Source organism: Acipenser ruthenus, chromosome 33, assembly GCF_902713425.1.
Source record: "Acipenser ruthenus chromosome 33, fAciRut3.2 maternal haplotype, whole genome shotgun sequence".
NCBI lineage: Eukaryota > Metazoa > Chordata > Actinopteri > Acipenseriformes > Acipenseridae > Acipenser > Acipenser ruthenus.
The window spans coordinates 6,333,351-6,463,592 of NC_081221.1; the positions used below are offsets into that span (position 1 = coordinate 6,333,351).

The following is a 130,242-nucleotide window of genomic DNA, read 5'->3' on the forward strand; positions in this document are numbered from 1 at the left end:
AAATAGTGTTTGGTACCTAAACACCAATCAATGGAATACAATGGTTAAATAATACTTTAGTGTGTGGTGTTTACCTACGGGACCAACAATGATTGGTATAGGGTTTGTTGTATCTGAATATAAAATAAACTCGATTATACTGCGTTTGTATTTTTAGCAGTATTAGCAATAAAAAATAAATGCCTCTGCGAGTGTACGTGATTTTTTTTTTTTAATCCCATGATATCGCAATGTGGAAATTATTACTGATATCGAGCAATATCGAAATCATATCAAAATATTGATATTGGTGCCCATCACTACTAAATATGAATTCCCTAGATCGAAGGGGAACGCTTTAGTATGGATGGCCAGCCCCGGTTGCAGCTCAATTTGTAAATGTCAATATGGAAGTTTGTGTTTGTATTTGGAGATGTAAGATGTTGAGGGGTATGGATTGTTAACCCGTGAAGAAATACACCTGCTTGTCGTAGACTTGTGGGATAAAGGTAAGCGTTACTCAACTAAACTATTTTAAAAGAAGTATTCGAGATAATGCACTAAGCATCTCTTTCCTCCCCATTCTGTTTGCAAAAATCCTTTGTACCACGGTAGCATGCTCTATGAAATAAAGTACATGTAGTCCTCTAAAAAGTACAGGGTCAGAGGCAGACATAATCTTTGGTTCTCTGAGGATTTATCTCAACTTATTCATCAAAGAAATTCCCTATGGGCTACGGCCCGACATACAAACAGGACATGCGATTGGATAGCTTTTAGAACTCTAAAAAATGAATGTACCACCTTAACACATAAGCTAAAGTCTGAGTTTTATCTTAAAGCAACTGTTGAAAATTTAAATAATCCATTAAAGTTTTGGAAGGTAATAAAAACATTAACTACAATCAGCTCATCAAATCTTCCTCAGCAAATCTCTGACAAAACTTGTATACTTTGTTTAATAAACATTTTATAACTTCAGGTTCGATTTTTAATGACACCTTGAAACAGATGTAACTAATCATATTGAAGTTGACAATTCAAATGGAAATAATAACAGCAAGTTTTATTTTTGACTTATTCTCTTCATTGGAGGTCTATAATGAACTTAAAGCTATAGACTCAAAAAAACCTGCTGGCCCAGATGGGCTTGACCCTTATCTTTTAAGACTTGCAGCTGATTATATAAGCACACTATACTATTAATTTAAATAAATATCGACCCATTTCAAAATGGTCAATTCTAGCTAAAATCATAGTCATTAATTAACATGCAATGAAAACAGTTTCTTAGTCAAAACGCTATTCTAAGTGATATACAATCTGCCTTTACGTCAAATCACAGTACTGTCTCTGCAGCAATGAAAGTAGTAAATTACATTGTTATGGGTGTAGATAATAGACAACAATGTGCTTCTTTATTTATTGATCTTTCTAAAGCATTTGACACAGTTGACCATGCATTACTGACTCAGAGACTTATAAACAAGTGATAAAGTTGTTGGCTGGTTTCAGAATTATTTAACGGACAGTACTCAATGTATAAATGCTGATGGCCTAAAATCTGATTTTTTGAATATTGATAAAGGAGTGCCGCAGGGTTCCATTCTAGGCCCAGTTCTGTTCACTACATACATTAATGACATAGGCCAACATGTCGTTAGCGCTAAACTTCACTTGTATGCTGATAATAGCATTTTATACTCTAGTGCTCCCACTCTAGATTTGGTTACTAAAGACTTGCAATCTGCATTTGACACTATTCAATATAATCTATATAACCTCAAACTTGTATTAAACTCGAAATCAATGTTACTCACTAATTCTAAGTCTCAAAATCTGGCTAACATACAGATTACAACATTAGAAGGTCACAATATAGAATCTGTAAAATTGGATAGATGAGAATCTCAATTTTAAGATACACATAGATCATCTTTCAAGAAAATTAAAACTCAAACTAAGTTTTTATTTTAGACATACATTTTGTTTTTCATTTGAGGCAAAGAAAGCACTTTTATGTGACACTTTTCTTTCAGTGATTGATTATGGAGATATTCTTTACATGCATGCAGCTACATCTAGTCTGAGGATACTAGACTCTTTATCATGGAGCTCGTAGATTTGTAACCAATTCTAGATCTTTAACTCATTATTATGAGCTGTACAGGCAAATGTAAGCTGTTTTTTCACACCTGCCAATGAAATTCAATTGCAGTGAAGTTGATGAAAGTCTGTCTTATCAAGGTTGTTTTTTATTTCTTTATTTTCAAACTAAAACCTCCAAGTGGTCTGATAGTGTTATTATAAAACAGTCATCAATATTGTTATTTTCTTCACAATGTAATTTCACTGTATTTCATTTATTATTCAATTTCATCGATTGATCCAGGATGAATTTAATGGGATGGACAGGAAACGTTCTGGGGCATTAGCCCAGAATAAAGATTTAAGGAACCCAAGTCTGGTGGATGAATTGGATTTATTTTAGTTTTAATTTTTAATATTAATAAAAAGACATTTTGTCTACTTCTTCATCAGTGTTTAAACGAAACATTGGTTGACTTATTTGAGTGTTTGTAGTTATGGATAAAACATTAGTGAGTAGACAAATGTTTCAGTTAATTCCTTCTTATCATAAAAAAAAGATGATGAAGCAAACAGATCAATTGTCTGGTGCTAGAAGTACAGTCGCTATAAGCAGTTTGTCAGTTGACGAAATGCACAATGAAGAATAAAATAAATTACAAGGTAGTTTGTTTAATACTGACTTTATTTCCAAATTCACGTTTACAGCAACAATTATCAGTGTAAACCAGATATTATTAAAACACACAATAACGATATGGACACTCACAATTGCCAAGCTAGAACTGCAGTAAAACTCAGCAAAAAAACAAGATTGAAACTGCCTGCCTCGCACTCCCACACAGGTCAAACGAAAATAATTTACAATCCAGAAGAGCCTCATGAAATTAACTCTTTCCACACCAATTGTATCGAAATTGTTTTTTAGATTCAATAAAAAACAAAACAAATAAAAAAAAAACACTGAAAAGCTAAGATGCAGGCAAACACAATACTGAAACCTATATTGAATATTTGGGAGAAATCTGGGTCTCCCGGTATTAAAATACAAATAATTAAGATGCATGATAATTTTGCTTTGCTGAGCAAAACCTTCTGATAAGTGAAAAACATTTTAATAGATTATTCAAAAGTTCACAGGTTTTGTAACATTTTAATTATTGGTACACAGCTGGGTTTCAATACTGGAAAAGTATTGCATGAAAAAACTAGAGGGGCTAGTTACTGCTTGCGTGCAGGCCACTTCTAAACCCACAAAACTGTAGGCCTTCGATCATGCATGCAAAACTGTTTCATGTGTGAGCATAAAACAGTTGTTCTGTATATCTAAATGGCATAGGCAGTGTTTTAGGTATGGAAAGAGTTAAAGAAATCCCCAAGCTATTTTTTTTCCAGTTCCAACCTGAACCCAAATCTCAATGTGTCAGTATGTTTAATTTACATGCAGTGCCTATTACATACCATCATAGCAGGAAGCCATTGTGCTTTGTTGGTAAAGCACAGCAGCTGATCCAATCTGTTCAGGTAAAACGTAGGCTCAGATCTGTGATTTGAAGTAACCACCTGGAACCATTTATTTCAATCTTTCAAAGACAGACGTTCAGAGATACAATTAATCTATTTAACACTCACAGCTGGCAATAACTCCAGCCCAAGATTCAAAGAACTTTTACTGACTGACACCTGACTTGCTGGCCTGTCTTTCATACACAATTTAATCAATCAGAATGTATCACGCTTGGTTTTATTGTTAGAAAAATGTGCGCAACACAAGCTTTTTATGCAGTTAGCTTTTTTTTTTTGTAATAAGTATGTACTTCTTTGATATGCAGTGCTTCAAAGAACTCTCACAATTCATGAAAGCAGCTTCAATGGGTAGTGTGAAATGCATTAGTGCTATTCTCCTTCTATCATTGATCATTTTCAGCTTACATGCAGGAAAAGTAAATGTGGGGCATTTAGCAGCTAATACAAGATTATGTATTCTGAACAACCATGGTATTCATGTGCATATTTAAAAAAAAAAAATGACTAAGTATTCACAGCTCTTTAAATAAAAGCTGCTACAATCCCTCTTTGTTCTTTAGAAATACCCTGTATCGCTGAACAGTTTTTAAACTTGAAACTGATCTAATTACAGTGTCCAGCAAATGTACAATCAGAATTTAAAAAATCACTTCTGCCTAATGCAAATAAATACAACGTTTGCTCCCTGGAGGATCCTGCCGTTGTAAATCAGTTATTTTAGAAATGACTGACTAGGGTAGAAGATTTGAGTACAATTAATACAGCTATCTAAATTTATGTTAGCCCCCGACAGGATCAAAACGGGCTAAAATGAACATTATGTTCAGTTTACAGACATGAACACAGAAGTGAGGCACAAATGAAATTACAACATGTGATTCGAGTAACAAATGTGACCAAGTCTCTTTATCATTTCTTAGGTAAGAACAGCATCCTATAATCATTTCTTTACTTGTCTTTCTCTAATATACTTTGGAAATATTTTTTAAACCCCATCTAAACCAAAATGGCACAGATTTTTTCAATTACTAAAAAGTTCCATCCACTCTCAGTTGTTCCATACTTAGAAATGACATGCCGTAACACTGTAGGTCATTGTGAAGCAACTTCTCCACACTAAATCGAGAATGTGTTTAATTCCCAAACCCAAAGCAGAAGTAACTCTGTTCAGTTCAGGGCAATTAAGCTATTACACTAAATGATGAAATCACTATATTTGTCACTCCTGACCTATATTGGTATTCATGTTGTATGATTATGTTTCTGTTTTTGGTAGCAGTTTAGCTTACAGTCAGAAAGCAAAGTGGTTTTACCACTGCAGTGTACAGGGGGAGGGAGGATGAACAGCATTCGTCTTTACAACACCCTGGAATTTACAGATCGTATACAAACTAATGAAATGATACGAGTCTTGTGTATGCTGAAATAAAATATTTTTAATAAAAATGTATATACACATCCTATTTTGTATGTATTACAAAAGCAAAGCTTAACATGTATTTGGCCAGCTCTGATGCTATACGTCAGAGAGATAAACATTTTAAACCCTTCAGGGATTGCGTTAAGAAGGCCACCTAGCATGCCTAAAATGTTCCCTAAAACGTCTAATGGGAGATACCTCTGTACACCACACTGCGCAAGTGCTGGTAAACTGTGAGCAGCATGCTGAACTTCCTTTTAAATACTTTACTATGCAGAGTATCAACAGGTGCAGTCCCTTTTGGGAGTCTAAAATAGGTTTTATGAAGCATGACAGCTGGCTTTTATTGTAGTTTCTAAAAAATATTAACACCTGGATTTTAATATTTACATTTAAAATGCACTTAAATAGTGTAAATGATGATATTCATATGGGATGTTTAATTTATTTTAATTTTTTGAGTTATGAGAGCACTTATGATCCAGAGTAAGACACTTTAGTACAGAATCAGTTATTTTAAAACGATGACTTTAACATCAGAAATGAACTCACTCCAAAGTTCTCATTGTCCTGTTTTAGGCTTGAAAGACAACACTGCACCTTAAACTGGAAAATGAATTGAAGTAAGTAACAGTGTTTTTTGTACCACCAAAGTTAGGTTTTCTTTTGTATACGCTTTAAATTTAAGATCTCTTTCTCTGGTAAATGACCAGCAAAGCTACAGCTGTTTATGCATTTGGCACTTCATCTCCATTGGAATAAATTTACTGGGAACTGTGAAGATAGTGCATGCCCAAAAAGCCCTTCCTGTTGGTCCAACTGCTGATGTGTTATCCTCAAAGCTGAATAATGACACATTTAGTGCCGTGCAGGGATTGAATTGAGTACAATCTTAACTTAAAGTGACATTACATGAACAGTGGATTTGGTGTTGTTAATATCATACTGTGTACTGTACATGGCAGTCTTAAGAGAACATTCATGAGTTCCCAACAATGAAATTGACAAAAAGTAAAACAGTTTCATAGCAAAGCCTTTGGAATAAAACAGCCCCTAATAATTACTATATTACCCAACAAATAAAAAAATGCTTTTTATTTCTAAATTTGGGGGTAAACTGTCCTATTGGAAATTATAGTTTATGAAGCTAAATCTTCTTTTTAAACTTGTCAGTACCACAAGAGATGTTAAAAACATGGGCTGTTTTCCTTGATGTAAAAGAAAGACATTTTTGAAATGCATGTGTTACATGTCCTTTTTTATAATGCTGAGACACTTCATAACATACATTAGTGTTGAAATATATCACATGCAGGAAGCCATTTCCTCTGGTGTTTTTGGCATTTATTGTGTAAAGGTTTTACAGAGTGTTTCTTCAAAGTGTAAGAATGTTGTAACCCTAACTTCTCCATATAAAGGGGATGACACTACATAAATCTACAGGTTTTAAATTACAGTACTGTATTTTTAATCCTGTCTAAATGTCAAGCCACAAACTGAACTGAACACTAAAAGGCAGGCTAGACAGGTAACCAGGTAGAAACCCTGCACAGACTGTTAAAAGGAAGGAAGGAAGGAAGGAAGGAAGGAAGGAAGGAAGGAAGGAGAGGTTACATTTCTCCCATAGGAAGCAGAGAGGGATGGGGGATCACAAGCCCTGCTTAGCCAGGGAAGCTGAGACCTCATCAGCGAGTGTGGCGAGCTGCGGAGAATCTATCATGTTGATGCTGCCAGTGGAGGAAGCGTTGCTAAGACGACGGGAAGAGCTGTCTGGAGAGGCAGTGGGGGATTTGTAGACGATCTCAGCGCCGTGGTCAGTGCGGGCTTTGGCTGTTTCGCGGAAGGACAGCTTGTGAGTTTCAATCTGCCAGGAGAGAAACATTTTATATAAATGTTAATGAGGTGTGCATTACTTGACATAGACATACATGAATTTGCAGGTTCCTTTTAATACTTTGGCTGCTATTTTTCTAGATTCCAACAAACAACTTCTACTAAATGCAAAGTATTTCAATTTTGAAAACAATAGGCAAACCGACAGTGTGACATATACTGAGTTCCCATTTAAATGTAACATGTAAAATATCCTCAAAATGTTTTGAAAGTTTATAAACAATAAAAGATTTTATAACCTGTTAACTGCAACCAATCATGCAAGGTACTCATACAATAGTACGTCTCTGCGACCCACTGTCCTCCAAATTAGATAAATGGTTTCCAGATACATTAGAAGTGTGACCTTGCTCTAGTATTAATCACAATATCTCATTGTACATTTCAATAAAACTTAGCAAGTCTTGCAGTGAGATTTAATTGGAAAATGTTGGTAAATGTTAATATTCTGACACAATTCATTTTATAAAAAAAATAAATAAAAAATGTTCAATAACCTTGTAGTTCCCACATTGTCCAACCACTACTGAGAAACAGTTTCTATTACAGTGTTATTGAATTGAATAGGAATGCTTCTCCTTTGAATTCAACCTTGTATCTTAGGACATTTATTCCAAGCTTGCTTTTCCCAGCCTGAGGTTAGAAGTCTTGGTATGCCTTGAAGATATCAAAAGGGATTTATAAATTGTACCTGTATGTCAAACAGACTTTTCAATAAAGAACTTTTAAAAAAAAAATAAAAGCAAAGGATACTAAATTAGATTTGGACTATGAAAGGAGATTTTATACAAAACTAGATGAAGTTATGTGATTTGATTAAGACTCTTCTTTCGTCTGCATATTAATCTGGTATCATCACATCCTGGGGGTATTTTTATTTAACTGGGCCATTTCTGTCTCGAAGCATGTTGTTCCAGTGAGGCAGAATATTTTATCTCTAAAATCGGACTTTATTAAGTAAGTGTGGCCAGTTGACCACAATGTAACACAAGTAGCACAGGGCATCTTTGCCGGCAGTTTCAAAAGAGGCAAAAAAATTGGTGTGCATAGAGATGGTGCCTCCAGGACTGGCTGAGGAAACATAGGGAAAACCACTTCACCTTTTGCTTGTGCTATCCCTCCAAAACTAGAAAGCATACAATTTCACAATTGTATATAGACTGACTCATATTCCACTTGAAATCATAAATGCATCCTTTTCATTTGTAAGCCATGCAGGGCACAACCACAAAAACTCAACGTTTGCCCTATTGGTACAATGTTGAGTAATAAACAAGGTTCGATATACAGAATCACCTCTGTGACTGATAATCATTACTAACTTAAGATGATGGGGATTGAAGGGAAAATGAGGTAACACAGTTATTATTATTATTATTATTATTATTATTATTATTATTATTATTATTATTATTATTATTATTATTTATTTCTTAGCAGACGCCCTTATCCAGGGCGACTTACAATTGTTACAAGATATCACATTATTTTTACATACAATTACCCATTTACACAGTTAGTGACAAATGCATAAATAAAAATAATATACAGTAGAAATATTACTATGCTTCTGCACATGTCCACAAAAATATTACAGAATACTTGAACTAATCTATTTGATGTAATAATATACTTTTGCTATTAAAGTTAAATCAAATCCTGCTTTTGTGTGCACACTTAAGCATAGTGTTCACTAGAACAATGCTTAAATCCTCCAATGACAGCCTATCATACTGTGCACTGGAGGTGCGCATACTTACTGGAGTCCTCCGCTTGTAACACAGGGGATTCCTCAGGAATGACCGGCTCACTAACTGGGGACTGACACCCTGTACTGGGGCTGGGACTCTGACAGTCCCCGTTTTGTGAAGAGCCTTTCAAGCTCCTTGATGCTTCTTTCCCCTTCTCACTCTATGGATGAAAACCAGCGAGTTGCAAAAAAACATGCATCGCCATTGAAGAAACCAAATGAAATAGGTAACAAAAATAATATAGATGAAAACTTCCATATGGAAATAAATCACATATTATGGTTTCATGATGTCCATGATAGACTGACATGTATTTTTTTTTTTAAATACCGTATTCCTTTGAATTTAAGGCACCCTTTTTAACCCTTTGCTGCCAACGCGCTCTAATTTCATAACTTTTGTTACGATGACGAAACATGATATATTTCATTGTATTGACACTCACCCGTTTGAAACGTCTATATCTCCCGTTCTACAAGCCCAAAAGTGCTGATCTGTAACTCATTCGAAAGCTAAGAACTAAGGACTAACAAGTCGCTTTTTAATTTTTTCATGTTATTAGAACATAACTTTATATACGCTTTTTAAAAAATTACTTCCGGAAGGTTTTTCGCCCCGCTGTGTGTCTGTGTGCGTATGTGTACAGCTGCAGGGCACATCAGATGCCGACTGAGACAAAAAACTAATTACTGAAAAGACATCTAAGATATCCCTCTTAAAAATGTTTTACTGTTATTTTTAATTATATACATTTTTATTTTATTTCGTGTCCTGTTTTGAAAATGTTTCTCTGTACGGAGGCGAAAGTAAATATGACATCTGTCTGATCTCTAGCTAGCTTAGTATATTTGCCGTGTCAAATATACTATTTTGTTTATTATTATTAGTGTACTTTGTTTTTGTGTGTATAAACGATAGATAAGTATTTAGCTGTAGATAATAAAGAAATCAAAATAATAATAAATAACATACTCAACATCTTGTGTGGCATACATATCGAGACCTCTACACATACATTTCCAGGTTTCTTCAGTTTCAATTCTACATCTGCCATTCAGCTCTTTCATGCATATTTTTTTTTATGTAGCTCTGCAACTGTACAAGCAATTTCAATTCTGATTAAATATTTGAAATCCTCATAAAATTGCAAATCTCCCATATAACTTTTTTTCTACATCGTTTGGAAAAGTATGAAAATGTGCACATTTTTTAAAATATTATTATTAATATTTTATATTTCAATATTTTTTTGGAGGTGTTGCTTATAAGACAAAATCTATAAAACAACCTACAACAAAACAGATATCACTGGGTAGGTCTACTCAATACCTTTCTGTTGATAAACTGGGTTTTAATTTGTGATTTATGAACATCAGAAAAATGGCTTGCATCTTAAATTCGAGTACAGTATAGTGATGCGTGTATTAAGATCGGCAACAAAACATGTGACTGCCCGAGTACACAAACAGCAACGTGACTGACTGGCAGTTGAAGGGTTCCATAATAGTTATCCTGCGGAGCGGACACTCTCCTCCTTGATGTACACAAATCAAGCTTTCGCTCAGCGCCCGCCTGTGTAGCTACGGCCGTGGTGCAGCAGCCTCGAACTGGCACAGGCACGCCCCCCAGCCAATCAGGACCTCCCGATCAGCTCAGCTCCGGCAAGCCTTCCTGTTTACCACAGCATCAGCGCAGCTGAACCAGAGACAGGGTCCTCCCTGTCACAAAGCGTTCATTAGCTTCCTGAGGAATTCGAAGCAAAGCTTTTACAATATCAGCGTTTCGTTACTAGGCTGTTCTAATCAGATCCCGTGTATTTTTCTACTTGCCAAGCAATACCACAGTTCACAAAAAGGAAGAAAAACAGATGCGAATAATCACTGGAAATGAGAAGCAGCGCACAACTGTGATGCTCTGTGTGACAGCAGGCGGCTGCAAACTGCCCCCATACGTCGTTTTCTCATATGAGTAAATGCACATTTGTAAATTCATCTTTATTTGATTTTTGATTTTTTCAATTCAAAGGAATACGGTATATGAAACAACATATATTTAAATATGTTAAATATGTATTTTTTCTCCATTTGGGCAATTTAAACAAAAACAAAACAAAAAACCAACTCACAATGTCACAGGTAGGATTATTATTATTATATTTTTTAATACAAATTTGTCTTCCCATTTTTACTTCTTACATAAAGCAGTCGTAGTTAACAAAGATAATGTTATCAGTTTGTATGGTCCAATAAGTGTTTTCTTTCTCATGCTCTGTGACCGAGCGAGTTTAAAATGAAGATCTGAAAGTAAGTCGACAGTGAAAGTGGAGAATGGAGCAGGTGCAGGTGCGGGTGACACAGAAGAGAAGGGAAAGGAAGGTAGGGAGCGAGGCAGCTACAATTGCTCATGAAACGGATGCTGCCCGGCACAATCAGATTAGGCCTTGAAGCTAGCTACCTTTTCCGGGGCCTGTTCTAGACTCAGTATAAGATGTATTAAGACCAACAAAAAAAACAAAAAAAGATTGAGATGTGCACAGAGCACACAGCAAATAAAAAGTGGATTTTAAATGTGAAGCTGAAAACCAACGATACAATCACTAAATGGAAAAAGACAGTTTGAAGCATTTCAGAGTTAGCTGTGAGCTTACTGTACTTTTGCCCACCTCAGCTTTTTCTCTTAAAGCTCTAATGTTATTTATGCCTAAGGCTTGCAGTAAAACCTGGAATGACTCAAAGCTGTTATGCAATGTGAGGCTTATCCCCAATACTGTACTGTACAAACTATCAATATATGTTCCTTAGTACTAATACATCAAAGAACAGAACACATGTAAATATGTAGTCTGCAAAAAAACAATGTCCAAAAACTGTTAATACAGCCAAATCTAAAAATAACTCAAATATCGAAATATTCGCTTTATATAAACACCTCATTTTTCTTTGTTATTCTTATTAAAATCCCTTTCAGAAGCTATTAAAGCAAATTTTAACCAATATGATTGCAGTAAAGAATGAAAAAGTTAGCAAGTCAAGATACTGAAGTGGCATCATAGAAACTGATAGGACAGACATAACAGAAGCAGAGAGGGTCTTAAGCCATCAATAATATCATAATACGTCAATCTTTTAACATAAGATGAGATCTGTAAATTGTATCATGGCAATATTACATGTAGGTGCATAAAGCTGTGAATTCATGCATTCTTTTAATCAAGCTTTCTTTAATTATTACCAATTTGGAAATAAGGCATTCTTTCCATACTTTTTAATATAGTATAATATTACAGACTTCGTGTAATAATATTTTCAAAGCATTTTACCCCATTTTTTTTAAGATAACCAGTAATGATGCACAGTTTATTTTTAAGCTGTTTAATTTCAGTTATTTTAATTTAATTGAAGTGTTTTGTTTTGTTTAAATGTAATATAGGTGCAAACCCTTTTGTTACTGGAGTAAAAAGCTTTGGAAATAGCCCCTAATGTCTGTTTGATCCACATTCCAAAAAGAGAATGAATCAGATAATCTTTTTTTTTTTTTTAATTGTAATCTGATTGCCAACCGAAAATCTCTTTTACCCTTTTCTGTCCTCCACCCGGAACATGTCCGATGTTATCGAGAGATCCGATCTTTGATTGGACCTTAAAATCCAGCTTCTCTTTTTTGATCTCCACATTGCCACCCCCTGGTTAAAAAAAGCAACACAGCATACATTAACCCTTGATAAAAACAGACTTTTCTAATCTTTTGTCAAAATGGTGGCAATAAAATGATTTGTGTAGAATAGATAGAATAGATACGGTCATTCAGCCTGAAGGAGGTCAACCAAGGCCAGGTGATGGGATATAGATAAGCATCACTTTTTCTTGTATAATACAACAAAAAATTAGGGATGTGCTTTGGGTACATTTTTATGAACATTTAAATGCTATGCAAGTGTCAGCGTTTAAACCACATCTCCATACACACACACACACACACACACTTTTTATTACACTGATGTATACTGACAGCCCTGGTTAGTATTTTCCAAGCAAAGAACCCCTAAAATAAGCAAACAATGTTTTAACATTGCAAAGACTTAACTACAAAGTAAAAAAAAAAACAAAAAAAAAACAACAACACGTTGTTACAACTGAAAACGTAATAAAATACCGATAACGTGATAACTCTACAATAACGTAATCATTTGCGGTTTATAATGTAATAATTCTGATACCATAATACATTCTCCGATAACGTAATAAAATTTCCCTACTGATAACGTAATAACTTTTTTTTACCGATAACGTAATAACTTATTACGTTATTGGGATTTATTACGTTATCCGCATGATTGAAATTTTTCGTTAGGATAATGTAATAATTATACTGATAATGTAATAACACTCAAAACTGAGCACGCAACTGCCACCCATTTACAATTTTTATAAATGTAGTCGTTGCCAATTATTTTGATTATTTTCTCCCAATTTGGAATCGCCAATTATTTTATTATGCTCAGCTCACCGCTACCACCCCTGCGCTGACTCGGGAGGGCGAAGACGAACACATGCTGTCCTCCGAAGCGTGTGCTGTCAGCCGACTGCTTTTTTTCACACTGCGGACTCACCATGCAGCCAGCCAAGAGCTACAGCGTCGGAGGACAACGCAGCTCTCGGGCAGCTTATCGGCAAGCCCGCAGGCGCCCGGCCAGACTACAGGGGTCGCTGGTGCGCGGTGAGCCGAGGACACCGAGGCGCTCAATTGGCACACGGCCAATTGAGCGCCACCCCCTGGAAGCTCCCGTCCTCGGTCGGCAAAGGAATAGCCTGGACTCGAACTCGCGACGTCCAGACTATAGAGCGCATCCTGCACTCCACGTGGAGCGCCTTTACTGGATGCGCCACTCGGGAGCCCCCTACCATTTACAATTTTTTTTGATTATCTAATGTGATACATGTGAAAAGAGATGATTACGTTGGATTACAGTATGAAAGAAGTCTTTGGTCATTACTTTATTTATATGTTACCTGTTGTAATGCTTCAGCAATTATCATTGTTTGCCCTTGATGAATTATCAATATGTGCAAATAATTTCAATCTGTCTTAATGATTATTATGATACTGGGAGGAAGGAAGCTTCCATGATTGTGTTCAGCTTGTAAAATCCACCATTGTAAACACTTTTGATGTTACCACAGACTATGACAGACCAGTGGACTTTGACACTGTTGTCTCTTTCTTAAAGGCAGGCGGTTTGGTGCTGGTCATCTATTCCTTGTGCCTCCCATGACTGCGTGCTTGTCTATATCACCTTGATTTGCCTATACATTGGTATCATAAGGTGATACAAGATACAATAAGAAAAGGTTAAAATGTAATGATTAATTGTAACAGATAATATGGTCGTTTTGCTCTAAGGGTTGAATGCTCAGAAAGGAGTCCTACATAACTAATTTACTTTCTTGGCAGGAAAAACAATTGTACATAATGAATGGTACATAATGACATAACATTGTTGATTGATACTAGGTGTAATGTTATTAAGGCCTAAATAGCAAAGTAATTTTTCCTTGTCCAATAAACATTTTCAAATGAATGCACTGAATTCTTGACAGAGTGACTAAAGCAGTAAGCACTAAAATTAAATATTGTGTAGTTAACACAAAACTTTTATTGTTTCTATCAAAAGAAGAAATATATTAAAACACAACTCAAAAGACTGCGGGCAAATTCTCCAGAAGGATGCATATATTGAATGCAAGCATTGCTTGTACTTACACAAACCCCCCCAAAAAAGTTATATATAAATATATCTTAACCATTAAGAATTAGAATGTTTTTAAACCTGCCACACATCAATTTCCATAAAGAAAAAAAAAAATATTGTTTAGCTTGTTTACCAAAAAAGTCTTTCATCCCATAATGCCCATGGATGACCAAATTGTCATTCATCTACAGATACATACTATTGTTGATGTTTCAAGGTCATCAGCCAAATTAGTACAAAATACCCTGTAACAGGGCGAGGAGCCCTGTACATGTGTGTGTTTATTTTATTTTAGAACGGGGTCTCCCCCTCTGCCCCTGTGTCTCATTTGTGTTATTTTGTATTTGTTTTATGATTTATGTATTTACATGTCAGTGAATCACCGTATGTTTTGTTTCATTTAAAACTAAACTAAACTCAAAACTAAACTAAACATAAAACTATATAGGAACGTGTGACGGGGTACTGCCCCGTCTTTATGATCAATGTTGGGACTGGCAGGGAGGGGGTTAAAATTCCTCCCTGCCAGAAAAACATGTGAGAATGTGGCTGGAGCCCTAATTGACTAATCAGTAATTATTGAATAATTGGGCTCCAGCCACAGGGAATAAAAGCCAGGGGAGAGGCCCTGGCTAGGAGAGAGAGTAGGAGAAAGAGAGTTCCAGAAGAGTGTTTTGTTTGTGCTGTGTAAGTTTTTGGTTCCAGTGAAGGCAACGCCCAGCCTGGAATCCTTTATTTTTGTAAGTTTTGCTTTTTTGCTTTGTGTTTATTTTGTGTTTAAATCTCTTTGTTTGGCCCTTGTGCTGGTTTATTTTGTATTTTTGTTTATTAAAAACTTTATTTTTGAACTTTAAAACTGTCTCTGAGTCTCAAACCTCTGCCAATCCTGTCACAGAACGCGATATAGTTATAGATATAACTATATAGTGAAGGCGATAGCCCAGCCTGACCTATGCAGTTTGTATTTTGTGTTCGAGATTTGTTTTGTTTAATTATTTATTTTTGCTCTGTGAGCAAGTCTTTTTGTTAAAACCTTTTATTTATTTTTGTCTTATTTAAGTAAAACGGCGCCGCCGCGTTTGTTTTGAACTGCAGTACTTGGTGTTAGTGTTTTTCGGTTCCTGCTTCTGACCTGACATCACCACTCGTCCACCCTGTCACATACCCTTTCAACTTGTTTAACAATGAAACTATGTAACAGTATGACAAATTACAAAAGTATTTTTTGAGTAACAAGAGGTCAGTAACATCTATGGTCTATCCACAAACAGAACTGGAGACCATGACACGCACCATATCAAAAGTCGTAACTAGAATAATAATGTCAAATCTGAATATATACGTTTTTAGCATTTCTTTTTTTCTCTTCTTCATTCAAAATAATTAACAGAAAATACAGCTGTTACTGTTGTACCTCTTAAATGTATGTTGGCAATTTCTTATTGGAATTCACAAAATGAATATAACATAGGCGAACATTACCTGTTCTGTAATGGCAACTAAAAAGTGATTGAATCAGATAATTGAATTAGTGTTGATGAAATCAAATGAATCTGAGTAAACCAGAATTCCTAAGTAACTGACATACAAATTTATTTAGTCTGCATTTCAATAGCAGAAAAAAAGAAAACGACTTTATGACTAAGCTACCTCCAAAACAAGTCTTTAACCTGGTAGCGGCCACAACTTAGGTGATGCAGCACCATCCAGGCTGTCATCCATCTATTGTTGTTTGAAAAAAGTTCTCTCATCCGTTGTGCCAGACCACTTCCTCGACCGGCTGCTCCAGATTTTCAGGCAATGGATGTCTAAGATAGATCCAGGGCAGGTATGGTCTAGTCAGTTCTCTGAACAAGAGGCTCTATTGAACGTTCCGAGCATTGAAGAATCCAGATTAAGGGTAAACTTGATAATCATTGAGAGAATTTCTGTGGGCAGTGACAAGGATGCATCCTCTGAAGACGCTAATTCAACAGGATCCGAGAGGCCATCAAGAGAAATTTCAGTATCCTGAAAATGATTCAAAGCAGCTCCAATTATATCAACTTGGGATGTGGTCTCTGCATTTATTGCTCTCATTGAATTGTTTTCATCATCCTGTGCCCTTCACAATCTGCACCATCTCCAACATTTGTATCTGCTGCACCTGAGTGAGCTGCTCCAAAGGAGGATATAATTTCATTTTCAACCCACTGAATTGCCTCGATGTAATGACTGACTGGTCGACTTAGACTTAGGCAATGCTCCCCATGCCCCTCAGCAATGTGCCCCAGAATTAAGAGTGGCAAGTCTTCATAGTGGCCATGTGATGGTGAGATAAGAGATGTTGCATCAACACCAAGGGTAGAGACAATAAGCAGCTGCACTTTGAACAGTTCATAGGCTCTTTGTAGTGTTATGTGGTCTCCATATGTTATTATTATTATTATTATTATTATTATTATTATTATTTATTTCTTAGCAGACGCCCTTATCCAGGACGACTTACAATTGTTACAAGATATCACATTATTTTTACATGCAATTACCCAGTTATACAGTTTTTTTTTTTGTTTTTTTTTTGCTTTGTTTTACTGGAGCAATCTAGGTAAAGTACCTAGCTCAAGGGTACAGCAGCAGTGTCCTCCACCTGGGATTGAACCCACGACCCTCCGGTCAAGAGTCCAAAGCCCTAACCACTACTCCACACTGCTGCCCAGTCGTGCCATGCTCTGCAGGTATAGCTCCCAATTATTACCCTCCACATAATTTGCAAGTGGTGTGCCTTCCATTGTGAGTGGATTTGATCTCAAATCTGCAACAATTTCTTGTCTTAGTGATGCAGCAGACCGAAATATTCCAATGCGAGCCAGCTGGTCTGCCATAGCTGCAAATTGGCAATCACCATCTGGTTGAGGATCTAGCTGTATTACTAAATCAGAGGAAGTAAATGATTCCAGGCGATCTTCATGAGTGTATGGAATCAGGTACAATCGACTGTTTTGGTTTGATATCTGTCGCCTCTGCTCTTCATGTACGGTCACACTAGTGATGTCATTGACCGAAAACCACTTTTGGGTCAAATCTGGGCTCCCCGGAGGTCTAAACTGGATCTTGTATTTGGACAATTTCAAATTCCTCTGTACAATGACCCCAGGCAAAACAGCATGCCTTTTTGTGACTCGATGTTTAGTGCACCTGAATCTCACCAAAACCTCATCATTTATATTATAAATTGATGGGGGATTAGCGGCGTGCACGACGAATCATTCGCCTCATGCAATGCTCGGTTGCCTTTTTTGCCTGTCTTTGATTTTCAAATTGATCTCTTTGTCTTGAAGAGGGAAAAATGACCTCATCATTAAGTGCACATTGCTCAAAGAAGTATTGAGTGGCATGGCTGGTTAGGGGATGCATGATATTATTACTTTTACGGCCATAGTATACGTGGAAAGGTGACATCCAGCGCAACTCTTCTTTGGGGTCCTCATTTAGAATTTGGGCATACTTTTGCAAATGACTGGCCCAGTTCACCCCCTGTTGCTGTACATTGACTAGGTCATACATGATTTTTTTCCTCAGCGATCGGTGCATTCTTTCAATTTTACCCTGGCTCTGGGGATGGTATGGCGAGCTTTGAATAATTTTCACCTGCAAGCATTCCATAAGCCTTTTCACTGCACCTTTAAATTCACATCCGTGATCATGATGTAGAACTTTAGGCGGCCCATGCTCCATGTAGATGTCTGACAGATGTTGAGCTATTTCAGAGCTACTTTTCCCCTTCAATGGCCTTAGCCACATATATCTACTAAAGATATCCTGTACAGTTAGAACATATTTGTAGGTCACTCTCCTATGTGTGACTTTCCATCCTCTCAGGTCCAGGAGATCAATTTGATGTCTGTGCTGAACCTGTTTAGCTTTAATTGACTTTAATGGGAGCCTGTTAGCAAATTTTGTTTTCAGCAATTGGTAACGTCTGGAGCGGTCTAAGGTTTTTTGCACACATTCCACACTCATCCCGGAGTAGATCTCCCTGAGTCTGATGTTGAGTTTTCTGACGCTGGAACCTTTAGTGGCATCAAAACCCCTCTTGACAATTTCTGGGATGGCAGATTTTCTGACAACAATTTTTCCGTTGCACGTTACAGATTCTCTATCTTCAGTCAGGGAATAGAGGTCTCTAGTTCTCCAATACCTGACCAGCGCTGTATGCTGAATTTTTGTTCTTTCTGAGACTGGAACATTAAATTCTAATTTGAGAACCTGAAGAATAACATATGTCTCATCATCCACAGAGTGGTGGCCATGTCCCATACATATAACCCAGAGTGTAATGGACAGAAGTATTATTCGAAGACACATCTCTCTGGATCTGTCAGACACAAAGTTCTGGGATGAATATAGAAACTAAATGGTGCAATGAGTGTTGTTCATCTATAAGCATCAGTTTGAAACCTATTCATTAACTAAATCATTCACTTTTTCAGCTCAGGGCATGACAGTCAGGGCCAGATTTATAAAAGGATTGCGCTTGTTTTACGACCGTAAAACGGGCGCTAAAGGCTCGGAATTTTTGGATGGGATTTATAAAACACATGCATTAGCATAAACACGCAATTAACATGTGATTTGCGGTCGATATCTCTTTTTGCGCTTTAGCCATTGATGCATATGTAATTCGGGGCGTTTCTAAACGAAACTGCTAAAACTGGAAGGGGATTTTGCAAATGAGGTCTATTAAATATTCTGTCTAATTTATAAAAGCTGTCGGAAATTGCGGGCCTTCTTGATTGATTATTGTAAAAACTCTGAAAAGCAGGCGTTATTTTGGCGCAGTCAGAAAACGCAAATAAATATGCCGTGGGAGAGTTGTCAACAGCAAGAAGAATACATCGTTTTCAAAGTCAAATAATTTTTTTTTGCATTTTTTAACCTTTGTAAATTGTGGTTTATAATAGCCTACCGTATTGTTTAGCAAACTCCAATTTCCAATACATGTTCATAGCTTATATAACAAAAAAATAGTCTGCAATAGAGAATATATAGATTCCATGTAAAAAAAAAATACTTAAAAGCACCTAAAAAAAAAGGGTCTCCGCAGTGGCAAAGCAAAGTTAATGAGAGCCTATACTTCGTGTAGGCATTATTAAAAGAACGGTGGAAGAGATGAAGAAAATACATTTAGAAGCGCACGGAAGAAGTCTCATATAATATAATGCAGGGTCATCCTCCACCGTTATTTTAGTAGCCTAATGCCTACAGAATTTATTAATATGTAATAGGGCATTCTGGTATTTAACAATACTGGTTCAGGCAGTATTGTTAAATTCGAGTTTGAAAGAAAACTGAAAAAAGGACAGACAAATGACGCAGTTAACTTGTAGTTTTGTAGCAAATTCAGGTTGTAGACCATCAAGACCATACAGATAGACTAGCTTTAAAATCATAGTCAGAAATACAGATATAACTGAAGACTGTTCATATAAAGCTGTATGGAGTTATTATTGCTGGACATATTGCTGTACAATGGAAGAATTTTCCACCCGTTTGAATGTATGATTCATTAAGTAAATAAAACGTATTGTTTCTGAAGTTTGAAAAGTCTCTACGCCTGGGATTATTAAGAAGTTGAACTAATATACGAAGCACAGTAGCCTACTTATTATTATTGTTTATTAGCAGACGCCCTTACCCAGGGCGACTCCGTTGTGTGCAATAATTACAATACAATTAAAAGCAAGATACAAAATACAATGACTTCAGTCCGAATAAGAGCAACTGTAACTCGATGATTTGTTGTAATGTAGCCTATAAGTAAACTATTACAAACTCTGGTACATTTGTGTATTAAGAAACCACCACACATTCCATATTTCATTCCTGCTGTATTTCAAGCTTGTACACATCTTTATGTGCTAAAAGTACTGCTTGTACCACAATCTCCAATTCCATATTGGTAAATTACAGTTTTCGCTTCCGAGCATCCTCATCACCATGGCTAGTGGTGAAGTACTTGAGTGCCATTCGTTTTCTTTTGGAATAGTGTAGCCTACACACGTTGATCCAAACCCGCTATTTATTGTGGGAGGTGTATAATTCTCTACCACTAAATGCGACTAGCAGTACTTAAATTGGTCGACTGCGGAATCGTCTGCGTTTACCTCGTTAGTCTTTTTAAATAGGTTGTTATTTTAACGCTGATTGCGGTCGTAATGGACATGCAAATTTTGTCGCTTTTTGCGGTCGGTTTCCCCCCTTTATAAATCTGGGCCTCAGTGTTACATGAGACAAAAAGCTAGCTTCTTATTAGTTATTAGCATTCATCTTACTAGCCTACTTTCACAAACAGTCTTACTAGACATTTATCTCAAAAGCTATACTTAAATGATACTTGGGTTCTAATCTATATTTCACATCATATGGCTATTTGATGGTTTTTAATCTCACCTTGTCATGCAATGCTTGTCCCACTGTAGAGGAAATTTATCAGCTATCTGAAATTTGGGGGGAAACTAGTGGCTGGAACAGACAGGGTTAAAGGTGTGGCCACGGTTTGCGCTACCAATCTAATACAGCAACTATTTGTTTAATTTTTGAGGTACTATGTACTGTCTGAATAAAAATAGCCTGTAATTGTATTACAGTTGATAGTCTAAGCCGAACTTGGTTTTATATGGTAATGCAATATTCCCAGACTCTTGTAGTCGAACACTCATTTTACACAATGATTAGCTAATGACGTCAGGTACTGCCCAGGCATTTTAGATACTGCCCTTCTCATTATCATGTTAGAGAGAGAGAAATTTGGAAATGTTGACATGTGGAAATGAAAAAATAAAGAAATAAATTTATAAATACATTAATGATTCGTAAATATATTAACAAATAAAAAATGCAAATATAGTTTAAATAGATGCAAAGAAGAAATGAAATAGCATTTAATTACATACAGTGCCATGAAAAAGTATTTGCCCCGTCTGATTTTCGGCATTTTTGCATATTTTTTACACTGAATGTTATCAGATCTTCACCCAAAACCTAATATTAGATAAAAGGGACCCTGAGTGAACAAATAACACAAAATGTGATACATATTTCATTTATTTATTAAAGAAAGTTATGCAACACCCAATGCCCTCGTGTGAAAAAGTAATCGCCCCCTTAGACTCAATAACTGCTTACACCACCTTTAGCAGCAATAACTGCAACCAAACGCTTCCTGTAGTTATTGATTTGTCTCTCACAGCGCCGTGGAGGAATTTTGGTCCACTCCTCCATGCAGAATTGCTTCAACTCGTTGACATTTGTGGGTTTTCAAACATGAACTGCTCGTTTCAGGTCATGCCACAACATCTCAATGGGTTTAGGTCTGGACTTTGACTAGGCCATTCCAAAACTTTACATTTCTTGTTCTTCAACCATTCTGATGTAGACTTGCTTGTGTGTTTCAGATCATTGTCCTGCTGCATGACCCAGCTGAGCTTCAGCTTCAGCTCACGGACGGATGGCCTGACATTCTCCTGTAGAATTCTCTGATACAGAGCAGAATTCATGGTTCCTTCAATGATGGCAAGGCGTCCAGGTCCTGATGCAGCAAAGCATCCCCAAACCATGACACTACCACCACCATGCTTGACCGTTGTTATGAGGTTCTTACTGTGGAATGCAGTGTTTGGTTTTTGCCAGACATAACGGGGCCCATGTCAGCCAAAAAGTTCCACTTTTGACTCATCTGTCCATAGAACATTATTCCAGAACTCCTGAGGATCATCCAGGTGCTTTTTGGCAAACTTGAGATGAGCATTCATGTTCTTAGTGAGCAATGGTTTCTGCCTTGCTACTCTGCCATGAATCCCATTTTTGCCCAGTGTCTTTCTGATGGTGGAGTCATGAACACTGACCTTAGCCGAGGCGAGAGAGGCCTGCAGATCACTGGATGTTGTTCTAGGGTTCTTTGTGACTTCCTGGACGATTTGACGCCTTGCTCTTGGAGAGATTTTGGCAGGACGGCCACTCCTGGGAAGATTCACTACTGTGCCAAACTTTCTCCATTTGGACAATATGGTTCTGACTGTGGTTCGGTGGAGCCCCAGAGCCTTAGAAATGGCTTTGTAACCCTTTCCAGACTGATAGGCATCAACAACTTTTTTCCGGAGGTCTTCAGGAATTTCTTTTGTTTGTGGCATGATGTGCCTCTAGAACCTGTGTGCTGACAACTTCACTCTGATGGTAATGGCCAAAGTTAGTCAGATTTATATTGGGCAGGGCTGGTCCAAATCAGGCCTGGTTGTTAACCAAAGTACTCAAACAGCTGACCCTAATTATCCCTTTAATTGGGTTGAGTTAACTAGGGGGGGGGCAATAACTTTTTCACACCTGAAGATTGCATGTTTGATTACCTTGCACACCAAACAAATTAAAGAAGCACCAAACTTTGGTGTCATTTTTTCTCTCAGACTCCCTCTATATACTACTACAACCCACAAAAAAATCTGACCAAATAATGTGAAAATGTGCAAAAATGCAGAAAATCAGACGGGGGCAAATACTTTTTCACGGCACTACTGTATTTGTATCTACTTTAACCCTTTGCGGTCCTATGTCGGACCTGGTCCGACATTGGACCTGATAGGAATAATTGCAATGTCGGACCCTGTCCGACATCATCAAAAAAACGCAAAAAACGTGTTTCTAGTCGTTCTTTCTCCGGAAAAAGCCGAGAACCATTCAATGGCCGAGTGGGAGCGACAGGAGCCGAGACAAGTCGAAAAAAAAGGGCGTATCTCATGAATAGTCATACTTGACCCTGGCATCAGATAACGGGGCGGTCATAAGGAAACAAGCTGGCTGATACTGCATCAGCGCACAGAGAACACGGACATTTGCAGAGCTTTTTTGAGATGTTATAGTAATAAAATAATGACTTGGATTGCATTATTGAGGAGTTTGGTGATAAAACGAGTGATCAGGAGATGAATGATCGGTATGTACGACTATTATTATTATTATTATTATTTATTTCTTACATAGGTGAAAGCTATAGCGAACGAAAGGGTGGGACGGGGCTGGAGATGCCTAGTGAGAGCTTTGTTGATATGCAGGGCCATTTAAACCCGTTTGACTGCGGGAAAAAAAATACTTTTAAACAGCGCGTCTAAAATTAACTGCGCGTATGAAAATAAATTGGACCTGACGTGCCTGACACACACTTAATAAATGGACTGCAAAGGGTTAATGCTTTTCCTCACTCATTTATTTATTCATTGGATAAAAGCCTATAGAATCTAAAAAAAAAAGCCCAATGGGAATTTGGTCTTTTTAAAAGCATTTGTATTTTTTTTATCTTGGTAAATGTCTCTCTTTGTATTTGTACTGTGCTATTGAGGTGCGCCTGTGCTGGACCTGTGGGCACAAAGTGAATAAACGAAACTAATTTTTTAAATTTTTTATATTATATTCAAAAAAATAAACCAATAATAATAATAAAACATGGCTTGCATATGTTACAGAATCTAGCAAATGCACAGATTCAAATACATTGTTATATTAACACATAGCAGATGCCCTTATCCAAGGCAACTTACAATTGTTACAAGATATCACATTATACATTTTTTTTTTTTTTTTACATACAATTACCCATTTATACAGTTGGGTTTTTTACTGGAGCAATCTAGGTAAAGTACCTTGCTCAAGGGTACAGCAGCAGTGTCCCCCACCTGGGATTGAACCCATGACCCTACGGTCAAGAGTCCAGAGCCCTAACCACTACTCCACAAATTACATAGATATCAAGGACATTTTTTTTAAACAAATTATTTGCGTAAATTAAAGCCTATACATAATTCAATTAAACTTATGCGCTCCCTGAATTAATATTGAAAAAAAACAATTCCTTTTAAAATCGTGTTGTACGTGTTCACAGTCGCCATCTAGAGCATTCTGTTTAGTATGGGCGTTTGCTTTTTACTCCATCTACAGTAATTCAGAATGTTTTCATTTCAAATAAAATTATTATTAATACCACTTTTCCAACTTTTCCATTTGTGAAAACCAACATCTATAACAGTGCCTGTGAGTCATTTAGAGTCTTGTCTTTAAATGTTTGTTAAATGCCAGGGTTGGTCCTATTTCTGTAACATGTAATCAGTGGCAATATTTTGATCTTGCACTATTTACTTCAAGTGAATTGAGTCCAATGCGTATTCTCTACAAAGGACCAGCTGTTTTCTGTCAGAAATGATTCTATTGGATTGACTGCACATGTACTGTATGCTTATGGTTTATTTTTTGAAGTTGCCTGTTTTGTTAAAAAGACTGGATCTATACACCAGTGGAAGCTACTTCGGGAAAAGGGAGATCATATATTGTATTTAGACTGGAAAATAGTAATGAAGAATAAGGTAGCTTTTGGTATTGCTTTTTGAATTCTGATTTAAGCAGCTGAGTGTCTTTTCAAGGTCAATAGTTTTATTGTGGTGGGGGATTTATAAGAAAAAAAAAAAATGAATTCCTTTTATTCTCTCGTTTTTTGGAAATGACTAACCTAGGAAGAGCATCTGCAAAGGGATTTATTGTTCTCTTTGATCTAAATGTTACATATGAAATATACATTTTGTCAGCTTTTCATTTTAATGTGTGTTTCATTTCTGTCACATCTTATACCAATGCACATTTTTGTAACCAAGGATGAGTTATATTTATGAAAAATATATATAAAAAATATATACATTAAGTTTTGTTTCCAAGGATGTTTCCCACTATCATGAGGGCTACATTTAGGATTTTAAAATAAATCTGGAAGCTATTAGTCTATGCATTGTATTATTTCCAACATACGCTATTTCAATACCTGGTTTGTGACGGATGTTGTCCTTGGAGCCACATTTTGATGACACATTAGAGACATCGATCTTTTTGTGGACTATTTGAACCTGAAAAAAAAAAAATCCAGTTATAAAAATGATCTCCATGTGCTCCATGACACAGCACCCAGGCACATGGCTACTGCTGTCAAATGAACATGCGCTGACACCACGAGTGTTTCCAAAGTTCCAGATCAGTTTGTGGTAAAAAGGTAAGCTTCAGTTTTCCCTTACAGTAACACATTTCTAAAAAAAAAAAAAAAAAAAAAAAAAAAAAAAACGCAAAGAAAGCGCGATAACGCTTATTGTATTGAATAGAGTAAATTATTATTCGTTGTACACACTACTTACTGAAGGATTTGGTGACTTTTAAATGTACAATACTTAGGGGTCTACTTAAATCGCGGTAAATTTACGTATTTTTCACGGGTACGTTGCGGAACACAATTAGGATTTTGCGGACATTTCGCGGACCTGTTTAAACATTAAATAAACCTAAGTAGACAGTATTTCAGAACACTATAAAGCCTAAAAATAGTGGTACTTGCTTCCTTACTAAAACAGAGTGCTGGCATTTGTTAAAGGCGAGTATGCAGCATCCCCCTGCAGTTGACACATCCATACATTGAGACTGCACGTCTGCATCCACTGAATTGGTTGGAAGTTAAGGCAAAGCTTTGCCAAGTTATACAGATGTGGAAATCGATTAGAATCAGTCCCAAAACTCGTTTACACAAGGGTGGGCATCTGGCATACTTTAATAAGGTCAATGTATGCAGTACTTTCGTTGTCATGTTATTTGACCCATCCAATAATTTATTTTTTTAGTACCGAGTCAAAACAAAGAAGACGTGGCTATTCGGGTCTAAAATTCAAACTGTAAGCAGCAGGTTGAAGCGAGGTGGCTGTGCTGGATCGTTTTAGTACTGATTTAACTTGCAGACAGGAATACTTTTTGTCTGGGCTGACTTTCCAGTTTGGTTTGTGAAAGCTGTTTATTTTACGTTCTGTTCAGCAGCCTCTGTGGTAGCCTTTTGTTTAATGTGTGACTCTGAAGCTAAATAGCGATCGATCGTATTTTCTCCAAATACACATTAATATATGGAAAACAATTACCTCAGTTTGCATGTACAGTTTCTTTGGGAAATATCTTTAAACGATCATCAGCCGAAATATACCTTGATTTTTTTGTCGTCCATTTCTACTATTTTACCTCCAATGCTGAAAAATAGATTTTTTTAGCAACCTAAATCAAAACAATGCAGCACCAACTTTGTCCCGCCCCCTCCTGCACAGTACAGGTCACATAAAAGCAGTAAAGACGCACTGATAGGCTGATTAAAACTTTGTCATTTGAATAGTAAACAAGGATGTTAACTGCTTTGGAGAATTTCTTTTGTAAATGTTACTTGTGGATGTTTTTTGTTTGTTTGTTTTTTGCTTAAGTGCAATGCACACGGGACGGCGAAGGAATCAAAAAGGGCTATCTACAGAAGGAAGATACGCAGTTTGCGTCGCTTGCGTTGTGCAGTAGTTCATTTAAACGAGGTTTCTTTTTTTCCCCTCTTGTATGCATTGGCCCCTAAGAGGTGAATTTCGCGGTGACCCCTCAATTTCACGACTTCCGCGAAATCGCGATTTAGGAAGGTCCCTAACAATACTAAATGGTATGCCATTTACAAGGATTTGCATATCCACTTTAAGGTGATAATATTTTCAGTCTTTTTATAATTTCAATCAGTGTCACACTATCAGACAATTACTAAATATTCCCCCTTATTCATGAAGACAGTGGACCTTGTTCCACAAGTGGAATACCACATCAAAAACTAATAATGGTATTTAAAAATGTCCACTTTCATTTTATGGTTTGTTTTTTATTTTTAAGAAATGTGTTATCTGAGAAGACACTTCTCGCAGGGATTGCAGTGACAAGAAACAAAAAGATATTGGATGATCAGTTTAATGGAAAGAAATGTAGTGAAATAAAAATGAAATACCTTTTTGCAGTAAAACTTAAAGATAATGTCGACAAGTACTGAAACAACAAAAATAATAGTTTGTATAATGAAATTTAAAATTTAAAACCGAAGCAACAAATTCAATTTTTTACAGATTATATGGGGCTATTTTAAAACTTCCTACATGCCAGGACTATAAAACTGGCATGTAAAGAGGGTTACCAGTACGTAAAAAGCTTTGAAGATAGCCCACATACTATGCCTCAAAACGTACTACGTAAATCACATTCTACTGAACCAATATAGAGTATATTTCCCACTGTTCTTAAAAATATTCTGTTAGATCTGTTCTTTAAGGAAAATATGATTGTATTCATAAACACAACAAAATGAAACATATCACCTGTTTACACACGTTTGATTCTTCAACCATGACAAGATCCCCTAAAGAGTTCCTAGTTTTATAGAAAACATGTTATAATCTGAACGGTTATACTTACATGCCATTTGTGAAAGCTGTAGTGCCCCACACGTGTTCAATTTAACACTAAAATACATTTGCTAAGCATTGTTCCATTCCATTGTTTAGCAATTTGCAGGGGCACTGCTTTATTAGCAAGCAGACCTTATTTGTAAAGACACAAGCTTCCTCTACAAAACAAAACCAGCTTACAACCTTCCACAATAAGTGAAAACCATTTTAAAAACCATATGGGACACTACACCTTTAAATATTTGAAGTTGTCACTCTCCATCATCCAATATTCAATTTAGCACTGCCATGGTCTTTAGCCAGCTGTTTGTGTGTCTAAAGCCAGGCTGGTATGCACTACAAATCCATGATGCTTTCCATCTCAAGACAAAAAACAATCCACTCATGCACTGAAGTCCAAAAATGCAGCTACTCAGGGAAAAGTCAATGGACCAAAAATCTTTTCAATACTGTCCCCAGTCCTTTAGGACTTGTATCCAGAGGATTCCACACTCACTGGCTCAGCTTCCTCAATGATAACCTTTAAAAGATGTCTGAATGGACATTTAAACTCAGTTGTAAAGATTGGTCTACATTCTTTACTATGTAGATCAGTAAGTATTGTTAGTAAGTCTTGCAGCTTTTCCGCTGTCTGGTTGCTTAAATCTGTATCTGGTGTAAATGCTGTGGCTGTCTTACCAACACTGCTGACATCTGATAATGACATATTGCAAGGGTTGCATCTGTATCTCCCAAACTGACATACAAGTGGTATATTATTACTTATACTATTAAAGTGGCAATTTCCATGGATGTTACAGTGACCTTGCTTATGTGATGTTCTGATTAATAGGTATGTTGATTTATCTTGTCTTAATTTTGCCTCTTCGAAACAGAACTTAAAAAAAATATCATTGCTGTTTGGTAAAAATTACATCAAGCAGACAAACATTTCAGCCAATGACTTCACCAGCGTGTTTATTTATTTATTTTTTACTGTGGGACGTGATTCTTGGAACATGATATTGTGTATTTTCAAACGGTTTTGGATACTGCTGGTTTAATATATAATCACTATCAAGCAGGAAGCTAGCAAGTTTGCCTTTGATTGGTTCATTTGTTTGCTGGTCTCCTTGCAAATAAGTCACTGCATCGCCTGGGTGAGTGAGAACTTTGCTAGGTGACAGGCAAAAGCAGTTACTCTACAGAATTGAAATACAGATTTGTGCTTATTACATATCATATTATTACTGCAGTGTACATGTTGCTAAGCCATTAGAAAGTTTTGGGTCCACTGACACATGTAAAGGAGAACATAAGTTATAAACATGACAGAAAGCAACCTGTTTAGTCTGGTGCTGAAAAAGTTTTAGTACCGTAGTAAAGATTGATAACATTAGGACAACAGTTAGATACTGCTTTCTGTTAAAAGAGTTTACATGCAACTGGGCAGTGAAGTTTGAGAACTGCAGTTTGTGTACTTTTTATTTCACGTCATTCTGAAACCTGTGTCCTGTTACCAGTTCATAATGTAGATATCAAATTAGCGGATTCAAATCTGTGGATGGGACTTTACAGCAGTGGCTGAAAATTTAAGGACAGAAACAAAATGATCCAAAGTTTACATATTTATATGGGATGCCAGCCCTTATTTTACTCCCAGCAGCCAGTAGCACTGTCACCAGCATTAGGTGCCCATTCTTCATCAAGATAAAATCAGAATGGGCTCCCGAGTGGCGCATCCGGTAAAGGCACTCTGCATGGAGTGCAGGATGCGTCTTCTTATAGCCTGGAGGTCGCTGGTTCAAGTCTAGGCTATTCCACTGCTGACCGTGGACGGGTGTTCTCAAGTGGAGGCGCACAACTGGCCGAGCGCCGCCCGGGTAGGGGGGGATTAGGTCGGCCAGGATGTCCTCGGCTCACCGCGATTCTGTCCTTGAACTTTTGGCCAACACTGAATGATGGTCATAACTGCAGGAAGACTCAAGCATCACACTGAGCTCTTCCCCAAGTTACTCACATTGCCACCTGCAGGGAGATGCTTGATATTGTCTTTGGAGCCACACTTGGACTGAACATTACTCAAGTCCATCTTCTTATTTAATATTTGCACCTGCAAGAGGTAGGAAAGATAATTATGCTGGCTGGGTCTTTTTATTACTGCATTTGCTGACTGAATATATTTAAGAGATAACTATAGCGATAGTTTGGCGAGCGTACAAGGCAACACCATATTTCCAGAATTTCCTTCCACTGCCTCTTATACGATGCATCGCTTCTAATGGCATTTGTGTACAGCACATAGAGCCACTGGTGGCCACTGCAGCACAGGTCTTGAAAAAGTGAAATCTGTATTTTCTTCAACCCCAGTTCCCAAAAAAACTAGCAACTGGGGTTGGATATTGTATTTATTGGTTCATAGCTACCAAGAAGAATCCTGCACTGGTTGATGAAGAGAGTACCCTAACTCAATTGATATACCTTCACCACACAAGCTATACTACACCAATGGAAGCAGCAAGGGACAGGAGAAATAACCTCACGATAGATCTTCACTTCCTCCAGAGAATTCTAGTTCAGCAAGGCCCTTCTAAGGTTGAGTTTTACTGAAATTAATATTTAATGAATTGTGTTGTCTAGAACAAACTCCAAAATGATTAACTATGCATTCATTATAGTAAAAAAACCTTCTGAACTTATTCAGCTCCCACTCTAGTTCAAATGAACACATTAGATTTGATTAACATGAATTAAATCTTCCTTAGATTTCTGGAGACGTGATTCTTGGAACATGATTGTGGCAGGGAGAAAGCCCTACAGATGTAAATAGTGTGTGGGGGAATGTAAGGTTGGCAGGGATGGGGTTAAGGTGTAGGCCATTCCCCAATTAGGTAATTGAGTGCTGTTTGGGGAATGGCCACGTATAAAAAGGGGAGAAATATTTTGTTTGGTGGAGGGAGTTTAGGTGAGTGGATGGACTGTGGTTTTGTGAATGGTTAACAAATGTCCAGTCTGAGCAGGAGTGTTATTCTTTGGTTTTAACCATTTATTTTTGCCCTTGTGCCTTGTTTGTATGTTTTTGTTTTGTGTCTTAAAGTATTATTATTATTTATTTCTTAGAAGATGCCCTTACCCAGGGCAACTTACAGTTGTATACAAAAAAAATACATATAAATGTGTGCTTTAAACTGCAGCTTCTGTTTCAGAGTCTCCGGTAACAGCTTGGGCCATGATGCTATACTGCCACAATGATATTGTGCATTTTCAAAAAGGTTTTGCATACTGCTCATTTAATATATAATTAAGGCTTCTGATTTTCAGTGTTTTACTCTGACTTTTTTTTTCTTATAAATTTAGTCGTTGCCAATTATTTTTTATTATTTTCTCCCAATTTGGAATGGCCAATTATTTTATTATGCTCAGCTCACCGCTACCACCCCTGCGCTGACTTGGGAGGGCGAAGACGAACACACGCTGTTCTCCGAAGCGTGTGCCGTCAGCCGACCGCTTTTTTTCACACTGCGGACTCACCATTCAGCCACCCAAGAGCTACAGCGTCGGAGGACAACGCAGCTCTCGGGCAGCTTACAGGCAAGCCCGCAGGCGCCCGGCCAGACTACAGGGGTCGCTGGTGCGCGGTGAGCCGAGGACACCCTGGCCGACCTAACCCTCCCTCCCCCCGGGCGGCGCTTGGCCAATTGAGCGCTGCCCCCTGGAAGCTCCCGTCTTCGGTCAGCAAAGGAATAGCCTGGACTCGAACTCGCGACGTCCAGGCTATAGGGCACATCCTGCACTCCACGTGGCGCGCCTTTACTGGATGCGGCACTCGGGAGCCCCTACTCTGACTTTTACACTCTCCTTTTAAGGTAAGGCTAAGGCAAGGCTTTAAAAATACAGAGAGATTTTTTTCCATTTTCTCACCAATGATTACTTGAAATGTCTAAAGTAAATTACCAACAATTAAGATTGGGTCATTTTCTGGAACAAAAAAAAGATCAGAGGTCAAAGCTCAGGACAATGCACTTTAACAAGACTAATACATAAAATATGTGTTTTTGATTGTGCACTTCTGGAAAGACATACCTCATTTGTTTTTCCAAACATCTCCAAGAAAAACATAAATAATTGTTAAAATAGAAAAAAACATGTTTTTTTTTGGTTTGTAAGGAGTTGGAACAGCAGATTACAAAGGAATGCAACAGGAACTTCTAAACATAGAGTGGGATAAAGTACTAGACAATGAAGTTGAAAACAATTGGAACAATTAGAAATGCAGGATAAATTTATCCCAAAAATGAGAAAAAGTTAAATTAAAAGAATAAGCCATAATGGGTAAATTGATCTATTAAACTGGGTATTAAAAATAAAATAAAATAATATCTTTCTATTAAATCAGACTAGGAGAGACAAGTATCGATAGATTGTAAACTTAATCCAAAAGGGTTTTTTCAATATGTTAATGCTAAAAGGAAACTGGAAGAGGAAGTCAGTAGTTTACGTGACAGCGTGGCAATTTAGTGACTAAAGACAACGCCCAACCATGAAAAATAAAATCTACAAATTGTTCTAAATTAATTACAAATACAAAACAGAAAATAATTGATTGCATAAGTATTCACCCCCTTGAGTCAATATTTGGTAGAGGCACCTTTGGCAACAATTACAGCCATGAGTCTATTTGGATAAGTCTATACCAGCTTTGCACATCTGGACACTGCAATTTTTACCCATTCTTCTTTGCAAAATTGCTCAAGCTCCGTCAAGTTGAATGGGGACCTTTGGTGAACAGCAATTTTCAACTCTTTCCACATATTCTCAATTGGATTGAGGTCCGGGCTTTGACTGGGCCACTCCAGGACATTTACCTTGTTGTTTTTAAGCCACTCCAGTGTGGCTTTGGCTGTATGTTTGGGGTCATTGTCCTGCTGGAAGATAAATCTTCTCCCAAGTCCCAAGTCTCTTGCAGACTTCAGCAGGTTTTCCTACAGGATTTCTCTGTACTTTGCTGCATCCATTTTGCCCTCTATCTTCACAAGCTTTTCAGGCCCTGACGCAGAGAAGCATCCCAATAGCATGATGCTGTCACCACCATGCTTGACGGTAGGGATGGTGTTCTCAGGATGATGTGCAGTGTTAGGCTTGCGCCAAACATAGCGCTTAGCGTTGAGGCCAAAAGCTCTATTTTGGTCTCATCAGACCATAGAATCTTCTTCCACTTGGTCTCAGAGTCTCCCACATGCCTTCTGGCAAACTCTAGCTGAGATTTGATGTGAGTTTTTTTCAACAATGGCTTTCTTTTTGCCACTCTCCCATAAAGGCCAGTTTAGTGAAGCACCCAGGCTATTGTTGCCGTATGCACAGTGTCTCCCAGCTCAGCCGTGGAAGACTGTAACTCCTTTAGAGTTGCCATAGGCCTCTTGGTGGCCTCCCTGACTAGTGCCCTTCTCGCCCGGAGGACAGCCTATTCTAGACAGATTCACAGTTGTGCCATATTCTCTCAATTTCTTATTAATGGACTTTACTGTGCTCCAGGGGATATTCAATACCTTGGAAATGTTCTTATATCCTACCCCTGATTGGTGCTTTTGAAGAACCTTATTCCGTATTTGCTTTGAATGTTCCTTTGTCTTCATGATGTAGTTTTTGTTAGGAAATGTACTAACCAACTGTGGGACCTCCGAGAGACAGGTGTATTTAACCTGAAATCATGTGAAACACCTTAATTGCACACAGGTGGACTCCATTCAACTAATTATGTGACTTCTAAAGACAATTGGTTGCACCAGAGCTTATTTAGGTGTATCATAGCAAAGGGGGTGAATACTTATGCAATCAATTATTTTCTGTTTTATATTTGTAATTAATTTAGAACAATTTGTAGATTTTATTTTTCACTTTTACATTTTTTTGTGTTGATCAGTGGCGAAAACTCCTAATTAAATCCATTTTGATTCCATGTTGTAACACAATAAAATGTGGAAAAGTCCAAGGGGGGTGAATACTTTTGAGAGCCACTGTAATAACCTAACGTTCCCTTTAAAATACGAAATGTAACCATTACATAATGGGTATGAATACCAAAGCTGTCACAAGGCAATATTGCAGACAAACTGAAATGTGACAAGGCTAAGCCAAAGGCTACCTTGCGTGTTACCAATAGGCACCCCAATACAAGTAGCTAGGGCTAAAACATTGAGGGAGAACTCACCTCTATGTTTATGTTGTAAGGGTCGACCCTGAGGCCACCCTTAACATTCTCCAAAGCCAGGGTTTTGTGGAAATGGGCAGTGAATGTTTTTGGAGGAGCAAGTTGGCCAGCTCATAGGCAGTTTTGTATGTGTCTGCTATTCATTTGGACAGATAGAAGCCTCCAAATCCACAGGCTGATTGACATGGAATGCCGAGACAGTGTTTGCCAAAAGGCAGGATTGGTACGGTACGGAGCGTAACCCTTGTCCTGGCCTTTCACTAAGGAGAAACCCTGCATCTCGTTGACCCGTTTTGCGAAGGTGATAGCAAGCAAACAGTCGCTTGAGCGACAACATTTGAGCTCAGCTGGATGCACGGGCTCAAATGGAGGCTTCAAGAGTGCATTGAGCACCACATTTAACCTCCAGCGAGGAACAAAGTCCTTCATAGGCAGCCGAAGCCGCCAAACCACTTTCAAAATGTTTTGCCCCACAAGGAAGTTGAGCTCCTGGGGAGACTGACTCAATTATCATAAAGCTGAATAGATACCAAATAGACCTTTAATGCAGAGGGGGATTTCCACTCATCAACAGGTCCTGCAAGAAAATTGCAGTATAACTGCCATGGGACAGGTCATGGAGTTAAAGCCCTTAGGAAAGCACCATGTCTGAAAAACTGTCCACTTTGTACCCATACTGTGAACGCTGCTCTGGCATTTTGCAGGGTGTCAATAACCCTGTTGGAAAACCCCAGATGGCTCAAATGCTGCAGTTCAGGGGCCAGACCCAGAGCTGCAGGCTCAATGGGTTGGGATGCCACAATGTCCCCCGCGCCTGACTGAGCAGATCGCGACGTTCAGGCAGACTCCACGGCTGGCAACTTAGGAGCTGCATCAGAGCTGAAAACCACTGTCTCCTGGGCCAGTAAGGAGCTACTAATAGCACCCTGGCCCAGTCCTGTCTGATTTTCTCCAGACACAGCGGGAGCATGGCAAGCGGTGGGAAGGCATACACCAGCTGCCTCGGCCACTGGTGTGCCAAGGCATCTATCGCTAGTGGGTCCCCGGCTCCTGTTATGTTAAACCAGCAGAGACAATAGGTCGATTCCTGATTTCTGCTCTCCCGAACCACTGCCAAATGAAGCCTCCATTCTGAGGCACTGGGAACTCCCCTGACAGGAGGTCTGCCACCCAGTTTATCACCTCGGGCAAGTTTACTGCTCGCAGGGAGTGGAGGTGATTGTGCGCCCAGAGCAACAGCTTGCAGGCTACTCAATGGAGACTGGGGGACCTGAGGCCGACCTGGTGGTTTATATAACCCACCACGGTAGTGTTGTCCATCCGGACAAGCACGTGGCTCCCTTGATCCTCCTGTAAAAAAATTATGCAAGGTTAGAAACACTGCCTGCAGCTCCAAAATATTGCTATGGAGTTCCATACCCCTTGCGCTTCAGACAAGTGGCCATTCTCTGCACCCTGTCGCATTCCCAAATAGGAGGCTGTCTGCAAGGATGTGAGCGGGCTCTTTGCACGATTCACCGACAGGCCCAACCGATGAAGGTGGTCAGTGCCTGTGGGTCCGTGACATGCTGCAGTCACATCCCGAAAGGGAGGGGGGCCGTGCTTGAACTGCAGTGTGTAGCCGGTCTAAGCGGTAGTAAGCACCCAGATGTCTATGATGTACTGACACCAATACTCCAGATGGCTCCCTGAGAAGGGGCCCTGGACCTGTGGCAGCAAACCCCTAGGGCCGCTGCTCACACTGTGGCTTGGCCAGAGGCTCTTGCCTCTGAGCTGGGCGGCGGTCATTTTTCAATAGCAAGCAATGTAAAGTGAGAATATACAGTTGCTGCCTCAGCTGCTATGTATGCTTGGAAAATGCACACAAAACTTCCAGAAAATGCGGTTTACCAGTGCCTCCTTTGCGGCCTGGCCTTGCATGAGTCACAGGGATAAAACCCAGTCATTATGCAAATAGCAAGCAATGTACTGTAAGAATGTACAGTTGCTGCCTCAGCTTGTTATAAACAGCAACTGGACCGTCAACAAGGCTTGCTTGGTACCAGATTTGCAATTGTAAAACCCTGGTCGGTAAGCAGGTTGTAACCGGGACTGTACTGGAACGGTATGGGGTCGGTTTGGTTAAGGTTCGGTGCCTGTAGCACCGGGTCGGTACAGTAGTGCACAGTACTGTTGCTGCCCTCAAGGGGGCATCTGCTCAGGCAGCAACGTTGCTGTGCAGTAATGCTACAGGGCGGACGCGCTGTAGACCAGGGCACCTGTAAGACTGCAGTGGCCTCTTGATCAATGGCATAAGCTCTGCCGTTACAGGGAGAGCTTAACTGCAGTGAATGTGCCATCTGACTCCATGTCCTCAGATAGGAATGCCAGCTCCTATAGACACAAAGCGCTTTGGAGAAATGCGGGATAAAACCCAGGCATAATGCAAGCAATGGACAGTAAGAATATACAGTTGCTGAGACCAGCACCTGCGCACCTATTTCTGTGAAAAACACAGACAAATACATACAAGAAATACATTTTCACAGTAAAACAGTAACAATTCGAATTTAATATAATTTTCATAACAAAACACAACATTTTAGTTTTAAACTTCAAACAAAGCTAGCAGCCTGAGACAGAGAAAACAAGTATCCGACCTAAGGTTGTTCGATCCCGGGGAAGGGGCACAAGGCCGCTGAGGGACTAACCAAGGCTGAGTGAACAATACGTGCAAGTAGTAATTACTGTAATCACGTACAATAATTTCATTAATAGTGGAATTTCACAAATGAATAAGCAGATATAAGTAATGACACTTATCTGTCCGTAGCTCTCTCCCGTTCAGGTCGGATGAAAGGAAAAATGATGACGATGTTTGAGTCAGCAGCCCTTTTATGCCCTTGGGGGCGGGCACGACTGTCACAGGCACTACGTGCAGTTTTGATATATCTTATTCAGGTTTCAGGGTCTTTAGGTTAAATACGCATTAGGTAATGGTTACATTTTGTACTTGACAGGGAAGTTTGTTATAAAAGTGAATGAAATACTAAGGGAGCTAGCAGCACTTAAAATAAACAAATCCCCGGGGCCTGATGGAATCTGTCCAGGAGTCATCTGGGAAACTAGAGAACAGATTTTTAAGCCAATATGTTATATATTCAACACATCTATAAATAAAGGAGCCATCCCACTGGACTGGAAAATTGGCAATGTTGTTCCCTATATTTAAAAAGCGAGATAATTTTGACCCTGGGAACTACATACCTATAAGCTTAATATCAATCATATGTAAAATTACGGGAACTATAATAAGGACCAAAATGGAGGAATATTTATAGAGTACAACATTATAGAAGACATCCAACATAGCTTTAGGAAGGGCAGATCTTGTTTAACTAATTTACTAGATTTCTTTCAGGAGCTGACTGCTAGAATGGACAAGGATAGTGCGTATGACAATCTACTTAGATTTCCAAAAAGCATTTGACAAAGTACCACACGAAAGGCTATATCTAAAGATGAATTCAGTAGGAATAAATGGTAAAGTAGCAGCATGGATTCATAACTGGTTAAATGATAGAAAGCAGAGAGTTATAATTAGAGGCCAGGCATCAAACTGGAGTAACGTAACAAGTGAGGTACCACAGGGATCAGTATTGGAACCATTGTTATTCCTAATCTATATAAATGACCTGGACCAAGACAGAATCAGTAAATTATGCAAATTTGCTGGGATGGATAGCCAACTCCCAATCAGCAACTTTAATAATACAAAGAGAGTTAGACAAGATTCACGCTTGGGCTGACACATGGCAGATGAAATTTAATGTGAATAAATGCAAAGTCTTGCACATAGGGTGGAAAAACATTTGAGGCAAGTGCAACAAAATGAGGAAGCTATGTACGAAAAAGACTTGAGGGTTGTAGTGGATGAATCTCTTAAGCCTGCTAGACCAAGGTTCCTCAATTGGCAGCCCGAGAGCCTTCTTTTTGGGCCGTTGAGCGTCAGCTGTCCTTCATTACAAAAGCTGAAATTGCTGATACGCAAGATTGTAATGTCGGTGCTATCTACAGGGTATTTGTGCCCGTAACATGAGGTTTTTTTTGGCAACCTAATCAGGAAGAAGTCAGCTGCTTGGCCAGCTTTCATTCTAATCTCAAATCTCCGCCCATTTAGCTTAGTGCTAGTGCGATATGAAAACAGCGATATGGGGTAATATTACTTTCTTTAGTGCGGAGAAACTATCTGAATATTCTTACAAACATTGCTGCACATTAATTTGAAGGCAAAAATCCACGTCTGTGTCTACAATGGCAAGTGATGTGTGGTATTAACACAACATCAACAAAGTGATGTTTCAGATTTGGCAAGTGAGTCAGAATCGGAGGATACAGCTGCAGGTAATGCACATCACTCAAAAACACTTCACACTTTCCAGACACTGTCCAAACTAGCCAGGTAAATGTTATGTATAGTGATCAACATTTAGTTTTGTTGTGATTCTATTTTCTGTTACGAGGAGAGTAATAAACGAAAACCAAAATGGTTTTACAAATGGACCACTGAGATGATTGACAGCGATCCCTAGCCATTCAGAGCGTAACCAGGATGGGACAGACAGCAAATATAAAAACTACTCAAACTACAGATGATTTCTACAGGATTCTTTTTTGTAAGAAAATAAAAAATAGCGAGTGAACCGATGTTTATCCTATATAAATTTATTTCAGTTGAACTTGATAGTTTTGGTTAATTCAACGTTTAACGAGCTTTACCGATTAATATCGAAAAGTAGCAAGCCTAATTACAATGCTACAATTGTAAACACGTTGTTAATTTGTTATTTAAGTTCTATTGAAATACTGTATTTCCGTTTATTATAATCACAATAAAAAAGTGTGTATTTAAAAAAATAGCAAAAATTGTTTTGAAAACTGTCCAAATTGCTTATTTGAGGGCTACGATCTGCAAATCTCTATGTTTCAGAAGCAGTGTTAGCCCATCTAGGTTATTTTACATCACTTTTTACACTTGCATGCAGCACATTTCGTGTTGACATCGTAGCAGGATTTCTGAGAACTGCCTGCAGTAGAGGATTTTTTTTTTCCCAGTGTCTTCTTTTGATCATTTCAACTTCCTCCACTGGCACATGTGTGATCGATTACGTTTTTGTAAACGGAATGAGGTTTAAAAATAATTAGGAAGCAAACTTTCTTTTCACTCTGGGCACTGACATCATTTTCATGCACTGTCAGAGGTGCCGTATACAAAACATGATGGAAAACATATGATTCATCACGCACATGTGGCCTTTCCTTAGCCGTACCGTAAGAATTAAACTGATACTTCTTAAACTATTTGTGTATCGCAATCACAACTAAGAAACATGTTGTTTTTTTTTTCCCGTGTATGGCAGGGCTGAAGCCTGCCCCTGTAAATTAATGTATTTTGGTGGTAGTTTTGTTTGTAATTAAAAATAGGTGTATTTATGTAGATAATTGAAAGGAATTTGCAGCAGGTGGCTAGGTGTCAATTGAAGAATTGATAATCAATTACCCCTGGTCACCTTCCTTTAAAACGAGGCTGCAAAGCCAGTTTCTTTGTTCTTCGTTTGCTCTTTGTTTGATTGGTGTTTTTTTCTGCAAGCCTGAAGGAGAATAATCACTGTGTGTGGAACCAGGGTGAGCTACAACACGATCACAGCGTGTTTAATCGGGACTGGAGATTTAATTTTTGGGATTAATTTAGGGGAATTTTAATCCCACAAAAATGTTATTTCGTTTGTGCAGGGAGGTTGCTGATCTCCTTTTTAGTGGGAGCAGCGCTTGGACCGACCTTGGCCACCTTTTATTTTATTAGCTGTTTTTCTCACTGCTTTTTTTGTTTGTTTTGTGTATTCAGTGGGCGTCCTCCGATCCCACGACCAAGCCATCTTCCTTTTTCACCAAGGAACAAGAGAGCAGATGCTAGCAAGCTACCAACCTCTGGAGGACAAAGGCCAGCCCTGCAGGTGTCCGCTCTGAGCTCACTGGGCACCTGGCCAGCAGAAAGAGGAACGATGAGGAGAAACAGTCCCTAACCCAAGGCATTGCCAGAGCCAATGCAATGATTTTAAAGCCCATTTAGATGTTTCACAGAAAAAAAGGAAATTCAATCAATTTTACTATTATTGTTTTTCTCATTGAGATACACAAATGGCTTTACATGCATCAATTGAATTTTTAAAGGAGAGTAGAAAGGTTGGGGTAAAGCACCAAAAATCAGAAGCCCTATATATAATCATTATCAAACAGGAGGCTAGCAAGTGTTTTTTTTTTTTTAATTTTAATTTAGTGGTCGCCAATAATTTTTTATTGTTTTGTCCCCAATTTAGTAATGTCCAATTATTTTTAGGCTCAGCCCACCGCTACCTGTGCTGACTCGGGAGGGGCGAAGACGAACACATGCTGTCCTCCGACACACTGCAGACTCACCGTGCCGCCACCCAAAGCTACAGCGTCGGAGAACAGTGCAGCCCCGGGCAGCTTACAGGCAAGCCCGCAGGCGCCCAGCCAGACCACAGGGGGTGCTGGTGCGCGGTGGGCCGAGGACACCCTGGCCGACCTAAGCCCTCCCTCCTCCCGGGCGGTGCTCGGCCAATTCAGCGCCGCCCCCTGGTCAGCACAGGAATAGCCTGGACTACAACCAGCGACGTCCAGACTATAGGGAGCATCCTGCACTCCATGCAAAGCGCCTTTACTAGATGCGCCAATCGGGAGCCCTTATTTGCCTTTTTGATTGGTTCATCTGTACTGTTTTTTGCTGCTCCTTGCAAATAACCATGCATTATTTCCTTTTGCCAGAATTTCAACCGTTTACACACTGACTGCCATTCTGTCCTTGAACTTTTGGCCAACACTGAATGATGGTCATAACTGCAGGAAGACTCAAGCATCACACTGAGCTCTTCCCCAAGTTACTCACATTGCCACCTGCAGGGAGATGCTTGATATTGTCTTTAGAGCCACACTTGGACTGAACATTACTTAAGTCCATCTTCTTATTTAATATTTGCACCTGCAAGAGGTAGGAAAGATAATTATGCTGGCTGGGTCTTTTTATTACTGCATTTGCTGACTATATTTAAGAGATAACTATAGCGACAGTCTGGCGAGCATACGAGGCAACACCATATTTCCAGAATTTCCTTCCACTGCCTCTTATACGATGCATTGCTTCTAATGGCATTTGTGTACAGCACATAGAGCCACTGCAGCACAGCTCTAGAAAAAAGTGAAATCTGTATTGCTTTCAACCCCAGTTCCCAAAAAACTAGCAACTGGAGTTCGATATTGTATTTATTGATTGATTCATAGCTGCTAAGAAGAATATTGCACTGGTTGATGAAGAGGATACCCTAACTCAATTGATATACCCTCACCACACAAGCCATACTACACCAACGGAAGCAGATGAAAGCAAGGGACAGGGGAAATAACCTCATGATAGATCTTCACTTCATCCAGAGAATCCTAGTTCAGCAAGGCCCTGCTAAGGATGAGTTTTACTGAAATTAATATTTAATGAATTGTGTTGCCTATTGGTTATTATTGTTAGGGTTTCTGATTTTTACTGACAGTAAAACTCCATTGAAAAAGAAAATGTAACCTTTATCCTATAAACGCTGAACAAACATCAGAGACTATTTTGTTCACTTCCCCCATTTATGGTGCAGTTTCTTGTATTTTGCAATACAGGTACAGCACACACACTGTGAATCCCATCTGTGCTGTAATTGGAATTGACCAGATCTCAGGGGCCTAAACACATCAAACTTTTGGACAATATTAGAAAGAACTCCAAAATTATTCTATGCATTCATTATAGAAAAAAAACAAAAAAAAAACTTCCTAACTTCTGAACTTATTTGACTTAACTCAGCTCCCACTCTAGTACAAATGCACATACTTGATTTTATTAACATAAATTAAACCCTCCTTTAACCTCATACACATTGCATCTCCTCTTAGATTGCTGGAGGACATCCAGACACGCATTGAAAAAAAAAAAAAAGTTAATCAGTTCAGAGCAGATTTAGCTTCAGATTGCTGCTGAAGATCACAACAAATCTCAGCCTTGTCAAGACAGTTCTAGAAAACAGGAATGAGCGCAAGGAAAATGGATACGTCCCAGCCTTGAATATAGAATGAATTACTATTCTGAACAGCTTCAATTAATCACAGGAATATGGTGCTTGAGAAAGAGGAAAACACCACTAATTTTGTTAATCTTACCTTCCCACCTCCCGGCTGGTGTTTAATGTTATCAATAGATCCGATTTTGGATTTCACGTTTTTCAGATCTGGCATTGGGGCCAGGGGTACGGGGGTCCTGTTTTTGATGGAGGCCGGGGATTTAGGTGGAGTGCGCACCACGGCTACCTTCTTCACCTCCTTGGTGGCCCCTCCTGGCGGCATGTGGGAGCGGCTGGAAGGAGACTTGCTCGGGCTGTTGTATCCACTGCGCTCAGGTGTCCTTGGGGAATCTGTTTGGCAAAAGAACACATAAATACAAGGGAGGTAAATAACATACCTCCACCAAGGATTTACCGACACACTTGTGTAGAACAGAACCTTATAACAAATGCAGATGTGTTGTTTCATCAAAATCAGTTCCCAAGATAGAGCCTCCTTAAGTCTATCCAATCACTATCATTAAATGGTAGGTCATTATAACAACAATTTCGGCTCTGTGAACTTCAAGCCATTATTTGCCCTGCTCTATTACAAACCTAAACTAAGGCATAAGTAAGGTTGCCAAGAAAGTCTATACCAAGTGGAGACGCAGTTTTTATGTTATAACTAGGGATTCTTAATTTTGGTTTTAACCGACAAAACCAGATAAAACACCCCCGATACAAAAAATAAATAAAATCGGTGGATAGCCAATAAACACCGGAAAACACCGTAAAAACTGTGGAAATAGTTCATCTATTCACGTTGACTTTACCCTTTTGACATTAAAAAAATAAAACCTACTACAAAAATAAAAATAAATACATTTCCCAGTGCTGCTGGGCAATGTCCCGCCTTCCTGACTTGTATCTATCATTGATTAGTTCTGAATCAGGGACGTTGCTAGGCCTATTTTAGGGGGGCTTTAGCCCCCCTAAAATATTCATTAGCCCCCCCTAAATAAATCAATATATCAGTCAATATATTTTCTCTGTGATTTCTTTTTTTTTCGTCAACCGTTCCATCGCATCTTAAACTTCTTACCGGGCGGGCACTAGGACCTGGGGGAGGCTGCTGCTGCAGAGGCTGCTGCATGCGCTAGTGACTGTTAGGCCTACTTGTAGCTAACATTTTGGTTAACGTTAGCTACTTCTGTGGCTTGAGACTGCTAGCTAACAGTAAACGGACAGGAAAAGGCTCTGACAGGACGGATTCATGCACATAGGCTACGATGTGAATTTGTGGTAAGTTAGAACAGAGAGAGAGAGTATTCACTACTATAGACTTTGGTCATAATCAAAGCTTTGTTAACCAATGCGTTTTTATGTGAGGCTGCCTGTAAGTTACAGTGTAACAGACGTTGCGAGCTAGCTAACGGTAACGTTAACGGTGTCTTTTAAATTCGACATAAGTTATGTGGCGATGATATCTAATTAACGTTGTATTTAATGTAGTTTTGCTATCTGTGCCAGGCTATAAATGAGACAGATGACGTAACATCATGCACATATCTTTTCATACTCAATTGCTTTCATTCAGTAGGCCATTGCAAAACAATTATCAGTAGGTCATGTGTAGAAAAGGTGACATAGTGTTGATCACAATGTCACTGTATTATCCTCAGTTTCTCAACTGTAGGCTAGCTAACGACTAACGTTAGATGGATATACGGAAATTCTTCAAGAAAGGCAGTGCCAGCAGCTCTGCCGAAGGCCAATCCGGTGAGAAATGAAGATTTTTCCAGTTCAAACAAACAAATTAAAACTTAAACTGATTAATCATCTATTAAGCATTGAGTTATTGTAAATATTCGTTTAATAACAATACATGTCAAAACACAGCAGACAAGAATGAGGAAAGAAGCTGGAGGCTGACAGGGCTGAGGGAGCATGTCTGATGAAGGTTAGTAATAAAAAAAGCGAGTAGATGTTTAAGCTTTCAGTTAAATTTGTACAGCATATGACACCATATGTCTTACTTTTGTTAGGCATAAATAAATGATGTTCATGATATCTTAAAGGGTCATGCAGAAAGAGAGGCTTCTGTGCAAGGCAGAGATCAACAGGTGAGCTGTATAAGTGACAGAGAGCAAGCATGCCCAGAGAAAGAGGGACAAGAAACGGATCCAGAGCGAGAGGAACAGCGAACAGATCCAGAGAAAGAAAGTAATCAAGCCGCTGCAGCAACTCCTTCCAGAAATGAGAGCGATTTAGGTGACAAAGACAAAGAGTATGCCCAGACCCCCCTAAAAGAGGCTTAGCCCCCTGTGACAAAGAGAGAGTGAACTCTTGTTTTAGATCTCCCTTCCGACCGGTGAGGACGCTGGGGGGGAGGAGCAGGCGGAGCCGCGGTGCGCAACGTCACAGACCCGGCCGGGAAGCGCGGTGGCAATCATGCATTGGCTGACGGTGGTTGCCCTCGCTGACCAATGGGGACGGGACGGGGCGTACAAAAGGGGGCGTGGCCCGGGGTTCTGTTCCTTCCTGCAAGGTACTGTGTGAGAGAGACGGAGAGAGACGATAATAAAAAGGATACAAACAGGGGAAGGAAAACAAAGAGAAGGGGTGTGTGGCGCGTGTGTTGCTAATTGTTTTACGTTTATCTCTCAGAGCACTAACGGGACGCTCCGGAGTGGAAAGGGGGAGCGCGAACCCGGAAGTGCCGGACTGGTAACGCCCGTTTTCCCGTCGAGGATTTGGGAGAGACGGATTATTGTTTTGTTGGGGTTTGGATTGAATTGTGCACGGTTTTCCCTGGTTCCTTTTTCTTTATTACTTTATTTTTGTGGTTGCCAGGTTACACATTGTTGTGTATCCTGGCTCCATTATTATTTGCATTGGCCAAAATAAAGCCGTGTGTATTGCACCCAGAAAACAGGGACTGGTCTGGTTTATTTCCCATCTATCCTGTCACACCCCCCTATCCGTGAATCTCTAGTGACGTCCCTGTTCTGAATACTTTAAACCCGCCCCAACTATTGGAGACTCTGCTTGCGAGATTTAAAACAAGATTACAATCAGGATGGAGGCTTGTTAGCGGGATTTAAAGATGTATTACAGTTAAGATACAGAGGATTTAAAAGAATTGTGGCGAAACATACAAAATGCCTAGACACAAAAACCCCAGAAAAATGTGCCAGTGACCATAGGGATTTCGTTGTGGAAGACAGCAAAGGAAAGAAGGTACAACTTAAGTGTACAAATACTGTCGAGTTACGATACATATTTTGACAAAAAAAAACAAAAAACACTCAAGCATTTTGGAAAGTAACCGAAAACACTAATTTCATACAGTATATCAAAAACAAAAGCCCCGAAAAAAAAAAGATTTACATGAAACTTGAAAATAGTTATAACTATGGCTTCTGATTTTTTGGTGTTTAACCCTGACTTTTAAGAATTCAGTTGATACCTGTTAAGCCATTAATTTACAGGTTTTTTTCTGTGAAACAACTAAATTGGCCAAGCCTTCATTTTTCATTTACAAGCAGAATGTACAAACGAGATTGCAAGGTTAATAAGCAACTAATCTTTATTAAAGCTGTACTTAAAAATAAAGTATTTTATGCTGGACACACTTTCTTACAATCGTTATGCGTAATTGTATTTACATTAATAAAGAAGTGTTGCTTCTGCTTTGAAATGAAAAAGTAAGACTTCTGATTTAAAAGCCCATTTAGTTGTTTCACAGAAAAAAATACGTAAATTAAATCAATTTTACTATTAATGCATTTCTCAGTTGTGACTGAGATACACAAATGGCTTAACAGGTATCAGTTGAATTTTTAAAGGAGAGGAGAAAAGTTGGGGTAAAACACTGAAAATCAGAAGCCCTTATTTTGCACAACAACTAAACACTGTCAGCCACATATTCATTTATTTATACTGTGAGCTTCATATGAAAAAGGCAGTGGAGTTTTCTTTACCTCTGTCAGGTTTTCCAGTTCCCGGTTTTCTCTCATCTGTCTTAGAAGCTAAAATATAATATTACATAAATGAAATGAAAAAAAATATTACTAAAGGAAAAGAAAAATATAAACACACTATCACTTTCTTTGGATTATACAGGATCTGGTTTATACAGTGTATCACGTTCTGGTAACTTGCATTACTTGATCTTACCAGAAGAAGCAGAGGGTCCTCTTGGAGCTACGGCAGTGGGTGTTTTGGAAGGGATTCTGCTTCCACTCGCTGGCGCTCTAGCACCACCTGGTGCCCTGGAGGCCGGGCTCTTCAGACCGCTTGCCTCCACTCCCTGCGGTTAACACAAACACTTTTGTCACAGTCTGACAATAACGCAACCATCTGCAAGTGTTACATGTGTTACAAGTACTATCCCCTATGCCACAGTAATTACATAAAAAATCCAGCAATTCTATGACCTGTGTAATCTTGTGATCATGGAGACTGTGCTCTCCATTTAATCCACTAACCACCAAACTGAAATGCCAGTGTATTATTTTATTAATGCCACCTGCACACCTCCTCAACTTTAAAATATGACTGTAGTTATTATTCTATATGTGACTGTGACAATATAAAAGACAAGGGGATAATACTATGTAAATAATGGACTATCACTCCTAAAGGTGGGGAGAAACAAGAAGAAGCCATCTAGTGGCAACTAAAGGAACAGAGGGCTTGTTTTCATAAAGCATTAGCGTGTCGATAAATGTATAGGACTGCAACGCATTGACCGGCAGGCTAATGCTGTATGCCAGCACTACTTACCCTTGCCTTCACCTCTTTGGATCCTGCACTGGTGGCTTTGGCAGTGACTGAGGAAGAAGCATGTGTGGACGAAGCCGGGCTGAAGGTTTTTTTCGAAGGGGCTGTTGTGACTGAGGAGGGTTGTTTTGGGGTGAAGGATGCTCTAGCATTAGCAGAAGATGGCGTGGGGGTCTTTTGTGTTTAAAAAAAAAAAAAGAATCAAAACAAATACAAAATAAAAAGGCCAAAAACATAAAGCAAACAACTTATTGAACAAAATTAAATTAAATAAAATTAAATCAAACAAACGATATGCTGCTAAAATTAATACAGGGAAACCCTGATGGGCTTTTGGTAGGTTGGTATGAGAAGTTACCAAAATAAAAATGAGAAAATTCATTTATATTATTCTAAAATAATGATATGCTTTTTTGTTGCTTTAGTGGGCGGTTGCTAACAATTTCAAATACCAACCTTACCAAGAAAATGCCATGAAAAAAAAAAAATTGAAGAAAGCAGATGTTTTCCAAGCAAAGTGATTCAAAATGAATGCCAGCATTGAAGCAAGTACCGTATAGTTTCAGTGGATAAAATACTTCGAACCTCCCTTTTATCAATTTTGGTTCATGAAGTAAAGATATATAGTAATTCTAAAGCTGACTAAACAGAAAGCACTAATATGGAGAATGTCCTCTTAAAAATATACTTTCCATGCTAAGTTACTGCCTAGATTCTGGAATTTAAAATAGAATCATGAACATGAACGTTACACTTATAGAAGAGATAAAGTAAGTTACAAAGGCGTTTGCACCATTTTGTGACACGAAAGTACAAAAGAAAAAAGTAACAAAAAATAGCTTAGATCCACTTTTGTTAAATTGGGTTGATCTCACTAGTTTTATGAAGTGAAAAGCTAGGAATTAAATATTTATGAGTGAATTATTTTCTCCCGGTATATATCTCTAGCCAAGGTCACATACCTTTTCCTTTTTATCAGCAGTCACAGCTTGTTCTTTGTCAGCTTCAACCTTAGCACTAGCTACAAAGGAGGGAAGCAAACATGAAATTAATTATTTTTTTCATTTTATTAAAAACTTGATTAAAATAGCTCAAAATAGCAACAAATAAATAAATAAAATTAAGCACAACTAAGACACAGTGTATTTGTAGTACCCATGCCCCAGCTATTAGAAGTAAAGTAGGTTAATAAACAGTTGTAAGCCATTATACACCTTGCAAGCAAGTGGCTGAAATAGTAGAAACCGAATTGAAGGGTCTAATATCATGTATTTTGGTACCTAGGGTTTTACTGAGTAAAAAATACTGCCCTGTTTTATGACCAGCAAAATGTTCCTGTTTTATGGCACTATTCAATATGCAAACCTAGAAACATAGGGGCAACTCACCACTGCCTTAGCAAATGTGTCAAACCATTCTAAAACCTATTCAAGTCCCCCCCCCCCCCGCCTTTTTTTTTGCTAAACATTAAATCATGAAAGTTGGATTATGTGGGGTAGTCATTGACAGCATATTGGAATATATCAGATGTTCTACTGTACCAGTCATAAGAGGAGATTACATGTTATCTGTCTGGCACTTGCAAGCTGAAGATGAAATATTTTTGTAAGTTATAAAGATATTGGGTTGTACTTAGGCTTGCTACTTTTCGATTTTAATCAGTAAAGCTTGTTAAACATTGAATTCCCAAAAAATATGAGTTCAACTGAAATAAATGTATATAGAATCAATGTCGGTAAAACCACTCGCTATTTTTTATTTTCTTATCAAAAATAATAATTTAGAAATCATCTCTAGTTTGTGCAGTTTTTATACTTGCTGTCTGTCCCGTCTCCGTTCAGCTCTGAATGGCTAGGGGTGGCTGTCAGTCATCTCAGTGGTTCTTTAATAGGCTACTGTAGTTTCACTGTCAGTCATTTCATCCGGTTCTGACAGATCTCGTTGACTGAAGCAGTGCTAGAATGCTCTCATTCATTTAAATGACTGTCAATCATCAAGACCTGCACGGACTATGCACTTTCATTTGCTAACTACATCGCCTGTCATTCCAAGCGCCTATTTTAAAATTAGCGGGTTAAGGTGTAGGTAATCTTTTGCTATAGGTATATGGTGACCGTTACTAGTTTGATTTGAAAATTGGGTGCAAGAGGAAGCACCCCGTCTGCGGGCCCGTCTGCCTTGCCTTCCAGTGAGTCCAGCTGTCCTGAAGCAGGAGAAGCGCAGAGCTCAGACTCCGAGTAGTAGTCTAATAGTAAGTGCAAGTTAGTTCTGTTCAACTGTCTAATGTTTTGTTTTATGCATATTATTTTTACTCATAAATTAATGCTATACATGTATGTAATACATTTTTTTTATTATTATTATTATTATTATTATTATTATTATTATTATTATTATTATTATTATTTATTTCTTAGCAGACGTCCTTATCCAGGGCGACTTACAATTGTTACAAGATATCACATTATTTTTACATACAATTACCCATTTATACAGTTGGGTTTTTACTGGCGCAATCTAGGTAAAGTACCTTGCTCAAGGGTACAGCAGCAATGTCCCCCACCTGGGATTGAACCCACGACCCTCCGGTCAAGAGTCCAGAGCCCTAACTGCTAGCTGCGTTTTCTACGGTTTATTTGAGACAATTTTTACATTTGTGTAGGATCTTTATCTTTACAAAGTACAGCTCCGCTGTGATCAAACATTATTTCAATTAGAATGTTGGTAACCATGGTTTTGTTGCATGTTGAATACGATGAAGGGGTTTCACTAAATGAGACATTTCTCAAATGGCATGAAAAGTCTGGATTGTTTAAAGAATAAAAGTTGATTTTACGCATTCTCTGCTTGAATTGAAAAATAAAGACAGAAAAAATAAAAAACCAGTAAATTCTTTCTAAAATAAACATTGATATTAACCGTCGATTTCGCAAAAAAATAAAAATCGAATAGTAGCAAGCCTAGTTATATTGCATACTAGCAACGTGGATTGCACTATATGAATTTGCTGGAAAGGATAATGCTTTAAGAATAAGCCTATTATCAGGAGTTTAATAGTCGTCACAGATGAAGTGGATTAAATCAGTATCAGTATCAATGCTTTTCTTCTTTTTTTAAACTGTGTATCTTTTGTTTGACCTTCAAAGCCAGTCTCTAAGGGGCTGAACATTTACTTTAGTGTTATTGTAGTTTATGAATTTTTGTCCATGTGTAACTGGACTCACAAGTAATTGTTCTTCTAGTTAAAAGCAATTTTGTTTCTAATCCAAATAAATATATCCTCCAAAACAAAAGACAGTATCACTCTACAGCATCCTGACAGGAGATTGAATAACCCTACCTTGCAAAATCAAGTGTAGAGTTAGCAGGTTCATGATGGTTCCTGCTGAATCAGTGAAGCATAAATGTAGGAGCAATCAAAATGAATTTATTTGTATTTACAATAATGACTTCCATACATGAGAGTAGGTGTTAATAGGTCAGTGTATCTCCATATGAGGACTGCTGAATTACATAAAGATTCGTGTTGTATTGTAGTTGTACATGGATTATTTTAAAAAGTGCAGTGGTTTAGGATTTCCATGTTACACGTTTTAAAAATAAAATCTAGCACAGACTGGCGTGATTGCTGTATGTAGTGGTTTTGCTGACAGGTCAATCTCTTTCTATATTAGACTTTCCACACAGCCAGTGCTGCGTCTAACACGATAAAGGAGGTACATCAGTATATTGGATATGATAAGGGCTATAATTAATGCAGAACACTCTCCCCTTGCTCTTTTACAGGCCGATTGATACTGGCAAGCCAAATCCTATTTTAAAGCACTCAATATGAAGTATACAGCTTTATTGGTAAATGCCAATGCAAGTTAAATGTTAAATGTCATATGCTTGATACTATAATATATAATGTTGATATTTAGCACAATGTAATTTAAAACTATTTTTAAATGACAATAATGAATATATAAATAGCATGCAGTTTATGGTTTAAAAAAGTTACTTACTATTAAAAAGTTATATTTTAAAGAAAAATGTTCAACAATTCTGTTTATATTCAACTCAGTAGTAAACTTCAGTAATTCAAATGGTTAAGCTAGAATTAGTTTAACAGATGTGACACAGCGGCTTTTCCTAACATGCACTAAAGCTTTCTTTGGATAGATATTTAGTTTCGCTGTTCTTTTTTTATATTTCCTGTTTTCATTCTCTTTCCAAATTGAAGAGACGTTTGCCTGTAAAACTGAACACAAATGGAACCAAACTGTTTTTCATTCACTAGCCAACAGATAGCATTTTTAGGTTAAGAGATTTACTATTCCCAGTCGGGGAAAAAGATGTAGGTATTTTGAAGCATTTTCCTATATTTTCAGTAGCACAGATGACAAAATAATCACACTTTAATTATACATTGGGGGTCTATTTTAATGATCTGAAAGGGGCAGAACAAATACTGCCAACTTTAAATCTATGAGAACTTAAGTTATAAATGAGGCTATTTGGCATTGATGCTTGTTCGGTTCCTAATAGCTAATTGTTTCCAGAAATGCATCCAGGCAGCTCTTGAATGATCCTATAAGAACATATGAACCTTGCTGGCCTCCAGGGTGATTCATTGACCCCTCATCACTAAATAAAAACATACATAGGGCAAAAAGCAGCAGTATTAAGATCCGCTATTTACTTATCATTAAAAAAAGTCCCACACAGTAATGCAATTACAGTGTAATTTCTGTTTATTGTTAACTACATATATGGAAAGAAATGACTCTGTAATTCCATATACTGTTCAAATGTGTAGCTACAGTGTGTTACAGTGTACACAAAAAAGCAAGTGGGTACTAGAAATCCATGATTTCCAACCCCCCCCCCCCCCCAAAAAAAAAATAAAATAAAGAGAGCCTTTCTAAATACAGAGGGCATTTCTAAATGAATATTCTAGAATCAAGGGATTCAAACCCTGGTAGTGGCTGTTCCTGCAGTGCCTGGCAACTTTTAATTGGTTATTTTTAGACTCATAGCTGAAACCAAGGAAGATGGTTTAATCAGCTGACTTCTATAGTGGTAGCCATGGAAACCCTAGCAATATACCAGGTACAGTGCCGTGAAAAAGTATTTGCCCCGTGTCTGATTTTCTGCATTTTTGCACATTTTTCACATTGTATTTGGTCACATTTTTTTGTGGTTTGCAGTAGTATATAGAGGGAGTCTAAGAGAAAAAATGACACCAAAGTTTGGTGCTTCTTTCATTTGTTTGGTGTGCAAGGTAATCAAACATGCAAACTTCAGGTGTGAAAAAGTTATTGCCCCCCCTAGTTAACTCAACCCAATTAAAGGGATAATTAGGGTCAGCTGTTTGAGTACTTTGGTTAACAACCAGGCCTGATTTGGGCCAGCCCTGCCCAATATAAATCTGACTAACTTTGGCCCTTACCATCAGAGTGAAGTTGTCAGCACACAGGTTCTAGAGGCACATCATGCCACAAACAAAAGAAATTCCTGAAGACCTCCGGAAAAAAGTTGTTGATGCCTATCAGTCTGGAAAGGGTTACAAAGCCATTTCTAAGGCTCCACCGAACCACAGTCAGAGTCATATTGTCCAAATGGAGAAAGTTTGGGACAGTAGTGAATCTTCCCAGGAGTGTCCGTCCTGCCAAAATCTCTCCAAGAGCAAGGCATAAAATCGTCCAGGAAGTCACAAAGAACCCTAGAACAACATCCATGAATCTGCAGGCCTCTCTCGTCTCGGCTAAGGTCAGTGTTCATGACTCCACCATCAGAAAGACACTGGGCAAAAATGGGATTCATGGCAGAGTAGCAAGGCGGAAACCATTGCTCACTAAGAAGAACATGAATGCTCATCTCAAGTTTGCCAAAAAGCACCTGGATGATCCTCAAGAGTTCTGGAACAATGTTCTATGGACAGATGAGTCAAAAGTGGAACTTTTTGGCCGGCATGGGCCCTGTTATGTCTGGCAAAAACCAAACACTGCATTCCACAGTAAGAACCTCATAACAACGGTCAAGCATGGTGGTGGTAGTGTCATGGTTTGGGGATGCTTTGCTGCATCAGGACCTGGACGCCTTGCCATCATTGAAGGAACCATGAATTCTGCTCTGTATCAGAGAATTCTACAGGAGAATGTCAGGCCATCCGTCCGCCTTGCCATCATTGAAGGAACCAGTGGTGTATCACAGGGATCAGTATTAGGTCCTCTGCTACTCCTAATCTACATTAATGATTTAGATTCTGGTATAGTAAGCAAACTTGTTAAATTTGCAGACAACAGAAAAATAGGAGGAGTGGCAAACACTGTTGCAGCAGCAAAGATCATTCAAAATGATTTTGACAGCATTCAGAACTGGGCAGACACATGGCAAATGACAATTTATAGAGAAAAGTGTAAAGTACTGCACGCAGGCAATAAAAATGTGCATTATAAATATCATATGGGAGATACTGAAATTGAAGAAGGAATCTACGAAAAAGACCTAGGAGTTTATGTTGACTCAGAAATGTCTTCATCGAGACAATGTGGGGAAGCTATAAAAAAGGCCAGCAAGATGCTCGGATATATTGTGAGAAGCGTTGAATTTAAATCAAGGGAAGTAATGTTAAAACTTTATAAAAGCATTAGTAAGACCTCACCTAGAATATTGTGTTCAGTTCTGGTCGCCTCGTTACAAAAAGGATATTGCTGCTCTAGAAAGAGTGCAAAGAAGAGCAACCAGAATTATCCCGGGTTTAAAAGGCATGTCGTATGCAGACAGGCTAAAAGAATTGAATCTATTCAGTCTTGAACAAAGAAGACTACGCGTGATCTGATTCAAGCATTCAAAATCCTAAAAGATATAGACAATGTCGACCCAGGGGACTTTTTTGACCTGTAAAAAGAAACAAGGACCAGGGGTCACAAATGGAGATTAGATAAAGGGGCATTCAGAACAGAAAATAGGAGGCACTTTTTTTACACAGAGAATTGTGAGGGTCTGGAACCAACTCCCCAGTAATGTTGTTGAAGCTGACACCCTGGGATCATTCAAGAAGCTGCTTGATGAGATTCTGGGATCAATAAGCTACTAACAACCAAACAAGCAAGATGGGCTGAATGGCCTCCTCTCGTTTGTAAACTTTCTTATGTTCTTATGAACCATGAATTCTGCAGGAGAATGTCAGGCCATTTGTCCGTGAGCTGAAGCTGAAGCGCAGCTGGGTCATGCAGCAAGACAATGAATGGTTGAAGAACAAGAAATTTAAAGTTTTGGAATGGCCTAGTCAAAGCCCAGACCTAAACCCCATTGAGATGTTGTGGCAGGACCTGAAACGAGCAGTTCATGCTCGAAAACCCACAATGTCACTGAGTTGAAGCAGTTCTGCATGAAGGAGTGGGCCAAAATTCCTCCACGGCGCTGTGAGAGACTAATCAATAACTACAGGAAGGGTTTGGTTGCAGTTATTGTTGCTAAAGGTGGCGTAACCAGTTATTGAGTCTAAGGGGGCGATTACTTTTTCACACGGGAGCATTGGGTGTTGCATAACTTTCTTTAATAAATAAATGAAATATGTATCAAATTTTTGTGTTATTTGTTCACTCAGAGTCCCTTTTATCTAATATTAGGTTTTGGTTGAAGATCTGATAACATTCAGTGTCAAAAATATGCAAAAATGCAGAAAATCAGACAGGGAGCAAATACTTTTTCACTGCACTGTATTTGCCGGTTTCCAGCTAGAAAGAGACACAACAATTCAAAACGTATTTACATGATTACACCACATTGGTAGCTGATGGGAGGCAGTACTCGATTCACCTGTTGCAGAGTCCATACATTTAAACTAAATACTGGTAGCAGTCACTGGCACTACCAGGGTTATATGTGACACCTGCTGCAGACACCTACATGAGAACTGTCAGGTCTCACTAAGGATTCCATGGCCGGGCATTTCCTGCATTAGGAAAGGGTGGTTTTAAGAAAAACGGCCAAGAGAATGGTGGTGACGTGAAATGCTCACAAACATGCAACATGACATGCAAAAAGTGTTCAAGACAAACAGCCAGCAGATTCATTAGGGAAAGACATGATAAGTATTTGCAGAGGATGTGGGCCGTTTCAGGGGTGCCGGTTGGCTTACTCAAAAGCTCAGTTGCTGTTGAAAATAATTAGTGTAATAAAGTGGGGTTTAAACAGAATTAAAACAGACCTTTTCTCTGTAAGACTGGAACGCTTGTTTTTCTTTCTAGAGAAGCCTCTCTCTTCTGTAATTTCTGAAATTTGGCATTTGCCTTGGGTGATGCGGATGCTTCTTTTTGGATATCTTCTCCTGCATGCTGATCTAAGCTCTCTTTAGCCTTCATTACTAGAGATGATTCCTTATTTCCACCCTGTTCTAAAGTCTCTATTCTTTTCTCTTCAACTGATTTAGCCAAAGTTAGATCAGATTTTGCTTCACTGTCAAGATCTGTAGTTTGAGCTGCTTTGATGGCAGCAACAATGTCTTCATCTGTGCCCTCCATATACGATGTTTCTAAGACACACAAGTCCTTTTCTGACAGTTCTGATTTTCTTTCCTCATCTTTTCCTGACTTGGGTTCAGTTTCCTCATTGGTGTTTGTAAAAGTGCAGGGCTCAACATTCTTAACTTCTCCCTCCGGTTCAAAGTTTGACACTGCAACCAGACAAGAGAGTTCCTTCTTGGCATCCAGTTCTGCATTTGGAGATGCCTCTGATTCTATCGAATCTTCATGGCAAGAGTCAACACTTTCGTGCTCTGACGGCATCTTTGTTGGCCCATCTCGTGCAATTGCTTCAGCTGATGAATCATTATTGGCATCTTCAACTTGATGGAAGTATTCTGTATAATCAAAAGAAAGCCCTTTATTTTTGATTAAATGGTCAGGAATATTTGTTAAGATTTCTGGCAATTTCTGATCTGAGAAGTGTGACCCAGCTTCATTTTTGTACTCTGTTGGGGTCAACTTAGGGGACGAGAAATTATCTTGTTCTCCAGTTGGTGACAGTGACTGACCATTACTATCAGGTACTGTAGGCTTTTGAATGGCATGCTGGACCTCCTCCATGGCAAGTTTGTCACTGCTGACATCTGCTGGTAGCTGATCATGTTTCACAGATTTTAGGAGATCTTCTTCCTCTTCTGACTCTGTAAGAATGTCTATCAAGGACATTTCATCAGAGGGACTTTCTTTTATTTCAGTCGCATACTTTTCATGGCCTATAGCTGCAGAACCCAACAGCAATGTCTCCTGGCTCCCAAATGAAGATACTGGAGCCTCAGATTTTACGAATGGCTCTGGAACAGCTTGCTTTGCAGACTGAATCCCAACCTCAATCTCGTCTTGAGCATAATCCTGACCTTTAATCGTCCCGCTCTCAATTAGACTTTGGGTTCCTGCTGGAAGCTCCTCTAGTTTTTGAAAAGCAGAATAACCACATTGTGGCCGAGGGTTAGCACCAATCATGTTTATAATCAACATCAAAATCAAAATCAAAATGAAACTCAACACATAACTCTGTACACAACAACTATAGGAAGGAAACAACAACTAAAAAAACAAATACAGAACAACAGATAAGGCTGCTGGCCTTTTAGAAAATAGAGTGGAAATAACTACCGTACTACAGTACATACATAAAAAGTAATACAAAAGTGACCAAAGGCACATTTATCAGAAGAGTGTAACGGATGTTAACAAAAAAGTTGTTAAAGCAGGTCCTTCACCACCAACTACACATCTTCAAAAAAGACAAATTACAAGCCTAGCTTATATTAACATTGCTCGACATTTGCTCCATTAAATGCACACATTTATACTTTTAAATGTAATCCCTCTAGCATATAATGTTTTTGTAATTAGGGACTGCACAATGTGCAATAGTTATATCCATTGGGAGAATGGTACTATAGTGGTATGTATAATATTTCTATTTTGACATACAAATAGAAGCACAAACTGGAAAGGCATTGCAGAATCAAGGCACCATATCAGGACCACTGTGGAATATTTCTTCTTGATTGATTGTACAGGTCTTGCTGGTAATGCTGTGGTATGCTAATGGTTATGATAAGCTTTCTAATTGTAATTCATTGCTATTATAATGTTATCTCAATGGTATTTTGTAAAGTCATACACATACTGTAGTCTGCTAATGGTTCTGAAAGAGTTACCTCAAAGAAAAATGTCAGTATAGTAAATACAAGGTATTTATTATCCTAATATTGGGTCTTATTCTACTTTTCTATAAGGGTTATAAAAGGTTATACTTTTTATTATTTATACTTTTAAAAGGTTGTAAGTACTGTACCTGTTCTTTCATTTATAAATGTGCCTTAAAGTCAATGGAAAATAAATAAACAATAGTAATTAAATAAAAAGAAAATAAAAAAATAGGAAACTCTGTCTATGTAATTATACACAATATTACAAGTAATAGACATATCTCACCTTGGATTAGGAAGCAATGTAAAAATGAATTGTAATGACAATGAATCAATGCAACACTGGGCAAAGCATTGCCTGTTATTAACAAGCATTTCATCAAAAATAAAATACAAACTTAACATGGGCGTCATATTAGGGTTGAGCAGCTTTTTTTAAAATAATGCGACTGACCAGCTCTCCTGTTGCTTGAATTCAGTTATTATGGGAAACACGTGCAACAGAGCACTACCCCAGTGCGAACTGTCAAACTGAAAGGAAATCCATTCTAACTGTACCTCACAACAAGCAACACAGAACTTTAGAAAAAAATGCCCACCAGAGATTATAAAAAAATACTGCATGGAGTAGTGTGTGATATGAGAACTGAATGCCCACCCATGGGGTGGGATGTGTGGGTGTAGCCTGTACATTATACTCTATATAAATGTACCTCAGAGGTTCTGTACTGAATTGCCTTCACGTCCATTACTGGTTGACAGTGAACCTTGACGTCAGTGTAATAATTAAAGATATGCGTAATAATAATTAAAGATCCATTATCACAGACAGGCACACTCTTCTAAATAAGGTCTGTTTACAACTATCAGTATTCAGAGAAACTGCCACACCATCTAAAGAGTCACTTTAAATGTTTATAGTGCATAATAATGGTACATAGCTGTTCTTAATTCAAATAGATTTATGATTATTTCTGGTCCATTATCTTACAATAGAGGCACTGGTACTTATTCTTATCATATGCTCTGGTAGGAATTCAGCAGTACAATACAATTTCACTCCATAAGATTCAGAAGTTGGGATGTAGTTCCTGTATAGCCAGTTGTTTTATTATAGTACAATACTATAAATAAAAAAAACTACCTTGATCTGCCACTGGGGTCACCTTAGCAGCTGTCATCCCCACTTCTGGAACTGCTTGTGCTAACACAAGAAAGTCAGACAACATGGGACAGAGAGAAAAGGAGAGAAATAATCAGAGTTAAATATTTGGTAAAGAGTGAGTGATATGGTAACTCCATAAAGGAAATCATTACTGATCAGTGTAAAACACATAGCACTAGCCTGCCATACTGTTAAAAAAATGTAATATTAGCACTGTAAACTTGGAAACCTTTCATAGGTTAGTGGAGTTTCATAGGACAGATTAAACACTTTTGGTATTAAACACAGGTTATTTAATAAAAATAAAGGGCTTTACTGGTCTTTGTGCATTGATGAAACATGCACATCATCTTTTGCTTTTGAACAAAATAGTCCACCATTATCATTTTTTTTTTTACACATCATATAAAGTATCAAGACCATAACATGTTTTGTATTGTGATCTTAGTCTATCGTTACAACCCCAATCAAAATGAACACTTTAATATAACACAACATAACATTTAATTTTAAATCTACAACCTTCAGTCATGATGAGGTAATTCTGTATATGAAAGGGTGTAGGGAGAATAAATACATAAAGACGACTGATCATTATGTGATTTAGAAGTAGGGGAACTCTCCAGAGACCAGTTCTATTGGAGAAGGGACGCTCATTTGAAAATCGTATCTAATGTTACATTTGAACAAGTCATAAATAATATAATACAGGACTGTCCAAATGATGGCTTAGAAATGCTGCAAAATTGTTGTTTAGACATGACACAATGAGCACAAACATACTGATGCTGTGTCTCCAGTGCCTCCATGCAGTTTGATTATCTTTTTTTTATCTTTATTTAATTGCTTTGCTTCTGTTCTGTAAGCTATTTAGTTTTAGTAAACTAAATATATTTATGCTACTTTTGCTCTGATAGTAACATATATATTTTTTGCATGGCTTCATGGTCATTTGTATGGGCCATGCAGCTTTGATATAATTATTAATTTTGTATTTCAGTCTTTTGGAGAATCATAATATTTGTACATAGACATTTCATTCTATACAGCTGAAAAATAAAGAGTTACAGCAATAAAAAAAACAATTACTTTGAAAACATATTTTAAACACAATGTCAAGGTAAAATCAGAAAGGGCAACGAGAAACACTCATTAAAATGTCTTCTTTACATGATCTCCCAGTGACAGTTACAATATGATTAATTTAAATACAGTGTACTTTTTAACCTGCTCAGTCCTGGCTTCAAAAAATTCTTGGACAAAAAATTTGAAAGACCCACCATATGTACCACACCTTAGTGTAAGTCGACTCACATGGCTCATTAATTAGTTACAATTAGATGGCATCTTTGACATGTATTCTGTAACATACTAAGGCTGCATGTCAGTTGAGGTCATGATAGACTTCAGCAGAGGGCTGGTCTTAGCTAGTAGCCTGGTTGGTGCAGTAGTTGTTTTCATAACCAAAACTACATAACTGCTGATGATTTACATCAATCTCTAAAGAGATGACTTTATGGGGCAACTCCTGAACCCCTGTAAATTAGCGTCTGTCACATTTTTATGATTCCTTAGCTGGTTACCGAGAAACATACCAAAAACATTTTCAGACAATTTCAAGTACTTATTAAACTAATTCATATTGATGGAATAATCAGTCAAGCTATTTATAAGGCATGTTTCAGGTAATTAAAAATGGTCATTAAAAGTATGGTATACTGAAGTGATGCAGTACAACTTAATGCAGGAAGCTGCAGCTTGAAAAGGGAATTATTATATTTTACACAACTGATAACAATATATAGTATAAACATTATGAACATCAGGGCTTGAAACTCAAAGGTGCCAAGAGTTTGAAGAATCAGATCCCAGGTTAATCACACTTGTGACGGCATGAATAAATCACAGTCTGTAGGCTTACTAACAGGAGTTGTTCGTGCAGCTCCTGTAAAAGGGAGGAACAATTTATTTAACATCAATCTCCTGGCTCTTGATAATTTAAATAATATAATAAAGTGAAGGTAGTTCTGAAATCCAGGACTGGGTACAAGGCTAGTGCAGGTTTGAAGCCCTGGGACATTATAGCTGTTTGACTAGGCCACTGTAAAAAGTACTGTATGGAGCTCATGCTTAGGAGAATTGCTGGTTTGTGTTCAGTACTGTGGCTGTAATTGCAATGCTGACCTGTAGTTCCTTCTGGCAACTCTGAAGGATTCTCTTCCACAGTTACACCTTCCTCCATTAATGGAGTCATAGCATCTGTTAAACCAACAATATTAACCTTTACCACAATTTCCGTAACTGAAAGCAAATCGATATCTGCAAAACACTACTGAATAATGTTCAGGGTTATAATCAAGAGCATGAAATAATACTATAGGGAAAAGTCAGCAAGAACAAAGCATACAAGCAGCTTAGCTTACTTCTGATACTGTATTAGCCATTTAAAGGCATTGGACGGTCTTTAAAAAAAATATATATACACTGGTGCACAATGAAAACGCAACAGTCTAAGTTTTACATCAATAGCTCGTTGGGCACATACATCATTTTATTTACATTTTAAATAGTGAGCAGATAGGTCTGTTGATTGTTTGAGTAGTATTATTCCTTGGGATAACAAAATATTGAGCTCAAGTCATTTGATTTCATAAAAACACCAGGTGCTCAGTGTTTTGTATTTGAGTTGAGTTAAAATTGACAAAATGATTAAGAATCTGTATAAACAGCCATTCGAAAAAACATGATTTTAATTAATGTAAGAACAGCAAGATACATTATTCAGTGTTTTGCAGATATCGATGCCCCGCTTGAGTAATGAAGATCGCCTGGTTGCTATCGGCATGAGAGAAGTTGCCCGGAGAATGAGATGTTCTGCTTCAACAATCAGCAGACTAATCCAGAGAAACCAGGAAATTGGCTCTGTGAGGGACAGGCCACGACCTGGAAGGCAGAGAGTCACCACACCGGCCCAGGACCATCATGCTGACTGTTGCGTTGTTCAAGCCAACCAGTGGAAGTTTGATGATATGGGGAGGAATCTCCTTTAACACAAGAACGCCTTGTTGCAGATTGAGGGCAACCTTACTGCTCAGTGATACATTGACAGTTTTTCCGTTCCTGCAAGCCAAACTGGAAGTGTCAATTTTCCAGAAGGACAATGCAAGACCACACAGTGCTAGGATTACAATTGCACGACTTCAAGAAAACAATGTAGAGGTCTTGCCGCGGCCAGCTTTTTCTCCTGACCTGAATCCAATAATACATCTGTGGGACCAAATCGCCAGTGCCATCCACAGGAGATAACCGTGACCAGTCAACCTTCGCCAGCTGGCTGCAGCTGCACAGGAAGAGTGGCGGAAAATCCCACAGCAGTCTATCCAGAGGCTAATCAGGTCATGCGTCAACTATGCCTGGATTGTGTTAATGCTCAGGGAGGTCATACCCGATACTAACTTTGTAATGTTTTCATTTTGACAGTGTCACGTTTCATACTGAAAACATATCATGATTCTTTGATCTGTATTTTTTTATTTTTTTTATTTTTTTAAAATGTAGTCGTTGCCAATTAGTTTTTATTATTTTCTCCCCAATTTGAAATGCTCAATTATTTTTTAGGCTCAGCTCACCACTACCACCCCTGCGCTGACTCGGGAGGGGCGAAGATGAACACACGCTGTCCTCCGACACACTGCAGCCGCCCGCTTCTTTACACACTGCGAACTCACCGTGCAGCTGCCTCAGAGCTACAGCGTCGGAGGACAACGCAGCTCTGGGCAGCTTACAGGCAAGCCCGCAGGCGCCCGGCCAGACTACAGGGGTCGCTGGTGTGCGATGAGCCGAGGACACCCTGGCCGACCTAACCCTCCCTCCCCCGGGCGGCGCTCGACCAATTGAGCGCCGCCCCCTGGAAGCTCCCGTCCACGGTCGGCTGTGGAATAGCCTGGATTCGAACTCGCGACGTCCAGGCTATAGAGCGCATCCTGCACTCTAGCGAGTGCTTTTACTGGATGCGCCACTCGGGAGCCCCTTTGATCTGTATTTTTGTTCACATTTTCTGTAATTTTGTTTGATATCTATGTTTTAAATATTTGATTAAATCCATTAGACCCGAGTGTTGCATTTCTTTTGTGCATCAGTATATTTTCCTAGATTTCTTTATTTTTTAGTTTACTGCTTTTGTCACTTCTCCAATTGTGTAGTTCAATCATTTGGTTCAATCAAAAAATAATAATAATTTGGTATGTGTATTTTACAGATTATCTACTGTATTTATTATGTTTTATTTGTAACAGCAGGAGGTAGAAACAGTAATGAATATGTGTTAAAAATGATGTGTTGTGGTCAATTTGTTTATTCTTTAATGAAAACTTCAACGACACAATGAAAACGACTTGGAAAGCAGAGCAAGGGACTAAAATTACTGATAATGAGAAAAGAAACAGCAGAAAAAAATGTGATCGCCAATGGTAGAAAGCCGCATGAAGAATAGTTCATAGAACAGATGAAAAGGGAACTGACTTCTAGGCTAACTTTATGATTTGCTCAGTGCTGAAAACATAGGAAAGCAGTGTAAATGAACTAGGTTTGCTGAATCAATGCTGCTCGCTCTTAAGGCAGGAGAGTATATACTGCAAGGGCGTACTCTGGGAGCCTCCCTCAGTACAGGGGGTGCTCTTAGCTTCGGAGACCTCGGCCCCTGACACTTCAGATCCTTCCTCAGTGCCTGGCTCCTGGGACTCTACTGAAAGGCAAACATTTATTATATTTGGCAAGAAGCCCCAAAAAATTATTGAAATCCAGTAAACCCCTTTTACATCTGCAGCATCCTTTTATAATATTAAAATGCAATACATTTTAATGAGGGACATACAGTATGAGTCATTCTCTGCTATAGGATAATACGCCCTGGGTAAGGGTGTCTGCTAATAAATAAACAATAATAATAATAATAATAATAATAATAATAATAATAATAATAATAATAATAATAATACGAGTGGCAAAATGTCTGTCTAAATATACCATGCACACCATAAACACAGAATTGACAAAAGGAAGGCTTTTTATAATTTAAAGGATAGCAGTTAACCTAAATCTGTTTATTATAATTAATCTAAACACAATTGACAATTCCAGAGGGAAACATGTTAACACTGAAAATAAAGATCATTATTGTGCAATAGAGTTGACATCAGGTAGTTAGTGTTACATTCTAAATAACCCCAAGTGACCGAACAGCAGCGTTCACATAGATATAGTGATCCCCTAGCCTGGGGAACGTTGTATTGTCAGGTGTGTCGTCACTTTATGCATTGCGCCCTTCTGAAACCATCCTGCAGCTCCTAGTATGGAACCACTGGCCTAGTACATAGTAACTCTATAAGCGATTAAATGGACCAAATAAAATGTAATATCCAAAATGTATGTCATGCTAATAAATGGGGATAACAGTATTTCAAACCTTAGTATTTTTAAATTAAATTACCTGGTTATTTTATTCACTAGCGTGGTCAGGGATAAGATCCATTCGTGGTTTTACTATGTTTCATAAAACACATAGATTATTACATACAGGGGCTAATCAAGCTTATAGTAAAGTATAGTCTTATTACCATCCCTGTGGTCCATCTCTCACATTTTATACCTTTGTGTTCTGCCTTATTTAAAAAAAATATAAACATTTTGTCTATAAACAGCTAAAAGTCAATAAACAGCTATATGTTTATACACACACCTTTTAATACATAATACAAATACTAACCACAGTGTTTGCAAATTATTGTAAACTTGCAGAACAATGACAGAGATATTCTACTGATTAACCGTGCAAACACTGCTGTAGCAATAAAACCTGTATGAACCAGATTCCCATCTGCAGATCATTAAACATTAGAATGCAATTTTAAACAGTGCTTTTATGGTCCAAACCCCAGTGTTACTAAACCACAGAATATTCCACAGAAACAGGATATGTCACCACTGAGGCTGCCTTATACAGCCAGATACTTTTACTATTTTGAAAGACTCTAATACCAGTTTTGAAAAAAAGTAATTAGAAATGATAGCATGTTTATAAACAAAAGAACTTTTGCAAAAGCCGGGTGTCTAAGGTGGTCAGGAGGTAGGAAGGAGACTCAGAGTTGAAGAACTGCCAAAGTTTATTTTTCCAAAATCAAAAAGTACAAACACAAACACAGCTCAGAGCCAAAATAAAAAGGCTAAACAAAACAAGTCACAAAACACAAAATTAAACAGAAAATCCCTCAGTTTAAAATATAAATACAGGAGCATTTCTCTCTCTCTCGCTCTCTCTCTCTCTCTCTCTCTCTCTCTCTCTCTCTCTCTCTCTCTCTCTCTCTCTCTCTCTCTCTCTCTCTCTCTCTGGCTGCAAAAACCTCCCCATTCCTAGCTCCCTGGTAGTCTCTCCTCATGGAGCTTCTGGTTCTCTTTTTATATCATGTGGCTGTTCCCAATTAGCACCAATTATTTAATTTGGGAACAGCCACATTCTCTGTTGGTCCATTTGTTAGTGTGCATGTTATATTAATATTTAAATACAGTACATGGGGAAATCATTAACAACTATAAAATGCTCAATGGTGGTATGTAATAAAACAAAAAGAAAAATTAAATGACAAATGACTAGAAGTCATTCTCAATGACTCCACTTAATTATGCTGAATTGACCCATACAGTCTGTGCATTTTTTCCGTGTGCGTGTTATGTTGATAATTATAGTAGTCGGGCAGTGGGATAAGTTATAGATGCACCTCTGCATAGTCTCCCACCCAGTCCGTTTCCTCCCGATGGAGCTCCGCGGCTGGGTCACACAGCCCCTCCGTGCCTGCATGTGGAGCCATGGGGGGACTGGTCAAACTGACTGACACTGACAAAGAAAGGCTAATGATTTGAAATGGTCAACCTCTAAGTTGATATTTTCATGTCAAATCGGAGCAGTTTCATAATGACCACTTGTGTTCAGCTGATGATTTTTAAGGAACTGACCCAGATCCTGGGATTACGACTGTGCCACTGCAATCAGATACTGAAGATCAGTGAAGTGTGTTTTACAGAGAGATTAAAATGCAGCTCACCAGGTGGCTGATTCAGCTTTCATTTGTTGGTTCAACATAACCAACAGCCTTTACAGAAGTAAAAGAAAAGCAGAATGTTGACCTCGTTTTTAGGGATGTGCTTTTGGTACATTTTTATGAACGTTTAAACCATATCTACATACACACACACACACACACACTCTTTATATTACATTCTGATACTGACAGCCCTGGTTAGTATTTTCTAAGCAAATAACCCCTAAATAAGCAAATAACGTTTTAACATCACAAAGACTTAACTACAAAGTAAAAAACAAATAAATAAATCAATAAAAAACACGTACACTTCAAAGTATATATTTAAATGTTTATATTTATGGTTGTAATCAAAGTTACTAGTGAAGATATAACTATATACTAGATACACATTGAACATATTTTCAGATAGTATGTTTTTAGAATAGTGTGTTTCTTAAAGTTTCATTTAACAAAAAAACAGGAACCTATTACGTTTTTTTGTAGGGTTTTTTGTTTGTTATTATGGTTAAACAAAAACAAAAAAAAAGAGATTAACATCACCCACTATACCGCACTAAAGTGAAAGCGTGCTGTGCTTACAATTGAAAAAAGTCGGAAATACTTTCACTTCTGGAAAAGGTATTACCAGGGATAAAATAGCACAATATTTTGAAATTTTAAAGAGCACTGTGACTGATATTAAAAAGCCTGCCTCAGAGATTTAAAAGTTTGCGGTCTTTGGTAGTAGCAGTGGGATTTTTGAGATCTATTGTTGCTTGAGACGAGTACTTGAGCATTACAATTTCCGAGTACTCGAATCAAACACCACTCTCCTCTACATACTGTACTATTGTACATAAACCTCCAAACATTGCCACAAGTCCTATTTTAAATGCCAAATTAACACACAAAAAAGTAATATATTAAGTAATTAATATAATGTTTGCCTTCTTGTGCATTTAATTGTATATGGGCAAGCATTACTAAATAACGCAACGTATTCAAATTCACGTATCCACACAACTTTACATTAAATTGTAAGAAGAGATGCCTAGCCTACCTGTTTGAAGTGTGTCTCAGAGGTCCTTTACTTTAGTGCAATAGTTCCAACATAAAAATAAAAATTGTACTAAACATAAACGGCTGTTCGGTCCAAAAGCTTACAGAACAAATTTTCAAGTGAAATAAACCTTCCATCTATGGGAAGATTTGGGAATGGGGTCCACGAATAAGAACATAAGAACATAAAGTTTACAAACGAGAGGAGGCCAATGAGTCCATCTTGCTCGTTTGGTTGTTAGTAGCTTATTGATCCCAGAATCTCATCAACAGCTTCTTGAAGGATCCCAGAGTGTCAGCTTCAACAATATTACTGGGGAGTTGGTTCCAGACCCTCACAATTCTCTGTGTAAAAAAAGTGCCTCCTATTTTCTGTTCTGAATGCCCCTTTATCTAATCTCCATTTGTGACCCCTGGTCCTTGTTTCTTTTTTCAGGTCAAAGAAGTCCCCTGGCTCGACATTGTCTATACCTTTTAGGATTTTGAATGTTTGAATCAGATCGCCGCGTAGTCTTCTTTGTTCAAGACTGAATAGATTCAATTCTTTTAGCCTGTCTGCATACGACATACCTTTTTAAACCCGGGATAATTCTGGTTGCTCTTCTTTGCACTCTTTCTAGAGCAGCAATATCCTTTTTGTAACGAGGTGATCAGAACTGAACACAATATTCTAGGTGAGGTCTTACTAATGCATTGTAAAGTTTTAACATTAATTCCCTTGATTTACATTCAACACTCCTCACAATATATCCGAGCATCTTGTTGGCCTTTTTTATAGCTTCCCCACATTGTCTAGAGGAAGACATTTCTGAGTAAACATAAACTCCTAGTTCTTTTTCATAGTTCCCTTCTTCAATTTCAGTATCTCCCATATGATATTTATAATGCACATTTTAATTGCCTGCATGCAATACTTTAGACTTTTCTCTATTAAATGTCATTTGCCATGTGTCTGCCCAGTTCTGAATGCTGTCTAGATAATTTTGAATGACCTTTGCTGCTGCAACAGTGTTTGCCACTCCTCCTATTTTTGTGTCGTTTGCAAATTTAACAAGTTTGCTTACTATACCAGAATCTAAATCATTAATGTAGATTAGAAGTAGCAGAGGACCTAATACTGATCCCTGTGGTACACCACTGGTTACCTCGCTCCATTTTGAGGTTTCTCCACTGATCAGTACTTTCTGTTTTCTACATGTTAACCACTCCCAAATCCATGTGCATGCATTTCCTTGAATCGCTAATGCGTTCAGTTTGAGAATTAATCTTTTATGCGGGACTTTGTCAAAAGCTTTCTGGAAATCTAAATAAACCATGTTGTATGCTTTGCAATTATCCATTGTTGATGTTGCATCCTCAAAAAAGTCAAGCAGGTTAGTTAGACATGATCTCCCTTTCCTAAAACCATGCTGACTGTCTCCCAGGATATTGTTACCATATAGGTAATTTTCCATTTTGGATTTTATTATAGTTTCCATAAGTTTACATATATTAGAAGTCAGGCTTATTGGTCTGTAGTTACCTGGTTCGGCTTTGTCTCCCTTTGTGGATCGGTATTATGTTTACTATTTTCCAGTCTGTCGGTACAACCCCTGTGTCAAGAGACTGTTGCATGATCTTGGTTAGCGGTTTGTAAATAACTTCTTTCATTTCTTTGAGTACTATTGGGAGGATCTCATCCGGCCCGGGGGATTTGTTTATTTTAAGAGCTCCTAGTCCCTTTAACACTTCTGTCTCTGTTATGCTAAAGTTATTTAAAATTGGATTGGAACAGGTCGACATGTGGGGCATGTTGTTCGTGTCCTCCTTTGTAAAAACCTGTGAAAAGTAATCATTTAATATATTTGCTATTTTTTTTTCTTCATCTATGATTTTGCCATTTGTGTCTCTTAGACATTTAACCTCCTCTTTGAATGTTCTCTTGCTGTTATAATATTGGAAAAACATTTTGGAATTGGTTTTAGCCCCCTTAGCAATATTGATTTCTAACTCTCTCTTGGCCTTTCTAACTTCCTTTTTGACTTGTGTTTGCAGTTCCAAGTACTCTTTCTGTGTACTTTGTTTTTGAATCTGTGGTAATTGCAACTTTTTCTACCTTTGAAAGTTTTGTAAGCTGCAGCACGATTTTCTTTAAATTTTTCCAGCCTCGCTGTTACTGTTTTATGGGTCGGCACAGTATTGGGATAATCTTACATCAATTTCAAAACGAAAAGTATTCGTTCACGAATTCACGAATCACATGCACTGTCCTCATAGGGGATAACGTGATCACGCCCTGTTCTGCCAAATCTATAGCAAATGTTGTTATGGATGTTTGCTTTTTATTGCCATCAGTAGCTCCATCCACAATAATTCTGAATGTTTTCATTTCAAACTGAAACATTTAACTTGTGTTTTTGTGGTATCGTAATTTTGTTTGGCATAATTATTTACATATCACGGTTTTCTCGTCTGATTCCTCAAAATACTTCCAAACGTGGCTTCCTTTGTTTAGAGATGCCATTTTAAATATAGAACTCAGAAAAAAAAACGCTGGTCATTAACGTTATTTAACCCTGCCGTGGAATTGATACCATACCACGCCTACTACAGGCATGAACACACACAGTGCACCAATGAAGAGCCAGATCGACCGAGAATAAAGCCTGCCCCAGTGTCAATCTTTCTGTTGCACCAACTAGAAAAGCTACTTGGAGGCATTTGCCAAACCCCTTTCTTTTTATACTATCTGCCCTTACTGTGGCACTAGAGCAGTCTGATACGCAACGGACTACTGATGATAAATTTACTAGAATTAATGCATTAAAAATATGCGTTTGGTGACATTTGTCACGTGACCGGTTATACGTCAAGCATATTATTAAACGTTTTACCACTTCTTTAGAGTTTATACGTTTAAACGTTTAAAATTCCCATCCCTACTCGCGTTGACTTACTGTGCCGACCACCAATACTATACATCCTGTGCATCTGCACGCCCATAAAGGACCACACCTTTCACATTCAGCATTCAAGAATTTCCTGTGGTTTGATAAAAGCACCAAATTAAATCACCCCCTACGACTACATTGATCATTGCTACAGTCACTGTAATAATAAAAGATTTGGTGCCAAGTCATTCTGTTACACCAAATTAAAAAACATCAGCTGTTTAACAGTTTCAAATTCCAAACACAGACTACTGTATCTGTGGCAGAGTAGGGCTCTGCCCTTAGAAATACTGGCAGGGAAGGAGTTAAATTCTCCTCCCTGCCCAGGTTGATTGTGTCAGGTGGGAGCAATCAGCCAATTAATTATTCAATTATGGACTTAGCCACCTGGCATAAAAGGAGGCCTCAGTCTCCCAGTTAGAGAGAGAGAGAGTTCTGGAAGGAGAAGAAGCGGTTTTCTGTGTGTGCTGTTTTGTTAAGTTTTGAAACCAGTGAAGGCAATGCCCAGCCTGGAAGCCGTACTTTTGTTGTAAGTTTTGTGTTTGAAACCTTTTTGTTTGGCCCTTGTGCCTATTTATCTTGTATTTTTGTTTATTAAAAAGCTTTATTTTGAACTTTATACTGTCTCTGAGTCTCAAACCTCGGTCATCCTTGTCACAGTATCCGAAAAAGTAAGGTTGCAACCTTTATACATTATTAATTCATTCATTCTTACACTTTATCAACTTTATTTTTTGCAAAATGCTGGGTACCTTTCTAATACTTATTCCCCTGTTTGCACTCTAGTCTGTTGAAAATAAATACACATTTTCTCCAAAACAAAATACATATTTCTGCAAACTGTAGATAAACTACAGGTTACTCTGTTTTTTGTCTTTTTTTTCTTGTCTTCTATCTTTCTGAAACCCATTTCTTGTACACTGGTGGTGCCTGCCTCTGTGCTGTGACCTGTCAACTGTGGTTTGTTTATTTTTTTTTAAAGGTGCAGTGCTTTAGCCTACTATTATTGTTGCACACTAGGTTTTAGTACATATTTTACATCCTCTATTGCTTTGGCATAATACTCTGCTTCAATGCATGGCAGTGGCGCTGCTATTGGTAAAAAAGGTGCTATGTATAACGATTTGGTAGTGGATTTTAATACAACTTTTGTTTAAGTAATAGGTTTTATATAAATGTGAGTGACTTTTAATGTGTGATTTATAGTATTAACACACTGTCAAACAGTTTCTGTTAACAGAGAAAAAAAAGAATCATCTGACAGTGCTGGAATGCCTGAAACTACGAAGGTTTTGAACTAGTTTCGAATTCCTGGCTTGTGAACCAACCAGCCCTAAATGATAGTCTTACAATGAAGAGTTGTGTGAGTTGCTTTAGTAATAGTTAACTATGATAAATGACAGACACATCTGGGCCTTCTGATCTGGTACCAAATTAATGTGATTCAGACATAAACTTAATGTATCCACACTGTCAGTCACCAAGAGAACATGCAGCACTGTGCGTACAGCATTTCGGATCTCGCTTACCTTTCATTTGACCTTCCCCTGATCCCAGGTGTGTTGCAACGCGTACCCCGTTCTCCTTGACCTCCACCGTGGGGGGAACAGCATTCTGGAGGGGAGCGCACCCCCCCTCCCCCGGGACCTCCTTTGGGACTGCCTCCGCTGGGGCTGCTGTCATGGGTTCTCCCGAGTTGAACTGTAGAGCCTGGTTCTCAGGGACAGCTGCATTCATTGTGAAGTCCTCGTGTTGCTGAGCCATACTGACACGATAATAGCCTGAAAGTAAACAAACAAAAAAAAAACTTTTAAAAGAGCCACAAATAGGTAAATTGTGGCAAAATCACTTCCCCTTTAACTGCCTTTTTAGACTGTCATCGTCATTCAGTCTTAAAAAATGTATCATTAAAAATCTGTCAGCGGATGTGTCTTTACTATCAACTACTCCCAACGAGTACCAAATTAAAAGTAGATATTTACACATTTTAACATGCAGTATACTGTCGCTTTAAATTACAAAGGTAGATTAAAAATGACCCTATTTATCAGCATGTCTGAGCTCTGCTGTAGACAGTAATTACTGTACTTCATTATAACTCCCTCCTTATTTTTGGCACTTGCAGGATAAACTGAAGGTGGGATCTACACAATTACAGTTAATTCCCAAAACTGTGAAATGCAGAGATAAAGGGAGTGCCACCTTATTAAGTTTTACCATGTGCTTCCTACAGTTATTATACTATGGGGTAGATGTACTAAAGTGTTGCGCCTGTCGCAATAGTTGCAAACCAGTTACAAACGAGTTGGAAGTCTAGGGTGAAATGTACTAAACATGCGCAATGCTGATAGCGACTTCTTAGAGAATGCTTTGAGGCAGCAGTTTTTCTTTGCGGTTCAACCGTATATGAATATATAATTAAGGGCGTTCCTGCATACATTTGAAAAAAGGGGGTGGAGATAGTGCAAATGAGGGTTCTCAAATATTATAATGAGATGTACTAAAGCTGCCGACAATTTTCCAGTGTTGGGAGCAACAGACTGCACACATGTGCCACTAACCCCTCCAGCTCATTCTGAGCATCTGTACTGCATCATCATTCACAATGGTGTTACTTTAAAATAGGCTGTTTTCAGGAGACCTATAGCTGGTCATCACTGTGACACAGAGCACTCTCCATTGCTTTTGCCATTGCCTGTCGTGAAGTTTTTGCATGCAGCAGAAGAAAAAGGTGATTTTTTTTTTAACCAGCGCTCCATTTCTTTTTCTTAACTCTTTACACTCTATTTCCGCCTGTTTTTCACTGTTTTCATTTATGTATGTTTAACTACTGGATAGTTTGTACTGCATGCATGTAACATATCAAATGAAAGGCCACAAAATTTCCTTTCATATTAAGTAAGGCATACTATATGTGGTGGAGATGAGAATATATGTAGGAAAAAAAAAGAAAAAAAATCCTCATGTTTGGTCACTGCTATATATATATTGTAATCATAGATGGCTAAAAATATATATATATATATATATATATATATATATATATATATAAATAAATAAATAAACACTGCACCATTGAACCGCAATATGAAATTAACATGGGGGGGGGGAGGCTGAGCTTCTAAGCTTTCCAACAATACCGTCCCTTTCTGTCTAGTTGCTAGAGGGAATAGGCTCAAAACAAAACCTAAGCTGTGAACTCTGTCACATGATGAGAGGCTTAACTTGAGGTGATCGTAGTTCTGGCTAGGAGTACTGCACACACACACTGAATACATATTTGGAAAGACCCTCTGTATTTTAAACAAGCCCTGAACCAGGTAGGTGGCTTTTACGGTGCCTGAGTAATATGTGCGTAACCTTCAGTGCGCTGGCGACCCAAAATGAATGGGGCTGAGTTTTAAAGTGAAAGTCACCATTTACAAAACAACAACTAGATACACTTAATATCATATTTTTTTTTTTTCAAAACTGTTTACTTACTGCAGTGTGCTTAATTTCTATAATCCTTACAGATAGCGGCCAAGAATCACGTACGAGAGAATAAAGTCTTGCGGTACTTAAAATATCCAGTGCTACTTTTATTTATTTATTCTAACCAGAACTACTCGGAATGCAGCTCATAGTGCTTTCGTCACTGACACCCACTTCCTTATAGATTGTTGTAGTGTTTCAGGCATTCTAAATTGGGTGGAAAATACAGTAGCTTGGTGTCTTAAAATATCTCTGCGGGATTTTCCCGCACTGACAGTTGCAGATATGCGGGAGCAACTTGGAAAATGCGTGACTCTCGGAACCCCGCACTGAAATTCAAGCCCTGAGGCTACTAAGTAGACCTAGTTAAAAACAATAATTAAAATAAAATAAAAAACCCTAAAATCATTTAGTTTCATTTTAAAATAATCTTTTATTCGCACTGTACACCAATGTGTACAAGGCAGCAGCATGATTTACTTTGTTACCGGTAGGCTAAAGTACAAAAAAAGCGTGCTAGGTATTCATTTGATTTTACTACTGTACTGTATACTGTATAGGCCTACTGTACATATTTATATTTTTACATAATGTAATGTGTAGCCTACCCAAAACACATTAGTGTTATTTCAGCGCAATTATTTATATTTAAAATACATAGAGAACTGTAAATGTATGTGTGTGTGCGATTTTATTGTATTGTTTTTAAACACACCTCCTATGTTGGACAAACATGTTCGGTTTAGCAAGGGGCTACTGTATGATTATGAAAAACTTTTTGGGGGTGAAGGTTGGTGTCCCACTATAGTATCTGGAATTAAACTGCCTTTCATTTTTTTGTATCTGTAACAGTATTAAAACAGGTAAAATGAAGACGGAACAGAATGCATTGTACAGATGACGTTTACATTTAACAAAAACAATGTTATTTTGATTATCCTTCGGGCACCCTCTGCTGCAACAAACCACAGCTCAACTAACGCTATTTTATTTGAAAAAATGTCGTACAACTCTCGCTAGAGATCTCGCTAAGAAGACACAAATAATATGTAAATTAGTATATTGTGGTTCTCTTCATTAACATATTTTTTTCTTAGTACATACGACAAAATGTGCACTTGTCGTAACGAAAATGCAAATTGCGGTATGTTGTGCTGCGATTGGCCCATCTTAGTACAATACCCCTATGCATTTAGCATGCTTTCAAAATTCCTTCCTATACCTCCTTGGTCTTAACAATGTTTACCATAATTTCTCTATGCTTTATTACACTTTCATATACTTTTACTATGGAAAACCTTTGTAAAGCCTTAGTATGTATGGGCGTTTGATAGACTGTGATTGCAGGAAAAACAACTTGTGAATAGTGTGCTGAATGTAAAGGTTAATTTGCTCCAACTCTTTATTTTTTAGTCTAGAACAAAAACTAGTACTCCATTTACTACACTGTGACCAACACAGTTAGCATACACACAATGAATATGAAGCCAATATCTCAAAGTGTTAGGTCTTTAGCATTCAGAAACCAAAATGCCACATGATTATAATATGGCGGTGTGACAGGGTACACCCTGCCCCTGTGTGTATACATATTATTTTGTATTTGTTGTATTATTATTTAAATGTATGGTATGGTGTTTTAAAACATGTTGTTTTATTGTTAATTATTTTACAGCATGGATGGGGTTGAAATTTCCCATTCATGATAAACTCGTGTAGAATGTGACCGTCCAGATTGATTAATTAATTGCTATTCTGGAGACGATCACATGTAAAAAAAAACCTGCAGCTTTGGCTGAACGGGGTTAGTGTGTTCAGAGGTGGAACAAGAGACGTGAGTCGTGAGATTAACCCTTTGCGGTCCATTTATTCAGCGCCTGTCAGGCGCGTCAGGTCTAATTTATTTTCACACAAGCTGTTTATTTTACACGTGCTGTTTAAAAGTAATTTTATTCACAGTAAAACAGGTTTAAAGGGCACTGCATATCAAAAGGACACTCAGTACTGCATCTCCAGCCTTGCCCCACTCCTTGTTTGCTGTATTTATCACATATCTTTTCATAGTAGTGCATACTGATAAATCATCTCCTGATCACTTGATTTATCACCGAACTCCTCAATAATGCTATCCAAGTCATTATTTTATTACTAGCTTGGTAAATGTCCGCGATTTTCTTTGAGCGCTGGATGCATGTTATGTCTGTGGTGAAGGGACTATGTGTATTATTATTATTATTATTATTATTTATTTATTTCTTTCTTAGCAGACGCCCTTATCCAGGGCGACTTACAATCGTAAGCAAATACATTTCAAGTGTTACAATACAAGTAATACAATAAGAGCAAGAAATACAATAACTTTTGTTCAAGTGTGACAAACCACAATTCAGTAATACAGCAGATATTGCTCAGTATTGCTCAGATCCGCCTCCATTTTTTTTTTTTTTTTTTTGGCTTCTCGGCTATTGAAAGCTTTTCTCTGCTTTTTCCAAAGAAAAACTGACTAGGGACCTGTATATGACGCCTTTTTGATGATGTCAGACAGGGTCCGACATCAGACCGGAAAGGAAAAATTGTAATGTTGGACCTGGTCCGACATAGGACCGCAAAGGGTTAAGGAAAGACTATCTAAAACAATTGCTACTTGTGCTGGTTTTACACCAGCACGATATTTGTTTGTTCCGTATCAGTTGTGTTTGTCTATTTTGGACACTGTGCTGTTTTGTTTGGTGAAAGTGTTTTGTTTTTTGTTTGTTCAATCTTTTTATTTATAATAAACTTGTGCATTAGCGCTTCGCAGTATTGTTGTCTGTCTCTTCCTGGTCTGATGTCACCGCAAGCCATTCGGGTCACAGGCGGTCAAGGGTCAAAATAGGGTGTTGTTATATGGAGTTTAATAAAGCCAACATCTCAAATGATTTATGAGATACTGTGTTGGCACAGAAGACACAGTGACTACAAGACAGGCCAACAAATGAAAACTTGAAATGGATTTGTATAGTCACACTGAATTTGAGCACAAATGTGTTTAAATTAGAAAGCACAGATTGTAAAGAAATATGTCTCATTGGTTAAAAATACTTTCAAAGTATTACTGTTCTGAAACCTCAGGTGTACAGTACAAACAAAACTTAAAGCTCAAATGTAGGCTGAATAATAGTAGCCAGACAGCAAAACATTAAGGGCTGTACATTAAATATTTCTGACAAACATCTTAGCTGTTATAAAAAATACAATCAAAACTGTATTGCTGTATTAAATGAAGCTACATTCCGGTACAGTAATCTGAAATGGCACACTGCCTTTTGAAATGCACCCTGTGACATAGCATGGGCTGACAGTATTGGTGAAATTCTGGAACAGTACACATGCAGGCTCAATTAATATAAAATACCTTTAATATATTTTACAATCATTTTGAGCGAAAAACCAAGCAACCTCAGACTCTCAATCAGTCAGCACACATAAAGGGTTCATGGCAGAGCCATTCATAGCCCCCATCAGTGGTCTTGGAACTCAATCCTATTGTTCAGTAATAATGTACCCACAGTGCATATTATCAACAAAGGCCATTCATCCTCCCCTCTCATCATGAGCTTACTCCGTCGCCTTATATGGATTTCAGTGTCTTATAATTTAATTATTCAAGCACGCCACATTGCAGGCATTCATAATAACACTGCCGATGCTTTCTTGCCTCCAGATCACCAGATTCCACCAGCTGATCCAAGCAGCAGCTCCAGTCCCATTGTAGGCCCTGCTATTCCAGCACTCCGGTGTTCAATTAAACTCAGCTCTATCTAAGCTCCTTCAATCTGTCAGAAACTACACGGCTTCACCTCTCGCTCCATCCACAAGGCCATCTTACACCACAGGCTGGAACTGCTATTCAGTCTTCTGTGTTCAAAATCGGATTCTTCCTGACTGGATCCTCGCTTTCATCGCACACACAAGGGACTCTCTCCAGCTGGGTTCAGGCACAATTAAATCATATATCAGTGGGATCCAGTATCACTATCACTTATTGGCAGTTTCTACCCCTATTTTGCTGTCTATTCTGGCAGCGTCTGACACTGCGAGGAATCATCAAAAGCATTGCCCCAGCTTCCCCATCGTGGCTACCTATATCTGTGGACATTTTATTCACTTTAATACAAATCCTTCAAAATGGCTGCTTTAGTCCTTTCAGCGACCTACTCATGGAGACAATGTGTTTAACCACTTTCTTCGGACTCCTCAGATGCGCAGAGTTCACATTTCCATCAATTGTCAATTTTCCCTCCATCGGCGTCCGTTCCTGTGACCTCTCACTGGTTCCTGGATCTCACTTCATCCTCCTACTACGCACTTCCAAGACAGTTCAGCTTCACCAAGGCCAGTTCATCAGCTGTCAAAGATTAACTCTCCTCTCTGCCCTTACAGCTCCATGATTAAATACCCTGAGTGCAGAAAACCCCTCCTCCCATCAGACCCACTGTTGGATTCTTCTCGTTCAGTTGTATCGAGACATTGGTTCTCTTCCCACCTGGCCTCCCTGATTTCCAAGGCAGGCCTCCTGCCCCAATTCTACACCCCTCACTCCTTCAGGATCCGAGCAGCAACATCGGCAGCCAAGGCGAGAATCAACCAGTCGCTCATTTAGAGTCTGGGACGCTGGTCTTCTTCAGCAGTTGATCTCACTGCCCCGACCTCTGGTCAGGCATGCAGCAGAAGAAAAAGGTGATTTTCTTTTTAACCAGTGCTCCATTTCTTTTTTAACATGTTTAACTACTGGATAGTTTGTGCTGCATGCATGTAACATATCAAATGAAAGGCCACAAAAGTTCATTTCATATTAAGTAAGTTGCAACAGGAGCAGTCATACTATATGTGGTAGAGATGAGAATATATGTTAAAACAAAAAAAAGCTTTTCCAAAATAATCATGTTTGGTCACTGCTATATATTGTAATCATAGATGGCTAAAATAAAAAGAAAAAAAGCACCATTGAACCTCAACATGAAATGAACATGGGCGGGGGGGAGCTGAGCTTCTAAGCTTTCCAAAAATACCGCCCCTTTCAGTCTAGCTGCTACAATGACGAATCAATAGACTCAAAACCTAGGACTATATAAAGAAGGATAGGACAGTCAATCCCGTGATGCAGTTCGGCACTCCATTACAGGCGCCATTTGTGGAGCCCACTCAGTACTGAATACATTGTGGTGATGCTGTGTTGCAGCGCCAGGATATACTGGTATTTTTTTAATAACAATACAAAATATTGTTAATATAAAGTGACTGACTGTTATTTATGCAAAATAATGCTTGATTATGTCATGAAACATTTTGCCAGGGCAAGCGTGAATATGTTAAAAGCATTGCGAGTGCACTGTTAAAGTGCTCTACAGGCTCCAGAAATGGCTCCACTGTTTACTAACTCTGCCCACTTGTGACATCATTTTCCTATCGTTCTTTATATAGTCCTAGCTCAAAATGAAACCTAAGCTGTGAACTCCGTCACATGATGAGATGCTTAACTTCAAGCAGTCGTAGTTCTGGCTAGAAGTACCACATACACACACTGAATACGTCTTTGGAAAGCGGTGCCTGAGTAACATGTGCGTAACCTTCGGTGGGCTGGCGCCCCAAAATCAATGGGGCTGAGTTTTAAGAGTTAAAGCAAAAGTTTACTTATACTGCAGTGTACTGAGTTTCTATAATGCTTAAAGATAGTGGCCGAAAATCACGTACAACAGAATAAACTATCGCGGCACTTAAAATATCCAGCACTACTTTTTGCTACTTATTTATTTTAACCAGAGCTACTCAGAATGCAGCTCATAGTGCTTTCGTCACTGACACCCACTTTCTTATAGATTGTTGTAGTGTTTCAGGCATTCTAAATTTGGTGAAAAATACAGTAGCTTGGTGTCTTAAAATATCTCTGCGGGATTTTCCCTAATGAAAGTTGCAGATATGCTGGAGCAACTTGGAAAATGCGAGATTCCCGCGATCCCACCCTGAAATTCAAGTCATGCACTTTATAGCCTTGCATCACCCTCATATCTACCCCATCCTCATGCCTTTTCAGTTTCTTAAATTTAATTAACCACATTACAATCCAAAAAACTGTTAACTGCATATTTTGTGTAACCTAATTGGTTTTGCAATGGTGTATTAACATGTTTAACTAATTTGCGTAACGGGAAATAAAGAAATTTAACTAATTTCAAAAGTAACACTTTAACGAAAACCCGAAAGCGTGTATATATAGAACATTATACATTTGTACACATAATTGCCAAAAAAAGTTACATAGTACAGTACTAAGTAGAGTTTTGTCATTATAAATTTAGCTACGCTTTAGTAATGATATGCATTACTTAAATTAGATCACTAATTTTACAAAGAATGCATGTCTGTTAGGGTTTTCTTTTAAAATGCTTTAACGCAGAAAGTAAAGTGGATTTATAGTAAGGGACTAACAGGGTTTAACTTGTAACACTTGTTTATAATATAATCTAGTCCAGGGACATTATAGTTTTATTCCCTAATTATTTTATTAATTACAGTAACTGCAACCACGGACTCAATACAAGGCATTTGAATTAAAAGAGCAGATTGTTCACTACTAAAGAGCAAATTGTATATTGCTATATACTGTTGCGTTTCGCAGGCGGCACAAAACAGAGACGCTGGTTGCTTATTCAAATCCTTTGTCTTTATTTATTTCCCTGGACGCTCTCTCAGCACCCAGACCAGAGCCCACAGCGGATTCACATACAGGAACACAGCAACCATGGCAACCAGCACAACAACAACAACCAGAACGGCGCTGCAGCCCTCCTTATAGTCTTAGCCCTTATGCAAAAGGCTACCAGGCTTAGGACACATCCCATTGGCCAACACCAGGGCCAATGGTCACAGACAGACAAACAATATAACATTATAAAGATAACAACCAATGGGAACAGACCACGGCAGACAAACTAACAGCGGGTTACATGGTACGGGAATACAAAACAAAAGGTAAACAAGCAATAGCGAAATACAGCGGGGAGGGAATAACACACACAGCATGCAAACACAAAACAGTACATAAACACAAATGCACAGATCGCTACAATACCTAAAATTCAATATTAAAAGGAGGCTGAACTTTTCCAAACATCTATGTTCTTTCTGATCTGCCTTTATGTAACAGAAAAAAATAATTATATAAAGAAATAACCACACATGATTTAAAAGAAAAAGAAAATGTACCTAAAATAATACTATGAAATAAATGTGCACATTTAATTCCTTTAATATGGTACCGCACCTGCAGCAGCAGCAACACAAAACGACAGTATTTGTCGATTTTTTAAACAGTATACAAAATCAAAACTTTAGCATTAAACTGTATTTTTAATAATTATCAATGAAAACATTTTTTAAACGTTTGATTTTGTCTGTTTTATAGAAAGCATTATCTTCGCTTTTTCGTCCAAACAAAGAAAGAGAGACGGATCGAAAAATGGGAAGGTGCATCAATGAAACGAGGCTGGGAGATGGGATGGGAGAAAGCTCAGATGGTATCAAACGCCACTCAAAGGGGGTTGGTACGCAGTGTGACCGAGGGCAGATGTTGTTACACAACAACCCCACACGCTTGGGGACAGGTCCGGTCGATTATCAAGGGACAATTATTATATAGGGTGAACAATGCCACGGGCACAGGACAGCCTGTAACACAATTGATGGTTCCCCAGTCTTATCAGCCCGAGGTCATGAGGTTGGCGCATGATATCCCTTTTGCGTGACACCTGGGAGCTGATAAAACTACAGAACGCATATTGGCCTGATTTTATTGGGTAGGACTTCATAAGGAAGTGTAGAAATATGTAGCCACATGCCCAGACTGCCGTGAGTAGCGCCGGGTCGAGAGTGCCTCGCCCCTTTGGTTCCACTGCCAATAATTTCCATTCCCTTTGAACGCATTGCAATGGACATAGTAGGCCCTTTGCTACCTTCTGATTCCGGGTATATTCATATATTGGTAGTGGCAGTTCCATTGAGGTCTACTCATGCAGCTGCAATAGCCAAGGAATTAGTGCAGAAAATATATCGAGAGTAGGGATCCCCAAAGAGATATTGACTGATCATGGAACTAACTTCTTGTCTCATATGTTGCAGCAAGTGTATAAAATATAAAAAAATACATCCTTTTATCATCCACAGACGGACGGTTTGGTGGAACATTCTGATGTGCCTGGCAGAACTAACCTTGTTGAGCATACCATTATCACTCCCCCAGGTATCACGGTTCCAGAGAGACTGTACCGGATCCCAGAAAGTCGACGAAGTGGCATTAGTGAAGAGGTGCGGGCAATGCTCGATCTTGGGGTGATTGAGCCTTCCAGGAGTGAGTGGTGCAGTCCAATTGTGATAGTCATCAAAAAGGACGGCACCAATCGCTTCTGCATTGATTTCCGTAAGGTAAACGTTATTGCCAAGTTCGATGCCTACCCCATGCCTCGGGTCAACGAGCTTCTAGATAGACTGGGAACGACGAGGTTAATTTCGACTTTGGACCTGACGAAGGGATACTGGCAGATCCCCTCAACCAGCAGTTCACAGGAGAAAACTACATTTTCTATATTATTATTATTATTATTCTTATTATTATTATTATTATTTATTTCTTAGCAGACGCCATTATCCAGGGCGACTTACATTCGTATACAAAAATACATTTCAAGAATCACAGTACAAGTATTAATACAATTAAGAGCAAGATAAAATACCCCTGATGGTCTGTTTCATTTCATAACCATGCCGTTTGGGCTATATGGTGGCCTGCTGCCAGGTCTTACGCCCGCATTGTGAGTATGCAGCAGCGTATATTGACGATGTGGTTATTTACAGCTCCACCTGGCGAGAACATATGGCTAGGCTCACGGCCGTCCTGCAGTCTCTGAGGGTAGCCTGGCTGAGAGCCAACTTGGGTAAATGTGCATTTGCCAAATTAGAGACTCAATATTTGGGATTTATTATGGGACATGGGCAGGTGAAACCCGTCGCCACCAAAGTCCAGGCTTTGATGAACGCAGCAATCCCGAAAACCAAGTCCCAGGTGAGGTCTCTCTTGGGGCTGGCCGGTTATTACTGAAGATTTATCACCGAATATGCCACAGTGGTCAACCCTTTAGTGAACCTCACTAAAAAGTGTGCACCAAATTCAGTTAAATGGACTGGAGAATGTCAGGGGGCGTTTGATACCATTAAGCAGAGACTCTGCCAAGCCCCTACCCTTATCACACCAGATTTTGATAAGGAATTCATCCTCCACACAGAGCCAAGTATTATTATTTAATGTTGCCAAACAGGCAACCCAGCACAAATAAAGGGCTGTTTTTCACCGTGAACTGTGTTGTGTTTGTTATTACTGAGCACTGCATCACCTCTACACCTGCGCACTGCAAACCACTTTGCCACACTGTCAGAGGAATATGACGTCACCACAAGTGGGAAATTTTGGAGGCATTTTTAACACTGTGATCGGAGAGAGAGAGAGAGATCGCCTTTCTAGAACCTTTCAATTAAAATATAATATGGTATTTTGCTGTACTAATATAACAAACTTTTCTTTCAAATAGCATATACTGTATCTGTAATTGTTTGAGTGATTTATTTTAATTGCTACTATATGGTCATTACATAAGCAAATGAGATGGCCTTTTTTTGGAATACCATGTTCCTTCTCAAACATGTGTTTTAATAACCTTTAATAAAGGAAAACACCTTAAAATAAAATTCTGGGGAGAGTCAAAAATACATTAACTTTGATTCATGTACTAAGGGTTACTCTTAAATGAATTCAAGATCCAGTTCTGGTGTACATTTTTATAGTAAATTGAGCATGACCTAGAAACTGGGCTGTCATCTGCAAGAGCAGAACATCCCAAAAACTGGGTTGAATTTGGAACAGCAGAGTGGCCCAGAATTTGGGACGCAGTTGTAAACAAGCTAAGTGCAACTCATATGGCTTTCCGGAATAAATAATTTTTACATAAAATAAATATATCCTGCCCACTATTAAAGTTTTGTTACAGGATTCATTAGTTTATCTCTAAAGTAAGGCTACTTCAGGCTACGTCCCAAATTCTGGGCTGCTTTGCTTTTCAGATAACGTCCCAAATCCTAGGACGCTTTGATTTTCAGATAACGTCCCAAATTCTGGGCCGCTGTGCTGTTCCAAATTAATTTAAGAGTAACCCTTAGTACATGAATACAAGCTGATGTATTTTTGACTCTCCCCAGAATTTTATTTTAAGAAGAAAGAGAAATCAAATTTAAAAGTAAAAAAAAGCTTATTTTTTATTACAATGAAGAAACAACATTGCACTGAAATAAATACATGAAAATGCAGGTGTTTTCCTTTATTAACACTAGAACCGCAGAGATTTCGGACTACATACAACCACCGCACCCGCAAAATGTGCGGCTCCATTTTAAAAGGGCTTTGTTATGAAAATGATAAACAAACAATCGGATACAACTTAATATTTGTATTTACCATACATCATACATAACATTTTCAGAGCAGAAACACTGTATTTACATAGAAAATTAAACTTTTTTCTTATTTTTTTCAAAAAGAGGACATATACATAAACATGAAAAACTAATAAAATAAACTTTACGCAATAAACCTCTGTGTAAACAGGTGTAGAAAGCTGTGTGCACATATACAATTATAAAACATAAATAACTAGTTATAAAAATAGCATAAAACAAAAATATAACATAACATGCAACGTGAAAGCAATTTGAGTGAAACAGAGTTCAAAGGCTGTCTGTCTGTTCAGTGTTCTAATACAGCTTTCTAAGTACAATCTACGCAGAAAACACGCTTTTCAACTGTACCAGTGCATTTGCCACAGACTTGCCTTTTCACAACTGGAGCAAACATCAAAAGTTCTGTTTTTATTGCATTTAGCAACCTGGCATTGTCTTTTATTCCGTGTGCCAGTGGGCGCAGCACTGGCTGAAGGTTGAGGGGCATTTGCCAGCCGGCTTTCGTGTCTCTTATCAAAATGTTTCTGCCGTAGCTCCAGGGCTAGCTGCAAAATGATGTCCCTCTGAGTGATTGTGTTGCCGGTGCACTCCTTGTACAAAAACAAAGCGTTGATGGCTGCCAGGTCCAAAACATTATAAAAAAGACACAGACCACCTGCGAGTACCACCTTTGACAGAATACAGCCGTGCCATTTGATCCAGTACATCCACATCGTACTTCGTTGCATTGTAAAATGCATCAGTCCTGATGGTCACTGATCTGTGCAGAGCTTAGAATACGCACATTTAAAAAAAAAATTTTTGCACCGTCACACTCAGGGTGGCATAGTCATTCTGCCTGAGAAATGTAGCATAAATAATAATAATAATAATATATGTATGATGTGTAGAATGACTTTCATCAGCACTCAACAGGATTATAATACGTTATTTCACAATGATGTTGATTTTATTACAAAGCCCAGACTAAATTGTCGGCTATAATGTATTGATTTCAATATGCCGCATAAACTGAGGGTCTGGCAGTTGAAGAAGCAAGTGCTTATAACGTATTCATTTATAACGTATTCACACGATTCTGCAGCATGGGTATTTAATTCATATATTTAGTAACACTTAAGAACAGACATGCACGAGATATTCACATACGCAGAGATATTTAAATTTGAATTGAAAAAGCCGTTCAAAAAGCAGCTATGGCGGTGCTAGTGTTACAGGTTAATATTAAAACACATGTTTGAGAAGGAACATGGTATTCCAAAAAAAGGACATCTCATTTACTTATGTAATGCCCATCAATATATAGTCATGCATAGGGGTTTATTATTAGACCTATCACTCACAAAATATGGGCAGCAGTGTGGAGTAGTGGTTAGGGCTCTGGACTCTTGACCGGAGGGTTGTGGGTTCAATCCCAGGTGGGGGACACTGCTGCTGTACCCTTTAGCAAGGTACTTTACCTAAATTGCTCCAGTAAAAACCCAACTGCATAAATGGGTAATTGTATTTAAAAAAATTATGTGATATCTGTATAATGTGAAACAATGCATAATGTGATATCTTGTAACAATTGTAAATCTGCTAAGAAATTAATAATAATAAATAAATAAATAAATGAAAAAATACAATAAAGGCCTATATCAGCTCTTTCACTTATGGGTTTTAGAGACCAGTGCCCTTCAACAACTTGACATGAATATGATTGTATTAGTCAAATAGTCCTTATCTATTCATAGTTTCAACTTTAGGCTATACATAATGTTTAAACAGTTGGACTACGTAAATACAATGGAAAAAATAAACACATTGTAAAATAATAATCAGATTTTGTGAGAGATTACAGACATTCTTGTGCAAAGTACAAATAATATGTAAAAATATGCCCCTTAACCATTAACTGTATAGTCTTTCCCACTTGGAAACATTTATACTGGCCATAAAAGGTTAACTGCAAGAGTGATACAATAGTTCATTGTATCAACCTGCATGACCTACGTAATGCCTAAATCAGTGGTGCACAACTCAGGTCATTAGGGCTGGTGTCCCTCCTGGTTTTTGTTCTAACCATACCCTAAATTAGTTAATTGGACCAATTAACCTTCTAATAAGGTCCAATAAAGTACTTTAGGGTGCAGTTGGAATAAAAACCTGCAGGGACACCGGCCCTCCAGGACCGAGGTGCACCACTGGCCTAGATTGATGTTTTGTTGTAGTTGATACTCCTAGCAACCCACAGGGAGTCCTGATAGTGATAGAATGCCACAGTTTAAATGAATCAACCTGTGCCGCTTAATAATTGCCTTGATTGATACTGTGTTGCAGTACATACTTGTAATAGTCCACAGATTGAAATGCCTGACATTCTAAACAGCTTGACATTGTAAATAGTCTTGGTAGTTTTTGACGTATATTCCTAAAACAAAACTACTTGCCTTCAAATGTCATTTTTAAAAAATCATATTGATTAATAGCATGATTGATTTAAATTAATGAGCCTTTCTTTTCTCTCCAGCAAATGATGCACAGTACAAAAAGGCGGTGCGCTAATTGACTAGTTCGGCGCTCTAACGTGTAGCACTGACAGTATAACACAACACGCTTGCAAGCTGAAGGTTATAGTTTCAAATCCCACGCGTGCCAGACCTTTTTTTTATATTTATATAAAAAACGATATTTTTTGCAGGCAAAAGTTCAATTTTAAAACAGAAATAAATCATTTAATATAAAAGACACCAAAATAAGTGCGTTCCCTAGTATATTTCCATGTTGACAAAACAAGTCATTAAAACTCGGATGTCCTGTAATATACATATGCGTGGATAAAACTCCCTGGGGTGTTCAAAAAAGTTTTTTTTGTTGTTTTTTGCATGCGACATTCATAGTCGATTTTACAACGTACCATTTCTTCAGAAGCTCCATAAAAAGTGAGTGTATCCAACATCGAAAAAACATTAAAAAACATCTCTATTTAAATTAAACTTAAAACACAGTGACAAGATTACATTTTTAGTTTCATTCACTTGTATATTGTTGGCAGGAAACAAAACATGTCCAGAACTAAAAACCTTTATTTATTTTTTTTCATTAAAAATCAAAGCCGTTGTCTAATACAATACTAGTTCCCAGCGTCCCTCCCCTTCACAGATGTCCTGTTGAATACACACAATAAAATATGGACCAATAAAAAGGTGTAAGCACTTTGTAACAGACATCTTATTATAAATAAATAAATAGTAGCTAGTAGTTTTTCTTTTCCAATGTGTTACAGTGTTTTACTGTGGTGTGAATAGAGCCGTGAGGTGCCTTAATCACACAGGCTATTCACTTTACTGAAATAATGTACAGTACTAAGACTAGGGCCCTATGGAATTTGTGTTATTTTGTTCTGATTCCCATTTTATTTTATTTTTTTCTGATTTCTGTTTTTACTGTATAAAAAAAAAATGTAATAAGGTTCATTTAAATTAACTTATGCACACCACAGGCAAGGTGAACAACACAAAACCATAAACCTACAGGCTTCTACTTTTTCCATTTGGCTTGCGTTTGTCTTCATTGGATTAAGTATTGTTTTATCTAATTGTATTGAAAAATAGTATTATTAAAACGGGTTGTATTTATTTATTTGTTTTAGTGCAGTGTGGGGCGCTCTAATGCAAACAGATAGGCATGCTTCATAACTTTTAGTTTTGAACTTGATCAATTCTATATTACTGCTATGCCCATGGTTTCACTACCATAAATCTTCTCTGTTGTGAACATTGGGATTGTATTGTTCAAACTAACTGCTGTAATAGCAGTCTGTGTGAAGAGTACTTTTTGTGTTGTAATAAAGACGTTAAAAATAATCTGCAACGTTGTCTAATTCTTTAAGTCCTTAAAAAGGTTTCTTATTTATTTTCCATTATTGCATTTATTTAACGCACTTGAACGGTGAATTATTTTCACCGATTCAGCCCTTCTCGTTGTTTATCCTTACAGAATACCCCGCCTCATTTATAACCCAGCTACAGAAACCATCCCCCCGCCACCCATTCACCCACTTTTGAAACCAAAGTTACTCCACTGCCTGTACTGACCATTAGTTTCACATTTTCCCTTCAAATATGTAAATCTCAAGCTTAATGCTCTATTGCCAAATGCATTCTGTCCTTAATTTATTCAAGACGTATTTAGAGTGATCACGTGGAAGAACAGGTCAGATTTCCTTAAAGGGGAAAACCACAGTAAGGGAAACATATCTTTGCAGAAAATATGCAAAAATAATTTGATAATATATTTTACTGTTAAATTGCATTTAAATGTATAATACAAATATTTTTAATCCACGTTTACCGTTTAAATGTTTAATCCCTTAGAGCCCTATCCTGTAATATACATATCCGTAGATAAAAGTGCCTGGGGTCTGCAAAAATCTGCACAAAAAAGGGAGAAAAAGAAGGAGACCTAATTGGCAACTTATTTCTCTTACTGTATGACAGGTTGTGACAGAAATACAATGATTCTTGGTTGTAAATCTCCCTCCCGACCTGTGAGGGCGCTAAGCAGCGAGAACAGAGTTCTTTGGACGGGCTCGTCTGACAGTTCTTTCCCAGGGTCGGGAAGTCGGCCAGTCTTGATGAAGGCGAGACTCCGTTGCTAGAACGCATTGACCCGGAAGGTAAACGATGTGGCAGTCGCAGATTGGCGAGGCGGCTGCACTCATTTACCAAGGGGTCATGTGTGAAAGCATAAAAGGGGATGGAGAATCGCAATCTGGTCCCTCGTTTGGTTTGAATCTTTAAAGTGTGCGAGCTGTGAGAGACCCAGTGATAAAAGTACCGTGAGTTAAAACCTGTTGATACTTCTGTCGGGGTGTTATTTGCTGCTTGTCTTGCTGACATCAAGTGCTGGATGTCTCAAAACTTCCTAATGTTGAATTCAGATAAAACAGAGGTTGTGTTTGTAGGCTCCCATAACCAACTAAAAAATGTAAGATTGCATGAGTTTGACCCTAGCAGTCTTTTATCAAATCCTAAAACTGAAATAAAAAATGTGGGGGTTCTCTCTGATCCTGATTTATCATAGTTTCTAAAGTATCCTTCTATCACTTGAGAATTGATTACTGTAATGCACCCCTCTCTGGCATCCCAAATCGTGTGGTGTCCCACCTACAGCTTGTTCAGAATACCGTTGCTAGAATTTTGACTAAAACCAAAAAAAAATTAGCATATCACCCGTTTTAGCCTCCTTGCACTGGCTCCCTATAGAACTGATCTTATTATTGACCTATAAAGCCTTGAATAGAGCAGCATCTAGCTATCTGCAGGAGGCTACTGACCGCATATCTCCCAAATCGCACTCTTAGATCACAGGAAGCGGGACTGCTCGTTGTTCTCAGGGTCAATAAAATCAATACGGGAGGTAGGGCTTTTTCTTTTGGAGCCCCTAAACTATGGAATGCACTACCTCCATGTATTAGGGAAGCTGGGTCTGTGGGTATTTTTAAGTTTAGACTTAACACATTTTTATAAAATGGCATTCTTAGTGGTTTTAATGCAACATAATTGCTAGCTTTTAATGATTATTTTTGTATTATTATTATTTGTCTATTTTGTATTTTATTGTATTTTCATGTATTTGTGTACAGTGCCTTGTGATACTTTGGTATGAAAGGCGCTATATAAATGAAATAAATAAATAAATAAATAAATAAATAAATATAATTGTTTGTTTCTAATTATTAGATGGCTATCACGTTCCGGAGCTGTCGCCAAGGGCCAGCACAAAACCCAGAACAGCACTTCACTTTTGTCACAAATAAACTTGTATCACCCACCACGAGCACTACAGCACCCAGGACTGGTGAACATGTTTAGTACATTGTGGGAAAGATACGTGTATTTATTACTTGGGACTGTAACCCGTTTATTTACATCCGGTACATTATACATTGTTGTGTATTTCCTGGAGTTATTGTTTGGTCACCAGACCAGGATTATAATCAATAAAACCTGTTTCCAACTGGATTACAATTCTCTGTTTGTTCATTGCGCACTGCTTCACTCCTGCACCTGTACACAATCAGCCACTTTGCCACACGTGGTGTCAGATACGGGACATGGATCGCAACACACTGGCGGAGCTGCTGGAGGAGCTGGACAGCAGACGGGACACAGAGGAGAGAAGGAGGGAGGAGCATGAGCAACCTCAGCGCCGCCAAATACGACCTGGTCAACCTGACCATTCTCCGCCGCCTCAACATTACGGCAGAGACCCACTGGGTACGGTTGGCCGATACCCAAGCATGGATATGGCGCCACAACCCTGACACCAGGAAAGATGCTGTGAAACTGGCCGAGGATTTTGAGGACTCCCTAGTCTCCGCCTGGACCGGGATACTGTCGGTTCCCGCCCTTCGGAGCAGCCAAGCCCCTCCTCTCTCCTCCGCCATCAGCCCCGGGACCCAGACCTCCGAGATCGTCGACCCCAATGGGCCCCCTTGCCTCCTCTTCATGGAGACCAAGGTTGACCCCCAGCTGGGGTAGAGGTGCTGTACCTGCCCTGTTGCCATACCAGCAATAGGACAGATATTTAACCATTTCTCCCTCTGTTCCCCCAACTTGTTTTAGGTTCAACCAACCAGGACATCTGGCCAGGTCATGCCCTGCTGCCATGGAGTGTGACATGGCCGCGTGTAACTGGGCACCTGAGATAGGTAAGCGCAGGGAAAATGGTCGGGAGGGGCCTTGATTGATGTGGTTTTAGGAAATATGAAAACCCACGCATTAGTGGACACAGGGTGTGAGCAAACCTTGATTAGAACAGCTCTCTTGGGCGGTGTGTCATGGCGGCCACAAGGTCAGGTGGCCATCTCCTGTATCCATGGAGACACGGCGGCATACCCCACACTAAAAGTATATTTATCGGTAGGACCGATAAAACATCACCTGGTAGTAGGGGTGGCAGAAAGGTTGCCACACTCAGTTATTCTGGGCCGAGACTGGCCAAAATTCAAATAATGGCAGTCTCAGCTGCACACGTAAACGTGGCAGAAAAAAAGAAAAGGGAACGAATTGGTGATGTGTTTCCTTTCCAAGCTGAAATGTTTTCTCCTATTTTCTGTCCTAGAAAAACAAATAAAGAGAGAAGGACCGCAAAATGGGAGGGAGCATCATTGAGACAAGGCTGGGGTCTGGTTTGAGAGTGCTCGAATGGTAACAAATGCCAGTCAAAGGGAGTCTGACAGGGCGAGGTTAGGGTATAGGGTAAATCTAGCCACGGGCACAGGACATCCTGTAACACAATTATTGGTTCCCCTTCCCCCGTCTTGTCAGACAGAGGTCATGAGGCTGGCGCCTCATGATATCCCTTTTGCGGGGCACCTTGGAGCTGACAAGACAAGGGAGCGGATATTGGCTCAATTCTATTGGGTAGGTCTTCATACTGATGTGTCAAAATATGTAGCCACATGCCCAGACTGCCAGTGAGTAGCGCTGGGTCGAGTGCGCCCTGCCCCTTTGGTTCCAATGCCGATTACTTCCACTCCTTTAAAACGCACTCCAATGGACAAAGTGAGCCCTTTGCTACCTTCTGACTCCGGGTATACGCATATATTAGTAGTGGTGGATTATGCAACACGATACCCGGAGGCAGTTCTATTGAGGTCCACTAGTGCCGCTGCAATAGCCACAGAGTTAGCACAGATTATGGCTAAAGCAGGGATCCCACATAAACTATCCTTGCTGAATAGTCTGGCAATTCTCGCGCTTCGCTGATAACTTGCCGCAAGGAACTACTGTTCCTATCAATAATAATGACAATGATAATAATAATAATGAGTAAACAATAGCATAGTTTAACGATTGTGTTTTTAAACAAAGACAGTATTCATGCAGGTTAAACAAATATGTATAACTCAGAAGAAACATGTAACTGGTCATTGAATAATTAATTATTATTTAATACTGTGTCTTTCCTTAGGAGGGATTAGTAGTATTAGATGGGCATGGCTTGTGAATGTCAGTCCTTGTATATACAATCTGTTAGTCATTTGCAATCTGAGTGAAGTATCCATTACAAAAGGAAATATTATAAGTGAACACTTGCAAGTTGCTGTTTTCTGCGTTCTAAATACCTCCGTGTTCTTGAGAGAATAATGTGTTTGTGGGTGGGGGGTAAGCTCGGACCGTCACCCCGTGGCACACCATAACATTAAGTCAAAATAGTCAATAATATATATATATATATATATATATATATATATATATATATATATATATATATATATATATATATATACCATAAAATTGCTACTGTGCTACATTGAAAAAATATATATAAATGAGAAACATCTGCTACAAATCAAGGATTACTGTATATCCCGGTAGCTCTCCCATTCTGAGTATAGGCTCCATTAAAAAATAAATAAATAAATAAATAAATAAATAAATAAACAATTGGCCACATTTTAGGCCTACTTTCCAGTCATGTGCAAAGGCGGCCCTGGCCCAGCACAGTAGTGTGAACGGGGTCTAAGTCCACAGCCTGATCGATAATGAAGCCAAGTGAAGGTACAGTAGGGAAGGTCAGAAACACTAAAGACCAGCTATAAAACTTGGCTATGCCCCTTGTCTATAAATCTCCATTAGTATTCACAAACAACAAAGTGGTAACAACATTACAGTAAATACAACTAGACTGCAATGACAAATGCCATAAGGTCTAAAATAGGCTGCAGATCAGACCTACAAGTGTTTATTGCCCAACTGTACTGTCAAATGGCAATTCTATATTCCTACATTCCAAGGTAATATATATAATTTTGGGAAACATCTGCACTTGTGAGACAACTTTCTCATTAAAGTTTTTTTTTTGCCCTTGTGTGTATTTTGTGTTTTATATTGTATGTGGGGATGTTTATATGTATGTAGTCTTGGCACAGCTGCATAAAAGAGTGAGTGTATTCAGTGTGGAGAGAACAGGAGAGAGACTCAGTAGAAACAAAAATACAAGTAACAGCAATTGCTATTCGTGCTGGAAGCACCAGCACAATACTTGTTTTGGGGTTTGTGTTCACTGTTTTGTTTTGTTTGTTTGTTTTGGCCAACGTGCTGTTTTGTTTTGAGTTCAATGTTTGTTTCTGTTTTGTTCAAACCTTTTATTTATTTTACAATCACCATGCTGTGTCCATATCCGTCCTGGTCTGACGTCACCACCAGCCAGCCTGTTCACATATCTATTCAGGGATACCAAGATATTAGGGACCTGTGAGGTCTGAGTTGGGTAAAACTGGCAACAAAGGCTCTATACTACTTCCAAACGTTCTGCAGTCTATGAAGCTAGCAAGAAGCATATTACAGTCTTTAAGACTAGTTTATTTATTTATTTATTTATTTTTGGTTACCAGCCTTCCAGGACATCTCTATGAGAAACTGTTCTTTAAAAAAAAAAAAAAAAAAAAAGCTTTATATTACAGCTGGACCTCTTACTGTATTAGCAACCCAACTTCAGTTAAAACCATTCAACATTTCAAGTTCTCTGACTGGATAAGAAAAACACACACTCATTGCAACATGACTTCTAAATGGAATATCCGTAATGCTACACCCACAGCACTCCTACAGTGCCTTGCTAGAGTTCAGTACTGTAGATTCAGCACAATGCAAATATCTATAATGTAATGCTATAATAAAGGAAAGAAAGAAATATGGTTAATCAAACTTCAACAGAAACTATAAACACAAAATTTCATAAATGTTATTTATTGGGGCTGTAGAAATAAATGGTTGAATGGGCCTTGGGTTACTAGATCACATCTTAGGCTAGTGCTTGTTTCACCCATCAAATTTAATTTTATTTATTTATATTCATATGATACCACCATCATCTACTCTGTTTACAGAAACAATATGTTGCATCTCAGTGAGTCTTTGATGGCCATTTCAAAAACTGTAAATAAATGAAGTTAACAAGGAGTCTTTCAGGTCTCTCTGTACAGCATTTTAAAATGCAGTATGTGATTTCAGCATGCCACTGAAGACATGCTGTTCCATTAACCTGACTGTTCTCCATCACACATATTTACTGAGCTGTACCCTGCTTTAATTAACTGAACCAATGTACTGTGGATTATAATGAGTCTGTGCTCATCCTGCATTCTGTTAAGTAATGGTTTTGGTGAGGCAGCTTCAGCACTTGATAGCAAAGTGGGCAAGCCAGACTCAAACTAACTCACATTTCAGATCCTAAAACCACAGAAATGAGAATGTACCATAACCACAGGGCTCAGTGTCTTGTACTCCCTTCATACCACTAAAGAATCATATTGAGGATCCTCCCACATTCTTTGTTTAGATAAGCGCATTAAGAAAAACTATTTGAAATAATTAATTAGTTATGACACTGAAAAGATTTAAAAATGAAAGAATTGGTAGCTAATCACGTTTAAGAATTCCTTTGGTACAGTAGTGAAGAGGTGGTAAGTGGTTAGAATTTTGCAATGCTGGCACTTTGTGAGCTAGACGACATTCTCCACAGAATTAGAAGTAGTACTGCTACATGTTCTAATTGGGTAAAGTGCATTTAATTAAGCCCTGAGGAAAAACAGCACTAGACGATACCCTCTGTTTGTGTTCAGGGGAAACTGGATACGACAGTAGCTGAAAATGTTTTCTTTCTTTTGATGTTGGTAGAGCAGTGGTTCCCAACCATTTTCAATATAGGGACCACCTTGGTGTTTTGAATTTTTCAGACCACCTGCTATGTGTTTTTTCACAACAGCATTTTGAAAAGCATTTTTTATGTGTATATGTACAAGTACACATAGAAAGTAAAGTATTTCTATAACCTACCTAACTTAATGAGATCTCTGTGATTGAATCTTCACTACCAGTTCATCAAGCAATGGTGTCATTTTGCATAGTGAAAGTTTCTGATAGCAAAAGTTTCTTTTGTTTAAAAAAGTACATTTTTTCACATTCTGAATGCTTTGTTGATAAATGGCATCTCAATTTTGCAGAATTATTTGACAAACCCTCCTGACAAATAAAGTACTGGGTCTTTGGATCGTCCTCGGATTCAGTAAATACCAGTGCTGGTCTCCACAACCAACAACCAGTGTAGCAAATCTATCCATTTCTAATGCAACTTATTGAACTCACTGAGTCGCAAACTTCGCTCATATAAAAAACACCGGAATGCGAAGACGAGGTGGGTGAAAAGCAATTTGAAAAAATTTAAAATGATTGGCTTGTATTTATTTACACGTATGTGTTATTTGAATTAAAATCGTGTTATACATATTCACAGGGATGTAAGAGCTAAATCAATGTCAGCCGAAGTTTTCTGTTTATTATTGATGTTTTTTTTAACTCCATCCACAGTAATTTCTGAATGTTTTCATTTCAAATGGTGAAGCATTGAACGTGTTTTTGTGACACAACAATTTTGTTTGGCAAAATTATTTACATACCATGGTTTTCTCATCCAGTTAATCAAAATACTTCCAAACGTGGCTTCGCTTCGTTCCTTTGCTTATAGATGCCATTTTATTAAATGCCATTTTACTGACAAAAATATATAAGAAAAAACGCTTGTCATTAACTTTATTACACCGTGGAGTTGATACCACACCACGCCTACAGTATGAAAAACTGTGCACCTATGAAGCGCCAGATCAACGAGAATAAACCCCCCACCCCCCCAGTGTCAATCTTTCTGTTGCACCAATTAGAAAAGCTACTTGGAGGCAATTGTCAAACCCCTTTCTTTTTATACTATCTGCCCTTACTGTGGCACCACAGCAGTCGGATACGCGATGGACTGCTGTATGATAAATTACTAAAATGAACACATTAAAAAATATGTGTTTGGTGAAATTTGTCAAATGACCGGTTATACGTCTAGCATATTATTCAACGTTTAACCACTTTTTTTGGAGTTTATACGATTAACCCTTTGCAGTCCATTTTTCAGTGCTTGTCAGGCATGTAGGTCCAATTTATTTTCACACAAGCTGTTTATTTTACAGACGCTGTTTAAAAGTAATTTTATTCACAGTAAAACAGGTTTAAAAGGCCTCCCTTGCCCCGCTCCTTGTCTGCTGTATTTATCACATATGTCTTCATAATAGTAATTGTAATGTCGGACCTGGTCTAAAATTCCCATCCCTAAACAGGGGTATTGAATTACATTCACTGGAGGGCCAGATAAGGCAATGTCCAAATCTTAGGGGGGCACAGGGTGCTCATGATGTGCATATTGGGGGGGGATTTGTGATTGCCATTTAATAATACAAATACAAAGCAAATATATTTATAGAGGAGTAATTATTTGAAGAAGTTAAATAATTATAGTCAACTGTAAAAAAAATAAAATGACTGTTAGGTTATGGAGTGTACGGAAGCGAATGAGAATGAATGTGCATACAGAGTGTGTGACTAAACTAAAGTTTATTGATCGAAGGTAGCTTACACACAGAGTATTGTAAACAAGGAAGGAGAAGGGTTATTACCAGATGAAGTGCAGTGAACATTTGTTCCTGTATTATGGTGTGTTGTCAATAAATATCACTTGTTAGGGGACACAAATACCCTGTAGATAGCAGTGGCCTTTCAAACATGTGTATCTGTAACTAGCATTTGTAATGAAGGACAGCTGACCAGGGCTGCCAACTACTTTTACAAAAACCCACCTACTTCTTCCTGAAAAAACCTTAAAAAAATTAAATGAAAAAAACCATGGCCCCAGGACTGAATTTATCACTGCTGTGCACTAAGTTCTGTGCAGCTGGATGTCTTAGAGATCGGTGTAGTTTGTGTCATTTACAATGTCTTTGACGATGTCAGACAAGCAATCCACAGTGGAAATGGCAGTGTGATTTTCCTCTAGAAACGCTCATTTCAATTCTGCGCTTCTCTTTTTGTCATTGACCTCCAACACAGGTGCTACTTGGAAGCAGTTCATTTTATTCAAGGCAGAATGTGGAGTAGCATTGTTAATACGTTTAGTTGTTTTTGCATGTTATTGAGCCTCTGCAGTTGCAGAAGCCTTTGGCTGTTTCTTCTGGATCAGCAAGCCACCCTGAAAAAAGAAGACTTTACTTAGCTATTTACTTTCATTGTTTAAAGATGCACTCTACAAAATGACTTATTTTCAAATACAATGGAAAAATATCAGCATGAATAAAATGCTTTGTATTTATTTGAAAATATGGCATTTATAAGGGAGTTAATCTTAATCATGCTACATTAATGGGTATTTTTTATTGACTGTTAACATGTAGCTTTCTAATATATTAAATATTTCCTTTTTAAGGGTTAGTTAATATAACTTGAAAATTATTATTATATTTAGGGTTGCTGTTTTTTTGTGTTTTTCCCCTGATCCCTGCAAGCCATTTAGTACTAGTAGTAAAATGGGTTTAATTTAAGTGTTTTGGTGCGTGCATAACGAAGAAACTGCATGCAAACGAGGGTGCACATTTTAATAAGCGATTTAATCTATAATTTAAAAAAGAATAAATGCAGGACACACTTTATTACAATCACTAGACTAGACACTTATTAAAATGTTGCGCTCTCTTAGCTTTCTTCATTCTGCATTTAATGAGAAAGTAAAGACGATTTAAAAGCACATTTGGCTGTTTCACATTAAAGCACCGTTAAAGTGTGTGTGTTACTCCGATTCTGATTGGATGTGTCATTAATCATGTTGTGTCAATCATGGCAGAGATTTCATGTTTAAAAAATAAAATAAAATAAAACCCACAGCGTTGGCCTTACTTTACCCCAGTGAATTAACTACAAAACAAAGGATGCCAAATAGCAATTGAAGTTAAACGTTGTTTATTCCTGAAATAAATAGTACATAAAGTTGACACTGCATGCTATTTATTTTTTTTTACTTTTTTTAAATTCCAAACGTGGAAATGTTTCTGTAAAATGAAGGGAAAAAACTCACCATTGTGGTTCTCATTTATTACATTCCACATAACAGAAAGTTGCAAGAAAAAATATATAATATATACAATCTATATAAAAATCACTACACAACATTTCCAGCAAGTTGGGCACTGTTTAAGCGAGGCATTTCAGAATGACGTACTTGTCTTTTTTCTGTCCCATGAGATTCTGACTTGCTCTAAAGCAGCACAGTGCTTTTTTTTTTTACCCTTTTTTGTTTACTTTTTGCTGTCTTAAACTTTTAAAATAGAGACTCGAGCTGCTGTGTTGATCAGGTGTTTTTTTATATACTGTATATATCTCACATATCACAGAGCTGTTTCACATTTGCCATTTGTTTAAACTGTCGCATAACTTCTGGTGAGGCGGTAAACAAGTGCAAGGTATTTTTTGTCATTTCTAGAGAATATGAACATCTGATTTTTGTATCCAAAAACATGCAAAAAAACATGTGTATGACAGTGTGACAGGCTGGGTTTAGTGATGACGTCAGACCAGAAAGGAGCACACAGACAGACAGTAGTGGTGAGTGAATCTGAGACGCTGTTGCACTCAGTGTTTTAATAACACACACAAAATAAAAAGGTTGAACAAAACAGAAAACAGGACACGGCACTTGCGGGCAAAATAAATCGATAAACAAAACGGATTAACACTAAACAAACAGTGGACGAACAGACAAACAAACACGGTGAGTAAAAATAAACGCACAAGTATCGTGCAATGGTATACTTTGCTTTAATTTACTTTAATTCTTACTTTCTCCTTCTCCACACCCGTTCTCCACTAACCGGAGTGAGTAAAATGTGCATCTATATATATACTGTTGTGCCAGGATTCAATTACTAATTAATTATTCACTTGAATCCCAGCACATGAACTAATTCTGTGCAACCCTGTGCTCACATATTAAATACTTTAAATGTACGTGAAGTGAAGTGCAATCCCCGTGCCTAAATACAATTATACATTTTAAACACTCGTGCTCATTACCCACATTATATCCCGTGTACCAACTACAATACACCAACATTAACACACGCAACATACAACATAAAAATACACACAGGGGCGCGGCACATTGCCACAGACAGTCTATGAGTATCTTTGGCGGCTTAGTAACAAAAGAGACTTTATTTCTGCATGACCTTGAAAAGCTCTCTCTATAAAAGAATGCTGATGCAATTCCAGCCCAGCTGCACTACATAATGCTGAAAACAACACATGACAACAATACTGTGAAGGGTAAGCAAGCTATCCTGGCAGGATCACCCCAAATCCAATTAAGTGTTGGTAATTACCAACCAATATCTGCCGAGCAAGACCTAGTACACAAGACCTTTAAAGGCATTGAAACTTCCTGAAACGTCTTTGCTGAACAACAACTACTTCATCAGAACCAAAATCAGAAATCACATCAGAAATCAACCATTCACAGTGATGTAGTGTATTTGCCAAAATGTCAGTATATCTCATCCTGTATAGCTTGCATACCTTGCAAATAACACCACACCTAATTCCAATACGCAAAAATAAAAACAAAATAAAATATTACCAAAATTCAGAAATAAAAAAGCAAGAAATGAAATTGCTACAATCTGAACAAGGTAAAAAAAAAGTTTAAATCCTTAATGCTACTGGTGCAAGTTTCTCTGGCTGAACTTTTGTTACTAATAGTCTCACGACAACACGTCATCAATAGATCTACACGCATTCAAGGACTGTGGCAGTTGATTCTGGACTGAACCATTTCAACCAAATATGTATATTTCTCCTTTTAAACTATTTCTTCATTAGTGTGATTTATAAGAAGTTAATACATCATACATGTAGGGTGTCTCTTACTGTATGAGGGACGTCATTTCACACAGTTTGAACAGTTAGAACCGCCCAGCTTCACTTTATGGTCCTCTCGCTCAAACTGCACAAGATGACATCTCTTATACAATTAGAGACGCCCTACACACAATGTATAAGTTATAGTATTGCCTAACAGTTTTCTACAATGTGTAGCGTACAGTATGAATCTCTTTAGGGGTAGTACAGCATTTGTGATATCTGGCATTTGGCTCACTTCCCTGAAGAAAAGGTGAAAATTATTAGCGGAACACTCACGTTTGTCTCAGCTAGATTCTCAGAAGATAAAAAGGTCTACTTAGCAATTCCAGACCTTCAGTGCAGTACATCAGAATTCTAACTTGGCAGCAGAACTGCTGGGCCGAGGGGAAATAAAAAAAGAACAATGGGAATGAATTAATGAGAGGAATACAAAGAGGGAGAGCCAGACACTGCCCGGCCTTGTTGCAGATTATTAACACAGCAGAATGTATCTCAAATCTCAGAGACTGCTTTGGGAAATCCATGTTTCTGGAGTCATGATCACAGATAGAACATTCAGATGGACGACCATTGTAATAAAACAGAAGATTAGTTTGGATTGCTGTAAACCACCTTACTCATTTTTATCCAAATAAGTGTATGCGTTCTCATATTATTATTATATCTAGGATTTTCGGTTTTAACCGATAAAAAATAATAAAACACCCCAGATACTAAAAAAATGTAATCTGTGTATATCCAATAAACACGGAAAAAGCAATGGAAATGGTTACTCAATTCACGTTGATTTGACAAAAAAATTGAGCAACTGAGGCATAACAGCTCATGCAGAGCTTTAAAAAGTGTTGCTCATTTGTGCAAACTGCACTAGCAAAGGGCTTTAGCCAATTTGTCAGAGGTCGTATGGCAAGGGGAAATAAAGGTATTTCCCCTTATTTTCTCAATGGAAAAAATTAAATAAAAAATAAAAGTAAAAAAAAAAATCCTACCTACCGACTCAAGTGAATTTTGTTACGAAACAGGATCCTAAGATAATTTTATTTTAGGCCTAATGAGACTTGATACATTGCAGATTTATTGCAGATGATGTAACTACCCATGCGGCTTGATAGTAAAAGTACAGGGCAGGGTACCTAAAGACATGCAGCTAAGAGATTAGTATTTTAATTTACCTGTCAAAAAACAATATCAAGCACTGCCTTATATTTTAAAGTGTCTGTTACAGTTTTTGACTTTTTAAGTTGGTGTTTCTGAAATTCCACAGCTTTTAATTGAGCTATTGAACAAATTGCTTGTAAATGTATCAGTTCACAAGACAAAGCCTTCTTCGGGTGGGTAATTTGCCGTCAGCCCCCAAGTTCAAGGGGTCACATATTCCTACAGTATCTTGAAAAGTAGGGGGCCGACAGTTTGAATATAGGGTTTTCTCAAGCAATGAATTCACTGTGGATTTGGAGTTGTCGAGCTTATTCCACCTTAAAAATTTGCTACACAAGTAAAAACTAATTTTGAAATGTATGCTTTCTTTCATAGTATAAGTGAAAAGGTAAACTACTACAGCTGTGCAGCAACATTTACTACTGTCCCAAATCATCCAAACATTAGCTGCTAAATAGTACATTCTGTATGAATGCCTTTAAGACAAGCTGTCTCAGCACATTCAGCGTGTGTGTGAAAGAGAGGGAGAGACACTCTGCCTGAAAGAAAATTCAACTTTGTGCTTAAAAATAATTTGACCCTGGTCAGGGGTGGTATGTAAGATCCATTCATAGTACTGTATGTGTCAGAGCTGTCTATTCCTGGGTTGTCATCACCCTATACCCTACAACTCTGTCTACCAATCTAGAATAGCACTTCATAGTTTTAAGAACCACTAAAATATCAAAATGTGCTTCTCCAACCAAACTAAAACATATATTCATCAGATGTGTTCTTGTCACACAAAACCCCCACATTTAGTGACCTAAAGTAATTTAGGGGTGTTTTTTTTAAGTAATAAACAATATTACTGTCACTGCCACATCCCCATTTTTGGTCAACATTTAAGATTGTTATATCACTGGGTTGGTTTTATAAGGCCTCAATAAAAACTCACATTTGAACTGAAGCAGGACATGATTACAGCAATATGTTACAAGCAGATAGTACCTTTCTTGTAAAAGTGTTCAATTCCTTTAGAAAACCAAACATATATACTCACCAGCAGTGATGTAGCCAGTCTGACAGCCTACCAAACAGAAGGTACTGACCAGAAACACCTACTGTAACGTATAGCGATTTTAAAATATCTCCCAACACCAAGAATCTATTCAAGGTCTCACAGACTACACCAGTTTGTGTAGACCAGATTTCCTCTGCACCGCTGCAACTGTACTGCAGGTCCTCTGTGGGCATGGCACTGTAGCGCTCCAGACCTCTAGTGCAGCACTCGCTGGATCTTCTGGCCCTGAACTCTCTTTGCAATTTGAAGTCGCCCCTCTGTGACTCGTGCCTGCCAGCTATAATCACTCAATCTCCAGCTGCCCCGCCCACCAACTGCACGACACAGAATACGCAATACGCATGTATGCTTTTCTTTACAGAGACAAACATGATCTTAATTAAAAAATATTTATGGTTATTGATATTGTGGTAGAACATATGCTTTGTACAAAATATGCACATTATTGGCCATAAATATTTTACCATTAGCCCTTTGACACCTAAGCAGTACCATATATGAATACAAATATGACCCCATTGTGTTTTAGCGCTTGTAGTTTGGCAACCTTAAATCAGAAATTAAAACCCAAATATCAGAAAAGCCTTATGCAGCTGTTTCCAATTATATAAAATATTTTGTTCTGGAATGTATAATTATTATTATTTTTTTAACTATAAGCCGCGTCCCCGAAAAAATCTAAAAAAAATGTATAATAATAAATACTATTTTTAAAAACTGCCACTTTTGACCCCTTTCTAAGTTAGATATAGAACAATTATAAGAACATTAAAGTGTATGACGATTTTAAATAAAAAAATCAGATTTTAAATATTTATATATTTTACCATTGAGGAGCTACAAGATTTTGTCCAAGCCATGGGCTGTATAATAAAACAGCCCCTGTTTACAGGCACTGTCAGCTATTTTATGGAAGTAGTCCAGACTAAGCAAAATATCACAAAGTGCACTGCCAAATTATACAGTATGTAAAACCTTTTAACCGTGAAATATATGAATAAATACAAGGAAAAAATACAGTTTTTTAAATTAAATTATTCAATAATTTTGCATTAGGAAGAGAAACATTAGGTTATTATCATAACCCTGGTTCCCTGAAATAGAACTGTATCCATTACATAACGGGTTAACTTTGTTTACCTGAAAATTCTGAGACTGTCACATAGTGACCAGCAACTTCATCAAGCCAGTCTCCGCCCCTCCTGAGAGACACTAGGCTCTATGATGACAGTTGAACAGCGGCAGTAAAGTTTTTCTTCTTCAGCCTTCTGCGTGTAATGTACGCAGTGACTGAAGATTGTAATGGATACATTTCTACTTCAGGGAACCAGGGTTATGATAATAACCTAATGTTTCCTTTTCAAGTACAATGTATCCATTACATAATGGGCAATTATACCCAAGCTGTCGCAAAGTGCATTACTTGCAGAACAATTTAAATCTGAGAGGGTCAGACGGTAAGGCTGCCACAATATAGAATATTTATTTATTTATTTATTTATTTATTTATTTATTTATTTATTTACATAGAGGGTCCAGCACATTTAGTCTATAAAACCTCTGGAAAATATGGGGCGTGGCCCATACTGCAACACAGCAAACGTCAGTGACAGATGCACCCTGGAACAACGCCGGCAGATGAACTGCTCTGAGAGATAGAATGTTGTCGTGTGCCCAAAACAGTAGTTTGCTGGCTACTCGAAGGAGGCGGGGTGACCGCAGGTTGCCTTGGTGATTTACATAAGCCACCACTGTAGTGTTGTCTGTCTTTACAGTTTGATGACATTGATGTGGTAGCCTACCCAGGGGGGTTGCCATGCGCCCTGCACTCCTCACCCGTTCCACACCGCACCCCAGCCTGTGTCAGAGCCATTGGTGGTGATGGCCCCCCTCCTGGTAACAGTACCCAGAGCCACTCCCATGCGCAGATGGGTCAGTTGTTTCCACCAGGATAGGGTCACCATGCAGTGACTGTAAGTAAGTAAGTAAGTAAGTGACTGGGGCTCACCGCAGGCTGAAAAACCTTGAGATTGAACAACACTTGGAGGGGGTGCATTTGGAACAGACCCAGAGGAAGTACAGGGTTCGACATTAACCATGACCCGGCGGCCCAGGGCTGGTAGAGATCGCAGTTTGGCCAGTAGTTATGAAGCACCACAGGCCCGACTGGACCGGTTACATTTAAGTAGTATAATATATATATAGTGCACATGGCTTCACTTTCATGAATCCAGGAAAATGGGCCAGTGTGCCAAAAAGCTGAAAAATAATTTACAAAATGTTTTTTTAAAAACATAACTGAGGGCAGCAGTGTGGAGTAGTGGTTAGGGCTCTGGACTCTTGACCGGAGGGTCGTGGGTTCAATCTCAGGAGGCGGACACTGTTGCTGTACCCTTGAGCAAGGTACTTTACCTAGATTGCTCCAGTAAAATCCCAACTGTATAAATGGGTAATTGTATGTAAAAATAATGTGTAAAAAATAATGTAATTGTATGAAAAAATAATGTGATATCTTGTAACAATTGTAAGTCGCCCTGGATAAGGATGACTGCTAAGAAATAAATATTAATAATAATAATAATAATAATAATAATAATAATAATAATAATAATCATAAGAACATAAGAAAGTTTACAAACAAGAGGAGGCCATTCAGCCCCATCTTGCTCGTTTGGTTGTTAGTAGCTTATTGATCCCAGAATCTCATCAAGCAGCTTCTTGAAGGATCCCAGGGTGTCAGCTTCAACAACATTACTGGGGAGTTGGTTCCAGGTCCTCACAATTCTCTGTGTAAAAAACTGCCTCCTATTTTCTGTTCTGAATGCCCCTTTATCTAATCTCCATTTGTGACCCCTGGTCCTTGTTTCTTTTTTCAGGTCAAAAAAGTCTCCTGGGTCGACACTGTCTATACCTTTTAGGATTTTAGCTTGAATCAGATCACTGCGTAGTCTTCTTTGTTCAAGACTGAATAGATTAACTTCTAACAAAATATCCGAGCATCTTGTTAGTCTTTTTTATAGCTTCCCCACATTGTCTAGATGAAGACATTTCTGAGTCAACATAAACTCCTAGGTCTTTTTATAGTTCCCTTCTTCAATTTCAATATATCCCATATGATATTTATAATGCACATTTTTATTGCCTGCATGCAATACTTTACACTTTTCTCTATTAAATTTCATTTGCCATGTGCCTGCCCAGTTCTGAATGCTGTCTAGAGCATTTTGAATGACCTTTGCTGCCCAGTTCAATGACCTGTGTCTGCCCAGTTCTGAATGCTGTCTAGATCATTTTGAATGACCTTTGAATGACCTGTGGTTACCGTATTCTGCTGGTGTTAATACAGCACCTCTAGACTTCCAAGCATTTGTATTCAATCAGATTGTTATCGTCCCTCTCGCTCTTCATTTTAAAACATGATATGCCGGCTTTTTTTTCCTTTACAGACCAATGTTGTGGCACATTCCTAAATATTGACAGTGTTGTGTATGGAATTGGTGCGACTTAACCACGCAAATCACGTAATCATGTTACTGTTTGGATCCAAACACTTCCTAATACAGGCGTCTCTCTAGTTGCTGTAGCTGAAAGGGCACTGCAGCCAGACAAACAGCCATCACTACTTGTTTTGTGCAGAGGCAAGCTGTTTCAGGATAGGTCTAATGGCTTGGCTCTCAAATGTGCCAGACGTTTAGATCATTAAAACGTCTGGCACATTTGAGAGCGTCCATAATTGGTCTGTTTAATTAACTTAATGTACTTAAAAGTATATTAGTTTATAGTATGGGCTCTTTCATTTACAGTTAGTTTCCAAACCAACTAACTTTAGAAGGGTGCTGATTAGCTTTGTATTTAAAACCGGAGAAATACAGTACACCTGTTGTGGATGCAGTGGCACAAAAGTAATACTGGCCGTAGCGTGAGGAGCTACCATGGGCAGCTCATTGATTTAACATGACGAGTCTGCAAGGTGTTTCAGTTGTTCTGGAAGGATACATGAGCATTAATCAACAACTACCTCCTCCTTCAGAGGACATGGGAGATGAAATCTGATCTCCAGATTGGCCCTTTGATCAAATATCACATCTGAAAAGCACTGCCAATCGAGTGCCTTCTGTCAGATCTGCGATCCTGTATTATATAAAACAAAATACATGACAGGAACAAGGATAGCATTAGTTGTATGCATCCTCTACAAAAGATGCATGATGTCTAAGTAAACAATAGATACAATATTGTAATTTACCTTATAAGATCAATTCAAAAGTACACCTCTACCTGTAAAAATCACTAAGATATGAAAAACACAATTTGGATTTTGAATTCTCTATTTCTTTACTTCCCACTGCTGCAAATAGTGGCTGAAGCATATATACCAATTTGTCTTGCATGTAGAGGCGACATATTGTAAAAGAGAAAGTGTGTGCACATCCAAAAGTACCTAAATAATTAAAGCATGTCAACAGACATCATCAGATTGCTTTATACCGTGGTGTACTGTTGAACATGGTAGTAGGGTACTGTACATTTAACTGGAGGTCTGATTTCCACGCCTTGTAATACAGGCCTACAGTAGATAGGGTTGAAAATTCAAACAATGAATCATTCTAGTTGCTATGCTGTGCATGTCTCGGGCTTGAATAAGTCCAAAAATGAAGTCAAATGATATTGTTCTTAAAAAGCAGCAATCAATTCATCTTAATAATAAACAAAGTATCTGCATAAACTGCACTAAATCATTCAGCTGTGCTTGTAACTACAACAGGTTGCATTTCTTTGTTTAGTCATCTATCTTGCCACGCTGCAGGGATGCAACACCCAGCCTTAGAAATACAACACAGATCTGTGTCCTAAAGAGAAATCTCTTTAAATTCATTAAATGTAAGTAAATAATGTATAATCGTATTATTTTTCCCCAGATGCACATTTGTGACCTTCTCAATTACAACAGTGGTTCCAAACCTATTCTGCCAGCAAGTAGTTTAAATTACACATCACTTTCATTCACCTGGAAAAAGAGGTGTGTCCCTCTCCAAGAAACATCCACATTCTCATGATTTTAAAACAAATGTGTAACCATCAAACAACATCAATAAAAGGAATTATCAAGAAAGTGCTACATCATTTGAAAAAAGCAACACCTCAGTTACCTCAATCAGAAATCATCTTGAAAAGGAAGCATATCATGGGTGTGTTTCAAGCGATGCAGAATTCTTTATCATTTAGTTTATGAAAAGAAAACATGCACTTTTGCATCGAAAACAATATGCAAATAGAATCTTCGGTCAGGCAATGGATATTTTTTTGTTTCAAAATGTTACACTGACGAGACAAACGATAAAGTAGTACAAGGATATGTATTCTGCGTGAAAACGTGAAAGCGATGGAGGGCTGCCATGATGCTGCAGAATTGAAACAAAAAAAGGTAATGTTGCAAATACGGCTCTTCACACGCACGTCGAGACATACAAATAACTGTAAGAACCTGTGGAAATATAATATAATATTCTATTATACTAATCTTTTTTTTTTTTTTTTTTTTTTTTACAAACGCATTAAAATATATATTCCATCATTTGTTACTTAAACAATTAATTTTGCAGAATATGACACCTTCCTTTTAAATCTTAAGAAAAAAAGCACGAAGGCAGCAAAAATCAAACATCCACATCTAGCTACCGTAGCACCGCTGCAGAAAAGCATGCATCAGCACCATCCATCACGGAAAGCAATAATAATACCATTCAAACAAAAGAGCTTCAAAAAACAAATGCATGGTAAACGCCACGAAATGCATGGTGGATGGGCGTTTGTACCTTTTGTGCACACGAACTGCGACACTATATTATCACAAGTACACAACCAGCATTCGCATAAGATCCAGAATATAAGCAAAAATTTGCTCCAGTATTACACAATCTCAACAAACCTAAACGGTCCCTCTTTTCTCTTTCATTGGTCCCGCCTATGACTTACCAATTGTCTCATTCAAACACCTGTATGTACCATCTGAATATGTAAACGCTTCATAAACCACTATGCGACCAAAAATATCATTAAGAAGCTTTGGTAGAAGTGGTGGTACATGTAGATAGGATACATATATTTTATTTATTTTTTAAAAAATCACATACAGTAATACTGTAATGCTAAAAACATTATAAGCAAAAGGTGACTGCACACACATTATAAAACATGGTTTAATTCAAGCACAATTATGAGTTGTTGTTCTGGCTTTTTACTAATACATACCAACGTAACGGTTTTAATTCTGCGATCAAAAAAACAACCTGAACCTCAAACAGAAGTAAATAACAGTTGGCGATTTACAAAATCTAAACACATAAATAAAACATAATACATGTATTCCTTGTCGAGGGGACGTATGCAACATTTCCGTTTTGGTGACAGTATCTGTCAATGCAGGCAGGCCCAGCCTCTCCCACCCAGCGGAAAAAAAATATCATACCAACCCGACGACAAACCCAAACGCCGATTTCAAATACTGTCAAAACGAATGCAAACAAAAAACTAGCAATTACTTGCGTGCAAGAACCTGTCTGTTAGGTGCATGTTAATTAGGTTCAGTTTGGGTTTTATTGTGTCAAATGTAAAGTAATTCTGCTTACCTGTGTGTGGCAGACACTGTTACTGTCTCTCCAGCTGCAGTCGGTCACTGTGCAACTGATTGCTGCAGTTCGATTAGAGTCCTCTAGGGGAGGGGGCGCTATGGAACAAAGTCTGAAATTATGCACGTAGTATTAAATACAAAGAGAAAATATGAAATAAATGTATACCTTTCCACGGTAATTTGACAGTATTTGCCACACTTTACTATGTTTTATACAATGCTTTGCTTTATTATCTTGCAGATGCACACGAAAAAGAAAAACATATTGTTATACAGAACTATGAACAATAGGTGCCTTACATTAACATTATTAATTGTTTAATTCCAGCTTTGAAACATTAACAGTTTTTTTTTCATTCAAGGGGTCTTTGGGTTTGTGTATTTACTGATCATGAGGCAATAAAGGTGTGGGACTAATTTAGCTGTAGCTACTGCCAGACAAGGTCATAAGTTTACCTTACCTTAACCACAATGCATCCTGAAACTTGTAGTCCACAGCTCTAAAAACAGGTACCTGACTGTATTGGATTACTCAAACACTATGAAAAGGTTATTAGAAGTTAGTTTTGGAATTAGGTCATATATACTATTTAATATAATAAGATGTATTATATATGTTACATTGTAACTGCTGTTTATTAGCAGGACCAGCTTTTAAATTAAGGTCTTTGCTTCTTGCCATTGCAAACAGAGTATATTAACTGCTAGTAACCACTTATCTTAACCACTTGACTAAATATTATTGGGTAAAGGGGGATACAGGCTGACTTTGGGGTTTCACATCACACATCAGTTTTGCACTGGAGCTGCTCTTTCACTATGAATTAGGGTGTGCAACTGCCTCAATTAAGAGGCATTACACTATCATGTGCTAGAGTCACTGCTCAGACTATTATTATTATTATTATTATTATTATTATTATTATTATTATTATTATTATTATTATTATTATTATTATTGGTAGTAGTAATAGTAGTAGTAGTATTTATTTATTTGTCAGAGGCTTTTAGCCAAGGTGACTTACAGGTGTTACAGGGCAGTACAGGGTTACATTGCAGGATTAATATTTAAATACAGTATAGTTTACAGTAAGTGCAAATAATACTACTAAAATACAACATGACCATATGCAACAAGTTAGGATTACAACAAGTTACATCTACAATGACATATTAGTGTAATAGTGTAAGGACAGTGCAGTAGCTGAGGATGTAGTGGTACATAAGTCAAGCAAGTGCAGTGCATATTAGGAGGAATAGACCAAGAGATCTACAAGTGCAGTCTAAACAGGTGGGTCTTGAGGAGGTGGCGTAAGGCATTGAGAGACAGAGCAGTCCTAGAGAAGAAAAGGAGCAGGCACGGGAGGATGGAGAGTGGAGGGAAGGCATGACCAGCCGGCCAGTAGAGGAGGAGTGGAGAGGGTGAGAGGGAGTGTAGGGAGACACAAGGGTTTAGAGGTAGGAGAGGGCAGTGTGGTGAAGAGAGCGGTAGGCAAGAACAAGGGCCTTGAATTGAATGTGAGCAGAGAAAGAAGCATCAAGTGCATGTCAGGGAAGAGATGTGTTGAGCGGAGTGGGGAGGGGTCAAGAATAACACCTAGGTTTTTAGCAGAAGGAGATGGAGAGAGTGATAGAGTCAAGAGATACTGAGATTGAGAGATCAGAGAATGGAGAGGAAGCAGAAGGAAAGGTTGAGTTTGAGGGGATGAGAATGTGAGATAGCCGAGAGGTATTCTAAGATGTGGGAGGAGATGTGGGAATCAAAGGAGGGAACGGAGAGGAAGATCTGGGCACACTGATGCCACACTTTTTCGTTGATTTTAAAACTACAATGTGAAACAGCTAGTGACTGCAATAGAAAGGTTGCTATGAGGACTTATAGTAATTTAAATAATTTAAATTCACTTAAATACTGAAAATAGCCCCTGCTAAAATACACTGCACCTCAATTTTACATTGATTTTTAAATGTGCTCCCAATCAAAGTTTACCACAGTAACTCTGCACTTTAACAATGGTATACTGCTGTAAACTGGTGTTAAGTAGCCCCTGCCGTCTAATCAGTTTTCTTAACAATAGAACAGCCTTCAGAAAGAAGGAAAACATTAAAAGTGGTAAGGAGACTGTGACAGTGACGTCAGGCCAGAAGCAGGAAAGGAAACACTGACACCAGGCAGTACTGCAGTTCAAAGACAAAAGACGCAGCGGCGCCATTTATTTAAATAAAAAAATAAATAAAAGGTTTTAACAAAAATACTTGCTCACAGAGCAAAAATAAAAGTTTAAACAAAAATAATCATGAACACAAAAAATAAACAAAAAAACCCAGGTCAGGCTGGGCAAACGCCTTCACTGACCCTATAACTATAACTGATTTTTAAGTTTCTGCTCCTTGCTCTCTTGTTCCTACTCCTAACACCCACCCAGAGTGCAGAGAGCTGAAGGCTTTTATGCAGGTGACCATCTCCTGATTAGCAACAAATTAATCACTTAATTAATTCGGGAGATGGCCACCTTCTGCACAAGGACTACCCATCCACGCTACTAAACAAAACAATCGGCTACACCATCAATACATAAATACAAAACAATAACAAAACACACAGAGATTCGCCATCATATATAAATACATTCCTAAATACAAAACAATAACAAAACACACAGAGCTTCACCATCATATATAAATACATTCCTAAATACAAAACAATAACAAAACACACAGAGCTTCGCCATCATATATAAATATATCATAACGATAATAATAATAATAATAATAATAATAATAATAATAATAATAATAATAATAATAATAATAATACAATTCAAATACAAAATAACACAGGGGCGGAGGGGGAAACCCCATTCTAAAAATAAATAAACAAAACACTGTACAGGGCTCCTCGCCCTGTTACAGAGACAGTAAAAAAGAAAAAAAAAACTGTTTTCAGTTTTAACATGGCGAGATCTTTTTTTTGTTCTTTCAGGCTAGGCTACAAATAATCTGTCGGTTCTAGACCTTTAAATTACTCCAATTGAATTACCATAAATCAGTGAGGTCCTCGGGTTACAATAAGATTGATCATTGTGTTCTGCAGTTTTGAAAGCCTGGCACCTGCTGTAATTTGAGGGCTAGAAATGTGCTGTATACATTAGACTGTATAGGGATTTATGACTGAAGACATTTTAATATGCGATTGGGATAAGATTCTACAGGGGAAAAGTCTATAACTAACACAGCACCACCACACATAAAATATCCATAAAGAAAAAAATTATAATTTCTACTTGTTCACGTAAGTGTATTCCATTTATACAGATATTTTGAAATTTACCTATTTTCCAGAACATTCCAGATAGATTCAGTGCTGAGTAAACTTGGAGTAACTTCTAGAACTTTCTAGAACTTTCCAGTAATATAAATAGTAGTATAAATACAGGGGCCTTAATCCCACCAGTTCAGTTTAGTTCCAGCTGCCTAAGTGGATACATATCTGCATTTTTCTGAGATGGCATCAAGGTCATAGGAGACTTCAAAATGGTGGCATTCCTGATGGGTCTCCAAGGCGGTTTTACCAAGTTTCCCTGCTATCTTTGCCTTTGGGACAGCAGGGACACCAAGGAGCACTACCACAGGCGGGACTGGCCACAGTGGACCGAGTTCTCTGTGGGGAGGAACAACGTTAAGTGGGAGCCACTGGTGGACCCCCGGAAGATGCTGATGCCACCACTGCACATCAAATTGGGCCTTATGAAACAATTTGTAAGAGCTCTAGATAAGGAGTCGGCAGCCTTCAAGTACCTTCAAGACTTCTTCCCTAAGCTGTCTGAGGCAAAGGTCAAAGCCGATGTCTTTGTCGGACCACAGATAAAGAAGATCCTGGAGTGCAATGAATTCCCCAAGAAGCTCACTAGTAAGGAGAAAGCGGCTTGGAACAGCTTTGTCGCAGTGGTTCGGGGCTTCCTGGGCAATCACAAGGCCGAAAACTATGTGGAGCTGGTTGAGACTCTGGTGAAGAACTACGGCACAATGGGCTGTAGGATGTCCCTCAAAGTCCATATCCTTGATGCTCATCTTGATAAATTCAAGGAGAACATGGGAGCGTACTCGGAGGAGCAAGGCGAGCGCTTTCACCAGGATATACTGGACTTTGAACGCCGCTACCAAGGACAGTATAACGAGAACATGATGGGAGACTACATTTGGGGGCTGATTCGTGAAAGTGATTTACAGTATAATCGTAAATCTCGAAAAACTACTCACTTCTAAATCTTTTGTAGTCATTTTTGTTTACTTTAGTATAAATACATGTTAATTTGGATTCATATGTTGTTTTTTTCTGACTATGTGAACGAAAAGACACAAATTCGCCCGTTTTCTCATTGGAAATAGGTAAATTTCAAAATATCACTGTCCTGGTCACAAAAGCAAAGTTTGTGGGGAATAATAGCCATTTTCTATACTTTTGAGGCATAAGCAATTAGGAAATAACACTTACTACCCAGGAACAAAAATTGTGTTACATAGTGTTTTCATTCTCCACAAATCTCATACAGCACCTTCTGCTCTCTGTACTCGTAACTCACCTCTGGGTTGTAAGTGCAGCCACTAAATACCCCGATGCACAGGCGGCGCTCATTGAGACCCTCATTATCATAATTGCGGATCATTATTTGTGCGTGTTGAATAATTTGCATTGCCCTTAAGCTTACATAAGCTTACATTGTGTGGCAGCAGTGTGGAGTAGTGGTTAGGGCTCTGGACTCTTGACCGGAGGGTCGTGGGTTCAATCCCCGTGGAGGACACTGCTGCTGTACCCTTGAGCAAGGTACTTTACCCAGATTGCTCCAGTAAAAACCCAGCTGTATAAATGGGTAATTGTACGTAAAAATAATGTGTAAAAAATAATGTAATTAAATGTAAAAAATAATGTGATATCTTGTAATAATTGTAAGTTGCCCTGGATAAGGGCGTCTGCTAAGAAATTAATAATAATAATAATAGACCGCAGTGCAAAATAATTTCCTGGCTGCTAGGCAATTTGGATTTTGCAGCCGCAATTGTTTGCACTACGCCTATCCTTAAATCCGCTCCTTAATATCACTTTGGCAAAGCATAATATGAGAAGGTTTAAATGTAAGTAGGTTGCTGTACAGTATTGAAATGTTCCAGACACAGCATGCAGAACAATGCAATGTGTACGTTTACAATATTTTATGTTTTTAATTACAGTATAATGGACTGATGTTTGAAAATGTATATTTTTTATCGAATCAATGCAATACCTAGTACTCCATTTTCTCAGAAAAACAGGCATATTTGTTGTATAACACTTCTGTTTTTTAATGTGTATTTTGCCAAGTTGTGAACAATAAGTCAGCTGTGCTTATCGTGTCTATTTTCATTCATCCCCTCTAAGTGATATTAATAGGGTTTGAATATACATTACACAACAAATTGTATGTAGCAAACTACATTATATTGTATTTAACATATCTGAGATGTCATCCTTAATTGATTTATTTTCCAATGTAACTAAAAATTGTGGATTTGTTAAAAAAAAAAAAGTCTCACCTTTCTTGAGCATATTTTTAAGTAAAAAAAGTGCTAGTTAAATGGAATAGAATTGTAAAAATGAACCACAGTGATAAATGACCAATAGAAACAATTGTAATAATATACTATGAACAATAATCAGGTGTTAATCAAGATTGTGAATGAAGTGAACAGCAATTGTGTGGTTCTAATGTACCTTGATTGCAGATTATTTACTTGTGGATAGGATATTACCTGCAGCAAAAGACCAGTTACTTTACTGTTCTGGGTTGTAAATACAGTAATCTGTCGCATATCCGACTGCGGTGGGGCCAGAGTAAGGGCGGATATGTAAAAAGTCAGATTAATGAATCCTGTTTTAAATACCATTATACATGCTGTAGCAATTACTATATTCACACAATTATTGTTTTGAGATTCAGCTTTTATTAGGGAGCTCCCCTAAATCCCTTGTTTAGAAAGTTACAGGGTATTAATGCTTGTGTCAGCTACTGATTATTGAATTGGACGAGAGAGAGAGAGAATAACTATAAAGAAACAATTGCTACTCAGTCTGGTTCAGCACCAGCATACTTGTTTTAGTTATTTGTTTGTCTGTTTGTTTTGGCCCACGTGCCTTTTGCTTCGTTTGATTTTGTTTTGTTTTGTTTAAACCTTTTATTTATATTAAACGTGCAAGAAGCATATTCTTACTCCATTCTTACCCCAGAGTCTGTGTGTATCTTCCGGGTCTGTGACATCACACCACAAAGCCATCCTGCCACAAGCTCACATGACACTACCAGCAATGGCAATGCACGTACAACACAGTGTACGAAAACTTTGGTAGGATCTACAATCTCTGAAGTAATCTTCTCTGTTCAATAATAAACTAACGTTGCTGAAGAGGTTAAGAACATAAGAACATAAGAAAGTTTACAAACAAGAGGAGGCCATGCAGCCCATCTTGCTCGTTTGGTTGTTAGTAGCTTATTGATCCCAGAATCTCATCGAGCAGCTTCTAATTTTTTTACACAATTTTCTGTGTAAAAAAGTGCCTCCTATTTTCTGTTCTGAATGCCCCTTTATCTAATCTCCATTTGTGACTCCTGTTCCTTGTTTCTTTTTTCAGGTCGAAAAAGTCCCTTGGGTTGACATTGTCAATACCTTTTAGAATTTTAAATGTTTGAATCAAATCACAGTGTAGTCTTCTTTGTTCAAGACTGAACAGATTCAATTCTTTTAGCCTGTCTGCATACGACATGCCCTTTAAACCCAGAATAATTCTGGTCGCTCTTCTTTGCACTCTTTTTAGTGCAGCAATATCCTTTTTGTAGCGAGGTGATCAGAACTGAACACAATATTCTAGTTGAGGTCTTACTAATGCATTGTAAAGTTTTAACATTTCTTCCCTTGATTTAAATTCAACAATTTACGCTATATATCCAAGCATCTTGTTGGCCTTTTTTATAGCTTCCCCACATTGTCTAGATGAAGACATTTCTGAGTCGACATAAACTCCTAGGTCTTTTTCATAGTTCCCTTCTTCAATTTCAGTATCTCCCATATGATATTTATAATGCAGGATAAATGGTTAGGGTGGATATGTGATTGATGGATAGACGGACACTGTATGAACAGTGCACCTTTAATACTGTATGTGACAGTAACAGCCTTCCTACAATTACACCTTCTGGCCACTGGAGGGCATGTTTGCCATGCAAAAATCTCATTAAGCGAAACAATTGCATAAACCAGTGACTAGTAGAGGATCCACTTACCCAACAGCTAATAGAATGAGTAAACAGAGGTGCAGTGTGTTTTGTAGATTTGCTACATCTTTACCAGTATATGCTGTCTGAAATGTCCCACTTCCTCACAAGAGATTACTGTACGTGTTCGATTACTACAAAGCTATGAATATCAGTTAAACAAGTTTGCTGTGCCATGATCATCAGCATCATCATTATGTGCAATTAAAAATATAAGTGTGACATAAACTGAACACCACCAGATTCTAACCTTGTGCTAAAGTTTCCTTTTTCAAGCAGCTCTCTGAATTTCTCTGTAAGTGTGATATACAAATGAATGTAGAGCATGTACAGATGGGGGCCTCCTAGTACTGACTCATTTGTCATTACACTATATATATATATATATATATATATACAGTGCCTTGAAAAAGTCTTCACATCCTTGAACATTTTTCACATTCTGCTGCCTGAAAAATATAATTCAAAATGCATTTAAGTAGGAGTTTGTTTCACTGATCTACACAACATCATCTACACTTTCAACGTGAAAGAACAATTATAGAAATATTCAAAAAGTGATTAAAAATAAAAAACCAAAAAGTCTTGATTGCATAAGTCTTCACAACCCTTTAGTCAATACTTGGTGCAAGCCCCTTTTGCAGCAATAACAGCCATGAGTCGTTTTGGATAAGTGTCTACCAACTTAGCACAGTGGGATGGTGCAGTTTTTGCCCATTCTTCTTGGCAGAATAGCTCAAGCTCTTTCAAGGTGGCTGTGGATCGTCTGTGGACTGCAGTCTTCAAGTCTTGCCACAGATTTTCTATAGGATTCAGGTCTAGGCTTTGACTAGGCCACTCACTTTCTTCTTGCTGAGCCACTCCATTGTTGCTTTTGTTTTGTGCTTAGGATCATTGTCCTGTTGAAAGGTGAATCTTCTCCCCAGTCCCAGGTCTCTGGCAGACTGGAACAGGTTTTCCTCCAGGATCTGCCTGTACTTTGCACCATCCATCTTTCCCTCCATCTTCACAAGCCTCCCTGTCCCCGCTGCTGCAAAGCATCATCAAAACATAATGCTGCCACCACCATGCTTTACTGTAGGGATGGTGTTAGCAGGGTGATGTGCTGTGTTTGGTTTACGCCACACATATCGCTTAGCATTGAGACCGAAAAGTTCCACTTTGGTCTCATCAGACCACAAAACCTTCTCCCACATGCCTGCAGTGTCCCCTAAGTGTTTCTTTGCAAAAGCTATGCCGCACATCAGTAATGGCATTTTTTCAGTAGTGGCTTCCTTCTTGCCACCCTCCCATACAGGCCATGTTTGTGGAGTGCTCTTGAAATTGTTGAACAGTCAACATTTTCCCCAATCTCAGTCAGAGACCTCTGTAGTTCTTTTAAAGTAATCTTAGGCCTCACAGTGACCTCCCTCAGCAGTTTCCTTATGCCACGGCTACTGACTTTGGAGGGACAGCCTGATCGAGGCAGTGTCTTGGTGGTGCCAAACTGTTTCCACTTTACAATGATGGACCTGACAGTGCCCCAAGGGCTATTCAAAGACATTGAACGTTTCTTATAGCCTTCCCCCAATCTGTACCTTTCAATAACTTTATCCCTGAGTTCTTTTGGCAGCTCCTTGTTCGGCATGTTTTGCCATTTGCTTCAAATTTACTTCATACAACAGAAACAGCTTGATTCTTCATCCAGGAGTATTCAAATCAGTTGAACTACTTGATTTGACACAGGTGGGCTCTATTTAACTTATTATATGCCTTGTTAAGGCAATTTGTTGTACCTGAGCTAATTTGCGTTTGCTATGACAAAGGGTGTGAAGACTTATGCAATCAAGACTTTTTGTTTTTTTATTTTTAATTACTTTTTGACCTTTTTGGCCTTAAAACCCAACACTTTATTTCCCAGTTCGTTTGCTGGCCAGTTAGTTTATGTTGTCTTCACATTTTATTATTTTACTTTCCTTTGAAAGCTTTAGCACAACCTTTACCTGGATGGAGTGTGTACTCCTTACAGCCACGGCCTCACAGCTGACCAAGATTGCTGTGGAATGTACACTCCATCACCATATATATATATATATATATATATATATATATATATATATATATATATATATATATACAGTACTGTGCAAAAGTTTTAGGCAGGTGTGAAAAAATGCTGTAAAGTAAGAATGCTTTCAAAAATAGACATGTTAATAGATTATATTTATCAATTAACTAAATGCAAAGTGAGTGAACAGAAGAAAAATCTAAATCAAATCCATATTTGGTGTGACCACCCTTTGCCTTCAAAACAGCATCAATTCTTCTATGTACACTTGCACACAGTTTTTGAAGGAACTTGGCAGGTAGGTTGGCCCAAACATCTTGCAGAACTAACCACAGTTCTTCTGTGGATTTAGGCAGCCTCAGTTGTTTCTCTCTCTTCATGTAATCCCAGACAGACTCGATGATGTTGAGATCAGGGCTCTGTGGTGGCCATACCATCACTTCCAGGACTCCTTGTTCTTCTTTACGCTGAAGATAGTTCTTAATGACTTTCGCTGTATGTTTGGGGTCGTTGTCATGCTGCAGAATAAATTTGGGGCCAATCAGATGCCTCCCTGATGGTATTGCATGATGGATAAGTATCTGCCTATACTTCTCAGCATTGAGGAGACCATTAATTCTGACCAAATCCCCAACTCCATTTGCAGAAATGCAGCCCCAAACTTGCAAGGAACCTCCACCATGCTTCACTGTTGCCTGCAGACACTCATTCGTGTACCGCTCTCCAGCCCTTCGGCGAACAAACTGCCTTCTGCTACAGCCAATTATTTCAGATTTTGACTCATCAGTCCAGAGTACCTGCTGCCATTTTTCTGCACCCCAGTTCCAGTGTTTTCGTGCATAGTTGAGTCGCTTGGCCTTGTTTCCACGTTGGAGGTATGGGTTTTTGGCCGCAAGTCTTCCATGAAGGCCACTTCTGACCAGACTTCTCCGGACAGTAGATGGGTGTACCAGGGTCCCACTGTTTTCTGCCAATTCTGAGCTGATGGCACTTCTGGACATCTTCCGATTGTGAAGGGAACTAAGCATGATGTGTCTTTCATCTGCTGCAGTAAGTTTCCTTGGCCGACCACTGTGTCTACGGTCCTCAACGTTGCCCGTTTCTTTGTGCTTCTTCAAAAGAGCTTGGACAGCACATCTGGAAACCCCTGTCTGCCTTGAAATTTCTGCCTGGTAGAGACCTTGCTAATGCAGTATAACTACCTTGTGTCTTGTTGTTGTGCTCAGTCTTGCCGTGGTGTATGACTTTTGACAGTAAACTGTCTTCAGCAACCTCACCTTGTTAGCTGAGTTTGGCTGTTCCTCACCCAGTTTTATTCCTCCTACACAGCTGTTTCTGTTTCAGTTAATGATTGTGTTTCAACCTACATATTGAATTGATGATCATTAGCACCTGTTTGGTATAATTGTTTAATCATGCACCTGACTATATGCCTACAAAATCCCTGACTTTGTGCAAGTGTACCTAGAAGAATTGATGCTGTTTTGAAGGCAAAGGGTGGTCACACCAAATATGGATTTGATTTAGATTTTTCTTCTGTTCACTCACTTTGCATTTAGTTAATTGATAAATATAATCTATTAACATGTCTATTTTTGAAAGCATTCTTACTTTACAGCATTTTTTCACACCTGCCTAAAACTTTTGCACAGTACTGTATATATCTATCTATCTATCTATCTATCTATCTATCTATCTATCTATCTATCTATCTATCTATATATATAGTGATGGAGTGTATATAGTTATCTGTCTTGCAATGTGTCCTTATTACTTTGTCGGTCAATTATCCAGCAGCTATCCAGACTGCTTACACCCCCCATTAAAGTTATTTGATTTTGAGGATTGACTGTGCTAAAGCAAACAGAGAAACATGTCCTCAGATTGCTGAATGATAATTAAATGAATGCACTCAGACGACCCCTGTGTAGCCTGCCAGTTAATGCTGGATTACACAGCTGCACCCTGACGACAATCTTTGGGACACAAACTACACTACTACACTGGAACCGTATCAAATGGAATCGCCTTAAGAAAAGGTTTTACTTTTCAATGGTGTACTGTAACTTTGTCTTACAAATAATTCCTGACTATGTCAAGGCGATATTACCATGCTTTTAAACACATTTTCTTTACCTCTTGACAACAGTAGCCATTATTTATTGTTGTGCTTGTTTCCAAGATTTAATTCTCATTTTGATTTGGGAAGTACATATTCACAAAGCAAATTGGACGTGCTGTTAAAAAAGATACTTTGTATTGTCTTGGGTTAATCATAGCTTAATCAAAAGAGAGAAGTGTGTTTACTGTATATTTATTATTTATAATCTAATTCCCTGTGGTTGATTCAAGTTTTAATTGAGCATTTGGTCAGGATAATATCTGTTTACTAGGATTCTTTTATTGTACAGCCTTGTCAAATAAAACTTCCTGTTCTCTCTCTCTCTCTCCCTCTCTCTCTCTCTCTTCCTCTCCCTCTCTCTCCCTCTCTCTCTCTCTCTCTCTCCCTCTCCCTCTCTCTCTCTCCCTCTCTCTCCCCTCTCTCTCTCCCTCTCTATCTCTCCCTCTCCCTCTCCCTCTCCCTCCCTCTCCCTCTCCCTCTCCCTCTCCCTCCCTCTCTCTCTCTCTCTCTCTCTCTCTCTCTCTCTCTCTCTCTCTCTCTCTCTCTCTCTCTCTCTCAGTTAAACACTCCTTTGTCTTCCTCTCAGCTCAAATCTAACCAGGTTTATGTTCAGCTGCCCGTCCCGAACCACTTTTAACTGCCTGTGTTCTGCTTCTTGCCTCTTATATTTTGTACTGTTCCCTGTTTCATTGTGGAGTTTCATTGTCAATACACTTTGAGTCTGCATTGTTCTATTAGAAACCACCATGCTTTTGTCATGTGTTGTAATTCAAACAGCCCCAGCAATGCTGCGGTTATCTACAGCGTTGTAATTGAAATATTTTCATAGCCGGATGTAAAATATTAGGCCATTCAATTCTATAATTCTAAAAATGCTGCTAGTGATACATTCAAAAACTGTCTATACAGACTGACTGAGTTAGTTAGATCTCAGACTACCCTACTGTACCTAACCTTAAGCTAATCAGTGTCTGTGAAACCATGTATATAAGGGCTGTACTGTAACTGCACACACTGTTTTAAGAATCCAGCCATGACAGGAATCCAGCTTTTCCTTATAGATAAGGCAAAGCCCTTGAGTGCAGTGGCAGAGAAGAGGGTTATTTTTGTCCTCCTGAGTGTCAAACACCCAATCTATAAAAGGACATCTTTACTGTCTCTGGATCGGGTACCAGAAAGACTTATATAGGCCTCCTCCATCTGTGAGAAATTCCTCAGTAGCACCAGAGTGTTCCAGAGCTGCTGATGTCAATGGGTGCTGCTTCCTTTAATTCCAGAGGGTTTTAGGGCCCAGGGGAGACTGCTGCAGTTCTTAAGGGGGCGATGGTTATAGAGGAAGGCAACAGCTGAAAAAACATTTATTTAACATTACATGTTTTTCTTTTTTTCCAACATTTGATTGATTCCATAACACTACGGTATAAAACAAGTACATTAAACACTTTTGAAATTGTAAAGCTTTTATAAAGTACCAAATAACAAAAGATGTTATTAATTATTATTAATTAGTCATTAAGCAGACACTTTTATCCAAAGCGACTTACAGAGACTAGGAGGTCAACTATGCATCACAACAACTGCTGCTGCAGAGTCACTTACAACAATAGGACCTCCTTTTTACATCCTCTGTGCATTTAATTAATGGTAACACTATAAAACAAAACGTATCCCTGGTTCCTTGAAAGAGAAGAGGACCACCAATGACATTATGTATGGGATATGCCTGCCCATTGGGTAGGTATCGCTGAGCTCTCTATACCAGAGCTGCCGATAGGCCCCTTCCTGGGATGATGCACTCGGTCCCGCCCACTGAGGGAATAAAACTGTCATCCCGAGGAAGCCATTTCTCTTTTTCCATCGAACCCGTGAGGCGACCGATGCAACCTCGCGGTTGGTAGTCGTCTTCTCTTTCAGGGAACCAGGGTTACGGTAAGTAACCTAATGTTCCCTTTCAATTCGAAGACGACCACCAATGACATTATGTATGGGATAATGTATACCAGAGCAGTCGCGAGGGAGAAGGAACGGCAGCATATGAGGGACGCACAAGCACTGTCTAACCCAGGGGATAGCGGTGTCAACATACACCCTCAAGGCAGGGTTTCCGCTAGGAAAAAACGTAGCCCGTCACAGTGACCTGTTACTAAATTTTTTACCGATCACCACACTAAATGAACCGGTTTTGTCCACGTTACACATATACGTATTCAAAATTACTGTACACAATCCTTTCGCAGTCATATTTTTAATTAAACGCAAAATAAACAGTTCAATAATTTGTTTTCAAACGTTACTGATATTTTTACACATTTGCTGTGTAAAGTCCAACTCAAACACAGTCATAGTTCTTAGCATAACTGAAAACTAAAAGTAGGTATATAACCTTCAAACACGTTGTATTTAAAAGATTAAAACTCAAGAGAAAATATAAACTGCACTTACGTTAAGCTTTCAGTGATTCTGCAGCTGTGTGAATTGTTCTAGCGTAAAAATAACAAAATAGCATAAAATAAAAACAGCTCGGTCTTTCAATTATTTTGCTTTTGGTTGTTTTCACCTGGTCTTTTCACAAAGAAAGTGTCGGCTGGCCTTTTCAAAGTCAAAGTTGTTAATGTCTCTATTAGCACTGGCGATCCTCATTAAGCGTGTTACTTTTTCCTCAGTCAGACGCCTTCTACTTGCATTTTTTATTCTGTTCTGTAGTGAGAATCCTCTCTCGGCTGGAACGCTTGATACTGGGATAACTAAAGCTATTTTAGCAAGTTTTGCCCAGTCTGGGTATATGTGATTATAGTCACGCACAAGAACACTGCATGCTGACTGAAAGTTTAATCTTCCATAGCCACGGAGAGTGCGCATCATATTAGGAGCGTCTTTTCTTGCATCCTGTGCATTTATTACAGGTGCTGTGATACTCAAGTCCTCTGTTTCTTTTTCTTTACCAAAATGGTCAATCACAACATTGATGGCTGGATCGGCGTATTGTTGCAAGTCACTGTCAGCGTTTGGGTATTTCTCCGGGTTTAAATGAGTGTCAATGCATGTCAGAATATCAATATTATTTTCTGGAAATCTAGCTATTAAAGCATCAATGAGCTCTTGAATATAGTTAGCCCTAACATTGTCACATGATCTAATGCTCCTATCATCAGTGTGTGACATTTTGATGTCCCTGTAAACGTGACCTTTGCGATTTTGTGAGAAGGATGATTCTTCGGGACCTGGGTTGTCCTTAAGATGTGATTGGGCTGCAATTGATGACTGCACCATTGGTCGAACCATAGACAGGTTTATATCGTCTCTTTGGAACACAAGGTTAAGTTTTGTCATGACTGGCAACACATCTGACAAGGTGTGGGTTAATGCGATGAAGCTGTACGTGCAAATTTGCTTTAGAATCCCCTGTGCTTGAGCATTGCCATTAGTTGCCTCTTCGTCAAGTTCCAACACAAGGGCCGGCCAGTTTTGCTTTATGGCCTCAACAGCCCGACTAAGGGAAAGCCAGCGAACAGTGCATGGCTGTTTCAGACTTTTCAAGTCTTCTTCATCAAGGACAGCGCTGATTACATAGGCGATTTGTTCGTGTCGCTGAGTATTTATAAAATTTAAACACTTGGTTTACCGTGTTCTTGTACAAAGCTACATTTTGGGTAGCTTTTGAAGCATCCAATGCAGCAAGTGCTGTATGATGTGCCACACAATGGACTTGGATGGAAAACTGGCTTTTTTTACGAAGCCGCACACCAACCCCAGCATGTTTCCCAGTCATTACGCTGGCACCATCAGATCCCAAACCAAAAACACGACTGACTTCTACTCCTCTCTCTTAAAGCACTTCTTCAACTTTGTCAAATATACACTCAGCTGTCCCTGACTGCACATCGTAATTGCCAAGAAAAACTGTCTCAGCCTTTCCTTCGCTTACCACTTTCGCATACACTATAAGCTTTTTGTTCACAGTCACATTTACTGTGTCGTCAATCACATGGCCAATAAATTCGCTTGATTTTAGTTTTTCGTCCAGTTCCTCAAGCAAACATTTTTCTATAGCTTTCTCCATATCATTCATCGAGTCACTATGCCGATAGATTCCGGAGTCCGTTTCCACATCTGGAGTTTTTACAGATTTAAGCAAATCCATCATTCCTCTAAACTGGTGACTTGGAATGTCATTTTGTGCCATGTGATAAACAACTTTCAGCTGAGTAATCAGTGTGCCTATGAAGACAGCCTTCCTCGTGGCTATAACCTCCGCTAAGTGGGTCAGTGAGCTGCAGGCGCTGTCTGTGCACAGCTCCTGCATGCGTATTTGGAAGGATGGGAGCAGGGTGTCTCTGAGCAACAACCCTGCTTTCCTCCCCAAGGTCATCACAGCCTTCCACATTAATCAGTCTGTGGAACTGGAGTCCTTCCATCCACCTCTGTTTGCTTCAACGGAGGATGATTGACTTGCTTTATCACAGTGCTGTTTCATAGTAGTTTGCTGCTTCAGTGTACGTATAGCTAAAATATGGTCATTGCACTCGGCGTGTGCTACCAGGGAAGAAGCTTGCATATTAACTGAGCCTTTAGTAAATCAATTTTTACGTGCAGCTTTTATGCAAAACTGGCAAAATATTTTGTCAATGCCATCGACATTTTCGTGTCACACCTACACAAACTTTTGTTCCCACTCAGGGTTGTACAATCTCTTTATTTTCTTACTTGTAGAAGGCTTTGTAGTAGGTTCAATGTCTTCTGGCTCTTCAGGAACGTCCAGTTCTGTTTCCTTTTCACTTGCAGCTGTATTTGAAGCTGCATTTTTGAAAAATGTCGCTATTAATGGCTGACGAGACATACCGACTCACATGTCTGCTCTCCACCGGCAGATTTTTCTTTCAATGAAAGAAAAAAAAAACGAGCGTGGGCTGACGTAAATATGCACTCACGCGCCACAACTGCAACTGTCTAAACCTTCGTTAAGTAGGTAGTGAGCCACTCTCTTAGCTGCCTCTCACACGTTTTGCTGCTAGTCAAACTGACTTTAGGCTTTTGTCTCTGCCGGTCGACGAGCTTTAAAAAGGTCTCTGACCGGTATTTACCGGTTAACGAAACCTTGCCTCAAGGACCCTTGTGCCTAATGAAGGCAGGGCAGGGTCTACCACATTAAGCTGGTAGAACCTGGAGAATGTATGCAGCATAGCCCAGCTAGCCGCAGTACAAATATCAGACATCGAGGCCCCTCTGAAGAGGGCCCAAGATGTAACCAACCCTGTAGGGGAGTGTGCGGCTACCTTACCAGGTGGGGGCAAGCCAGCACCATTATATGCAGTCGAGACTGTGTCCACAATCCAATGTGACAGACGCTGCTTTGAGAGGGGCTGTCCTAGGGTCTGTGTCCCATGACAGACGAAGAGCTGGTCAGATTGACGCAGAGCTCTTGTCCTATGCATGTAGCATCTCAATGCCCGCACTGGGCAGAGGAAATTCAATTTCTCATCCTCCGTTGAAGCAAACAGAGGTGGATGGAAGGACTCCAGTTCCACAGACTGATTAATGTGGAAGGCTGTGATGACCTTGGGGAGGAAAGCAGGGTTGTTGCTCAGAGACACCCTGCTGCCATCCTCCCAAATACGCATGCAGGAGCTGTGCACAGACAGCGCCTGCAGCTCACTGACCCGCTTAGCGGAGGTGATAGCCACGAGGAAGGCTGTCTTCATAGACAGGTACTTCAACTCTATGGAGTGTATGGGCTCAAACGGGGCCTTCGTGAGAGCCTCCAGTACAATATTAAGGCTCCATTAGAGGAGAACAGTCCTCATGGGAGGGCGTAATCATTGAGCGCCTTTAAGAAATCGGGGAGCCAAGAAATGTGCACCCGGAGACACCGAATCTACGGGGGCATGGCAAGCATAGCCGCTAAATACACCTTCAAAGTGGAAGTTGACCTACCAGCATCAAGCAGTTCTTGCAGAAACTGTAAGATGACTGGCATAGGGCAAGATATGTTCAAGCCAGACACCAACTTGGAAATACCTCCATTTATAGGTGTACAAGGACCTAGTGGAGTCTGCCCTAGCGCGCTGCAACGTACCCACAACTGCATCTGAGAGCCCTTGGTCTGACAGGAGATCCATGTGCAGTGGGATCTCCCAGGGCTGGCTGTGTAACAGCTGGCACAAACCAGATTTTCCCGGGCCACTTGGGGGCCACTAGGAGAACTGATGCTTCCTCTACCTGGACCTTATCAAGAAAGGCCGGGAGCAGCGGTATAGGCGGGAAAGCGTACAAAACCGCTTTGGGCCATTCATGCACTAGAGCGTCTACGCCGAGTGGACCACCTAAGCGGTGGAGGGAGTACCACAAGGGGCAATGCGTCGTCTCTGCTGAGGCAAAGAGATCGACTTGTGCCTTCCCAAACCATTCCCAAATGCGGTCCACTATCTGAGGGTGGAGTCGCCTCTTTGACGGATGCCGACCCTTCCTGGAGAGGAGGTCTGCTGCCCAGTTCACCACTCCGGGATTGCACATCGCCCGTAGGGACAGCAAGTTCCTCTGAGCCCATGTCAATAGCCTGAAGGCCATGCGATGCAACCCCGGGGACCATAGGCCACCCTGGTGGTTGACATACACCACCACTGTCGTGTTGTCTGTCCGGATCAACACATGTGTACAGCTCAGCACCAGGAGGAAGTGGTGGAGAGCAAGGGAGACTGCATGCAACTCCAGCATATTTATGTGCAGGGATGTTCAGCGGTCCGGCCAGGATCTGCATACTCCTTTGCCTTCCCAGACCGCCTCCCAACCCAAGTTGGAGGCATCTGTTGTCACCACTTGGCGGTTCAACACTACTCCTATTCGCACACCTTTGCGTAGGTGAAAGGTCGTCCTACACCAGCATGGGGTTGCCGAACACGCTTGAGACACAGTCAGCCGACGGTCTCTGTCGCGTTTGGTGTTGAGGTGGAACACATTGAGCCACGCTTGTAGCGGGCGCATGTGAAGCAGACCCAGCTGAATGGTTGATATGGCTGCGGTCATCAGACCCAATAGTTTCTGGCACAATAGGAGGGCGACCTGTGATCCCTGTTGAAACAGGGAGAGGCAACCCTGGATAGCTGCAACTCTGTCATCTGTCAGGTATGTGCGCATCGTACTGGATTCCAGCGGCATCCCCAAGTATGTTGTGCACTGCATTGGTGTAAGCTGACTTTTTGCATTGTTGATGGTGAGGCCAAGCCTCGCCTGATGCGGTGTCACGACCGCCATGTGGGCCACTGCTCCCTCTCGCGACTGGGAACAGATCAACTAGTCGTTGACATAGTTTATTACTCTCATCCCCTGCAGTCGCAAGGGGGCCAGGATAAGAACATAAGAACACAAGAAAGTTTACAAACGAGAGGAGGCCATTCAGCCCATCTTGCTCGTTTGGTTGTTAGTAGCTGATTGATCCCAGAATCTCATCAAGCAGCTTCTTGAAGGATCCCAGGGTGTCAGCTTCAACAACATTACTGGGGAGTTGGTTCCAGACCCTCACAATTCTCTGTGTAAAAAAGTGCCTCCTATTTTCTGTTCTGAATGCCCCTTTATCTAATCTCCATTTGTGACCCCTGGTCCTTGTTTCTTTTTTCAGGTAAAAAAAGTCCCCTGGGTCGACATTGTCTATACCTTTTAGGATTTTGAATGCTTGAATCAGATCACCACGTAGTCTTCTTTGTTCAAGGCTGACTAGATTCAGTTCTTTTAGCCTGTCTGCGTATGACATGCCTTTTAAACCCGGGATAATTCTGGTTGCTCTTCTTTGCACTCTTTCTAGAGCAGCAATATCCTTTTTGTAACGAGGTGACCAGAACTGAACACAATATTCTAGGTGAGGTCTTACTAATGCATTGTAAAGTTTTAACATTACTTCCCTTGATTTAAATTCAACACTTCTCACAATATATCCGAGCATCTTGTTGGCCTTTTTTATAGCTTCCCCACATTGTCTAGATGAAGACATTTCTGAGTCAACATAAACTCCTAGGTCTTTTTCATAGATTCCTTCTTCAATTTCAGTATCTCCCATATGATATTTATAATGCACATTTTTATTGCCTGCGTGCAGTACTTTACACTTTTCTCTATTGAGAAAATGTCTGGGCCCGGTTGTTTGCTGCTGGTGTGCCCTATAGGCGATGCTTTAGGTTTGTGACAGCCACAGCTGTCTATAAGCCACAATCAAGCTAGCCAGGCTCCAGCCAAGAGCTTGCCCTTGGAGACTGATGATCTGCAGCAGTGTGCTGGACAGGAGACGTAGCTCCAAGGCCACCCGCTCAGGGAGCAGGGCATCGCGCAGTACACCGTCCATATAAGCCGTGAACACACCCGTGTTTGACAGGCGAGTTTCCTGCGCCTCTGCTGCATACGCCTGCTTGAGATGCATTTCGATCACCCTGCATTGAGGGTTCAGGCATGCCAGGTCTCTAGCCAACCCACCCACCGGCAGGGCCTTAACCAGGGCTGCGATGGTGGAGTCTACCGGGGAGAACCCCGCTAGGCCAAGCTTTTCCGCGCCTTCTAGAGAGGCAAGCGATGCAGCCTGCTTTCGCATGCTAGGACTTGAGGCCGGACAATCCCAGGAGGAGCGTACCTCCTCCATGAAATCTGGGAAGGCCGGGGACTTTTGAGGGTGAGGAGCCATCGCCTGGAAAACGGACCTGCGTGGTTCTGCCGCTGGCATCCAGGGGACCTGCAGGAAGGCTGCAGTGCGTCCCATAAGTGTTGAAACCGAGCTAGACAACGGGGGAGCACTGGCTTCCGAGGCTACCTCGAAGCCAGGTTCTTCCTCAGCAGGGGGTTCACCTACCTGCATGTCAGAGGAAAAGGAGGCCCCCTCCCCAGAGGCAGCTATAGAAAGCGTGTCCTCTTGCGCCAGCTGGGATGCCTCTTCCCATCCACTCTGAACTGCCCTCGGGGAGGGGGGTATTAGTTAATTAGTTAATTATTAGTTAATTTAGCAGATGCCTTTATCCAAGGCGACTTACAGAGACTAGGGTGTGTGAACTATGCATCAGGTGCAGAGTCACTTACAATTACGTCTCACCCAAAAGACGGAGCACAAGGAGGTTAAGTGACTTGCTCAGGGTCACACAATGAGTCAGTGGCTGAGGTGGGATTTGAAACGGGGACCTCCTGGTTACAAGCCCTTTTCTTTAACCACTGGACAACACAGCCTCCTATGGCAATTGGGGCTGCAACGGAGCCTGGACTGCGGCCGGGGCCACAGGTGCCTGTTTTGCCAAGAGCTCCAGGACCTAGGCCATCTGGAATGCTTCACCATTCTCGCCTGCAGAGATGGGGAGCGACTATGGGAGGCTTGCGCATCGGGGGATGTCCAGCAGGGGGGTCCTGGGACAGGTCATGGAGGAGGGCCTCTGGGTCCAGTCATAGAGGAACTGGAGCTCGCCTTCGTGGCCCTCTCCAACCTAGCTTCCTTTACCCAGGGTTGAAAAGCCGCACAGATGCTGCAGGCCACGTCCCTCTCGAGGGCCAGGGTGGCATGTTGGATGCCCAAGCACCATGCACAGAGGATATGTTTATCCTCTTGCGGGATATTCGCACTGCAGGCCGTGCAGCGGTGGAACCCCGACTTGCCTAACATGGGCCTGGTGTTGTGCATGGGCTGTGCACTGAGCTCAAACACTGATTAAAAGTGCGAACGTTGTGCGCTCACCACTAGCGCTGAGCAGAGGGTACTGAACACCGTGCGCACCATGTACCTTGTACACCGTGCATACCAAGTACCGTGGGCACCTTGTGCACCGCGTACCATGCAGCACCGTGCTTTCAGGCACTAGCGCTGTAGCAGTGGGTACCAAGCACCAGGGGGACACAAGGGCCGAAGCCACGGTGGGCGAGTTGAAGCAGACAGCAAAACCGCGGTAGAAAGATAGTATAGAGGAGAGCACACTGTTTGTTTACAAGGCCTGACTCTACACAGCCGGCGAGGTCTACTCGACAGCAGGGATGCAGCAAGTCTTAGCCCCATGGAGGAGAGCACGGCTGGAAAAGTCACTCAACAACGGGGATACAGCAAGGCCTAGCCCCGTGGAGGAAATGTGTACTCTCAGAAAGAAATAGACAACCACTCGCGGGTGACTGCACAGGCAGCCGTAAACACACGACAGACAGATAACAAAGAGCGGCATACCACGCAAGTGAGGAGGCCGCTGAAAGTCAGAAAGGCAAAAGGCTCTGTCTTTTCAAAGTCGTGGATTCTGGGAAAGCGGCGAGCCAGCTTTCAGCATGAATGCAAGGGAAATACAATTGACTTGATGAGCTCTTTTCTATCATTAAGCTCAGCTCAACACAGAGGTCTTACCGTACCGTCTTGAGAAGGAAAAAGCGAAATGGCTTCCTCAGGATGACAGTTTTATTCCCTCGGTGTGCGGGACCGAGTGCATCATCCCAGGAAGGGGCCTATCGACAGCTCTGACATAGAGAACTCAGCAATACCTACCCAATGGACAGGCATATCTCATACGTAATGTGGTGGTCGTCTTTGAATTGAAAGGGAAGATAAAATGTTAAAAAAAAAAACTCCAGTAACTTCTAGTTATTGTTGGTTTTGTTATTTGGTACTTTGGCCAGTATGATGTTAGTAGCACTATGCTTCCACATGTATTCCTGGTGTTATTTGCAGAACGGAATATACAGTTATTGTAATGAGTTTTTCAGCAGTTTTAAACCGTGTTGAGAGTGGTTTGAAATTTTAGCGTGATCTCCATTCTAAACCCTCTTTGGAAACATTTGGGAAAGCATTTGTGAATCATTTTTATTTGTGAACACAAACAACATCTACCCTCCACTGACAAACTTTTTTGACTAGAAGTATTTTCTCAATGTTGAAATGTTAGTCAAAGAATTTCTTAAC

The 130,242-nt window shown here is 39.0% G+C and overlaps 1 protein-coding gene across 16 annotated transcripts; it reads right to left on the minus strand.

The window, feature by feature from the left end:
- Positions 1–2,734: 2,734 nt before the first annotated feature.
- LOC117433252 (microtubule-associated protein 2-like) lies at positions 2,735–107,938 on the minus strand. 16 transcript variants are annotated; one of them, XR_004548900.3, is made up of 15 exons: positions 107,874–107,923; positions 99,300–99,394; positions 70,755–71,006; positions 58,140–58,199; positions 55,022–56,242; positions 47,784–47,842; positions 46,825–46,995; positions 46,216–46,348; positions 46,020–46,067; positions 42,155–42,405; positions 25,245–25,326; positions 12,234–12,340; positions 8,668–8,818; positions 7,405–7,564; positions 6,747–6,878 (listed from the first exon to the last, which is right to left on the minus strand). XR_004548900.3 is itself a non-coding variant. In XM_059006542.1 (14 exons), the coding sequence occupies exons 3-14, from the start codon at positions 70,987–70,989 to the stop codon at positions 6,874–6,876; spliced, it is 2,523 nt and encodes an 840-aa protein (XP_058862525.1). In that variant the 5' UTR covers positions 70,990–71,006; positions 99,300–99,397; positions 107,874–107,917; the 3' UTR covers positions 6,740–6,873. The 16 variants fall into 16 exon arrangements, 6 of the variants coding, with proteins under 6 accessions (XP_058862523.1, XP_058862524.1, XP_058862525.1 ...); XR_004548902.3 differs by having other exon boundaries at positions 99,300–99,397; positions 107,874–107,917; XR_004548903.3 differs by lacking the exon at positions 107,874–107,923 and adding an exon at positions 101,224–101,451.
- Positions 107,939–130,242: the final 22,304 nt, after the last annotated feature.

Excerpts from the sequence above, each read along its gene's own strand:
- LOC117433252 (XM_059006540.1), bottom strand. The coding sequence starts at position 70,989 with ATGGCTCAGCAACACGAGGACTTCACAATGAATGCAGCTGTCCCTGAG. Across the intron at positions 46,996-47,783 it reads CTGCTGATAAAAAGGAAAAG|ACCCCCACGCCATCTTCTGC; the intron begins GTATGTGACCTT and ends TAAACACAAAAG. Across the intron at positions 46,068-46,215 it reads AGGACCCTCTGCTTCTTCTG|CTTCTAAGACAGATGAGAGA; the intron begins GTAAGATCAAGT and ends ATTATATTTTAG.